The sequence below is a fragment of the Geotrypetes seraphini genome, chromosome 7 (assembly GCF_902459505.1).
Source record: "Geotrypetes seraphini chromosome 7, aGeoSer1.1, whole genome shotgun sequence".
Lineage (NCBI taxonomy): Eukaryota > Metazoa > Chordata > Amphibia > Gymnophiona > Dermophiidae > Geotrypetes > Geotrypetes seraphini.
This window is the reverse complement of record NC_047090.1, coordinates 30,431,474-30,545,071: the sequence shown is the minus strand read 5'-3', so window position 1 is coordinate 30,545,071 and position 113,598 is coordinate 30,431,474. Positions and strand designations below refer to the sequence as shown.

The 113,598-nt window shown below is 43.7% G+C and overlaps 1 protein-coding gene across 3 annotated transcripts; it reads left to right on the top strand.

Moving 5' to 3' along the window:
* Window positions 1–3,680: 3,680 nt before the first annotated feature.
* On the top strand, window positions 3,681–84,545 carry NUDT4 (nudix hydrolase 4). 3 transcript variants are annotated; one of them, XM_033951526.1, is made up of 5 exons: window positions 3,681–3,912; window positions 34,482–34,592; window positions 48,682–48,726; window positions 72,007–72,091; window positions 79,428–84,545. In XM_033951526.1, exons 1-5 carry the CDS (start codon window positions 3,814–3,816, stop codon window positions 79,628–79,630), a joined length of 543 nt encoding a protein of 180 aa, XP_033807417.1. In that variant the 5' UTR covers window positions 3,681–3,813; the 3' UTR covers window positions 79,631–84,545. The 3 variants fall into 3 exon arrangements, with proteins under 3 accessions (XP_033807417.1, XP_033807416.1, XP_033807418.1); XM_033951525.1 differs by having other exon boundaries at window positions 72,004–72,091; XM_033951527.1 differs by lacking the exon at window positions 48,682–48,726.
* The last annotated feature ends 29,053 nt before the right edge of the window (window positions 84,546–113,598 follow it).

Here is a 113,598-nt window from a genome sequence, read left to right as displayed (position 1 = left end):
AGACTGCATGCTTGGTCTTTCACAATTATGGTAGTCGAGTCCCAGCATAGTGAGGAATGGATGTAGCTGTAGTGTTCTTTGCGGATCCAAAGGAGTTCAGTTTTGGAGGTGTTTAATTGTAGTTTGTTGACGGACATCCAATTTTTGATTTCCAAGAGGCATCCCAGGTTCTCCTAGCGGTAGGAACTGTTGGATGTCATTTGCGAAGGAGTGAAACTGTATTTGATATTTGTGGGCTATGTTTAGGACAGGTATAACATAGGGATTGAATAATAGGGGGATAGCAGAGCCCCCTGCGTAACACCGCATTCGATCAGTTTCGGTTTTGATTGCACATTGTTGAGAACGTTTAGGGATCTGTTATTCATAATAATAAAATTTTTTTAATAATAATAATAATTTATTTCTTATATACCGCCAAAGCTGTAGTAGTTCGAGGCGGTTTACAACAAAGAAGGGCTGAACAATCAGCGAATATAGGTACAGTCAGCAAAAATAGGTACAACAAGGAAGGGCTGGACAGTCAGCGAAAAGGTACAATCAGCAAATATAGGTACAACAAAGAGGGGGTTGGACAGTCAACGAATATAAGTACAATCAGCAAATGAAAATACAGTTTAAATGGGTAAGCAGGATACAGGTACAATAAAAGGGGGCCGTAGGTCGGGCATAGAGGTCTTAAGTTATAAATCGGTTAAACAGGTTAGCTTTTAGTAATTTCCTGAAGTTTAGGTAGGATGAAGAGCGCGAGATAATGTTGGCCAGCCAATTATTAAGCTGACCTACTTGGAAGGCGAGAATTCTATTCAGGTATCTTTTGTAACGGCAGGCCTTTAGAGTTGGATGGCTAAACAGATGAGTTCTGCGTGTGGGTCTGGATGGACAATCTAAAATAAAATGGGGTACCAAGTATAAAGGGGCCGAACCAAGGATGGATTTGAAGCAGAAACAGGCAAACTTGAATTGCACTCTTGCTTCCAAGGGTAGCCAGTGGAGTTTTCGGTAGTAGGGAGTTATGTGTTCCCATTTTTTTAAATCCAAAGATCAGACGGATTGCCGAATTTTGGATGATTCGTAGTCTTTGAGTGGTTTTTTTGAAGATCCCAGGTAGATGATGTTACAGTAATCGAGTAAGCTTAGGATGGAGGATTGCACATGTAAGTAGAATGAGGAAGCATCGAAGTACTTTCTGATAGTTCTTAGTTTCCATAAGGCAGAGAAGCCTTTTCTGACCAGTAGGTCGGTGTGTGCTTCGAGGGTAAGGTTGCGGTCTAGTGTCACTCCTAGAATTTTTATGGAATCTGTGATAGGAAAGACTTGACCATTCAAGGAGATCGATGAATCTTTGATTTTGTCATTCGGACTTGCCAGGAAGAATTTGTTTTTTTCTGAATTGAGTTTCAGTTTGAAATCAGCCATCCATAGTTCGATTTGCTTTAAGAAAGATTCCAGGTGATTATTTATCTCGGGAGTTAGGTTAGTTAGGGGAAAAGACTATGGAAATGTCGTCGGCATAAATGTAGAATTTGAGTTAACCCAGCTGAAGGAATGAGTATTGTCACTGTAAACTTGGTAAGATCGTTTACTTAGAAAACCCTGGAACCATTTTAACACGTTGCCCGAGAGACCGATTGACTCCAAACAGTCCAGAAGAATGGCATGATCAACTAAGTCGAAGGTACTGCTAAGATCAAACTGCAGGACTAGTGACTTTTGCCCTGACTAAACAGGTTATGAAGGGAGTCTAGCAGAGAAGCAATGACAGTTTCAGTGCTGTGTCCGGAACGAAAACCTGACTGGTTATCATTTAGAATGTTGAATTTGTCAAGATAGGTTATTAAATTTTGGGTGACCAGACCTTCCATCAACTTTTTAAAGAAGGGAATGTTCGCAATGGGTCTGTAATTAGATGTCAGGATGATGAATTCTTTGGGGGTTTTTACAATTGGAGTGATAAGTATTTGGCCTAGGTCCTCAGGAAATGTGCCTGATTGTAGCCGGGAGGAGAGCCAAGTGTGTAACTTGGCTTTGAAGGTGACCGGGGCAACTTTTAGGAAGGAGGCAAACCATTGTAGCGCAATGTGTCAGATATTAATTTCAGAGAGCCTTTCAATGAAGAGAGGATGGTCAATAGTGTTGAACGCCGTGCTGAGATCCAGCAGCACCAGGACATCATTACCCTTATCTAAGAGTTCCCAGCAGTTGTCGATGATATTGAGAAGGACAGTTTCAGTACTGTGGAATTTCCTGAATCCCGATTGGAAGGCAGATAGGGCTCCTTGTTTGTTGAGGATGAGTGTGTGGCGCAGTGGTTGGACCTACAGCCTTAGCATCCTGGGGTTGTGGATTCAAATTCCACGCTGCTCCTTGTGACCCTGGGCAAGTCACTCAGTCCTCCATAGCCCCAGGTACATTAGATAGATTGTGAGCCCACCAGGACAGAGAGGGAAAATGCTTGAGTACCTGATTGTAAAACTGCTTTGATAAACCTTCATAGGCCATATATAAATACCTAATACACTTGAAACTTGATGAAGGGGTGCAATTGGTTTAACACTGTTTTTTTTGGGGGGTTTACCTTTACATTTCTTTTCTCAAAATTTTTGATCCAGTCTGTGAAAACTATAACCTTTGTCCAAATATAAATCAGCAATAAGGATAAAACAATACTTCATGGTAACTTTTTTTTTTTTTTTAGCAGAACCTTATCTGTGTATAATCGATATATATCTGGTGGTAGTGGTGATATTGTTTAGGTGAGGTGGCCTGTGTAAGTTCATGGCAAATTTATTCTGGATGAAGAATATCCCAAATTTTATTGAAATTGGTCAAGTTTTGACAGTTATGCAGAAAACAAGCTTTGTATAGGTTTTTCCTGTTGGTGGTATTTTTTTTGAAACAGTATATATTATAAATTTACCTTTATCTTTATACTAGTTACCATGAAACTCATCAATTCTTCCCTTCTATGACCAACTTCAGCAACTATCATCCTTTGTGTGTCCTTTTTCTTCCAATACAGGATTAGGCTCCTCGGCTCCTATCCTTCTGTGACTAGAGTTAGTGATTCACAACGTCTTACAGAAATATAGTAACGCATTACCTTATTTCTAAGGCAGGGGAATGGCATGATCCTATTTTGTCCTTCAACTGCATTCGATTCCTGCTGTTAGTATTTGCAGAAAAAGGCGACCTCCCTTTTACAGCTTAGCGACACAAAGGAGGACCCGCACCTTCGCCACCCTCACCGGCCAGGTCGGCGGAGCTGGAGAGCGCGAGAGAAACGAGCGCCCTCCCTCGGGCACGCCCACCTCCGCGCGCCTGCGCACCGCGCGCCAGAAGTACCTCGTAGTCTGTGGAATGCGAGCCGCTCTTAAATACTCGCGACGCGTCGCTGCTGGGAACAGAAGGGACGGACGAGGGGTTGAGGGAGGCAGAGCGCCTTTTAAACCGCCCGCCTGGACTGGCAACAGCGGCGGCGCAGCTCCGGTCGTCGAAGCGGGGAAGGAGCCCTCTCGGATTCCCTGAGGAGCAGCACTGACCGGCAGCCAGCGGAGCCCATGGCGAGGCGCGCCCGGCCCGATTCCCATCGCTTGTGACCCGCGACCCCCTTCCCCTCCCCCTTCCCACCTCCACTTGGCGTTCGTACCGGCGCGCGGGCGGCCGTTGGGAGAGGCTTCTGCAGCCGACGCCGGGCGCGCGCTAGCCCTCGCGGCCCGTGAGGAGGAAGAAGAGGTGGTGGTGGTGGGGGGCGCGGCGCCGGGCACGAGCAGCACCGGTAGCCTGAGGCTTGGAGGGGGGCGCGGCGCCTCTATGATGAAGTTTAAGCCGAACCAGACTCGGACTTACGACCGGGAAGGCTTCAAGAAACGGGCGGCCTGCCTGTGTTTCAGGAACGAGCTGGAGGATGAGGTGAGCGCAGCTTTAAAGAGGGGGGGGGGGGGGGCTGGGCTTTGTGTTGCACAGTCGTCGTCCGGGGGAGGGGGGGGCGTCGAATCTTGCCGGAGATACCGGCTGGGCTAGACTGTTCACTCCCCCACGGGGAGGGGGTGGGGTGGCTTTATGCACTGGTGGAAGGGGTGCGTAGCGTCAGCTGTCATCACCTCCCCCCCACCCCCCCTCCGGTTCTCTCTCCACGGCCCTTGCTTTAGGGTGGTCAACTTTCCAAAGGCTATTTTGAGGGAGGGTTTTGAAGCGTGTGAGGTCTGAAAGGAGGGAACATATGAAACGGATCTCTGTGTGGATTTTTTTTTTTTTTTAATATTATTAATTATATCGTTCGAGGTAAAGTAAGACGTTTGTTAAAACACGGGGACGACTGCATCCCGATGCAAGATCACTGGATGTTAGAGCTGAAAATCTAATTAAACGTAGTATATTCTTAACACGCCTTACATGAAACAATGAATTTGAAGGGGGGGGGAGGGGGGAGTTGGAGGCGCTTAATTGAAGATCCTTTTTATCTCCATGTTCCCAGGATTATAAGTAACGAATCTGACTTTCCGGAGGTGTCTTCCTGATTTAGGACTAAATCGGCTCTGTTCTCAACCCAAAGGAGTGTGTGTTTGCCCTATTTTGAGGCATGCAGGAGAAATCGAGTTACCCCATACTCCCATGTTAAGTCTTTGAGTGTTTTTTTTTTTTTACAAACCATAAAAGCTCGAACAAAATACCGTTGACCCGTCACAGATAATATTCAATCTTGATTTAGCTGCCTGATCAAATTAGGAAAAAAATTATCGTTGAATTTTAGCTTGTTAATTTCACGGAAGTGCCTCAAAACATTTTTTTTATGACTACAGTTTAATTTTGCATTTTGGAAGATTTGCTTTATGTATACAATCTTGATTTATAAAGTTATACGTGAGGATTTGCTGAAAAAAAAAATTCTTTAGAAACTGCTTCTATATGTGACAGGCACGGTATGTGCCACTCCCTGAATAACAGTGGTGGTTATGAGTACAGTATATGCAAACTGTACAGTTGTCAGTACTTTATAAGTAAAGCAGATTTTTAAAACTAGTAGTAGCTTACTGTTAAAAAAATATGGCATCTCCCATTTCAGTACTAACTGATCCTTTTGAATTCTCACCTTGTATTAGGTTTGATGGGGTATCAAAGACTGATTGAAATTTCTATTGGAGGTGTGTTGGAAAGTTTTGCTCTGCCATCTGTATTGAATCTCATGCTTATCATATTAAGTCTGCCACTTTGAGCCCTTGACACATGTTTTCTCATTTTTACTTCATTTACTCTTGGGTTGGTATTAAGATTAAATACTATTGTTAATGCGTTTTGAGAAAGGGTTGATTGCTAGATTAGTTTGGTTCATTTTTAGTCCAAACTTAGAGAATATTAAGATCCAATTCAGTGTTATATGAATGGGCATATTTCTGGTCATCTTTTGGCAAAGGGCACTGAAAATCAGTGGCCTGTTGAGGGGGTGGGGTATATTTTTTTTTTGAGCATTCTGATAGGTTGGACTTCAGCCAGTATGACTTTTGTCCAGACTGTAGTATTTGAGGAGGCTCTTGTTATCTTGCTTAGGGATGAATGTTTTGTTGTTATACCTGCTGGTTTTATCCAACACTTTGATTTAGTGTATTACCCTGTCACAATTACTGAAACATTTTTCTACTATGGAATATTAAATTTGTTTCTCCAAGCTATTTTTGTGCAGATGAGTTTCTTGTCCCTTTTGGAAACTACTTCTGATTAGATGATGGGCTCCTTGAACTGCTTATCCTCCACTAACATATAAAAATTCCTGCGATTTTCTTAAATAATCACACAAGAATTCTGAAGAACAGCTAAGGTAGACACCAATATCAGAAGTTGAATTCTATGATTATCCCTGTTAATTTAGTGAGGGAGATAGGTGTTTGGCTAGACATACATTATTGACATGGGTTTTTATGGTAGTTTGTGCTTTGTTATGTGAAAGCACCGGTTAATGATATTTTGAAGGCTTTTTTTTAAATTTGTATGCCATCATTTTGTTTTGATGGAGACAAAATCTGTAACTGGATTCAAGAAAATGTTGCTTAAACATAGATGATCCTTAATTGCAAGGAATAGATGATAAAGCTTTAAGATATTTGTCCTGCTTGAATTTTCTTGAAAGCTGAAGTTGATTGAATTGGACTTGTTTTAAATAAAATAAAAAGCAATTTTATCTAGTCTCATTGACTTTCCTGGTGAGTTTACGTAACTGAGTGTCCTGCTTACTAAACATGCATAATTAAAGCAGTTGACTGGATGTCTGTTGGCAAAACTGAATTTAATTCAACAGTAGTCAGTGGTTAGTTGGACTTTAATAAGTGTAGAGTCCAAAAATGCACATTGATGTGTCTGTATGTGAGAGAATAAAAACTTTCTTAATGCAGTTGTTAAATTGCTTTTAAGAGGGTTGTATGGTTAACTGGTGCTCTCATAACTAGATTATTTTATGTTGGTCTTGCAAATGTATCTTTAAAAGAAATTTAAGTTACCCAGCTTGGAACTTTTTTTTTTTTAATCCAGTTTCTTTGATCTCTTACTGTACGGCAACTCCTCCAGCTCCTTAACCATTTTAGTCGCTCTTCTCTAGACCCTTTGTTTAATGTTAAAATATGTTGGAGATAGTCAGCCACTGAAATAATGAGAGATGTTGAATTGGAAATCTGAGATTTCTAATAATTGTAACTTTTTTTATTAGGATGAAATATGAATGTAATCAAAGAACAGTATAGTGAGGAAAGAGTAATAATTTCAAAGACAATCATGCTTCACAATAGCTTCAAATGCAGCTAGCCTGAGCACAATACTTTTAATTTGTTGCAATATTAGATAACAAAGTTTGTGAATAGCTGTATGACCTGTTGAGGTTGTCATTGGAGCTTAAAGAACCATAAAAATATGTTCTCTGAAACCCACACAGTATCTTTTTTAATGGGCCAATAAAAGGATTGAGCAGGGCCTTGTGGATGCAAAAAGTTAATTAAGGCATCATTGTGTTCTGAGTAGATTTTAAGAGATATTTCCAATCCACCAGTAATTGTCATACATGCAAGCAACATATTATTAGCAGGGCTGCAGGTTGACAAGGTGAATAAATAAATGAAGGAGGATTATCAGCTGTAGTGTCCATTTTTGATGGGCCATTTACAAGAGAATGTATAAGCAGTGGATGTCAAAACCTGAGTTAGCATAGCAAGCCAAACAAGCTTAGCTGCACCATGCAATTTCACACCTCTAGCTCATTTGCATATTATAAAATAGGATGCCAAAGATGCCCTTTTTACCTCTGCATGTATACACTTTTATGAATACATGTATTTGAAACCTAACTTCTGGCCAAAGTAAGACCGGGCTAAATAAGAAACGGAATTTCTTTTGTAGCAAAAAAGATGCTTTTTCAAGTGATAACAAAAATAAAAAAATATTGGACAATGTACAGTTGAGATATTTGTACCCAAAAAATGGCCAAAATTTGTATGAAACACAAATATTGTTTCTTTTTGTAATTATATCTTTTCTTCCAGTTGACTGCAAAACCTCTTAATGCAAATCCTATATGCATATCATGTGCTATGACTGCTGATTCAATATAACCCCGCTGCTAACTGGTTGCACAGATCCACTTTCTTCGGCTGAGCGGCACGAGCAGCAGCGCTGAGCGGCTTCCTTACTGGCTCCATCTTGGCGGGCACTAGGAGACCTCCTAAAACCCTCCCGGTGTATGAGGCCATGCAGGAGTTAATTTCTGCACAATGGACCACTCCTGAGTCGGGTCTCAGGGTGGCCAAGGCTATAAGACAGTTATATACGGTGGCTCAGGAGGAGCTGGATGGGTTAAAACTTCCGAAGGTGGATGCACAAGTGATGACAGTTACTAAGAAGATCACTTTGCCAGTAGAGAGCGGAGTGACACTTAAGGATCCTCAGGACAGAAAGCTAGAGTCTTCCTTGAAATCATCGTTTGATATGGCGGGCTGACTTCAGGCAACCATGTGCAGTTCTTATGTGGCATGATCCTGTCTTCAGTGGGTTGAACAGATTACGGATGGGCTGGTGGAGTCCAGGGCGGCTCTACCCCCTGAATTCCCTGATGTGAAGACGGGGTTGGTGTATCTGGTGGATGCCTTATACCAGGGGTGCTCACACTTTTTTGGCTTGCGAGCTACTTTTAAAATGACCAAGTCAAAACGATGTACCAACTGTAAAATTTTAAAAAACACAAAGCACACTGTACGCAGAGAAAATGTTAATTATCCCAGGTCAAGCAGACAGCCTATTCTCACATGTGGGTGACATCATCCACGGATCCCGGATGCAGACAGCCTTGCAAGCAGACTTGCTTGAAGAAACTCAGAAGTTTCGAGTCTGCTGCACCGCGCATGCACGAGTGCCTTCCTGCCCAGCACAGGGCGTGTCTCCTCTGTTCTCAGTTTTCCGCAGAGCCGAGAAGTCAGTCTTTGACGCTTTGCACTGAACTTAGTTCGCTTCGTGCCTTCAAGTTTCAAGATCAAGATTCTTTATTTTTGATATACCGTCTATAAAAATACATATCTAGACGGTGTACATTATAAAAAATTATAAAAACAATTAAAGGAAGCAAATAAAAACGGTAGTTTGTCAATGTTAAAAAAAAAAAAAATTTTTGACTTTTTTCGTCTGGCGGGGCCTGTCGCACACCCTCAGTCTGCTGGCTTCGATTTTGCAGCGGCTATCTTTCGTTCTATGTCCCAGCCGGTCACGGGCTTCAAGAAGTGTAGCCAGTGTCGGCTTGCAATCTCCCTCACTGACCCACACTGCTGGTGCCTTCAGTATTTGGGGCCTGATCATTGCCCGGAATCGTGCATTCGCTGTGCTACTCTTTAACCTCGAGCCCTCAAACGTCGTCGAGTTCAAGTGGAGAAGATTTTGCGGTATGGAAACCTCGACTACACCCTCGATCTCCGATTTGGTCAGGCCTGCTATGGAGGGTTCTCCTGCCTCCACGACTTCAGCCTCGACTCTCATCAGACTTTACTTGTTTGGATCGCCCTCGACCTTGAGTAAATCTGCCAAGTCTTCTCCTGAGCTTCCCTCAGCAGACAGTTCCAGCGGTGGTCCTCAAACTACCTAAACATCATTCCTCCAAGTCGAAACATTATTCCTCTTCGACCTCGGAGCCTTTAGCCTCAGCAAGTGGTCCAGTTTCAGGCTTGTTTCCACAATTGCAGGCTACCATCCAGACCATTTTAGAGCAGGAATTTGTTCAGTTACTGACCAAATACAGTCCTGCCTCAACTCTGCTTCCTGCAGTCCAGTCTGGGCACTCAGCAGTCTCACAAGAGGTCGAGTCCTTGCCTGTGCCTTGAGCTAAATCTACACACTCTATGCATGGAGTACAGTCTTTGCGAGTGTCTGGTCTGGAATCTTCACATTCTATGCAAGGAGTCGAGTCTTTGCGAGTGTCTGGTCTGGAATCTTCACATTCTATGCAAGGAGTCGAGTCTTTGCGAGTGTCTTGTCTGGAATCCTCAAACTCTATACAAGGAGCCGAGTCTTTGGGAGTGCTTCGAGATACCTCGATCTAGACCACAGAGTCTATGGGACTTCGATCTACAGCCTCCAGCCCTATATCGTCACATAAGGCATTGCCCGTTTCGAGGCATAGGACGCAATCTCCTCGACCTTGCACGAGACCAGGCAGCACTCTCATCGCCGGTTGAGGCCCTCATCGAGGCATTCATTGAGGTGCAGATCCTCCTCCAAGGAAAAGCCTTCCTCGTCCAGACCTTCCAGTTTTTCGAGGCCTCCAACTCCTCGATCGAGGACACCAATAGCAGAACCTCAAGGCTCTGCTGCTTCCAGTGCCTCGCCCCAGTCTGTCTATTCACTGGGATATCAATACTCCAGGGAGGCTTTGCCTTCATTTTCTACTCGAGGCGCCTCAAGGTCATCGAGTCCCTCTCAAGGCCATCCTCTGAAGGATCAATTGTCCTTTCCTCCTTCCTCCGTCAGATGGCTGAGGACCTGGATCTTAAATTGGACTCTGGTTCTAAGTACTCTAAGAAGTATTTAGAGGAAATGAGTATGCCTCAGCCTCCTGCGGAATCTCTCAAACTTCCTCTTAACAGGCTTCTTTCTCAGATTTTCAAACGAAACCTGGAGACTCCTTATGCCATTCCTGCTGTTCCAGGCAAGTTGAAATCGAGGTATAGCACTGTACATTGCTAGGGCTTTGAGAACTCCCAATTATCTCATCAGTCCCTTCTTGTGGAATCTTCCTTAAAGAGGAGTCATCCTTCCAGGGTTTATGCTGCCGTACTTCCTGGCAGAGAGAGCAGGAGCATGGACAAGTTTGGCCGTCGCTTTTATGAAAATTCGATGATGACATCCAGGGTTTTAAATTATAATTTTATCTTTACTACTTATTTCGAGTATTTTATTGATATACTCCCTGTTTTTTCTAAAGACCTTGGTCAACACAGGCTTTTCGAGTTCCAGCAAGTCATTGCTACTTTGGCTCAACTCAGGTTACACCTTCTTCAGTCATCTTATGATGCCTTTGAACTTTGCTCAAGGGTCACTGCTTTCTCAGTAGCGATGCGCCGCCTTGCCTGGCTTCTCATCATTGATATGGATCACAACATTCAGGATCGTTTGGTCAATATTCCTTGTGAAGGAAATGACCTCGTTGATGAATCTATAGAGGCTGCCACCAAGAAGTTGTCTGAGCATGAGAAATCTTTTGCTTCTATCGTCAGACCAAAGCCTAAGCCAGCTCCTTCCAAGCCTTCTTGACCTCTTCCATCCTATCAGAGGTGTTATCCTCCAAGGGCAGCTTCTTATACTAGAGCGCCTACTAAGAAGCAGAAGCAACAGAAACATCAGCCTTCTGCTGCATCAAAGGCTTCTCAGCCTTTTTGACTGCCTCAAACGAAGCATAACTTCCATCGTTCTGCCTCTGTCCTTTCCTCTTCCCATCGGAGGTCGTCTCCATCATTTTTACCATCGATGGGAGACCATTACATCCGACCTCTGGGTACTGTCAATAATCAGGGAAGGATACTCCTATTCATTTCACTCAGATTCCACCAGAGCTTCCTCCAAGAGAGTATCCTTCCAATCCATCCCAGACCGCCCTTCTTCTGGAGGAAGCTCAAGCTCTGCTTCTTCTCCTTGCCATCAAGGAGGTTCTGCTGGAACAGCAAAGCAGGGGGTTTTTACTCCGGTTACTTCCTAGTTCTGAAGAAGACAGGCGATCTGCAGCCCATATTGGATCTGAGAGTTCTCAACAAATTTTTGGTCAAAGAAAATTTTGCATGTTGGCCCTGGCATCCCTTTATCCCCTTCTAGAACAGAACGATTGGTTATGTTCTCTAGATCTCAAGGAGGCTTACACTCACATTCCTATTCATTCGGCCTCCCGTCAGTACCTCAGATTTTGGGTGGGGAATCTGCATTTTCAGTATAGAGTGCTACCCTTCAGCCTGGCATCATCTCCAAGAGTGTTCACTAAGTGCCTAGTGGTGGTGGCAGCAGCTCTGCAGAACCAAGGTCTTCAGGTGTTCCCCTACCTGGACGACTGGCTCATCAAAGATTCAACATCTCGGAGGGTTATTGTAGCGACCCAACGGAATACATGGTTCCTACAAAGCTTGGGATTCGAAATCAGCTTTCCCAAATCCCACCTTCAGCCCTCTCATCTACAGTTCATCGGAGCTGATCTGGACACTGTACAACTCAGAGCATTTCTTTCTCAGTAGCATCTGGATGCTCTTCTTCAGCTTTGCCGCAAAGTGTCTTTTTCTTCAGTCTCAGCAAGACACATGATGGTACTACTCAGTCACATGGCCTTGATCGTTCACGTTACTCCTTTTGCCAGACTTCACCTCGGAATTCCTCAGTGGACCCTGGCATCTCAGTTGGTGCAGGCTTGCGACCCACTATCTCAACACATTACAATCACTCCTTTGTTGAGACACTTTCTCCACTGGTGGATGCTCTCTTCCAATCTCTCCAGATATTTACAGTTTCAGATACCCCCTCATCAGAAGGTCCTCACAACAGATTCCTCGACCTATACTTGGGGGGCTCATCTCGACGGTCTCCCTACTCAAGGCCATTGGTCCAGCATGGACCGTCAGTGTCACATCAATCTGTTGAAACTTGCAGCGATCTTCAATGCTCTCAAAGCATTTCAGCATCTTCTTCACAATCAAATAGTCCTTATTCGGACAGACAATCAGGTCGCCGTGTACTATGTCAACAAGCAGGGAGGAACGGGATCTCTCCCTCTTTGTCAGGAAGCTCAAAGGGTGTGGGACTGGGCGATCCATCACAACACCTTCCTGAAAGCAGTCTACATTCAAGGAGAGAAAAATTGTCTGGCGGACAAATTGAGTCGTCGTCTTCTGCAACCTCACGAATGGACACCCAATTCCTCGCCTCTAAATCACATTTTTTTTTCTCAGTGGGGAACTCCTCAAATAGATCTCTTTGCGTCTTCCCACAACCACAAACTGCGTCAATTCTGCTCCAGGATATACTCTCCTCATCGCCTCGAGGCAGATGCTTTCCTTCTGGAATGGACAAATCTCTTCCTGTATGTGTTCCCTCCATTCCCTCTGATTCTCAAGACTCTTGTCAAACTCAAGAACAATCATGCCACCATGATTCTAATAGCTAGTGCTGCCCGATTCAGGAAAAAAATTTTTGATTTGATTCAGCCTATTGAATCAATTTTTCAATTCGATTTTCCTGCCCAATTGGGTGTTTTGGGGTTTTTTCAAACATCCTGGTGGTTTTATTTTAAAGCCTCTTCACCCTTTTTATAGACTCTTCACCCCCTTTGCCCTCTCCTACCCACACTGGTCCTGTGGTATAAACAAAATAAACAAACAAAAAAGACTTTTCTTCTCTCTGTTAAATCCTAGCTCATGTTCGCGGTCCAACACCAACTCTGGAAGATATGATAGAGACCTTCAAGATCATGAGGGGCATAGAGAGGGTGGATAGGGACAGATTCTTCAGACTGAAGGGGACAACAAATACAAGGGGGCATTCTGAGAAACTGAAGGGAGATAGGTTCAGAACAAATGCAAGGAAGTTCTTTTTCACCCAGAGGGTCGTGGACACTTGGAATGTGCTACCGGAGGAAGTGATCAGGCAGGGTACGGTCCAAGGATTCAAACAGGGATTGGACGGATTCCTGAGGGATAAAGGGATCATGGGATACTGAGGGAGGAGCTGGGATGTAACAAAAGTATAGAAAGTTTGTCAGGTAATGAGTATAAACCAACCAGGTCGTGCATGTGCAGGACCGGAGGGCTGGGACTCGATGGGAAGGCAGGACCAAATTGGGAGGCCAAGGTGGCAGGGGAGCCCCTTCAGATGATTCAGACAGGTTGTGATCTGTTTGGGCCGCCGCGGGAGCGGACTGCTGGGCAGGATGGACCTATGGTCTGACCCGGCAGAGGCACTGCTTATGTTCTTATGTTCTTATGATATACATTTCAAATCTGACACATTGTAATCACAAAACAGAAAATAAAATTATTGTTTCTACCTTTTGTTGTCTGGTCATTATTCAAATTATGTTGGTCCCAGGCTCTGGTTGTCTACTGATAACTCGTTTGCCAGGGTCTCCTTCTTTCTTCATAGGGATGAGCCAACATGATGTTTCTAGCTCCAAACCTGATTGGGCTCCCTAAGCAGCTGCTCTTCTTACCCACCTCTTATCAGAATTCAAACATGCACAGGACATTTCTGCAGAAGCAAGTACTGAGAGAGCAAGGTAGAAAGATTACCCGACATCTAAAGGAGAGGGCTGGTTGGGATGGGAGACAATTTTGAGATTTTTAGGCCACCTTTCTGGGGAGCTGGGTTTGAATCCTATGGCAGCTGCTTGTGACTCTGGACCTTCATTGCTCCAGGCACATTTACTTAAATTATTAACCCACTGGGGACAGAAAACGTGCCTCCATATAATAATTCAACAGCGAAAGGCAGTACTGTATATCAAAAACCATTATCCTTACTCTTTCTACATAAAACTCCATGGGTAGGTCGGGAGGAACTCGTTTACTAACAAACTACCATAATAATCTATCCACACAATAAATAAACTTTGCTGCTGCCTTATCTCATTGTAGATAAACCCTTAGCTACTTCTCTTGCTCCTGCTGGACTAGCTGCAGACTGCCACGCCCTTCACCCGGCTTTTATTAGCTCACTTCCGTTCAGTTCTTTCAGAGTCCCACCCCTCTCAGGCATGCTGGGGAAGTATGGACTCCTTCGATCTGTTCTGTAAATTGGAAGTTGGCGCAAAGTTGGATATGAAGCGCTTCAGTGCAGATGCCGAGAGGTTTCGGGTAAGGGATTCAATAGGGGGCCGTCTCTTCTATGCAGCTTGGGGAGAGGATATAGGCTTGACACCTCTATACTCTCTATCGAACAGGCTGATGTGTCCCACTGCATGCTAGATGTTGTAGTTCTGCTGTTTTCAGATGCAGTACTGTGCTGGCTGCTGCTACTATTGCCACAAGTGCTGCCAGGGGGGAGACGGAGGACACTACAGCACTTCCAGACAGACCTTCACCCCTAAAGCAGGAACGGCAGTGGATGGCCAGCAAGAGGTAGCACTGCCGCTCCTGTTTTAGGAGACACGGGGAGGAGGGTTTGGTCACTGAATCGGCCAGGCCGATTTTTAATTTTTTATTTTTTTTTAAATTTTTTTACAAAATGAATAGATTTGAATCGATTCATTCAATTTGAATCTGAAATCGGGCAGCACTACTAATAGATCCTTGGTGGCCCAGGCAACCCTGGTTCTCCCTTCTACTTCAGCTCAGCAACAGGGAGCCATACCTTCAACCAGTTTTTCCATCTCTGCTTACACAGAGTCAAGAATCTCTTCTTCATCCCAACCTGCAGTCTCTACACCTGACAGCTTGGTACCTCTCAACATAACTCCTCTTCAGTTTTCTCAACCTGTTCGGGACATTTTAGAGGCTTCCAGAAAGCCTGCCACTAGGCAATGCTACCACCAAAAATTGACTAGATTTTCTATGTGGTGCATCTCTTACAACAAGGAGCCTCGAGATACCTCCTTGTCTTCGTCTTGGATTATCTTCTGCATTTATCTACCTCTGGCCTAAAGTCTACATCCATTCGAGTCCATCTTAGTGCAATTGCTGCTTTCCATCAGTCTATCGAAGGAAAACCCCTTTCTGCTCATCCTGTGGTTTCCAGATTTATGAAAGGACTTTTCAATGTCAAACCTTCTCTCAAACCACCTCCAGTGGTTTGGGATCTCAATATTGTTCTTGCTCAATTGATGAAGCCTCCTTTTGAACCAATGGATACGGCTCATCTGAAATATCTCACTTGGAAAGTGGTGTTTCTCATTGCCCTCACATCTGCTCGAAGAGTCAGTGAGCTGCAAGCTTTAGTTGCTGATCTGCCTTTCATAGTTTTCCATCATGACAAGGTGGTTCTCTGTACTCATCCTAAATTCTTACTTAAAGTGGTTTCAAAATTTCATCTCAATCAATCCATTGTACTACTAGTGTTTTTTCCAAGGCCTCATTCTCATCCTGGAGAAACAGCTCTTCATACCCTGGACTGTAAGCGTGCTTTGGCCTTCTACTTAGAACGCACCAAACCACACAAATTTGCTCCTCAACTTCTTGTCTCCTTTGATCCGAACAAGCTGGGACATCGGATGGCCACCAGGATGATCTCGGGGCTTAAGGGTCTCTCGTACGAAGAGAGACTGAACAAATTGCAGCTCTATACTCTCGAGGAACGTAGGTAGAGGGGAAACATGATCGAAACATTTAAGTACCTCACAGGATGTGTCGAAGTGGAAGATGATATTTTCTTTCTCAAGGGACCCTCGGCCACAAGAGGGCACCCGCTCAAACTCAGGGACGGAAAATTTCATGGCGACACCAGAAAGTATTTCTTCACAGAGAGAGTAGTTGATCATTGGAACAAGCTTCCAGTGCAGGTGATCGAGGCAGACAGCGTGCCAGACTTTAAGAATAAATGGGATACCCATGTGGGATCCCTACGAAGGTCAAGATAAGGAAATTGGGTCATTAGGGCATAGACAGGGGGTGGGTAAGCAGAGTGGGCAGACTTGATGGGCTGTAGCCCTTTTCTGCCGTCATCTTCTATGTTTCTATCCGATTTCCAAGTGAACCATCTCCAACTGGATGGCTCAGGCTGGACTGCATCTACAGAGTCTAATTACAGCCCACAAAATCAGAGCCATGGCGACTTCAGTAGCTTTCCTCAGATCCATTCCTATTGAGGAAATTTGCAAAGCTGCCACCTGGTCATCGGTTCATACTTTCACCTCTCATTATTGTCTGGATGTTTTCTCTAGAAGGGATGGCCATTTTGGCCAGAGAGTCTTACAAAATTTATTCTCCTAAGTTACCAACACTCCAACCATCCCATTCTGGTTAGCTTGGAAGTCACCAACATGTGAGAAAAGCCTGCCTGCCATACATTCACTTTTCACTACTGTCTGGAGTCCTTCTCCAGACGGGATGGGCACTTCGGCCAATCTGTATTACAAAATTTATTTTCTTAAAGGCCAACTCTCCCACCATCCCATTTCTGTTAGCTTGAAGATCACCCATACGTGAGAATATGCTGCCTGCTTGTCCTGGGATAAAGCACAGTTACTTACCGTAACAGTTGTTATCCAGGGACAGCAGGCAGATATTCTCACAAGCCACCCATCTCCCCAGGTTGGCTTCTTAGCTGACTTATCTTAACTGAGGGATCGCGCGCCCTATGTTGGGCAGGAAGGCACTCGTGCACGCACAGTTTGGGCTATTGCAAACTTTCTAAAAGTCTTAAAGTGGCGATGCACTTTTAAATGCTTGAGTACCTGATTGTAAAAACCGCTTAGATAACCTTGATAGGCGGTATATAAAAACCTAATAAACTTGAAGCTTAAAGTGGTCCTTACCGGGGCTCCGTTGGTGACGTCACCCATACATGAGATTATCCCAGGACAAGCAGGCATGATATTCTCACATGTGGGTGACGTCATCTACGGAGCCCCAGCGCAGACAGCTTTTCAAGCAAACTTGATTGAAGTTTCAAGTTTGCTACACTGCACCACGCATGTGCATGCCTTCTTGCCCACTAGAGGGCGCATCCCCACCTCGTAGTCCTCAGTTCAGTTTTTTCCGCGGAGCCAGAAGCCCTGTGGATTTTGTGCTCTTCGAAATTAGCCTTCTGACACCGCGGCTGTGTGTTTCTTTCACGGTCGCTGTGCTTAATTTGCTTTTCTTTCTTTTGTTTCAGTTTTCGTCGGGAAAAAAAAAAAAATTATTTTGATTCGGCTCCGGGGGCTCCCGGTAACCGCGGCCGTGGGACCTCGTTCGTTCCCGGCCGGTTTTTGTGCCCATGTCCCGTCCTTTGTCGGGCTTTAAAAAGTGCACCCGGTGCGATCGGTTGCTCTCAATTACCGATCCTCACCGGTGGTGCTTAGTTTGTCTGGATCCTGAGCATCCTACTGAGTCCTGTGATAGGTGCTCCACTTTTCAGACTAGAGCCCGACGCTGTGCCCGGATGGTGGAGCTCTTCTCTGCAGACCCCGCGGCGAGGAAGGCCTCGACGTCAGCCTCGGCTTCGGCCCCGGCCTCGGCCTCCGGTCCCCCGACCTCGCTTCGACCCTTGACTTCCTCCAAGCCTGCTGCCTCGACCAAGCCTGCTTCGGGTAAGTCCTCTCTTCCATCCTCGACTCCAGGGTCGGCGAAGAAACCATCCTCGGGCTCCTCGACTGCGGGTGGGTCGTCCTCTGCCCCGACCCGAGTAGCAAAGCCCAGTGCCCCAAGGGAATACTCGAGACCGAGGTCGCCCTCCAGGGAGCACTCCTCGGCCCCGGACCTGCCAGCCATGATGGGTGTTCCGGTCTTCCAGGACTTGCTCCGAGCGCTGATTGCCTCGGAGCTGTCCGGGGCCCTCGCGCACCTGCAGCAGGCTTCGGCCTCGACTGCTCCGGCCTCGACTGCCCCGGCGTCGGCGGCCTCGGTCTCGGTGCCTTCGGCTTCGGCCCCCGGGGGTCTGCCGACCCCGACCTTGCCCTCGACCTCGACCTCGGTTGACCAGCCTGAGAGGAGTGTCAGGCCTCGGGACAAGGTGCGTCGGGTTAGGAGGATCTCTTCTACGTCCTCTTCCTCGAGGTCCTCCCGGGGCTCCTCGCCCTCGAGTCGGCCTCGACCGAGGCGTCGGCCGAGGAAACCCAAGCGTTCTCGTGCTTCTCCTCGGAGACGCGGTCGCTCCTCGCTGGCCGGGGGGGAGACATTACGTGTCTCGGAGCTCCGCCTCGATAATCCGAGGCTCTTCCGCACCCCCGGAGAAAGGGGTTCGAAAGACTCCTCGCCGAGACGGAGGGGACGGACCTCGGTTCCTCATACCCCGGGGACTTCCCCCAAGGGCTCCTCGGGGCATAGGCGGTCCCCGACCCCTTCGAGGTCGCTCGGTACGGCCTCTTGGGGATCGGGGTCTGGTAGGGAGCCTCGGTATTCCCGCGAGGCCTCCCCCTCCTTCTTGGCGGCTCGGACCTCGCGTACTCCTTCCCCGCCTGCTAGGCCCTCTTCCTTCTCAAAATTTGTGCAGGATATGGCGAGGGCCTTAGGCCTGGACTTGCTTGCTGGGTCTCAGTATACGAAGGAGTTTTTGGAGGAACAAGACCTGCCCACTCCCCCGAGAGAAACTCCTCGTCTGCCTCTCAATAAGGTCCTCCACCAGACCTTCCTGAGAAATTTGGACTCCCCTCTTACAGTCATAGCGGTGCCCTCGAAGATGGAGTCCAAGTACCGGACCATACCATGGAAGGGCTTTGATAAAGCACAACTGTCTCACCAGTCGTTGCTGGTCGAGTCGGCGCTGAAAAAGTCGCAGCCCGCTAAGATTTCGGTGGCGGTCCCACCCGGACGGGAGGGTCGGACCCTGGACAAGTTTGGTCGTCGCCTCTATTCCAACTCTTTGATGGCTACCAGGGTCCTTAATTATGCCTTTACATTCTCCTCTTATCTTCGAAGCATGGTCAAAGACTTGCCTCGTTATCAAGGGGTCCTGCCGGATTCCCACAAGGAGGGTTTTGCCACTTTCATGTCCAACTTATCTCAGCTGCGTTTGTACCTGTTCCACGCTGTCTACGACGCATTTGAACTGGCCTCCAGGGTATCCGCCTTTGCTGTGGCCATGCGCCGCCTGACATGGCTACGTACCCTGGACATGGACCCGAATTTGCAGGAACGTTTGGCCAATCTACCCTGTGTTGGCTCTGAATTATTTGATGAGTCCCTGGAGGCGGCGACCAAACGTCTGTCGGAACAGGAGCGCTCCCTGGCCTCCTTGGTCCGTCCTAAACCTCGGGCCCCGCCGCAGAAACCGTTTCGGCCTCCCCCACGGCGATACCCCCAGAAATCTACGCCGGCCTTCTCTAGACCTCCGCCCCACCGCCCACCACAGCTGGGTAGGGGAGGCCAACAAAAACCTCAGGCGCAGGGGACGCCCAAGCTGGCGCCGTCCTTTTGACGGGATGTGCGGATGGGGGCGGGCCCCTTCCGCACTCTCACCGAACCCCCTTCCTATAGGGGGTCGACTCCGAGCCTTTTCTGCGGCCTGGACCGGGATCACATCAGATGCTTGGGTGCTCCGGATTATCTCCGAGGGCTACTCGCTCAATTTCTTAACCACGCCGCCGGAACATCCGCCGGCTGCTTACCCATTCAGCCAAACCCAACTTCCCCTTCTTCTCGCGGAAGCGAGGGCCTTGTTGAGCCTTCGGGCGGTGGAACCTGTACCCCCCGACCAACGGGGGTGGGGGTTTTACTCCCGTTACTTTTTGGTCCCAAAGAAGACAGGGGACTTACGCCCCATTTTGGACCTCCGGAAGCTCAACAAGTTCCTAGTCCGGGAGAAGTTCCGTATGTTGTCGCTTCCGGTGTTGTACCCTCTTTTGGAGGAAGGGGATTGGATGTGCTCCCTAGACTTAAAGGAAGCATATACTCATGTTCCGGTGCATCCCGCCTTCCGCAAATTCTTACGGTTTCAGGTGGGGGAGTTGCACCTTCAATATCGAGTCCTCCCCTTCGGACTGGCTTCGTCCCCTCGAGTCTTCACGAAGTGTATGGTGGTGGTCACTGCAGCCCTGAGATCTCGGGGGCTACAGGTCTTTCCCTACCTGGACGATTGGCTGATCAAAGCGTCGACCAGGGAGGGGGTTATCTCAGCGACCCAACAGACTATCATTTTCCTTCAACGCCTGGGGTTCGAAGTGAACTTTCCCAAGTCTCAATTGTGCCCGACTCAATCCCTTCAGTTTATTGGAGCCGTGCTGGACACGGTTCACCTTCGTTCGTTCCTCCCCCCTCTTCGGTTGGAGGCCCTACTTCGATTGAGTCGCCAGGTCTCGCTGATGCCTGTAGTATCGGCTCAGCGCATGATGGTTCTTCTGGGCCACATGACATCGACGGTCCACGTTACTCCGTTCGCCCGCTTGCATCTGAGGCTTCCTCAGTGGACCTTGGCCTCGCAGTGGCGTCAGGATCGCGACCCAGTATCTCGTCCAATAACGGTGACTCCTTCTTTGAGACGCTCGCTCCGTTGGTGGACCAACTCTTCCAATCTTTCCGGGGGTTTGCTCTTTCTCGTTCCTCCGCATCACAAGGTCCTGACCACGGACTCCTCGGAGTACGCCTGGGGGGCTCATCTTGACGGTCTGCGGGCTCGGGGTCTATGGTCGGCAGAGGACCGTCTTTGTCACATCAATGTGTTGGAGCTTCGGGCCATTTTTCTGGCGGCTCAAGCGTTCTGCCACTTGCACGATCAGGTAGTCCTCGTACGGACGGACAACCAGGTGGCGATGTATTATGTGAACAAACAGGGCGGAACGGGCTCTTGGTCTCTGTGCCGGGAAGCCCTGCGCCTTTGGGAATGGGCGGTCTCCCAGAACATATTCTTGCGTGCGGTTTACATTCAGGGAGAGAGGAACTGTCTGGCAGACAAACTCAGTCGTCTTCTCCAGCCGCACGAGTGGTCGCTGAACTCCCGGGTTCTACGCGAGGTCTTCGACCGCTGGGGGACTCCTCAGGTGGATCTGTTTGCCTCCCCGGAGACTCACAAACTGCCCCTCTATTGTTCTCGGATGTACTCCCGGGACCGTCTCGAGGCCGATGCCTTCCTTCTAGACTGGGGGGGGAGGTTCCTTTATGCGTTCCCTCCTTTTCCTCTGATCTTGAGAACGTTGGTACATCTCAAATCGACCAGAGCCACTATGATTCTCATTGCGCCTCGTTGGCCCAGACAGCACTGGTTCTCCCTGCTCCTTCAACTCAGTGTCAGGGAACCTCTGCTTCTGCCTGTTTTTCCCTCTCTGCTGTCTCAGTCGGGGTTCGCTGTTACATCCCAATCTTCTGTCTTTACATCTGACCGCTTGGTTCCTTTCCCCTTGACTTCGGTTCCGGTTTCTCAGTCGGTGAGGGAGATTTTGGAAGCCTCGCGCAAGGTCTCGACTAGGCTTTGTTATTCCCAGAAGTGGACCAGATTTTCATCCTGGTGTTCCTCGAACCATCTGGACCCGAGTTCAGTTCCAGTGTCTTCGGTGCTGGAATATTTGTTGCATCTGTCTAAGTCTGGGCTGAAGACGACTTCCATTCGTGTGCATCTCAGTGCCATTGCAGCGTTCCATCGGCATCTCGAGGGTCGGTCTCTTTCTCTTCATCCTCTGGTAACTCGTTTCATGAGGGGTCTCGTGAATGTTCACCCTCCTCTGAAACCTCCTCCTGTAGTTTGGGATCTTAATGTGGTCTTAGCTCAACTGATGAAGCCTCCTTTTGAGCCTATCGACAAATCTCATCTTAAGTTTCTCACTTGGAAGGTGGTCTTTTTGCTTGCGCTCACGTCCGCTCATCGGATTAGTGAGCTGCAGGCTTTGGTTGCGGATCCACCTTTTACTGTGTTTCATCATGACAAGGTGGTTCTTCGCACCCATCCTAAATTTTTGCCTAAGGTTGTGTCTGATTTCCACCTCAATCAGTCCATTGTTCTTCCGGTGTTCTTCCCGAAGCCCCACTCTCATCCTGGTGAGGCGGCGCTTCACACGCTTGACTGTAAGAGGGCGTTGGCCTTTTATCTCCAACGTACCAAGTCTCATCGGAAGGTTCCTCAATTGTTTTTGTCCTTTGATCCTAATCGGTTGGGACATCCTGTTTCCAAGCGCACCTTGTCCAACTGGGTGGCTGCTTGTATTTCTTTTTGCTACGCTCAGGCTGGTCTCACGCTCCATGGTCGAGTCACGGGGCATAAGGTCCGGGCTATGGCAGCTTCTGTTGCTTTCCTCTGGTCTACTCCTGTGGAGGACATATGTAAAGCTGCCACTTGGTCTTCGGTTCATACGTTCACCTCCCACTACTGTCTGGACACTTTGTCCAGAAGCGATGGCCGTTTTGGCCAGTCGGTGTTACGTAACCTGTTTTCCTGAATTGCCATCCTCCCACCTGCCCTTTTTTGGTTGGCTTGGAGGTCACCCACATGTGAGAATATCATGCCTGCTTGTCCTGGGATAAAGCACAGTTACTTACCGTAACAGGTGTTATCCAGGGACAGCAGGCATATATTCTCACAACCCGCCCTCCTCCCCGGGGATGGCTTCTTTGCTGGTTATGGAACTGAGGACCACGAGGTGGGGATGCGCCCTCTAGTGGGCAAGAAGGCATGCACATGCGTGGTGCAGTGTAGCAAACTTGAAACTTCAATCAAGTTTGCTTGAAAAGCTGTCCGCGCTGGGGCTCCGTAGTTTTTACGGGAGGAGAAGGTGTTTGGGAAATTTAAAAGCGAGTTAAAAACCTTTCTGTTTAAAGATGCATTTGCAAATTAATTAAATTTTATTTTATAGTGTTATTTTAGTGAATTATTTTGCTTTTTCTTGTTTTGCCAACTTCCTTTTGTATTTCCCCTGTATGTTCTTTCTTTACTATAAAAAATGTATTTCATCCCCTCTTTCCTTTTGTTTATATTATAATTAATTAAGTGTATGTAATGTTTTTGTTTCCCTATGAAAGTATATTTTACTGTACATCGCTTAGAAATCCGATTAAGCGATTGAACAAGCCAACTAATAATAATAATAATAATAAACTTGATGACGTCACCCACATGTGAGAATATATGCCTGCTGTCCCTGGATAACACCTGTTACAGTAAATAACTGTGCTTTACAGTTTCAGTGGAGGAGTGTGTGGCGCAGTGGTTGAAGCTACAGCCTCAGCACCCTGGGGTTGTGGGTTCAAACCCCACGCTGCTCCTTGTGACCCTGGGCAAGTCACTTAATCCTCCATAGCCCCAGGTACGTTAGATAGATTGTGAGCCCACCGGGACAGATAGGGAAAATGCTTGAGTACCTGATTGTAGAACCGCTTAGATAACCTTGATAGGCGGTATATAAAATCCTAATTAAAAAAAAAACAAAAACTTTCAGAACAGGTTATTACTACTTTTCTGCAGGCAAAGAAGAGATCTATGTCTGCGGCTTATGCCATGGTCTGGCGACTTTTTGATTCTTGGTATGGTCAGATGGGTGTTTCTCCATTCTGAGCTACCCTTTCCCAAAATCTATCATTCTTGCAAGATGGGATATCCAAAGTGTTAGCCTACAGTTCTCTTCGAGTTCAAGTTGCAGCTATCGCCTGTTACAGAGGGAAAGTATCAAACTCTTTGGCTTCGCAGCTGGATGTGGTTCACTTCCTGAAGGGGGTGATTCGCATTCGTCCGCTGTTGCATAAACTGTATTCAGATTGGAGTTTTTTGATTGGTTCTTAGGGGATTACAAGGGGCTCCCTTCGAACCCTTAGATAAGGTGATGCTCAAAGACGTGACTTTAAAGGCGGTTTTTTGGTAGCTATGGCGTCCGCTCATTGTGTGTCTGAGTTGCAGGCCTTGGATTCAGAAGTCTCGATTCGGACAGGTCCTTCACTTCTTCCTAAGGTAGTGTCACCTTTTTATGTCAATCAGTTCATCTTTCTTCCATCCTTCAGGGAAGAGGATTGGGGGTCCCGGTTTCAGTCCTTGCATTTGCTTGATGTGTGTAGAATTCTCTTGCACTATCTTCAGGTTATTAATGACTTTCGGTGTTTGAATCACCTCTTTGTGCTGTTTTCAGGACCCAGGAAGGGTTTAGCGACCTACAAGGCCTCGGTAGTTCATTGGGAGGCTGTCACTTCTGCTTGCTTGTTGGTAGGGAGATGATTGCCTGAGGCTTTCCATGCTCATTCCACCAGGGCGGTGGCTACTTTGGGCTGAGTCCAGGGGATTTTCTTTGGAGGAAACTTGTAGAGCGGCCACTTGGTCATCATCGAACACATTTTCTAAGCATTACCGGTTGGATATGACGGTGCACGCGGAAGCGTCTTTTGGTGCTTCAGTTATTGCAAAGGCGGCTTTCGCCTCCCATCCTGATTGAGAATTGCTTTGTTACATCCCACTAGTCTCTGGATTCATCTGCTGCTGTTGCTAAGGAAAGAAGAATTATATTCTTACTTGTTAATTTTCTTTCCTTTAGACGCAGGAGATGAATCCAGAGCCCCACCTAGTCTTATATTCTGCATTTACTTTCTTTGCGGATTACCAATGTTGTTGTTTCAAGTTTGTTGTTCTTGTTGGCTATGTTGTTTTTACATATGGGAAAACAGTTTTTGACTTAAAAAGTGGATTTGTTCCTGATGTTTGGGCAAAGAGTGATACGAATTAGCCAGGACGAGTTCTATCCGAAAGTAGCACCTGCAAATCAGTTCTCTATCTCCACCTGCTGGTAGATATATGCTATCCCACTAGTCTCTGGATTCATCTGCTGTGTCTAAAGGAAAGAAAATTAACAGGTAAGAACATAATTTTTCCTTTAAATGTAACATTATTTGGATTTAGCCACTCTTTTTCAGTAATAGTAGCAGCTCAAGGTGTTTTTATATTCAGGTACTCTATGTATTTTGTTATCTCTAGAGAACCTAGTTTGTTTATACCTGAGGCAATGGAGGGTTAAAGCAACCTGCCCAAAATTACAAGGAATTTGCAGGATTGGAGCCAGTGTTTCTGGTTGTCAGCACTGTACACTAACCACTAGATGGCTATTCCATACTGTTCTGAAATGTGATAATTTGCTTTGGAGCTTCTTTGTATCTAAATTGCTCAACTTCCAGAAAGGAGGGGAGAAAAAGGGTCTTGGATTTTTAATTTGTAGTTCTCTGTGTTGTGGTGCAGATGTAGGCAAAAATCTGATTCTGACATAGATTTGAAGGTTAGGTCTTCCATTATGTAGATGGAATTTTTTTTTTTTAATGAGGTACTTTTTAACTGTTAGGCATTTTTATGATTATCTGCTTTTTAAGGCCTTTGGGGAAAGAGGTGATCAAGTAAGAAATTTAAGAAATCTGATTTGATGTTAGTGGAGATTCTGGGATAACTTTTTTAAATTATATGAAAATGGAGGGGTTTTTTTTCCTGTTGTCCATTTTATGTAGCCTACTAATACAGTAAGCATTTGGTTTGCAATGTCAGTGTGTGAAATGCTTGCAGTGGTTCTCAGATAATACTGGAACTTGGATTAAATTTTATCTGGGTGGGAGAATACCATGATGCCTTATTCTGACCATCTGAAAAACTGGTTTGCAACATGTATTAAAGGAATTCTGCATGTAGCAATATTTTTTTTAGCTGCGACCTTCTAACTTCAAAATGTACCATTGCTTTTGCTTTCTGTGGTTGCATGCTAAATATTCCTTCTATTTTTGAACAGTTTGACTTGATCAGACATTATGAGAAATAGGATGGAAATGATCAATTCCGTGTTTGTTTTTTTTCACTGTTTTAAATGTAGCTTAAATGTTAGAGATGACAGCTATCAAAATTAGACTTCCTGTAAGAAGCTTTATCCCAGGACAAGCAGGCAGCATATTCTCACATGTGGGTCATGTCATCGATGGAGCCCAGTATGGACAGTGCTAAAGTGTACTGTCACTTTAACTTATTTAGAAGTTTCGAGACCGCCTGAACTGCGCGTGCATGAGTGCCTTTCCGCCTGACATTGGCTCACAAAACCATTAGTTCTTCGTTTTCCTGGGAGCTAAGAAGATGTATATCATTGGAGTCTTTCCTGTTGCGCCTTTTTTTTTTTTTTTTTTTTTTTTTTTAAGTTTTTGTGCCTTTCTGTTCTATTTTTTACTTAGTTTCTTTTATTTTTCTTGATAGTACTTTATAAATCTTTTTGTTTGAGATTTTTTTCTAAGAATTTTTCTTTCCAATGTTTTTAGTCCTTTGGTCCTCCATCAAGCCATTTTTGCAGCCAAAAACATTGAATCTTTTTTTCAGTCACAATATCAATCGACCATTGGAGGAAAAATTGATTCCTTCGATCTTGCATTGGAAGTTTTTCCTTCTTTGTCAAAGCCTTCTAGCAGCATCAAGAAGTGTTATCGGTGCAACAGAGCCATATTGGTCACTGATCCACACAATTGGTGTCCTCGGTGCCTTGGTCCTGTCACCGAGTGGACTCTTGTTCTCGCCGTTATGCTACAAAAACACTCTTTGAAGGTTCAAGAACTACAACAGGAAAAACATTTTGGACCTCAAGATCCATCCACGATGACTGCCACATCCGATGTGGGAAAAGCTGCAACGATGTAAACAATACCATTTGCACATCGCTCTTTATCGGTACCAGTGCTGACACCATCTAGTAAACAGGCTAAGAAGCATTCCCATGCTTCACCTCACCAACATCGCTGGCATCTCTAGCATCGATGGATGCCAATTAACATAAGCAGTCTTGCTCTCCATCTGTGCAGGAAGTGTCTCCTCCGAGGTGTGCAACCAACGCCTCGACACCCTGCACCACCAATGGTACCATTTGAACTTTTCTGTACCACAATGTTCCATCCAGGATCAACTTCGTGAATTACTTCATAAGGAGTTGGCAGCTATGCTTCAAAGTCAATTGATACCAGCTGCTGCACTAACTCCTCCGGTACTGGCCCAGCCCGAGCAATGCTCTACAAGGCCTCATGGTGCTCTCATCAGTGCCATAGCCACCATGCCTCACGTCGTACTTCTAGAAGTAGATTTACTAATTCTCCAGGCATAGAAGAATTTTATTATAATCTATCCACTCAAAATTACTCTGCACCAGAGTCATATGGGCTTTCATCGCATCCATTTCCTCTTCCACCTAGGCTCAGGTCACCACTGGAAAGCCTTTCCTTTACCAAATTCATTAGACAACTGGGCCAAGCTCTTCCTGTCAGAGTGGAATCTGAATCTGAACTAAAAGTTGAACTTTTTGATGCTCTGGATTTTGAGCAAATCCCTAAAGACTGTTTGAAACTCTCATCCATAATCATTTCATCCAGAGATGAAATATTTAAAAACTGGGAGACTCCTCCACTTATTCCGGTAGCTCCAAGTAAATTAGATTCCCTTTATAGGGTGCAATCCTGTCCTGGCTTTGATAAGCCTCAATTGCAACATCAGTCTCTCCTGGTGGAGTCTGCTTTAAAGAAATTCTAGTTCTAGAACATATGCTAGTACTCCTCCAGGTAGGGACGGTCGTACTTTGGACAGGTTTGGCCGTAAGCTATTCCATAATACAATGCTTACCGGCTGCATCCTGAGTTATAATTTGTATATGACCTTCTATTTCAAACAATTCAGTACCTGTCTCACTTCGAACAGCATTCCTAGAGACCAATTTGCTGACTTCCAACAGACTACCCATGATCTCCTTGAGACTAGAAAATTCATGGCATGATCATTCTTTGATATAACCTCCTAACCATCACGGCAATATAATAAGCGTGGCTTCATGTATCAGACTTGGACCCCAATGTCCAGGACAGTCTGTCAAATATTCCTTGTTTGGGAGATGAACCATTTGGTGATAAGATTGAAGAAGCTATGCAAAGATCACCAGGCTTGAACAAATTCTGACCACCCTCTCAGCCGCAGTCTCCTAGGCAATATTACAATCTTAGACAGTCAATTACATCTTTTAAATGGTGCTACACTCTACCACCAATGTCTTCCAGAACTCCAGCTCAAAAGCACCCTAGCAACCAACACTCTTAGAAATCTCAGACTCCTTCTGCTAAGTTGACTCTAGTCTTTTTGATGTACTTCTAGAGAGCCTGTCAACCGTTCTGCAACCTCCTCCCCATCCTTTCGGAGGTCGACTTGCCCACTACCACCATCGTTCTCTCATCATAGACACTTGGGGTTTTACATGTGGTGAAAGAAGGCTATGCTCTTCATCTGCAGGAAACCCCTCCAAAGAAACCACCAAGAGTCCTCTTTCAATTCCCAGCAGATTTCCCTCCTTCAGGAACTCTTGGCCCTTCTGCAGCTTAACACCATTGAACCAGTGCCTCCTCAGTAGAGGGCCAGGGGTTCTACTCTCAAATACTTCCTCATACTGAAGACAACGGGAGATCTATGACTAATTCTAGACCTCCATGAACTCAACACATACTTGGTGATGGAGAAGTTCTGTATGCTTTCTCATGGGAACCTTGTATCCCCTACTCGAAAAGAATGACTAGCTATGAACTCAAGGAAGTATACACACATCCCGTTTCTGTAAGCCCACAGGCAGTACCTTCGCTTTTGAATAGGCCAGCATCACCTCCAATTCAGGGAGCATCAACACCGAGTGTTCACAAAGTGCTTAGTTGTAGTGGCTGCAGCATGCTACTTTTATGACTTTCATGAATTCTCCTATCTGGATGACTGGTTCAAAAAGACATCATCACCACAAGCAGTCCAATCAGCTGCCAACTCAATACGTTTCCTAGAACTTCTGGGATTTGCAGTCAGTTACCAAAAACCCCATTTTTAACTGATCTAGAATCTGGAATTTATAGAGGCTCGACTAGATACATTTCAGTCTCGAGTGTACCTCCCTCAACAGAGACTAGAAGCTACTCTTCACCTTTGTAAGCAAGTCTCTATTTTTCAAACCATCACAGCTCGACAGCTAATGTGACTGTTAGATCACATGGAGTTGACAGTATACGTAACCCTGTTTACATGACTACATATCAAGAGGTGCTAAATGGACGTTAGCCTCTCAATGGTCACAGGCTGCTCTCACAACGTCTTCAGGTCACCTCCCTACTCCATCACTCTCCTCATTGGTGGTTAAAACCCACCAATCTCTCCAGAGGTCTCCTGTTTGACATTCCTCCACATCAGAAGATACTAGGGGGCACTCAGAGAAATTGAAAGGGGAGAGGTTTAGAACAAACGCCAGGAAGTTCTTTTTCACACAGAGGGTGGTGGATACATGGAACGCGCTACCAGAGGATGTTATAAACAGGAGCACGCTACAGGGGTTCAAAGAAGCTTTGGATAGGTACTTGGAAGACAAAGGGATTGAGGGGTACAGATAAGAGTAGAGGAATGGGATTAGAGGTAAGTTTAAAAATTAAACAGGGACCACTGTTCAGGCACTAGGCCTGATGGGCCGCCGCGGGAGCGGACCGCTGAGCAAGATGGACCTCTGGTCTGACTCAGCGGGGGCAACTTCTTATGTTCTTATGTTCTAACAGATGCTTCCATGTATGCATGGGGAGCTCACCTGGACGGCTTTCACACTTGGAATTCTTGGAATCTACAAAGATCCCTCCATATCAATCTGGATCTTCAAGCTATACGCAGTGCCCTTCACACCTTTCAAGACCATTTCCTGAACCAAGTAATTTTAATCAGAAAGGATAATCAAGTAGCAATGTACTACATAAACAGGCAAGGAGGTACAGGCTCTCATCCTCTTTGCCAGGAGGTAATAGAGATCTGGTCTCTGGCAATCCTGTGCAACATTTTCCTGAAACCAGTTTACCTAGCAGGGAAACAGAATGCTTTAGCAGACAAATTAAGCAGATTCCTTCAACTTCACGAGTTGCCACTTGGTTCATCTCAACAAATAGATTTTGTTTGCATCTCCCAACAATCACAAACTTCCACACTTCTGTTCCTGTCTGTACTGTCCTCATCGTCTAGAGTCTGGACTGGATAGGCAAGTTTCTATTCCCTCCAATCCCTCTGATAGTGAAAACTCTGTTCAAGCTGCTGCTAGAACCTGCCACAATGTTGTTTTTTTTAAATTTTTTATTTATTTATCAATTTTCAAAAACATATCAAGTATACACTTGTACAGAAAGGAGAAGCAATAAAGAAAAATAAAAATTCCAAAGTAACATTAATCACTATCAAAGCAAAGGTAGTCAGCCTCCTCCTCAAGTCCTCAGTTCATGGATCCAAGATGTGAAGAAGTGAGCCAAAAAGAATCATTGAAATATAAAGAAAGAAGAAAAACAGGGTTACAGTCAACTGAAGGAAGTAACCAAATTAAACAATGAGCATTCATGTTGTTGTTGTCCCAGCTTTCAGGTGTGCAGCTGACAGAAAGGTTGTCAGTTATATAGGGTCAAAGAAGACATATTTTTGCTTTTGATATAATATCACACATTTACATGGGTATCTTAAAAAGAAAGAAGCTCCAAGAGCAATAACTCCTGGCTTCAAAATCTAAAATTCACGACGACGCTTCTGGTTTCTCGTGCCAGATCCGGAAATATTTGTATTTTAAATCCCAAAAATTATTTTAGTTTATTTTTGAAGTAAAGTCTCAGCAACCAGTTTTTGTCTGGTGCCAAGGCAACAGTAAGAAGTAAAGTTGCAGGTATCGCAATTTCCTTATCTGACTGTTCCAACATCAATGAAACATTTAAATTCTGTTGGACCTCTGACGGTGGTAGTGGTTCTTGATGTTATCCTTCAACCCTTCATGTGGGCAGGTAATAAACCTGAGTAAATGTGGAAGCAATTCTTCTGATATGCCCAATATTTCTATCATGTACCTTTTTATCATATCTCTCGGAGGTATTGTTGCCATTCTAGGAAAATTAATTAACCTGAGATTATTATTACGAAAAAGATTGTCCAAAGCTTCCAATTTTCTTCTCATATTTATAATATCTCTCATTAATGTTTCATTAAGTTGTTTAGTGGCAGCATTTGAGTCTTTAAGGTCCTGCATATCAGTTTGTAAGCCTTTGATATGTGTTTCATGGGTGTTTAATTTTAATTCAATTTGAGAAATTTGAGGTTTAATTGATTTTGCCAGGTCCGCCACTAGATCCCATATTGCCTCAAGAGTTATTTCTCGGGGTTTTTCTATTATATTAGATTGTTCAGATTGAATAGGAAGATTTAATATAGCTGACCTCTCCTCCTGTATGCTGTTCTACTGGAAGCTGCAATCCCTCATGCTGTTATGAGCCTCAGCCAGCACAGGACTCCCATAGCAGGAGTCCAAATCCAGTCTCCCCTGTTTGGTGTCTGAAGCCTCATGGGGCAGGAGCTCACCGACCTCCAATGGCTCCACTACCCCAGGGGAGCTGGTGTTCTGAGGAAGAGGGGGAGGTGCTCTGGCGTCGGGCTCAGTGAGATCTCCAGTCCCGGGGAGACCACCTCCTGCTCACCAACGAGAGCCTCCAACGGTGAAGCCGACGCTGACACTTCCTGCATCCGGCGGACTAGGTCTTCGATGTTGCCGACTCTTGCGGGGTCAGGGTGCCGCGAGGCTACAGCGGCACTTCGGCCCCTTCTTTTTGTCATTGTTAGGTAAGGACAAACGTGGTAAAAGAAAAAGCCTGCGTTTCAGTCGAGAATCTAACCGGGACGCTCAGCTAGCTGTCCTGTCAACCATCTTGGATCCATCTGCCACAATGTTTTTCATAGCTTCATGGTGGCCGAGACAACCCTGGTTCCCTTTACTTTTTCAACTCTATGTCGGAGAACTAAATTTCCTACAAATCTTTCCAACTCTCTTGACTCAGAACGAAGGATCCCTTCTTCATCCCAATCTACAGTCTCTGCATCTTACAGCTTAGTTCCTGGCTCCCAGTGCATAGATGACTTCCATCTCTCTACTCCAGTGTCATCTGTCATAAACACCTCCAGGCAAACCTCCATACAGCAATGCTACTGCTTCAAGTGCATATGGTCTGACTTCTGGTGTCGCCTATAGGAATTATCTCCCGACACATGCCCTCTATCAGTGCTGTATTACTTTCTCCATCTGCCTGACACTGATCTAAAAAAACACACACTTCAGTTTGTGTTCATCTCAATGCTATCGGTGCCTTTCATATACCTCTCAACAACAAGCTTCTAGCTACACAGCCATTAATTTCTAGGTTCATGAAAGGCCTTATAAATTTGAAGCCTCCAAACAAACCTCCAGTTAATTAGGACCTAAATGTTGTTCTTACCACTTTGATGAAACCTTCATTTGAATCTCTTTTGATTATACTTTCCACGTAAAGTATTTAAGTAGCAGTCAAGTCATAAGAACATAAGAATTGCTGGGTTAGACCAGTGGTCCTTCGTGCCCAGCAGTCCACTCCCATGGCGGCCCTTAGGTCAAAGACCAGTGCTCTAACTGAGTCTAGCCTTAACTGCATATGTTCTGGTTCAGCAGGAACTTGTCTAACTTTGTCTTGAATCCCTGGAGGGTGTTTTTCCCTATAACAGCCTCCGGAAGAGCATTCCAGATTTCTACCACTCTCTGGGTGAAGAAGAACTTCCTTATGTTTGTACGGAACCTATCCCCTTTCAACTTTAGAGAGTGACCTCTCATTCTCCCTACCTTGGAGGGGGTAAACAACCTGTCTTTATCTACTAAGTCTGTTCCCTTCATTATCTTGAATGTTTCGATCTTGTCCCCTCTGTCTCCTCTTTTCAAGGGAGAAGAGGCCCAGTTTCTCTAATCTCTCACTGTACGGCAACAACTCCAGTCCCTTAAGCATTTTAGTCGCTCTTCTCTAGACCCTCTCGAGTAGTACCATGTCCTTCTTCATGTACAGCAACCAGTGCTGGACGCAGTATTCCAGGTGGGGGCGTACCATGGTGTAACAGCAGCATGGTAACCTTCTCCCATCTGTTCGTGATCCCCTTCTTAATCATTCCTAGTATTCTGTTTGCCCTTTTTGCTGCCACTGCGCATTGCGTGGACAGCTTCATTGACTTGTCTATCAATACTCCCAAGTCTCTTTCCGAGTACTGCAATGGACATCCTGTATTCATGTATAAGATTTTTGTTACCGACATGCATTACCTTATACTTATCCACGTTAAACCTTCTTTTGCCATGCGGCAGCCCATTTCTCAAGCGTGTTTGTCACATCGCAGGTTTTCGCAATCCTTCTGTGTCTTCACTACTCTGAATAACTTTGTATGGTCTGCGAATTTAATAACCTTGCTCGTCGTACCAATTTCCAGGTCGTTTATAAATATATTGAAGAGCACGGGTCCAAGCACCGAATCCTGCGGCACTCTACTGGTGACGCTTTTCCAGTCCGAATATTGTCCATTTACCCCCACTCTCTGTTTCCTATCTGCCAACCAGTTTTTAATCCATGTGAGTATTTTACCTTCGATTCCATGGCTTGCAATTTTTTGAAGTAGTCATTCATACGGGACCTTGTCGAACACCTTCTGAAAATCCAGATTTACAATGTCGACCGGGTCACCCTTGTCTATCTTAATTTGTAACACTTCTACACGTTATTATCATGATAGGAATTTTGGATGAGTGTGAAGAACAACTCTTATCTGGACTGTAAACGTGCCGCAGTTTACTATCTGGATCGAACAGAGCCTCACAGCACTACTACTCAGCTATTACTGTCCTTTGATCCCAACAGGCTAGGAGCTCCTGTTTATAAGAGAACAATCTCTACATGGTTAGTGAATTGTATCTTGTTCAGCTATGCTCAGGCTGGGTTGCCACTGGAATGTCATGTCACAGACACATAAAGTAAGAGCAATGGCAACTTCAGTAGCTTATCTCCATTCCAGTCCCATTCCACTCCCATTGAGGACATTTGTAAAGGGTGTAAAAGCACTTGCGAATGTGCGGTACAGGGTGGTCTAAGTGACAATACACTTTAGCACTGTCCATACCAGGCTACGTGGATGATGTTGCCCACATGTGAGAATATCTGCCTGCTGTCCATGGATAACACTTGTTACAGGTAAGTAACTGGTGCTTTATCTAGTTTTCAGTAACTTACCTTTTATTTTTTTTATTTTTTTTTTATTTTATTTATAAAATTTTACAATATTTCCAAGCATATACATCTTGTACAGTAAAGTGAGATCAAACAACATATTAAACTAAAATTCCAAAATTAATATTTACTACAAGGAAATACTAATCTAGCTGATCTCACACTAGTCCTCAATATTATTGGATCCACTATTAAGAGCAGAACATATATAATTCAAATTAATTAAGTAAGAAAAATCCTACCTTTTATTTTTAATTTTTTTTATATTTGAGGGTTATTGTTATCTTAACTCACTAGTTCATGTACCTCATTAAGTAATTTGTGTTGGTTTGGGGTGTTTGGTTTTTTTTCTTGCAGGTCCTATTAGTGAGTAGCAGTCGGTATCCAGATCAGTGGATTGTACCAGGGGGAGGACTGGAACCAGAGGAGGAACCAGGAGGTGCTGCAATGAGAGAGGTGTATGAGGAGGTGTGTGTTAAAAACTATGACTATTCTACATAATAACATGAACAGCTGTTGTTTCAATGATGGTGAGAGAGGGTGGGGAGAGAATTTCTGGGCTTTACTCTTAGAATGCAGAACACTAAAACCTGTAAGTATTTTATTCCATAATACCATTTTGCATAACTTCATAGTCCTAAGTAAAATAAGTTCTTTTACCAAATTTTCCATTCTCTTTAGATCCAGTTTTTTAAGTCGATTATAAACTATTTATTATGTAGTTACATTTTGGATGTCTTAGGGGATAGGGTTACCATATGTCCAGGTTTTCCCAGACATGTCCTGCTTTTCAGCAACTATCAGGCATCCAGGCGGTTTTGGTGATTTTCCGCTAGTTGTGAAGAAAACAGCCTGGACTCTTGTGGTACTCTCTTCAGTGGGCCAACGGCAGCGATTCTGACATGTTGCTTGCAGTTAACCTGGAAGCCTCCTCTCTGCTGCGGAAAAACAGGTATTTGCCGGGGGGGGAGGGGCTTCTGGGTTGGTGGCAGCATGTGAGAATCGCTGCTGAGCTGTTGAAGAGCAAGAGGAGAATTGTAGAGATGCTGGACATGGGACGAAGGAGGGAGAAAATTTTGGACATAGGGAGGGAGAAAGTGCATGGGGAGAGGGAGAAATATTGGAAAAGATGGTGGAGGTGAGGAAGGGGGAGAGGGTGCATGGAGGGAGTGGAAACAGATGCTGGAACCAAGGCACAAGGGAGGGAGAGCGAGATATGTTAGACATAGGAATGGAGGAGAGGAAGGGAAAAATACATGGGAAATCATATGGAGAGGGGAGAAAAAGGAAGATGGATCCAGAAGCAGAAGGGAGTGAGGGAAGAGATGAAGAATGCTGGATCATGTGGATGAGAAAAAGGACAGGGAGATGAAATGCTATGAGGATGGGAAGGAGAGAAAGGGAACAGATGCTGAGCTAGAAGAGACTCCGAGCCAGAGATGTGCCTGCTCACCCCTGTGGCCGAAGACGGTGTTGGTATGTCCCCAGACTGAGTCCAACCTACTGTTGCACACGGAAACTGCACTGTTCACATTCTCTCCCTCTCCTCTGCTGAAATCACACTACAAGAGGAGAAGAGAGTTAACAGATGCATATTAGGCTGCTGCTTCTTCCTGTGTCTGCCTAACAACCTAGAGTCAATTGATCATGAACCACAGGGTTATCTATAGCCTCCTGTGGTTCCCAAGAGCAGACAGTTCTAGGTAGGCACTGGGGGAAGAAGCAGTCCAATTTGTAGCCATTCACTCTTTTTTTTTTTTTTTTTTCTTCCCTCTTCTGGTAAAGAGAGTGGGGAGAGAGTGAACAGCACAGCTGTTAGCTGAAGGGAGGCAGGGCAAGGTGTCTGTACTGTGTGTTGAGGATTTGATGGGGGCGCGGTATGGGGTGGTGGGAGCAGAGCATGGGCATGGTGGAGGTGAGACCATGTGCCCCCCCCTTTTTTTTGTCCTCACAAATATGGTAACTCTACTTAGGGATGTAACAGTATGTTTCCCATGGGAATTCTACAGCAATGGGTTTCTTTTTTTTTTTTCCCCCCCAAGCCCAAGAAACACCCATATTTTCACACCAACTTTTCTGTGAAAGAGAATGTGGACAGAGTCTCGTAAAGAAAAGCTAGGCAAGAACTAAAAGAGGATGGTGTACTATATGCAATGTGTGTTGCACAAAACAGAGCCTGACTATCCCTCCTCTATATGCTGACTTAATTTTTCCACTGAGGTGAACCATGCTGTGTTCAGGAAGGAGAGGCATGTGTGACTACACATGCTCAAAAAGGAGATCAAGCATATTAAAAAAAGCAACCATATGCTTGCTCTTGTGTCAAGGTGTTAAAAATGGAGCCCATATATAGATTTGAAACTGAGCACTAAAAATAAAAGTTAATATAGAACAAAAAAGAATATACTTTTAATAGCATTTTTAAATTAAAATACTATGAAAGTTGTGTGTGTTTATTTATTTTTATTTATTTATCTAAGCATTTATATACCACTTATAGTCTTAAGTGGTTTACGTTCAGGTACTCAAGCATTTTTCCCTGTCTGTCCTGGCATGCTCACACTATCTAATGTACCTGGAGCAATGGGAGATTAAGTCACTTGTCCAGGGTCACAAGGAGCAGTGTGGGATTTGAACCTACAACCTCAGGGTGCTGAGGCTGTGGCTCTAACCACTGCATCACACACTCCCCACCGTTCAAAAACGTAACCTAGTAAAACCAGCATTATCCATCCAGACTACCCAGAAAGTTGGCCAGGGTTGCACCTGCCCCTCTGTCCTGTCATACACTTGATATTAGAAGATTCTCAGTCAGCAAGTCCTATATAGCCAGAAGAGCACTGTGCCAAAATGTAACCGTGTTGAGTCATTGTGCTAATAAATTTTATTATCCCAGGACAAGCAGGCAGCCTATTCTCGAATATGGGTGATGTCATCGATGGAGCCCGGATGTGGACGCCTCACAAGCAGACTTGCTTGAAGAAACTAGAAGTTTCAAGTCGACCGCACCGCGCATGCTTGAGTGCCTTCCCGCCTAGCGCAGGGCGCATCTCCTCAGTTCTCAGTTTTCCACAGAGCCAAGAAGTCCGTCTTTGACTCTCTTTGTTTAACTTAGTTACTTTGTGCCTTCACTGAATCGCGGTTTGTATTTTTTTCCTCATGAATCGCTGTTCTTATTTTATTTCTTTCATTTCTAGTTTAAAAAAAAAATGTTTTTTTTTCATCTTCCATCCATTTGCCGGGACAGGCCGCTCGGCCGCAGCCCAAGGGCTTCGATCTTGCGGCGGCTATTTTTCCTTCTATGTCCCAGCCTGTCACGGGCTTCAAGAAGTGTAGCAAGTGTCAGCGTGCGATTTCTCTTATGGACCCACACTGTCGCTGCCTCAAGTGCTTTGGGCCGAAACATCACCCGAAGTCGTGCCTGCGCTTTGCTACGCTTCAGCCTCGAGCCTTCAAAACAGGTTACCTTGTGATGCCAGGTGGTCTACCCACTCTGCCTTTTTTTTTTTATTCTTTAAATTGTTCTTGCGATTGAGGTGGTTGGAATTGTTTCTGTGTATCAATCTGAACTTCTTTACTTTTTACCAACCAACTAGGTGCCAGCCTTCTAGTCCTAACATTCTTTTGGGATAATGTTCTATGGATAGACAAGCCAAAAGTAGAACTCTGGACAACACAGGCCCAATTATGTCTGGCATAAAACAAATACAGCATTCCACAATAACCACACCAACAGTCAACACGGCTGACAATGGGGATGCTCAGGACCTGGAAAAACTTGTCATTCTTGAAGAACCATAATTCTGAAGCAGGCCAAAAAACTTTGAAAGTCTGATGACCTGCCTGTGCAAGGAAGTGTAATTGGGTTATGAAGCAAGACAATGATCCAACACACAAAAGCAAGTCACATCTTAATGATGGAGAAGAAACTACATTAAAGAGATCTGGATTGGCCTAATCAAAGTCCTGACTTAACCCAACAGATATGCTGTGGCAGAAACTAAACAAGCAGTTCACACACAAAAACTTATCAATATGACTGAATTAACAGTATTTCTGCACATTATGGACTAAGTTTCTTCAACACGATGTAGAAAACATATCAAATTATAGGAAATATTTAGATGCAATTACTGCTATTATTAAAGGTTGTATAACTAGTTATTACACTTACAGGGCAATTACTTTTTCATATAGGTGATACAGATGTTGGATAACTTTTTACATTATTGTTATCTTAAGGAACAAACTTGTGTTTACTCAGGTTCCCTTTGTGGGATCTGAGAATATCTGCCTGCTGTCCCCAGATAACACCTGTTACAGTAAGTAACTGTGCTTTATCCTAAGACAAGCAGGCAGCATATTCTCACATATGGAACTTCCTAGCTTACTAGAATGGGATGGAGAGAAAGTTGGCCAATTAAGGGAATAAATTTTGTAAAACTGCTTGACCAAAGTGAGCATCGCATCTGGAAAAAGACTGAGATGATGTTGATGCATATTTTGATGTGGAAGAGCATTTGTGCTTCTTAGCCGTTTTAGTCACTTCTCCTGATGGGAGGCAGAACTGATGATACAGAAGTGGAGTGAGGTGTCAATGTTTGCACTGTTATCAATGCTGAAGTTGGTCTTTGGCCACTGGCGTAGGAGTCAGCAGACATCCTCAATAGGCTCGATGTGGAACCAAAAAGTTTTCCATACTGAACCTGTCTAGCCTTAAGTGACCTCTTTTGCAGAGTAGATAAATGGGTGCAAGACTCAGAACGATGGGAAGGCTCAAGACACGGAACACAGTTATTTATTTATTTTTTTTTGGGGGGGGTGTCAGTTGCCGAAATGGTCCTATTACAATGAGTAAATCATATGAAACCACTGGCTTGGACATCAGGGGAAAAACCGCCAATGCGAGGTCAAAGGACTCAAGGTCCAGGGAAGTTGAGTAGGCAATATGCCAAAAAGTGTAGATACTCCCAACCTGATAACAAGCTGTGAGATGTCCAAAAGCCCCCCCCCAAAAAAAAAAAAAAAATTAAAATTAAAAAGTGGTAAAATAAAGGTATTGGGACTGAGGGTAAAACAACAAAGAAACCTTATGAGGAGGAAAAACCAGGGCTGTATAGTTGGAGTTGAGGAGTCGCAGACAATTTTGGGTACTGGAGTTGGAGTCGTGGGTACCAGAAACTGAGGAGTTGAAATCAAAGGATTTATCTACCAACTCCACAGCCCTGGAAAAAAAACACAAAAATAACAAGAAGGCAGAAAAAGTTAAACAGTTTGACACACTTGGAAGACCTCCACACAAAACTGGGAAAGATGGTCCCATGAGCTGACATAGGGCAGGAAGGCATAGGCATTATGTGGGCAGTCTCTAGACTCTAAAGAGTTTTACAGTTGATACACTCAGGCAACAGAAGCTAGGCAAAATGGCCACTGTTCCTGCCAAGATCATTCACGACCAAGTAGTCCTCATTCGGACGGACAACCAAGTCGCCATGTATTATGTCAACAAACAGGGAGGGACGGGATCTGCCTCCCTTTGTCAAGAAGCTCTGAAGGTTTGGGACTGGGCAATCTGCCACAACACCTTCCTCAAAGCTGTCTACATTCAAGGGGCGAAGAATTGCTTGGCGGACAACTTGAGTTGTCTTCTGCAACCTCACGAATGGACACTCCATTCCTCGCCTCTTCATCACATTTTTTCACAGTGGGGAATGCCTCAGATAGACCTCTTTGCAGCTCCCCACAACTACAAGCTGCCTCAGTCCTGCTCCAGGATATACTCTCCTCATCGCCTCGAGGCAGATGCTTTTCTTCTGGAATGGATGAATCTCTTCCTATATGCATTCCCTCCATTTCCTCTCATTCTTAAGACTCTGGTCAAGTTGAAGAACGATCATGCCACCATGATTCTAATTGCTCCTCGATGGCCGAGACAACCTTGGTACTCCCTTCTACTTCAACTTAGCAGCAGGGGGCCATACCTTCTACCAGTTTTTCCTTCTCTGCTTATACAGAGTCAAGGATCTCTGCTTCATCCCAACCTGCAGTCTCTACACCTGACAGCTTGGTATCTCTCAACATAACCCCTCTTCAGTTTTCTCAATCTGTACGAGATGTTTTAGAAGCTTCTAGGAAGCTTACCACTAGACAATGCTATCACCAAAAATGGACTAGATTTTCTACGTGGTGTTTTTCTCATCATAAGGAGCCTCAGCATTCCTCCTTATCTTCTGTTTTGGACTATCTTTTGCCCTTATCCAATTCTGGCCTCAAGTCTACATGTATCCATCTCAGTGCAATTGCAGCTTTCCATCAGCCTATTGAAGGGAAACCCCTCTCTGCTCATCCGGTGGTTTCAAGATTCAAGAAAGGACTTTTCAATGTCAAACCTCCTCTCAAACCACCTCCTGTGGTTTGGGACCTCAATGTTGTCCTTGCTCAACTGATGAAGCCTCCATTTGAACCAATTGATAAGGCTCATCTGAAGTATCTCACTTGGAAAGTGGTGTTTCTCATAGCCCTCACTTCTGCTCGTCAAGTCAGTGAGCTGCAAGTGTTAGTTGCTGATCCACCTTTCACGGTGTTTCATCATGACAAGGTGGTTCTTCGTACTCATCATAAATTCCTCCCTAAAGTGGTCTCGGAATTTCATCTCAACCAATCCATTGTCCTTCCAGTGTTTTTTCTAAAGCCTCATTCTCATCCCGGAGAAGTTGCTCTTCATAGTCTGGACTGTAAATGTGCTTTGGCCTTCTATTTGGAACGCACCAAACCACACAGAACTGCTCCTCAACTTTTTGTCTCCTTCGATCCAAATAAGTTGGGACATCCAATTTCTAAGTGTACCATCTCCAACTGGATGGCTGCTTGTATCTCATTCCACTATGCCCAGGCTGGATTACCCCTACAAAGTAGAGCCACAGCCCATAAAGTCAGAGCAATGGCAGCTTCAGTAGCTTTCCTCAGATCTACACCTATTGAGGAAATTTGTAAGGCTGCTACTTGGTCCTCCGTTCATACTTTCTCCAGACGGGATGGCCAGTTTGGCCAATAAGTATTACAAAATTTATTCTCCTAAATTGCCAACACTCCCACCATCCCATTCTGGTTAGCTTGGAGGTCACCCATATGTGAGAATAGGCTGCCTGCTTGTCCTGGGATAAAGCACAGTTACTTACCGTAATAGGTGTTATCCAGGGACAGCAGGCAGCTATTCTCACAACCCACCCACCTCCCCTGGTTGGCTTCTCTGCTAGCTATCTGAACTGAGGAGACGCGCCCTGCGCTGGGCGGGAAGGCACTCTTGCATGCGCGGTACGGTCAACTTGAAACTTCTAGTTTCTTCAAGTAAGTCTGCATGTGTGGGCTCTGTCGATGACGTCACCCATATGTGAGAATAACTGCCTGCTGTTCCTGGATAACACCTGTTACGGTAAGTAACTGTGCTTTCTGGTTGCTATACTGGTGTGTGTTGGCTTTTTTTTTTTTTTTTTTTTTCCTACTGGCCCTCCTGTGCTGCCTCTTGTTCCAATGATCTTGGATGTTGAAAAGCGTGGAGAGCTTTGAGGATTGTTCCGAGTTCCAACAGATTGATATGACACTGACGATCCGTACTGGTTCAGAGGCCTTGAGTACGGAGACCATCGAGATGAGCGCTTCAAGGGTAGGTCGAAGAGTCTGTCATGAGGACCTTCTGATGGGGAGGCGTTTGGAAAAGCAAGCCTCTGGAAAGATTAGAAGAGAGCATCCACCAATGGAGAGACTGCTTCAATGAAGGAGTGACTGTTATGTGTCGAGAAAGTGGATCGCAAACCTGCGTCCATTGAGATGCCAGGGTTCACTGAGGAATTCTGAGGTGAAGTCTGGCAAAAGGAGTCACGTGTACTGTGGAGGCCATGTGACCTAGGAGTACCATGTGTCTAGATGAGATGGTAGAGCGGGAAGACATTGTATGACAAGAGTTGAAGAAGAGCTTCCAGTCATTGTTGTGGGAGGAATGTTCTGAGTTTGACAGTGTCCAGAACAGCTCCAATGAATTGTAGATTCTGTGAGGGCTGAAGTTGAGATTTGGGAAAGTTGATTTAGAATCCCAAACTTTGTAAGAACCAGGTAGTCCGTTGGGTCGCTACAATAACCCCTTGAGATGTGGAATCTTTGATGAACCAGTCGTCGAGGTAGGGAAAAACCTGAAGACCATGATTCCTTAGAGCTGCTGCTACCACTACCAGGCACTTGTTGAACACTCTGGGAAACGAGGCCAGGCCTAAAGGTAGTACTTTGTATTGATAATGCAAATTCCCCACCCGAAATCTGAGATATTGACGGGATATGGGGATAGGAGTGTAGGCCTCCTTGAGATCCAGAGAGCATAACCAGTCGTTCTGCTCAAGAAGGGGATAAAGGGAAGCCAGGGACAACATTCGAAACTTTTCTCTGACTAGAAATTTGTTGAGAGCCCTGAGATCCAGAATGGGCCGCAGATCGCCCGTCTTCTTCGGAACAAGGAAGTAACGGGAGTAAAACCCCCTGTTCTGCTGGTCCAAGGGAACTGGTTCGATGGCATGGAGACGAAGCAGAGCTTGAGCTTCCTGAAGAAGGGCGGTCTGGGAAGGATTGGAAGGATACTCTCTTGGAGGAAGCTCTGGTGGAACTTGAGTGAAATGAAGAGAGTATCCTGCCCTGATGATGGTGAGTACCCAGAAGTCGTATGTAAGAGTCATCCATCAGTGATAAAAATGATGGAGACGACCTTCTATAGGGGGAAAAGAAGACAGTCAGAACGGTGGAGGTTATGCTCTGCTTTAAACAGTCAAAAAGGCTGAGTAGCCTTAGGTGCAGCACAAGGTTGAGGTTTTTGTTGCTTCGGAGGCTGCTGCTTTTTAAGAGGAGGGCAATTGTAAGGAGTCGTCCTCGGAGCAAAATGCCGTCGATAGATAGGAGCATGGCATGCAGGTTTGGCAGGAGCTGGTTTTGGCTTAGGTCTGACAATAGAAGCAAAGGATTTTTCATGGTCAGACAATTTCTTGGTGGCTGCTTCGATAGATTCATCAAAGAGGTCATTGCCCTCACAACGAATATTAGCTAAGTGATCCTGAAGATTAAGGTCCATGTCAATGAAGCACGAACAGATCGGAGAAGGTTATCATGCTGCTGTACCGGGCCATGGTTCACCCTCACCTGGAATACTGCATCCAGCACTGGTCGCCATACATGAAGATGGACGCAGTACTACTCGAAAGGATCCAGAGAAGAGCAACTAAAATGGTTAAGGGGCTGGAGGAGTTTCCGTACAGTGAGAGATTAGAGATACTGGGCCTCTTTTCCCTTGAAAAGAGGAGACTGAGAGGGGACATGTTCAGAACATTCAAGATAATGAAGGGAATAGACTTAGTAGATAAAGACAGGTTATTCACCCTCTCCAAGGTAGAAAGAACGAAAGGGCACTCTCTAAAATTAAAAGGGGATAGATTCTATACAAACGTAAGGAAGTTCTTCACCCAGAGAGTGGTAGAAAACTAGAACGCTCTTCCGGAGGCTGTTATAGGGATAAACACACTCCAGGGATTCAAGACAAAGTTAGACAAGTTCCTGCTGAACCAGAATGTACGCCGGTAAGGCTAGTCTTAGGGCACTGGTCTTTGACCTAAGGGCCGCTGCGTGAGCGGACTGCTGGGCACGATGGACCACTGGTCTGACCCAGCAGCGGCAATTCTTATGTTCTTATGTCAATGGTACAAAGCCAGGCAAAGCGACGCATAGCTACAGAGCAAGCAGCTGCCCGGGCAGACAACTCGAAAGCATCATAGGATGACTGGAGGAGATGTAATCGGAGTTGAGATAAAGAAGCAAGGACTTCTTGAAATTCAAAGTGCTTTTGAGTATCCAAATAAGTCAAGAACTTTGGTAATAGAGAAATGAAGAACACACAATAAGTAATAAAATGAAAATTATAATTGAGGACTTTAGAGGACATCATGGCATTTTGATAGATGCGACGTCCGAATTTGTCCATAGTTTTCCCTTCCCATCCAGGAGGAACGGTGGCATAAACCTTGGAAGGATGGGACCTCTTCAAGGAGTACTCGACAAGCAGGGATTGATGAGATAACTGTGAGTTGTCAAACCCCTTGTGATGCACAGTTTTATACCTAGAGTCCATTTTTCCTGGAATGGCTGCTATGGTATAAGGTATCTCCAGGCATCGACCAAAAGTCTGATTCAAAAGCTTATGAAGAGGAAGCTTAAATGACTCTGCCGGAAGTTGAGGAAGATGCATGACTTCGAGGTACTCTTTAGAGTATTTGGAGCCAGTATCTAACTGAAGATCCAAGTCCACAGCCATCTGACGAAGAAAAGATGAGAAAGATAGCTGATCTGCCAGTGCTTTGCCTCGAGAAGGACTCGAAAATGTCGAGGCAGCCTGGGTCGAAGATGAAGCTTCGGCAGGAAAAAAGGCATCAAAAGAATACGTAGACTTGGACGAAGCAATCGAAATCGCTTCATCTTCGAGGTTCGGCACTGGAGACCTCGAACGAGGAGTCGGTGGTCTAGTCGAAGTAGGGGTAGACCGAGGCTTAGTTGAAGAAGGTCGTTCTTTAGGATGCTTCAATGAAGGCCTCGATCGTCTGTGAGAACTGTGCCTGGAAGCAGATCTCGAAGATCGAGGAGACTTTGCCTCGGAGACAGAAGCAGCTGATGCTATCAAAGAATGGATAGGACTGGAAGCTGTAGAGCGAAGCTCCAGAGGCTTGGTGGAGGAACCTCGATACACTCCCAAAGACTCTGCTCCTTGCATAGAGTGTGAGGATTCCTGCTCAGGCACTTGCAAAGATTCTGCACTTTGCTTTACGTGCTTGGATGCCAGACCAGACACTCGCAGAGACTCTGCACCTTGCAAAGAGTGTGTAAGCTCAGACTGATGCAGGGGAAGCAGCTCGACCAAGCTGGAGTCTGCTGAATGCCCAGGCTGGATGAGAGGAAGAAGCTTCGGTCCCATATTAGTAAGGAACTCTGTCTTCGTTTTCTGAGTGGTCTAGATGGACCATGCTGGTCTTAACTTCATTTACTGTGTTACCATATGATACAGAGCAGGAAATTGCTTAAATGTGTAGAGTTGGAACAATTTCTAGAATCTTTTGTAAACCAGGGCTTCTCAAACTATAGATCATTACTCCAATGGGATTACAAAATCGAGATTGGCACCCCCACCTCAAAAAAAAAAAAAAATCCTCATCAGTCCCTGCCTCCCAATAATTCCATGCTATATTTAGGCCCTCTTGGGCTCCATGGAAGGCAGGGAATAATGGCAGCATCAACTGAGATTCTGTAGGAGAACTGGGAGCAGCAGGTTGGATGGAAGATAAGCCTCGGGGGGTTGTATACATCTGTGACTGCAGAGCTGCAGTCAACGGCCACAAAGACTAAGCTAAATCTCTCCAGGCTCCTTGGATTATAACACCCACATTTGATGAGTTAAATGCAGCTGTTCATGGAGAATGTTGGCTTTTTGTTCTTTGTAATGGACATCAAACTACTTTTCTCATAACCCCCTCCTTTACTAACATGTAGCGCAGGTTTTACCGCTGGCAGCAGCGGTAACGGTGTCGGGTCAAAAGCGCGCCGGGACAAAGGCGCGAGCAGACAATTGAGCGCAGCGCGGAGCCGCACGCTGAAGAAAATTACTGTTTTTAGGGCTCCGACGGGGGGGCGTGGGGGGGAACCCCCCCACTTTACTTAATACAGATCGCGCCGCGTTGTGGGGGCGTTGTGGGGGGCTTGGGGGGATGTAACCCCCCACATTTTACTGAAAACTTCACTTTTTCCCTGTTTTTAGGAAAAAAGTTAAGTTTACAGTAAAATGTGCAGGGTTACAACCCCTTAAACCCCTCACAACGCCGGCGCGATTTGTATTAAGTAAACTGGGGGTGCTCCCCAACAAAAATCCCCGTCGGAGCCCCTAAAAACAGTAATTTTCTTCGGCGCGCGCCTCCGTCTTGCGCTCAGTTGGCGCGCGCCTTTGTCTTCCACGTTGTTGTCTATGAACCGCGGTAACTGCTCTGACGCTCATAGAATTCAATTCCTTTGAGCGTCAGAGCAGTTACCGCCGCTAAAACCCGCACTACGCATTAGTAAAGGAGGGGTAAGTTTCCTAGTACAGTGATTTTCAAAAAGGAGAGATGGCTATTCCAATCACTTTCCTGATCCCTTAATGCAGTGGTTCTCAACCCTGTCCTGGGGACCCCTCAGCCAGTCGGGTTTTCAAGATATCCCTAATGAATATGCATGAGAGAGATTTGCATATAATGGAAGTGACAGGTATGCAAATCTCTCTCATGCATATTCATTAGAGATATCTTGAAAACCCTACTGGCTGGGGTGGGGGGTCCCCAGGACAGGATTGAGAACCACTGCCTTAATGGAAGAATCAAGTTCTAGACCAGTGTTTTTCAACCTTTTTACACCTAAGGACCGGCGGGAAAAAAAAAATTATTTTGTGGACCGGCAAACTACTAGGACTGAAATTTAAAAACCCCGTTTCCGCCCCGTCTCCGCGAGCTCGGTCCTTGCAAACCATCTGATCCCATCCGCACAAGCCTCAGTTATGATTGTATACTGAATGTATTTTATTAAAGTATAAAAAGAAACAATATTCTGTACAATTGTCATTTTATAAATACAAATAATACAGAGCAAGGATCAACAAAACCCCTGTCTCCCCTCCCCTTCACATATATCCCCTCTACTATCAAGAAAACTGAATAAGCCAAATTATTACAGAATGCTACACAGAAATATCATGCTAACAGAATACCGCAGTCACACATAGCAGGAATAGGGTTAGGGGAGTGCAACTAGGGCAACTGCCCCTCTGGTCAGAGAGAGCCCTAAGCCACTGCCTGGACTTTGCAGTCCCCAGTTATGTCTAACACCAGCTCTAGCAGGATATATATTTCAAATCTGATATATTCTAATCACAAAATAAAAATAAAATTATTTGTTTCTACCTTTTGTTGTCTCTGGTTTCATCTTCTTTTCACTCTCTTCCTTCCAGCGTCTGCCCTCTCTGTCTCTTCACTCCAGCATCTGTCCTCTCTGTCTCTTCACTCCAGCATCTGCCCCTTCCATCTACTGTCTGACCTCTCCCCCTTCCATATGGTATTTGTCTTCTTTCTATGCCCCCCTCCTCTTTCCATCCAGCCTATGCCCCTCTCCTTTTTACACGATTCATTCCAGCTTCACTGCTCTCTTCATTTTTATCTCTCCTACATCAGATCTTGCATCTTTGTCCCTTTCAATTTCTCTGCTGACCCCCCTTCCCATCTCATTCCTGTCTCTCCCCTTCCCCTCCTCTAATTTCCCTGCAAGCTGTTTCCTTCCTTTTTTTTCTCCCTTCCCTCCTCCCCCTGTCCAGCAGTAACTCTCTTCCCTTTCCTTTCCCTCCTCCCCTCTCAGCAGCATCTCTCCTTCTCCCTCCCTCCAGGTCCAGTAGCAGCTGTCCCTTTTTTCCCCTTGCCCAGCACCTTCCCAGACTCCTTTCCCTCCTCCCCTCCCAGCAGCATCTCTCCTTCTCCCTCTCTAGGTCCAGTATCAGCTATCTCTTTTTCACCATGCCCAGCAGCTTCCCAGACTCCTTTCCCTCCTCCCCTCCCAGCAGCATCTCTCCTTCTCCCTCTCTAGGTCCAGTAGCAGCTATCCCTTTTTCACCATGCCCAGCAGCTTCCCAGACTCCTTTCCCTCCTTCCCTCCCAGCAGCATCTCTCCTTCTCCCTCTCTAGGTCCAGTAGCAGCTATCCCTTTTTCACCATGCCCAGCAGCTTCCCAGACTCCTTTCCCTCTTCCCCTCCCAGCAGCATCTCTCCTCACTCTCCAAGTCCAGTAACAGCTGTCCCTTTTTTTTTTTCACTATGCCCAGCAGCTTTCTCCCCTCCCAGCAACTCTCCTTACTTGCCAGTGCTGCAATTCAGTAAGGCAGCTTCGGGTCCTTTGTTGGGTTGCACCGCCTCTGAGGAAAGCGGAAGTTGCATCATCAGAGGCGGCCCGACTCAGCAAAAGCTCCAAGGCTTCCTTCCTGAATTGCTGCACTTGTAAGGAGAGCCGCTGGGAGGGAAGAAAGCACAGTCTGAGGCTCCCCATTATATCTCCAGCCCTGCGCTCCTCGATCTTGCCGGTCCTGCGCGGACCGGCACCGGTCTGCAGACCGGCGGTTGAAGAACTGTGTTCTAGACTGTTGCTGTTTTTCCTGTGGCAGCTTGTATTTTGGCATTATTAGCAAATGTGCACAAGCTTTGGAAAGTAAGATATTTTAAAAAATATGAGAATAGGAAGCTGTACATTTTATTCAAAATAGGATCATAAAAATAAAGGATATCCAGACCATTACCATCAAAATAAAATACTTGCTGACATAATATGACCATAAATTATTTCCTGTATGTGACAACTAATTTGAAGAGCACACTCAAAATTATTGTATGTTAGTAGAAGTATTCATGCCAGAAATATAGCGCAGTAGTACTACATTAAACATTTTATTGGGTTTCTTTTTTTGTTGTTGCAGGCTGGTGTAAAAGGGAAGTTGGGGAGATTGCTGGGGATATTTGAGGTGAGTTGCATAAAATCTTCATTTTTGTGCCACGGCCTACTGAAAGGTTGCTGACCAGTTTATAGATGTAGATGTGATTAGATATTGAAGTAAAATAGCAGCACTTTGGATTTGGGGGGAGGTATTCATTTTTTTAAAACCTTTTTAAATAAGAACATAAGTTGCCATACTGAATCAGATCAAGGGTCCATCTAGCCCAGTGGCCAGTCCAGGTCACAAATATTTGGCAGTCTCAAAATGTGGCTTTCCCAATGACTACCTTAATATTTTATAAACTTTCCTCCAGGGATTTGTCACAAACATTCTTTTTTTTCTTTTTTTTTTTAACTCTGCTACATTAACTGCTTTTTAACACTTGCTCCAGAATTACAGAGTAGAGAATGACACAGGGAAAATATCTGTCCCCGTCACTGCCCCGTCCCCCTCACCGCCCCGTCCCCGCAGCATCCATACAAGCCTCAGAACTGCAATATTTAGCTTATTCCTTACTTATAAATCAAAGTTCTGGCTGCTGAGTTAGAGAGAGAGATGTTCAGCTGGCAGGGTTTTGTTTATAAATTTTTATCAACACAACTAATATACTACTTTATCCTAAAGCAAAAGAAAATAAATAAATAGAATTTTTTTTTTCTACCTTTTGTTGTCTGGTTTCTGCTTTCCTCATCTTCTCATTCAATTCCTTCCATCCACTGTCTCTCTTCTCTCTGTGTCTTCCATTTGCTCTGTTACAGTGCCTCTCCCTTCCCTCCCCCAAAAAAAAAAAAATAATTGGTCTGGCACCCATCTTCTTCCCTCCGCTCCCCCATAGTCTAACATCTCTGTCTTCTTCCCTGCAAGCATCTTCTCACCACTCTCTGTTTCCCATTCCCTTCAGCGTCTTTTCCCCTCTCTGTCATCCCCACCTTTCCTCTCTTTCTCCCTCCCTGCCCCTTACCTTCGTGGCGCTTTCACCCCTCCCCTTGCAGCGAGAACACCTCTTAGCCACTTCCGCCATGCACACCGCCAACCCCCCCTGGATAACAGGCCCCGATTCAACTAAAAAAACTAAACAGTAAGTCCTCAATTTAAAAGGCAGGAGTGTTTCCTGCTTGCAGCGCAAAACTGTGCCAACAAACCTCCCTGCCCCTTACTTTCGTGGCGTGGCCTGCGATTTCTAAATTGCCTTCCTATGAGTAGCCAGAGTGTTGAAGTTGCATGTGGCTGCCGGAAAGGTCGTCTTTGATGCAACTTCCAGTTGCGTCAGAGATGACCTTTACTCATACAAAGGCAATTTAGAAATTGCTGGCCACAAAGGTAAGGAGCAGGGAGGGAGTATGGAGATGTTTGGACTGGGCAGCGGCAGCAGCGATCAGTAAGGAGGGAGGGAGCGCAATAGGTGACAGAGTGTGTTCCCTCCCTTAACTTCGGGGACAAGGCCATTCACCGCTCCACGGGGCGGTGAATGGCCTTGTCACCATAGCCACGGTGAACACAGTTTTTCCCCCACCGTTTTGACGGGTTACCCGCAGCTAACAGCCATCCTGTCATTATCTGTTACAGAGCTTAACTATATCAAGTGAAAAAATATTTTCTCCTTTATTTATTTTAAATATTAATAACTTCATGATGTGTCCCCCCTAGTTTTTCTACTTTTTGATAAAGAAGCAATCGATTTTAAGGATTTATAGACCTCTGTCGTATCTCTCATATCCGTCTCCTTCTCCAAGCCAAGTCATTCTATTATCCCAGGACAAGCAGCAGCATGTTCTCACATGTGGGTGATGTCATCCATGGAGTCCCGGTGTGGACAGCTGCAAAAGCACTTTTGCCTTAAGAACTTTTAAAAGTTCATGACTGACAGCACTGCGCATACACGAGTGCCTTCCCACCCGACATAGTCGTGCGGCTTTTCAGTTTTCCGCGGAGCTACGAAGTTGTGTTTGAATGTTCTGTTTTTTTTTGCCTTCCTGCTCATGAAAACTTTGTGGGGGGGGTTTTTTTAATTATTCCCTTCGGGATTTTTTCTATTTCTCTTAATAAAGTAAGAATAAAAAGAACTTTCTTTTCTTTTTCTTCTTGCCATTTTTGACGGCAGGGCCTTTGCCTTAGCCCTCAGGTTTTGATTTGGCTAAGGCGGTTTTCTTTCCCATGTTCCGCCCATTAACCGGCTTTAAAAAGTGTGGCAGGTGCCAGTGCACTATTTCTCTTACTGATCCCCACAAGTGATGTATCCAGTTCCTGGGCCCAGACCACCACGTAGAGTCTTGTTCATGCTGCTTACGTTACAGAAGCGGTCCATTAAGAATCGTATACTTCAGCAGAAACAACTCTTTGGTACTATGAATGCTTCACAGGTACCTTCGACACCGTCCAAGCCCTCGACATCTAAGGCATCAACATCGCCGGAGGTATCGGTGTCCATGTCGGTGTCACCATCCATTGCTCCGTCAGGTAAGCCAGCTAAGAAGCCACCAGCTTCCCAGATGGGGTCTCAGGCCATAAAGGTACAAAGTCAAATTGTACTGGCCAAACAGATACCTTTGATGCGGCTCACTTCCACATCAAGAGGTGCATCTTCATCAATATCATCCTCACTGGAGCGAGCTTTGGCTCCATGCGAGATGCAGGTACCACCGCTGCCTCATTGGTACCGTCTCGATGGCACTGATTGTCGTCATCGAGCCATGCTTCTCTACATCAGTCTCCTTCACCTAAGCATTGCTCCTCACTTTCACCAAAGCATCACTTTTCTAGGCATCGTTCAACTTCCTCGGAGCATATGCATAAGAAGCACCACTCCTCTGGGCATCGATTTAGTCGTTCCAGACATTTGTCTCCACGCCCTCCATCCTCCAAATCTGGCAAACATTCTACTAAATACAGGTATTTTTCTCCTGCATGGTCAGACAAGTGTAAGCGATCTGTATCACCTGCTTCTTCGAATCGGTACCATTCTTCCTCCATTCCTGAAGATTCGGATCTCCATCTTCAATCCATTCATGAGGCATCTCCTTCCATGGAAGCGTATGGTTCCCAAGCGGAACATTCTCCTTGCTCCATTTCACTTCGGGGAACTTTCAACTTCTGAGCCAGTCTCGTTTACCCGCTTCATTAGGCAGATGGGTAAAGACCTGGAAGTAAAGTTAGAAGCGTACTCCAAGTAATCAAAGAAATATATGGAAGCCTTAGATATAAAGCATCCCCCTAAGGAGTTACTCGAACTTCCTCTGCATGACATCCTGAAGGAGACTCTTAGTAGGAACTGGGAGTCCCCTTATTCTGTTCCAGCACCTCCTAGAAAGCTGGACTCTCAGTATAAGATTATTCCTATCCCTGGATTCGACAAGCCTCAGCTTACTCATCAGTCTATCAAGTTTTATTTTGTCTTGATGAATCGCTTATTTACTTTACTAAGCGATTTACAAATTTTAAAAAAGGTATAAGCATATACCAATTTAGTCATTAAATATAATGGGTTTAACTGACAGACTTACAGACTAACAGATACATAAGGTAAGAAGGGCAGAACTACAATTGTATTTATTAGAATATAAGAGAAGACATGAATGGAAAGAACAATAGGGAAGGGGGTAGAATGAAAAATAAGAGGACTAAAATGAACTTTAAGCATAGTTAAAGATTAATAGCGTCTTTAAAAAGAAAACTCTTCTGATTGCCTTTAAAGCGACAAGTCATTTTCTTCTCTTATATATTGAGGTAAGGTATTCCATAGTTGCGGAGCCATCACTGAGAACATATCAGGTCGACAAGTTCCGATTACTTTCAATGAAGGAACTGCTATAAGTTTTTGATTAGTGGGAGCGTGATGTATTATAAGGAATAAGTAGTTTGTTAATAAATTGAGGTTCATTGGAAGACAAAGTTTTAAATACTAAAAGTAAGATTTTGAAAGTAATGCGGTGATTAACTGGAAGCCAGTGTGATTTAATCAAAAAAGGGGGTAACATGATCGTATTTTTTTGTCATTGTGAATCAGTTTAATGGCGGTATTTTGGACTATCTGAAGCCACCTATTTATTAATAAAGAGTTACAGTAGTCGAGTTTAGTGATAACTAGGGAATGAATTAGTATATGGTAGTAGAATCCACACTGAAGAAATCTGCCCCCTCTAAGGTCTATGCCACTGTACCTCCAGGGTGTGAAGGTAGATCAATGGATAGATTTTGGAGATGTCTATACCAGAATGCTATGCTGGCTAATAGTCCTCAATTACAACTTTTATTTCACTTCCTATTTAAAATACTGGATTAAGACCATGCCAACTTACTTCAAATACCTACCTTCACATCGACTACCAGATTTTAAACATATGGTTCACTCTTTCACACAGCTCTGGCAGCATCTGGTGAAATCCTCCTATGTTGCTTTTGAGCTGTCGTCTAGAGTCTCAGCAGTATCCGTGGCCATGAGACAGCTTGCATGGCTGAGAGTGGCAGATATGGATCCTAACCTTCAGGACCGGTTAGCAAATATCCCTTACCTTTGGGACAAACTGTTTGGGGACACAATTGAAAATGCAACTAAAAAGCTTTCATAAAAACATAAGAATTGCCACTGCTGGGTCAGACCAGTGGTCCATCGTGCCCAGCAGTCCGCTCACGCGGCGGCCCTCTGGTTAAAGAGCAGAGCCCTAACTGAGACTAGCCCTACCTGCATCTGGTTCAGCAGGAACTTGTCTAACTTTGTCTTGAATCCCTGGAGGGTGTTTTCCCCTATGACAGACTCCGGAAGAGTGTTCCAGCTTTCTACCACTCTCTGGGTGAAGAAGAACTTCCTTATGTTCGTACATAATCTATCCCCTTTCAATTTTAGAGAGTGCCCTCTCGTTCTCCCTACCTTGGAGAGGGTGAACAACCTGTCCTTATCTACCAAGTCTATTCCCTTCAGTACCTTGAATATTTCAATCATGTCCCCTCTCAATCTCCTCTGTTCGAGGGCGAAGAGTCCCAGTTTCTCTAATCTTTCGCTGTACGGCAACTCTTCCAACCCCTTAACCATTTTAGTCACTCTTTTCTCGACCCTTTTGAGTAGTACCGTGTCCTTCCTCATGTATGGCGACCAATGCTGGATGCAGTACTCCAGGTGAGGGCACACCATGGCCCGGTACAGAGGCATGATAACCTCCGATATGTTCGTGATCCCCTTCTTTATCATCCCTAGCATTCTGTTCGCCCTTTACCCTGCTGCCGCACATTGCGCAGACGGCTTCATCAACTTGTCGATCAGGTCTCTCCAAGTACCGCCCCGGACATCCTGTATTCATGCATGAGATTTTTGTTACCGACATGCATCACTTTATGAACATGAAAAATCTTTTAACTCATTGCTCAGACCTAAAGCTAAATCTTTTGCCTCCAAAGTGTACAAACCATCTTCCTCTTACCAGAGGCCTTATACTCCAAAGTCTGCTCCTCTGTCTAGTCCACAGCAGAAAAGCAGCATCAACAACATCCTCAGAAGTCTCAGACCCCTGCTGCTCCCAAGTCAAATCAGCCTTTTTGACCATCTCCTGGAGAGCACAGTTTCAGTCATATCTCTGTCTCTCCTTCTCATTGGACGTCATCTGCTTCACTACTATCATCGATGGCAACTTATCACCTCTGATATCTGGGTTCTCACTATTATTCAAGAAGGTTATTCTCTTCATTTCCTCAGCATTCCTCTAGATCAACCTCCAAGAGTTTCCTTCCAACCCTCTTCAGTCCTCCCTTCTCCAGGAAGTCAAAGCCCTGCTCATTCTCAATGCCATTGAGAAGGTTCCTTTGGACCAGCAGAACATGAGGTTTTATTCCCGGTATTTCCTTGTCCTGAAGAAGACGGGAGGTCTTCAACTAATATTGGACCTCAGAGCTCTCAATAAATTTCTCATCAAAGAAAAATTTTGGATGCTGTCTCTGGCGTCCCTATATCCCCTTCTGGATCACAATGATTGGTTATGCTCTCTGGATCTCAAGGAGGCTTATATTCACATTCCCAATCACCCATCCTCTCACAAATTTCTCAGATTTTATGTGGAAAATCAGCATTACCAATATAAGGGTCTACCTTTTGGCCTTGTATCATCTCTCAGAGTTTTCACCAAGTGCCTGGTGGCAGTAGTAGCAGTAGTAGCCTTATGAAATCACAGATTCCAGGTTTTTTGATATCTGGACGATGGGTTCATCAAAAATCCTACGTCTCAAGGGGTTACGATAGTGACACAACAGACTATACTGCTCTCTTTTTATTATTATTTTATTCATTTATTCAAATTTTTTTCATCATAACAAGTTTACAAACTTGAAGAGGATTTGAAAAATAATATCTAATAAAGTAAATGTGATTGATTTTTAACATCAAACAACAAATTAATTATTTAGTCTACATTTGTTATTAGATCCAAGAACAAAGAAAGGTAAAAATAAGAAAAACAAATACTTAACCTATTTAGACAGAATCAGGGACAGAGTTAACCCCCAGACAGCCGGTTCGCTACACTGTGGCTGGTACAATTGGACATCTATAGTGACTCTACCCCCTTCTCGGGCTATAATAAATTCACTTAACTGTTTCGAATCAAAAAATAAAAAATTCTTTCCCTCTAAAGAAATACAACATTTCACAGGAAATTTTAAAAGAAACTGAGCACCCAGAACCAATATTCTAGGTCTAGAACCAAGAAATTTCTTTCTCCTTTTTTGTGTATCTTTAGAGAGATCAGGAAAGATATGTACAGTGGAACCAAGAAACTTATCATTCAAGTGCCTAAAGTATGTTTCGTAATATTAAATCCGTATTAAACTCTAGGGCAAAAGTTACAATAAGGGTAGTTTTTTCCGTTATTATTTCAAGTGTCCTCCAAAAAATTTGTCAAGTTTAAGTCACTTTTTGGTTGTTCTGTCTCTCTTCCTGGAGTAGAGACAAGCTGTTTTTCCCCACTCAAAGACAAATACTGAGCCCTAATTATTGGAGGTAGATTTTCTTCTGGGATTAAGAGAATTTCTTTTAAGTACTTCCTCATCATTGCTAATGGAGCAATTAATGGTGACTTTGGGAAGTTTAATATTCTTAAATTGTTTCTTTGTTTATTTTCTAGATATTCCAATTTTTTTCTGTATGTAAGATCTTTCCTTAACAATCTCTTTCTCCAAAGTTTTTATTTGATTTATTTGTTCTTGATGTTTCACAATAGTCTCACTCTGCCCTTTTAAAATAATCCCTTGTGCGTTGACCTGAGTACTTCAGTTTTCTCAGTCTGTCCGAAACAATTTGACTAGGTTTTCTGCTTGGTGCGATCTTCATCACCAGGAGCCTCGGTCTACCTCCTTGTATTCTGTTCTGAATTATTTGTTTCATTTATCTCAGTCTGAACTCAAATCCCCCTCTGTTAGTCCGTCTCAGTGCAATTGCTGCTTTTCATCAACCATTGGATGGAAAACCTCTCTCTGCTCATCCTGTGGTTTCCAGATTTATGAAAGAACTTTCAATATCAAACCACCCCTCAAACCATCTCCAGTAGTTTGGGATCTCAATGTGGTACTTGCTAAGCTGATGAAGCCTCCATTTGAGCCAATGTCTACAGCTCATCTTAAATATCTCACTTGGAAAGTAGTCTTCTTCTTTGCTTTCACATCTGCTCACATAGTTAGTGAATTACAAGCTTTGTTAGCGGACCCACCATTTATAGTATTCTATCATGATAAGGTGGTACTACGCAACCATCCAAAATTCTTACCAAAAGTTGTTACAGAATTTCATCTCAACCAATCGATTGTTCCCACAGTGTTCTTTCCCAAGCCTCATTCTAATCCTGGAGAAACGGCTCCTTCATACCCTGGACTGCAAATGAGCATTGGCATACTACAGTGGAACCTTGGTTTAAGAGCAGAATTCGTTCCAGAAGCATGCTCATAAACCAAATTACTCGTATATCAAAGTGAGTTTCCCCATAGGAAGTAAGGGAAACTTGCTTGATACGTTGCCACCCCCCCCCCCCCGAGGCCAGCGAGAATCTCTGAGAGAGCGAGAACCAGAAGGCCTTGAGCATGCGTAGATGCTAAAGGCCCAGGCAAGAGGCAGGAACTTCTTGCACCGGCGCGTCCTGTGGGCTGCATGCCGGTGCCAGATGGGGTAAGGCTGAGTGCTGTTCGGGCAGGGAGGGGGCTGGTTTGCGAGTGGGGGGGGGAGCGATGCCGGTTCTTGGGGGGAGGGTGCTCGCAAATCGATTGCGAAACGAGATTTGTGAGAATGTTTTGTTCGTCTTGCAAAACACTCGCAAACCATGTTACTTGCAAACCGAGGTTTGACTGTATTTGCAAAGGACTAAATCACATAGATCTTCTCCACAACTATTTGTCTCCTTTGATCCATACAAGTTGGAGCATCCTGTTTCCAAAAGGACAGTTTCCAACTGGTTGGCTACTTGCATCTTGTTCTTGTTATGTTCAGGCTGGGCTGCAACTGAAAGGTCAAGTCACAGCCCATAAAGTTAGAGCTATGGTAGCTTCAGTAGCTTTCCTTAGATCTACTCCTATTGATGAAATTTGCAAAGCTGTCACTTGGTCCTCGGTTCATACCTTCACTTCTCATTATTGTCTGGAATCCTATTCCAGACAGGATGGCCATTTTGGCCAAACAGTATTACAACACTCCCACCATCCCATTCTGGTTAGCTTGGAAGTCACCTACATGTGAGAATATGCTGCCTGCTTTTCCTGGGATAAAGCACAGTTATTTACAGTAACAGGTGTTATCCAGGGACAGCAGGCAGATATTCTCACAATCCACCCACCAGCTGCTTAGCTGGCTATCTGAACTGAGCAGCCACATGCCTACGTTGAGCAGGAAGGCACTAGCGCATGTGCGGTCAGTCACGAACTTACTAAAGCTTTTAAAGCAAAAGCACTTTTGTAGCTGTCCGCATTGGGGCTCCGTGGATGATGTCGCCTACATGTGAGAATATCTGCCTGCTGTCGCTGGATAACACTTGTTACAGTTTTTTGAAGTTCAGTTACATCTTGAGATGCAGTGACCAGAATTGCACATAATACTCAAATGTGGCCTCACCATGGAGCAATGCAGAGGCATTGTGTTACTCTGTTCTATTCTCTATTCCATTCCTAATTCTTAACATTGTGTGTGTGTGTTTCTTGTTTGTTTTTTGTTTTGCTGCCACTACTACATGCTGAGTAGAATTTTAAAGTATTGTCCACAACGAACGGAGTCCTTTTTTCATTGGTTGTGACGGTAGTGACTTCTAATGTGGAATATAACATCATAGTTACATATTGGTAAGAACAAAATTACACTTCTCCCTCCGTACTTGCTGTGATGGAGGATTAACAGAAACGCAAATACAGAAAAACCACGAATAACTTTTTCATATGTTGTTCACTATTTTCTATTAAAAACCATCGTGAATATGGTGAAACCACGAATAACATGGTGGGAGACTTGGCATGTTCCTGAAGGAGAGGCAAAACACTGTGAAGAAAGCGCTGGGAATCAGCAATTTTTTTCTGTAAATCCTTGGAATCGGCGATTTCTCTATACAAGCTGATGTAATTTGGGGGAGGAGCCAGCAAGCTAAAAACCATGAATAATCGAAACACCCAAATGCTGAAACCGCGAATACGGAGGGAGAAGTGTATATCATTTTGCACTTGGCAGATGAAAAATTTTAAATTTGAACATTTTAGAAACCTGGTTTTGTGAGTATAAGTAAGTAGGCAGATATTCTCACATAAGGTGATGTCATCCATGGAGACCCAGTTCGGACAGTCAACAAGTGCACTGTCTTTTTTAAAACTTGAAGACCGCCCATACCTGTGCCTTCCCACCTGAAACTGGCTCATGGAACCATCCATTTTCAATTTTCCAGGGAGCTGAGAAGCCATTCCTTTGAGTTTCTCTCAGTGCGTCAAACTTGTCTATTTTTAGCATCTTTTTTTGTGTTCATATTTTGTATATATCTTTTGTACGCATTTTATGTGCCTTTCCTTTTATATTGGGTTTATAAAAAATTTTATTTTTCACCACCTTTTGTTTTGGGCCTTAGGGTGCTCTTCAGCCTGTCTTCAGGCTAGGCGTATCAAACCTTTTTCAGTCTGCCATCTACTCGACCTCCCTAGACCATTGAGTACCTTGATCCTTATGTCAGTGTGTTTTCCTTCGATGTCCAAGGCTCCTAGCGATTTTGAACGGTGCACTCATTATAATAGGACCACTTCAGGCAGAGACCCACACAACTGGTTTGTCTAGTGCCTAGGTCCTGAAAACTGATATTTTCTGCCCGCTCTGCTCTAAATTGCAAGAAAGGTTGCTAAAAGCCAGGAAATAACAACAATATGAAAAGCTTGTGGGCCATCTTCATTGAGAATGGCTGGAGACTCAGATGCTGATGCTCAACATCCAGCCACTCCAGCATCGACATCGGTACCAATAGCATCAGCAGCGTCTACTTCTATCATTTTCAATCTGCAGGACTGGATGTTGAGAGCTATGATTCTGACTTATCTCTGCTTTCCTCCAGTGACTATCCAGAGTTGTTTGCAGATGAGTCATATGGAATATCTTCAGACCCATCTCCTCTGCCTCGTAGAAGATCACCCCTAGAGAGACTGTCTTTTTTTACTAAGTACATCAGACAGATGGGACAAGCACTCCCAGTAAATATAGAGTCTGAAACTGAGCCTCGGGCAGAACTTATGATGCACTTGATTAAAAAGAGCAGCCTGTAGACTGCACAACCTCATGAAGAAAGCCTTATTTTAAAAATTAGAAATCTCCACTTCATGCCCCAGTATCTCCATGAAAGTTGGACACACTTTACCAAATTCAGTCCTGGTTTTGACAAACTACAGTTACACCACTAGTCTTTGGTAATGGAGTCTACCTTAAGAACATAAGAAGTTGCCCCCGCTGAGTCAGACCAGAGGTCCATCTTGCTCAGCTGCCTGCTCCCGCGGCGGCCCATCAGGCCTAGTGCCTGAACAGTGATCCCTGATTAATTTTATAACTTACCTCTAATCCCATCCCTATAATCTACCTCTACTTTTATCTGTACCCCTCAATCCCTTTGTCTTCCAAGTACCTATCCAAAGCTTCTTTGAACCCCTGTAGCGTGCTCCTGTTTATCACATCCTCCGGTAGCGTGTTCCATGTATCCACCACCCTCTGTGTGAAAAAGAACTTCCTAGCGTTTGTTCTAAACTTCTCCCCTTTCAATTTCTCTGAGTGCCCCCTTGTACTTGTTGATCCCTTTAATTTGAAAAATCTGTCCCTGTCTATTTTTTCTATGCCCTTCATGATCTTGAAGGTTTCTATCATGTCTCCTCTAAGTCTCCGCTTTTCCAGGGAGAAAAGCCCTAGCCTTTTCAGTCTGTCAGTGTATGAGAGGTCCTCCATACCCTTTATTAGCTTAGTTGCTCTTCTTTGAACTCTCTCAAGTACCTCCATGTCGTTCTTGAGGTACGGCGACCAGAATTGAACACTCCAGGTGCGGGCGCACCATAGCACGATACAGTGGCAGTATGACTTGAAAAAAGCTCATAGTTCCAGGACTTATGCCAGCAGAACTCTGGATAAGTTTGACCAGTGTTTTGTTTCAGGGCTCCATGCTAGCAAACAGAATCCTGAACTATTTATATGACATTCTATCTAAAGTCTCATACAAAAAATGTCTCTGATCAGTATATTCCATTGGAGCACCTCTTCTTTTCAGCATCTCCATGCATGATCTACAGGAAACCAGGAAGTACATGGTATAATCTAGGTTTGATACTTTTGATATTGCTTCTCACATCTCTGCAATCTCCATAGCCACATGAAAATGAGCCTGGCTGAGAATCTCAGATCTCGACACTAAAATTCAAGACAGGCTTTCCAACAGTACATACCCTGTTTGGGGGATAATTTATTTGGAGACCGCATGGAGGAGGCCACACAGTCAAGAGGCATACTGACTGCATGACTACTTGTACTCAAAATATCACTAGTCTCACCCATAGAGATAATCTAGCACCTCCAGGAGATCTGCTTATCCAAGGCAAAGATATTGCCAGCCTTCTGTACCTAAGTTTCCAAGTTTATTAATTTTTAATATCCCGACCATAAACCAAATATCTGGCCGGTTAACAATATAGTTTAAAAAAAGGGGATAAAAGGGAAGAATGGATAAAATATTTAAGTGGGACATGAATGACAAAACAAGACAGACTTGACTGTGAGGATAGTAAGGGTGGAGGGGAAAAAGTTACATTTAATAAGAAGAAAAGGGAAGAATGGGTAGGGAAAAACGTGAAGGTAAGGGCATATTGTAGTGATAATTGCTTGCAAGAGGAGAGAGAATAGAAATAAAAGAGAAGAGAGAGAAAATGGATAGAAGAAAATCTAGGTTCGGTTATAAGCGTCATGAAATAAGAAAGTCTTTAGACAAGATTTAAATTTAACAAGTTGTTGTTCGTCGCGGAGGTATTGTGGCAAGGAGTTCCATAATGTAGGAGCAGTTACGGCAAAATTTGTTTTACGAGTATAATAGAAATCTTTTAGAGGGGGGATGAAAAGAAGTTTTTGATCAGAGGATCTTAGAGTGCGGGAGGAGCATTGAGGTATCAGGAGTTTGTCGAGGAATGAAGGTTGATGAGATTGTTTAATTTTAAAGCAGAGTAAGATGATTTTATAGGTGATACGGTGGGTGATAGTCAGTCAGTGATTCAAAGGTGCCCAAGGCAACAGATAGCAGAAGACCTCTGTGGTACCTCAATCCAAGCAACAGCAGTCCTTTTTGACTTCTAGAGAGCATAGTTGGTATTTCTCAACCTTTGCCCCAAACTCTATCCTTAAGAGGTTTGACTCATCCATTACCATCAACTCTAATCCTTAATCACATCAAATCATTGGGTCCTTCAAGTGATCAGTCAGGGCTGTGCCCTTCATTTACAGAAGAATCTTCTGAACCTTCCTCCAAAAGAGTCTCTCTTCAGCTCCCAGCAGAAGACTCTCTTTCGGTTGGAGCTCTCAACCCTTCTCCAGCTCATTGTCATAGAACAAGTTTCCTGCAGGAGAGGGGCCAAGGGTTCTAGTATTTCCTCAAGCCAAAAGACTGTCCAATTCCAGAACTCCAAGCTATCAACAAATATTTGGTGAAAGAGAAGACCTTGTTACCACAATTACCACTATTAGAGAACGACTGGCTTTGCTCTCTAAATCTCAGAGGCATACACTTATATTTCCATCTTACCTGCTTACAGGAAATAACTCTGTTTTTGAGTGGGGACATGCCATTTTCAGTACAAGGTGCTTCCATTTGGTCTGGCATTGGCACCCAGAGTTTACACAAAGTGTTAGTAGTAGCTGTATTCCTCCGTTCACAAAGCTTTCATGTGTTCCCTTACCAATCCATGACTGCTACAGTTCTACTAGAATTCCTAGGTTTTGCAGTGAACTACAAGATGTATCATCTAGAACCTACACCAAACTCTGGACTTTATTGGAGCCCTAGTAGACAATTCAAATTTGTGCCTTCTTACCACAAGAGAGACTCGACACACTGATTTAATCTTGGTCAGGAAGTTTTCTTTTGCTGCTTCATAATAGCATGTCAAATGTAGTGAGTCCTCGGTCACATGGCCCCTACAGTAATGTAATTCCATTTGCCTATCTACATCTCAGAGAACCTCAATGGGCACTTTCAACCTAATGTTCTCAGGCCACCAACAAATAAGTTGAGACCTCACACCTCCAAAAGCCACTTCAGTGGTGGTTATCGTCGAACAATCTTTCTAAGGGTCTTCTAATCAAAGTGTCACTACATCAAAAGATTTTGTTAACCGATGCCTCCATGCTCGGGTGGGTAGCCCACCTCGATGGCCGCCAGACTCAAAACAGCTGGACTCCTTACGAGAAAACTCTTCATATCAACCTTCTCGAACTTCAAGCAAGCCGCAATACTCTAAGCACCTTCCAAAAATCACCTCCTCAGTAAAGTAGTGCTGATTCTAACAGACAATTAATTAGCCATGTATTACTTCAACAGAGTGGAATAGAGTCTTGTCAGCTATCAAGAAGTGATACAAATCTGGTCTTGGGTGATTCTTTGCAACATTTTCCTGAAAGCAGTCTACCTAGCAGGAAAGTAGAATGTCTTAGCTGACAAGTTGAGCAGTCAAATGAGTTGTCGCTCAACTCTACCACTCAGTGCCAGATCTTTGTGGATTGGGGAACCCCAGAGGTGGATCTCTTTTGTGTACCTCACCATCCCCCCCCAAAAAAAAGAACCCCAAAAACCCAACCTTTCACTCTTCTATTCCAGAGTCTATCTTCCAAATCATTTGAAATCTGATACATTTTCTCAACTGGCTGAACAAGTTTCTTTGTTTTTTTTTTGTTTATTGTATTTTGGGGAGGTTTCTCCTTCCCCCCCCCCCACACCCACCCCAATTCCTGTAGTCAGGAAGACTGTGCTCAAGTTTCAACAAGATCAAGCCACCATGATTCTCAGAGCACCTTGGTGGCCATGTCAGCCTTGGTTCCCTTTCCTCCTCTAACTCTGTGCATGGGAGCTCATTTCAGTGTTTCCAACATTGCTGACACATCCCAATCTATGTTCCTTAGCACTCACAGCAAGGTATCTCTCTCCCAGCCAATACATACTTTCTCATTATCTGCACCAGTGTTGGCCATCATGTAAGCTTCTAGAAAACCTTCCACACAGTGTTGCTATCATATACACCAGACTGAAGTGAGTCCACTTTAATCTTCATTCGATAGATCCAATCACTTGTTCTCTCCCCTTGGTTCCGGGCTATCTTCTACACTTTTCTAACTCTGGTCTCAAGACTGCTTCAGTCAGAGTTCATCTCAGTGTTGTTGGTGCTTTTCATAAACCACTGTATAAAAAAACCATTGTCTGTACATCCTGGTATGCGGATTCATGAAAGGTCTTTACTCCTGAATGGAGTAGAACGGATACAAGTGGATCGATTTTTCACTCCGTCAAAAACTACAAGGATTAGGGGACACTCGATGAAGTTACAGGGAAATACTTTTAAAACCAATAGGAGGATATATTTTTCACTCAGAATAGTTAAGCTCTGGAACGCATTGCCAGAGGTTGTGGTAAGAGCAGATAGCTTAGCTGGTTTTAAGAAAGGTTTGGAATACTGTGTGCAATTCTGGAGGCTGCATTATCGCAAGGATGTGCTGAGGATGGAGTCGGTCCAGAGAATGGCCACCCGGATGGTCTTGGGACTCAAGGATCTCCCGTACGAGGAACGGTTAGAAAAATTGCAGCTATACTCGCTCGAGGAGCGCAGAGAGAGGGGAGACATGATCGAGACGTTCAAATATCTCACGGGCCGCATCGAAGCAAGCAGAGGAAGATGTATGTCTTCTTTTTCAAGGGTCCCTCGGCAACAAGAGGGCATCCGTGGAAAATCAGGAGCGGGAAACTGCGAGGTGACACCAGGAAGTTCTTTTTTACTGAAAGGGTAGTTGATCGCTGGAATAGTCTTCCACTTCAGGTGATTGAGGCCAGCTGCGTGCCTGATTTTAAGGCCAAATGGGATCGACACGTGGGATCTATTCACAAAGTAAAGGTAGGGGAGGGTCATTAGGGTGGGCAGACTGGATGGGCCGTGGCCCTTATCTGCCGTCTATTTCTATGTTTCTAAGTTCCTGGAGGAAAAGTCCATAGTCTGTTATTGACAAAGACAGGTGTGAAGCCACTGCTTGCCCTGGATTGGTAGTATGGAATATTGCTACTCCTTGGGTTTTGGCCAGGTACTAGTGTCCTGGATTGGCCACCGTGAGAATGGGCTACTGGGCTTGATGGACCATTGGTTTGACCCAGTAAGGCTATTCTTATGTTCTTATACCAAGCCACTTCAAGCTGCTTCCGGTAACTTGGTACCTTAATGTTGTACTTTCCACTATGATGAAGCCTCTTGTTTGAACCACTCTCGACTTCATCCCTTAAACATCTTACTTGAAAAGTTATCACATCTGCACGTTGAGTTAGTGAACTTCAGTTCAAGCTCTTGTCAGATCCACCTTTATATAATATTCTACAATGATGGAGTAGTTCTTCACACTCATCCCAAGTTCCTCCTGAAGATCATCTTGGAGTTTCATGTAAATCATTCTCCTGGTCTTCTTTCCAAGGCCACATTCTCACCCTGGTGAAGCTGCACTCCATACATTGGACTGTAAATGTGCTCTTGCTTACTACTTGGACTGGACCAAACCTCACAGAACTTTCACTCGGCTGTTCCTCTCATTCAATCCTAACAGACTAGAGCTCCTGTAACCAAGAGAACTATCTCCACATGGCTGGTGGACTGCATCTCCTTTTGCTATGCTCGGACTGGGCCGATGCTTGAAGGCCATGTCACTGCACATAACATTCAAGCAATGGTGACATCAGTAGCCTGTCTAAGTTCCACTTCCATTGAGGACATCTGTAAAACAGCCACTCGATCTTCAGTGTACACCTTCGTATCCCACTACTGTTTGGATAATTATTCTAGACAGGATAGTTTGTTTGGCCAAGCAGTTCTACAAAGTTTATTCTCTATTTAGGTGCCAATTTCCTTACAACCTTGTTGGTTTCACCGGGCTCATGGTGGTTATCAATAATCCTCTTCTAAGAGGCATGATCCTGGCAGCTAGGAAGTCCCACATGTGAGAATATATTGCCTGCTTGTCCTCAGATAAAGCAAAGTTACTTACCTGTAGCAGGTGTTATTCAAGGACAGCAGGCAGAAATTCTCCCAACCCTCCCTCCTTCCCCTAGTTGACAGGAATGCACAGACTTGGTGTGGTGCGGGCGGTTTTCAAGTTTTTAAAGTGACAGTGCACTTGTTGACTGTCCATACCGGGACTCCATGGATGACGTCACACTTGTGAGAATATCTGCCTGCTATTCTCAGATAACACCTGCTAAAGGTAAGTAACTTTGCTTTTCAGCTTCCAAGTTCTCCTGCAATTTCATACAGTCCACGTGCAATTTAACAACCCCTGAATAATTCCATGTCCTCTGCAAATTTGACCACCTTATTTCTAAATAATTTTAAAATGGGCTTAAACACCAGTCCAGTGCAGATCCTTGGGGCATGCCACTTTTCTCCATTTAGAGGACTGTCTAATCCTGATTTATTTCTATTTTTTAAGCAGTTCCCAATCCATAATAGGACATTATGGTGTTCATGCATATGAGTTTTAAGAAGCTCCAGAAAGGATAATGAATGGTTGTATTCTGTTATGTCCCTTCCAGATTCCATACGCTAGGTGTTCAATCCCAATCCGCAGTCCAAGTTTTGCAAAAATCCACATATTTTCTGAACACATGTACCACCCCCTTAGCCTGAGAGTTAGCAAACAAACTTGGTTTCAATTTCTGTAAGCAGTCTGAGCAGAAGTCTTTTGCAGTTGCTCTGTTTCTTATTCACATAAAGTTCACTTAAAGTTCATTTTGGTGGCTTCAGTGCCTTGAGACCCCCTACCCGGACTGAAGCTTCACAGAGTAACTCTGGTGGATCTGTGAAGCCAGCTTGCAGTGTGCCACCTTCAAATACCCAGGGTGCCTTCCGTGGGCATCTGCTAGCCGGTGACAGTCACAGGTTTCTAGTGCAGGCTGTGTGTGTGTCTGGACAGAAACCCACCCAGGTTTCAAGGCGCAGGCTGCCTTTCCTGCCCCCGACCGCTTGACAAAGGATCCGTGGGGGTGAAGGTTGTAGTTGGTCTTGCCGGCTGGCAGTCCAAAGATCTTCAATTCTGTGCATTTGGATCTGTTTCTGAGGCAGAAAGTCCTTTTTAATTCAGCTGAGTGGAGGGGAAAAAAAAAATGCTGACTGGCAAAGGCATTATAGAGACTGTAAGTACCTCCATTATTTCCTATGGGAACTTCAGGAGTGGCTCGATTTTAAACATTTGTTTTTCACAGTTTCTGTGGGTAGGGTTTAGGTCCCCCTCCTTCCCAGACTCTAAATCACTATTTATTTGCAGTTTTGTTTTTGCAGTTTTTGGTGAGAATTCGTGACTTGGCCATCTTGGATTTTAAAATCTATCTGTCTCAAAAACCCCTTCATTTGGCTCAGGATCAATTGGGATGCACTCCCCAGCTCCTAATCTATTGGATATGGATATTGATGGTGCCAGATCAGTGACTATGCACCTCGTTCCATAGCGTTCCAGGGGAGGGGGCAGGAGCATTGGATTAGAGAATGGGGGGGGGGAGACTGGTTGCCGCGGGGACAAGGCCATTCACTGACCCATGGAGCAGCCCTCGGTGCGATTGCACATCCAGCAGACCCCCTCTCCCTTTCGTGGGTGCAGCAACAGCCCCCTCCCTCTTGCAAGTCCAACAGCCCCCCACCATTGCACCCTCCCAGTGGCCTGTGGCAAAAACAAACCAGCCCGCGACTCTCCTGGATGGGTCGGCCAGAAGTTACATCAGAAGGAGGGACTTGGTGGCAAGAAGGTTCTGGTCGGAGCAGCCCTGCATGTAGGAAGTGTTTAACAGGCTGGTAGGCCTGCCTCAGGAGACATGAAGGGGCCGACCCAACCAGGAGAATCGCAGTTTGTTTGTTTTTTGTTGTTGGTTTTTTTTGGGGGGTTGCCACTAGCTTTCGGGAAAGGGGGGGCTGTTGGACCTGCAAGAGGGAGGGGGGGACTCACGATGGGGGAATGTTACTGTACCCATGAAGGGAGGAGGGAGTCGCTTGGGCTGCTGGATGTGGATCAGCTGGAGCTAACGCGAAGGGAGACAGTTGCTGGATCTGGTCTAGGAATTGGGGGGAAGGGAAACAGGTGCTGGGCCCATGTGGTGGGTGGAATGGAGCTGTAGTGAAGGGAGAGGTGCTAGACCCACACCTGGGCACTTAAGGGAGGGGTTAGAGGTGTTGGACTAATGGGAAGGGGGAGAGGTGCAGTACCTGCAGGGAGGAAAAGAGAGAGAAGGAAAGAGAAAAGCTGAATCATAGAAACATGATGGCAGATAAAGGCCAAATGGCCCATCTAGTCTTTCCGTCCACAGTAGCCATTATCTTTCTCTCTCTGAGAAATCCCATGTGCCTATTCCAAGCCCTCTTGAATTCAGACAGTCTCTGTTTCCACCACCTCTTCCGGGAGACTGTTCCATGCATCTACTACCCTTTCTGTAAAAAAATATTTCCTTAGATTACACCGGAGCCTATCGCCTATTAACCTCATCCTATGCCCTCTCATTGCAGTTTCCTTTCAAATGAAAGTAGAGAGTTGCGTGGGGACAGAAATCCCACCTGTCCCCGCCAAAATCCCACCCGTCCCCGTGAGGAATACTTCTGTCCCCACCTGTCCACCTTCGGGTCAAGGGGATCCCGTGGGGACACCATCTAGGGTCGCAGGGATCCTGTGGGGACGCCTCCTAAGGTCGCGGGGATTATGCAGGGTTCGATACAACTCGAGCCGCGAGGCTCGTCTTCTTTTTCCTACCTGCCCTTCTGCAGCACACATAGCCGACCGGAAATCTTCCCCGATGTCAGCGCTGATGTTGGAGGGAGGGTTTAAGCAAAGCTGTCGCTCCGACGTCAGCACTGACATCGGGGAAGACTTCCGGTCGGCTTTGTGTGCTGCGGCAGGGCAGGTAGGAAAAAGAAGACGAGCCTCGCGGCTTGAGCTCCATTTGGCTGAGAAAGTTGCTAAGGTAATTTGCTTGCAGATGAGGGCTGGTAGACAAAAGGGACACAAAAGGGGGGAGGGAATGTATTTTTGGACACAGAAGACATGAACTTGGGAGAGAGGAAGGGAGGGAAAGAGATGGTTGTGTACATGGGGCATGGAAGAAAGGAGAATTTTTGGTCATAGGGAGGGAGTGAGGTACAGATGAGAGGGAGAAATATTGTGGTGGAAAGGGAACAGTGGGACAGATTGAAATGGATGCAAGGGGGAGGAATGTTGGACATAGTGGTGAAGGGAATGGAGGAAGAGATGTGGCATGGTGCTGGAGAGGGGTGATAGAAGGAGAAATGTTGGGCATGGGGCTTGTGGGCAGGCACAAAAGATGAGAAAGGGATAAATGCTGGACCATGGTAGGAGGAACCAATGGACAGCAACAGAAGAATTTACAGAAGATGGGAAAGCGGAAAAAAGAAACTGGGACCAACTTTATGAAAAAATAAGTCTCCAGACAACAAAGGTAAAAAGGAATTTATTGACTAAAATATGTTAGCTTTGGGAAATGTATATAGCAGATGTCTTTATATTATGTTCAAAAGAAAAGGAAATGCATTTCTGTTTTTATTTCTACAGTGCTGAAGTTCTTGCTGACCCTTGCTGTGACTGGTGGGGATCCCCAAGCACCGCCAGCAGAGGACCTCCTCTAGAGACGGCCAGAACTCCCCTCCACCAAGCACAGCAGTCGCTGGCAACATCCATGAGCCACTGAGGTGCCAGCATCTGTGACTCAGGGATGCTACTGCTGTCTGCTAAGCTTGGCAAAAGGGACCCCCGGCCAACTGCAAAGGAAGTCCTCAGCTGACAGATTGGGGGTTCTCATCAGCCGAGTATTTATATTTTATATTTACATTAGAGGCTCTGGTAGAAACCCGTTTACAAAGTATGTATTCTTCCCAATTAATATTTCCAGATTAATAGTGTTTTTGCTTATTTGTAAATGGGTCTCTACTAGAGCCTTTAATTCAGTAGCATAATTAAATGAAATAACTATTTCTGAAGTTTATAGGAACGGGCGGGGATGGAGGGGATTCCTCGCGGGGACAGGTAGGGACAAAGGGATTCCTCACGGGGATGGGTGGGATTCCTCACCGGGACGGGTGGGATTTCTGTCCCTGCGCAATTCTCTATTCTGGACTCCGGCAAGTCAATAACAGAGTCCAAGGTCTGCGATATTCTGCAGTGCTTCTTAGGCTTCAGGATGCTGGAACCTATTCTAGTCCGCGAATGGGGGCTTAGGCAGATTCTCCTTATGCTTCCTCGTGACAGAAAGGCTCGGAGAATTGGAAACAAATTCTGGTTCTGCATTCAAGGACAGTGGACTCCTGGTCTGAAACGTTGGTTGACTGATCATCTGAAGCTTCAGGTGATTTGGCTGATGCTATTTGCTCTCCAGCCCTTCTTAAAGGATCAGTGATGCAAGTTTCTCCGACAACACCACATCGGTGGCGTACGTACATAACAAAGGAGCTCTAGTGCTCTCTCTTGGGCCAGAAAGATCAGCAACATTCTATTGGGCTGAAGAGCTTCTTCTGTCTTTCTTGGCGGCCCGTGGGACCGGAATCAACAGCGTTCCAGCAGTCTTCCTCAGCTGACAGTTCTTGGTCTCAGGAGCATGGTTCCTCTCACAGGAGCCATTCTGTCTGCTCTTACAAGAGCTAGGGTTTGCCACAGAAGGTGGTCTTGACTTCAGCAGAGATCTCGAAGGCTGAGCACCTTTTCAGTCGACAAACAGTGTGGAAGCTAGGGCCGGATGCCTTGGTTTGTCCCTGACTGGCTCATGAGTTGCTGTATGATGATCCCTCCGTAGCCTCTTGTTGGTCAGGTTTTCTGTTGGACAATGACACATAACCGGTCTAGTGGCTCCGGATTTGCCTTGCTGTCCGTGAAATGTGGTTATCGTACATCTTTAGCAGGACGAGAAGTTCCGGCTTCCTTTTCATCGATTATCTTCAGTCAAGGACTGGTGTACATGGAGAACCCTCGGCGTTTTGATCTTACGGTATGGCTTTCCTTTTGGAGGGTTTAGACACAAGTCTGGAAGTGGCCTCCATGAGTTCAGGTTGCAGTATTTGTGTGTGTGTTTGAGCGCTCTGAGTCACTAGTTCACGTAATGCTCTTTCTGATATGACCAGGTGTACGAGGGGAGCGCTTCATCTGCGTCCTCCCTTGCGTCTGCCTTTCCCTTCGTGGAATCTTAACATCATTTTACAGGGCCTTACTGAGGCACCTTTTGAACAACTAAAGGATGAATTTCTTCTGGACCTAACGATTAAGACTGTTTTTCTGGTCACTGTTGTCTCAGCACTGTGTATTGTGGAGGTTCTGCTCTTTCGTGCAGGGAACTCTTTCTCTGTGTTTTGGACACAGGTATTTCCTTCCGTACTGTACTTTCCTCCTTGCCACAGGTGATTTCAGCTTTCCAAGTCAATTAGGAGGTTAGGTTGCTGGCATTTCATCCAACAGGTTCGGCATGCACAGATCAGTCTTTGCACCTTGGATGTCCACAGGGTCTTGCTCCCTTATTTGGAAAGGATAATTGAGTTCAGGCTGTCTGATCACCTTTTTTGTCCTTACTACTGTGCCTCACTGTTGTAGGCTGGGATCCAAGTCCTCAAATCATTCAATGGAATAGAATGGCCATTTCCATGACTTCTGTCACCTGCAGCATGCAGCCACAGATCTTGTTTACAGCATTTGACAAGAAGTGTGGCTGCATCGGGGGGGGAGGAGGGGGGAGGAGGGGCATCTCGCATGATTTATCTGTTGAAATTTACAGAGCGGTTTCTTGGTCCTTTCTTTATATCTTTGCCTGGTTTTACCAAGTTGTTGTGGTAGTGTGTTCTGATGCCATTTTTCAGGACCTCAGGTTTGAGGGCAGACTCTTCTGTCCCTCCGTAGCTTTGGTACATCACCTAGGATATGGAATCTGGAAGGGGTGTAACAGAATGCAAGATTAGGTTTATTCCTTCGATAATCCTCTTTCTGTTAGTCCCTGGAGGATTCCATATGACCCGCCCTCTCTGTCTTCACTCGGTTGTTTGAAGTAGCCTGCTCCTTTTTGCCTCAGTCACTTTCATTACAGGCTTGAAGTTTTTCTAGCCAGTTGGCAGATCCTGTTGGGAGTTCTGTGAGTATACACATTACCGAAGGTCTTTCTTCGAGTGCTCGCTGCACACTGCAGGTTAGTGATACATTGTTCCTCAGTTTTTCTGAGTTACCTTTGTGCCTGTTTATCACTTGTTAATATTTTGCAAAGCAAACCAGTTCATGAATTGCTTTTGTTGATGGAGATTCTCCCCCGTACCCCCCTTGTCCTGGATTTGCAGGTATGTGATTGGCTTTGGGACTGAACTAAGATTGTTTGCTAACTCTCAGACTGAGGGGGTGGAGCATGTGTTCAGAAAATATGTGGATTTCTTCAACACCCGGACTGCGGGTTGGGATTGAACACCTAGCGTATGGAATCCTCCAGGGACTAACAGAAGATTATTGAAGGTATAAGCCTAATTTTCCATTAATTTTAGAAAGACTTTATCTTATTGAAATATTTTTCCATATGAACTGAAATTTCTTTATATTTTAAGCAGAACCAAGATCGGAAGCATAGGACCTATGTTTATGTACTTACAGTCACTGAAATATTGGATGACTGGGAGGATTCTGTTACCATAGGTAAGCTTACCTGTGTGTTTCTTATGGATAAACTTTTATCATTGTCCTTGGTTTCCAGTGGAAGTTTTTTCAAAAATAGCTGACAAACATGGTGGCATACTTTCTTAAATCTTGCATTTTTAATTGTTTAACTGGTGCTGAAAGGACCGGCATAGCACCCTCTCAACCCCCTCCCCCCAAAAAAAATCACTTGCAGGAACTGTGCATTCATTGGTGCAGGATGGGGCTCATATTAAATTGATATCCTCTCCCCTCTTTTACCCATCCCCTTTCCCTCCCACTTCCTCTCTCCCTTCTTACCTATCCACCTCCCTGCTCTCTTCCCTCTCCTCCCATCCCTCTGCATCCTCTCCCATCTCTTCAAGTCACCTAGAGCCTGTATAGGTATGAGTGACGCACAAATAGAAGATTAGATTAGACTTAGTTCTGCACAAAACTAAGTGCCATATATACTTGAATATAAACTGAGATTTTTGGGGCAAAAAAATGGGGGTCTCAGTTTATATTCCTGTATAGGATCATCATAAGCACCTATCCTTTACTTAATTTGCCTAGGATCTTAGTTTCCTGTCCCCCTTCCGCTCCAGCTTCCCTCCCTACCCTACTTCCCTTCCTTCCTCAAGTCACCTAGAGCCTGTTTAGGTGTGTGTGACACACAAATATTGGATTAGATTAGATATTCGAGCCGGCACAGCTGTACTCCTCCTGTTCCCCAACACACACAGAGCTGCTATCCAAAATATGGTACATGCCTCCAGTTGCTGACTTCCATACACTATTGATGTTGCTGCCGCCAATCCGTTGATCTCTATGTACAGGCCGGAGCCACCAACCTCCGTGGCATGTAGCTATCCAGACCCAAACACTGAAAACAAAATGAGCATATCCTTTCTGGAATGGTTTTAACAGTTTTAAAATCGTTGTGGGTGTAGAGCAAGTCTCGAATCAGTACTTGGGCGCTCAACACTCCCTCAGCTCCAGGGCCATGTGCACCAAAAAGTCTCATTTCATCTGGTGCTTGTTAATCTCTGCTGTACTGTCAGAGGCCTGACCAATTCTACTCCGCTCCTCTACTAGACTCTCTTGCGTGCACGTGCATCAATCAGCACACCAGCTGATCTCTGCTTCTGCTTCCGCTGTCGGGCTATGGCACATGCTTCACACTACTCGCTTGAGCTGCTGACATCCATACACTCCTGGTGGCACTGCCGCAGATCCGCTGACCTCCATGCACTGACCTGCCCACCCCCAGAGCCACCAACCTACATGCATGGAGCTGCTCGCCCATCCCATCCGCGGGAGCCAGTGACCTCCATTCTCCCCCCCCCCCGAGCCGTTGACTTCCATACACCCATGGGTGCTACTGCTGGCGATATGCTATATGTTGAACCAGTGGGGGGCTTTGAGCATCTGTGCATATTTGAGGTCTGCCGGCTCTTTCCCCCTCCAAGATTCGAGATTCTTGGAGAATGTGGGAGCCGCCAGGCCTTGAGCGTGAGCAGGTACTCAAGGCCCCGCACTCGATCAGCATACGGAGTCATCGTCAGCAGATGTCTTCTATGCTGAAATGTACCGTAAAGCTGTAATACCTCCTTTTTATGACGTCCTAAAAATAGTTCTGTTGAAAGAAATGATTGCTTTCTCAGTTTGTAAAATGTTTGAAAAGTATTCACCGTATTTTGACCTCTGAATCCAATCATAAGTGATTTTAATGTCCTCATTAATTTACTTGCAAGATTGAAATGATTGAAAAAAGTAAATATAAAAAGTGCTTTTCATTGTCTATACCAGGACCATTTATTCATTTAAGGTATGATATTCTTCCCTTTTCTTTTCCCTGGACCATTTTTGAGGAAGCAACAGCAGGTAAGGGCTTCCAGCCCTATTCATCTTGCCAGCTAAAGGTAATACCAGTGGAGTATGATGTGATGATTATCCCAGGACAAGCAGGCAGCATATTCTCGCACGTGGGTGACATCACTGATGGAGCTCCAGTGTGGACACTTCAAAAGTGCACGCCACTTTTAAGATTTCAGAAAGTTTGCGATAGCCCTCACCTCACTGCGCATGCGTGAGTGCCTTCAAGCCCGATGTAGGCGCTCGGTCCCTCAGTTCTTTAGTTTTTCACGGAGCTAAGAAGTCACATTTTTCAGTGGCCGTTGAAGTCTTTCCTTGCCTTCCTGCCTTCCTGGTTTTTTTTCATTGTTATTTGTTTTCTTTGGGTGCTGCAAATCATTCGAGAGGGCTACTCTACATTTCACTGCCCTTCCTCCAAATCATCCTTCAAGAGTCTGCTTTCAACCCTTGTCTGTCCTCTCTTCTTCTTCAGGAGGTTCAAGCCCTTCTTCTCAATGCCATTGAAGAAGTTCTATAGATCAACAAAACCTAGGGTTTTACTCCTGCTATTTTCTAGTACCAAAGACAGGAGGTCTGCGACCAATTTTAGATCTCAGAGCTCTCAAGTTTCTGGTCGGAGAAAAATTTTGAATGCTATCTCTGGCTACTCTGTATCACCTCTTGGCTCAAAACAATTGGCTATGCTCTCTGGATCTAAAGGAAGCCTACACTCGTATTCCAATTCACCAGGCTTCCCGAAAATATCTCAGATTTCAAGTGGCTTGTCACCACTATCGGTACAAAGTTCTACCATTTGACCTGACATCTTCTCCCAGAGTCTTCACGAAGTGTCTGGTTGTGGTAGCAGCGGCCTTGAGATCTCAGGGTCTTCAAGTTTTTCCCTATCTAGATGATTGGCTCATCAAAGACCCTTCACGTCAAGATGTTGTTCTAGCGACCAATCGCACCATCTTGTTTCTCCAGAACTTGGGATTTAATATCAACTTCCCCAAGTGACAACTTCTTCCGTCTCAAAGCCTTTAATTTATAGGAGCACTTCTTGAGACTACTCAAATAGAAACATAGAAATAGACGGCAGATAAGGGCCACGGTCCATCTAGTCTGCCCACCCCAATAAGAGCAGTCCTTCCTCAAAATCATCAGGATGCTCTGATTCAGTTTTGTCATCAAGTGGACCAGCTCCAATCCATATCAGCCAGGCGAATGATGGTTCTTCTGGGTCATATGGCATCTACGGTCCACGTGACTCCTCTGGTGAGGCTCCATCTCAGAACACCTCAATGGGCTTTAGCCTCTCAATGGTCCCAAATGACAGATCCTCTTTCACGATATATTTCTGTGACATCGTCTCTGACAGTCGCTGCAGTGGTGGATGATTTCGTCCAATCTCTCCAGAGGTCTGTTTTTTCACATGCTTCCTGGTCAAAAAGATTTGACCACAGATGCGTCTACTTATGCCTGGGGGGCACATCTGGATGGTCTTCAGACGCAAGGTCATTGGTCCACCAGAGAGCAGAACTTTCACATCAGTCTTCTGGAGCTCAGAGCAATTTATGCTCTCAAAGCTTTCCAGCATTTAATAGTCAATCAAGTCCTTTTGCTTTGCACAGACAATCAAGTAGCAATGTACTATATAAATGAGCAAGGAGGCACAGGATCTCTCCTTTGCCAGGAAGCTCAAAAGATCTGGCTTTGGGCGACTGCCCAGAACATCTACCTCAGGGGGAAGAGAATTACTTAGCAGACAAACTCAGCAGAATTCTTCAACCTCACGAATGGACACTCAACTCTGCAGCTCTCCATCCCATCTTTGCTCAGTGGGGCATTCCTCAAGTGGACTTTTTTGTATCTCCCCACAAGTTACCCCAGTTCTGCTCCAGACTTTACTCACCTCACTGTCTGGAGGCAGATGCATTTCTACTGGATTGGACACACAAGTTTCTCTGCGCATTTCTACCTACTCCTCTCATTCTAAAGACTCTTGTCAAAGTCAGGCAGGAGGCCGCCATCATGATTCTCATAGCTCCTTGGTGGCCCAGGCAGCCTTGGTTCTCCCTTCCACTTCAGCTCAGTGCCAGGGAGCCAATGCCTTTGCAGCTATTTCCATCTCTTCTTATGCAGAGTCAAGGTGCACTTCTACATCCCAGTCTCTACACCTGACAGCTTGGTATCTCTCGGGCTGAACGCCACTGAACTTCGCCTCTCTCAGTAAGTGAGACTTATTCTAGAAGCCTCCAGGAAACCAGCCACTCAACAATGTTATCAGCAGAAGTGGACTCATTTCTCCTTCTGGTGTCTTCTTCATAACTAGGATCCTCAATCCATTTCAATTTCACTGGTTCTGGATTACATTACATTACATTAGGGATTTCTATTCCGCCTGTGCCTTGCGGTTCTAGGCGGATTACAATATAGAAAATATCTGGGACATTCCAGTAGAGTTACATTTCAGGATAAGAGAAAGTTACAGGAACAGTAATGAGTTATGATACTACAATATCACAGAAGATAATACTTATTACAGAAGATAATACATATAACAGAAGATAATGCATTTTACAGAGGTAATACATGTCAACTCGATCGGTTATATCGGGTGTAGTGTAGAAGAAATTACAGTACATTCTAGATCACAGATAAAAAGATGATATAGGTGAGTATTTCCAAAGTCATTGGTTGGGAGCTCATTGGGTGGTGGTTAGAGTGATGGGAGATATTTTTTGAACAGTAATGTTTTTATTTCTTTGCGGAACTCTTTTATGTCTGTTGTTTTGGTCAGTAATTTTGAGATGTCAGAGTCTATTTTAGCTGCTTGTGTCCCCAGGAGGTTGTCGTAAAGTTTCTTACGACGAGTACCGTTGAGTGGAGGGTAGGTGAAAAGGTTCTGTGTTCTTCTTCTTCTTGGTGGGAGGTAGTGGTGAAAACGGTTAATTAGGTAACTGGGTGCCGTGCCGTGGGTTACTTTGAAAATGAGACAGTAGAGTTTGAATTGTGTTCTTGCTTTTATTGGTAGCCAGTGGGATTCAAGGTATGCATTGGTAATGTGGTCGTGTTTGCTGAGTGAGTATATGAGTCTGAGGGCTGTGTTCTGGATGGACTGCAGTTTTTTTATCGTGTTGGTCGGGCAAGGTAAGTAGAGGCTGTTGCAATAGTCTACAATACTTAGCACAAGGGATTGGACAATGATCCTGAATTGCTCTTTGTTGAAGAATTTTCTGATTTTTCTTAGATTTCGCATTGTGAAGAATGCTTTTTGGGTGATTTTTTGGATTTGTGTTTGCATTGTGCAGCGTCTGTCTAGATGTATACCTAGGATTTTGAGGGCGCTCTGTATAGGGTACTTGATGGAGTTTACTTCCAGTTCTGTTAGGGATGGTTTTTTGTCCTTCTCTAGTAGTAGGAATTTAGTTTTGTCAGAGTTCAGCTTCAACTTGTGATCTGTCATCCATTTTTCCACTGTTTCTAATGTAGTTTTCAGGCGTCCTGAGGAGATTGGGTTGTTTATGTCGAATGGGAGGAGGATGGTTATGTCGTCCGCATAGCTGAAAGAAGTAATGTTTAGGGCATCCAGGGTGGTGCCTAGGGAAGCTATGAATAGGTTGAAAAGTGTGGGAGAGAGGGGAGAACCTTGTGGTACTCCGCATGGATTGGACCATGGTTCGGATAGAATGTCTTTTGATTTGACTCTGTATGTTCTAGTTTTAAGGAAGCCTTGGAACCAGTTATGAACTTTACCTGAGATTCCTATTGCGTCTAGTATTTGGAGAAGTATGGAGTGGTCCACCAGATCGAATGCAGCTGAGAGATCAAATTGGATGATTAGCAGTCTGTTTCCTTGGCTGAGGTGACTTCGAGCTATGTCGAGTAGAGATACCAGAAGGGTTTCTGTACTGTGGTTGGTTCTGAATCCGGATTGGGATGGATGTAGGATATTGTGGGCTTCTAGGTACATGGACAGTTGTTGTGCGACTAGTCCTTCTATTATTTTGATGTATGTTGGGATTACCTTCTTCATTTGTCTGATTCAGGACTCAAGTCTACATCCATTCGAGTCCATCACAGCAGTATTACAGCTTTTCACCAACCAGTGAAGGGTAAACCTCTCACTTCTCACCCTTTGATCTCCAGATTTATGAAAGGGCTTTTCAGTGTGAAACCACCTCTCAAGCCTCCAATAGTCTGGAACCTTAATGTAGTTCTTGCTAGATTGATGAAGCCTCCATTTGAACCAATGTCTACGCTCATCTTAAATATCTTACCTGGAAAGTTGTTTTTCTCATTTCACTTACTTCTGCTAGAAGAGTAAGTGAACTTCAAGCATTAGTGGCAGACTACACCGTTCACTGTGTTCCACCATGAAAAAGTGTTTCTTCACACACATCCAAAGTTTCTGCTGAAGGTTGTCATGGAATTTCATCAATCAATTGTGCTTCAGTATTTTTCCCTAAGCCTCACTCTTACTCATGAGAAGCAGCTCTTCATACTCTGGATTGCAAGCGAGCTTTGGCCTACTATCTCAACAGGACAAAGCCACATACGGTAGATCATCTCCTCAACTTTTTTCATCTCCTATGATCCTAACAAGTTGGGGCATCCTAGTTCCAAGAGAACAATTTCCAACTGGTTGGCTTCCTGTATATCGTTCTGTTCTGTTCAGGCTGGACTGCAACTGGAGAGTCGTATCACAGCCCATAAAGTTAGAGCTATGGCAGCTTCCGTAGCTTTCCTTAGATCCACCCCTATTGAGGAAATATGTAAAGCTGCCACCTAGTCCTCGGTTCATACATTCACCTCGCATTACTGTCTGCAATATTTTTCCAGACAGAATGGGCACTTCAGCCTGTCAGTATTACAAAATTTATTTTCCTAAAGGCCAACACTCCCACCATCCCATTCTGGTTAGCATGGAGGTTACCCACATGTGAGAATATATTGCCTGCCTGGTATAAAACACAGTTACGTACCGTAACAGGTGTTATCCAGGGACAGCAGGCAGATATTCTCACAACCCACCCACCTCCCCTGGTTGGCTTCTTAGTTGGCTTACTGAATTAAGAGACCGTGTGCCTCTATTGGGCTGGAAGGCACTCACACATGCACGGTGCGGGCTATTGCGAACTTTCTGAAATCTTAAAGTGGCGATGCACTTTTAAAGTGTCTGTACCGGGGCTCCGTCAGTGACGTCGCCCACATGTGAGAATATCTACTTGCTGTCCCTGGATAACACCTGTTAATGGTAAGTAACTTTACTTTTTAGGGAACAGGAAGTGATGGGAAAGATGATGGTAGCTGCATCACAAAGCCCACCCAGCACTGTTCATTATGTCACAAAGGTTAGGAACCACTGCTGTAGATAAACTTTGAAAAGATAGCAGGACCCTGAGGATGCTTTTTTTCTCACTTTTCATGTGTGGGTTTGTGATTAGTGCAAAAGATTGGCTCTCCAACAGTATTTTTTTCTTTTTTTACCCCTCACTAGGGAGAAAGAGAGAATGGTTTAAAGTGGAAGATGCACTCAAGGTTCTTCAATGCCATAAACCTATACATGCAGAATATTTGGAAAAACTGAAACTGGGCTGTTCCCCAACCAATGGAAATTCTGTAGTACCCTCTATTCCAGACAACAATGCTTTGTATGTTACTTCTGCACAGACTTCTGGACTGCCATCTACTGTGAGATAAAATATACCTGTGGGACAACTTTTCACTTGGACTGTCACATGAGAAGAGGGCTTTCTGTGTTCATTTACAAATGTCTCTCAGACTAAACCCAGACACTAATGCAAAATGTTCATTTGTTTTGAATATTTTTCTGCTTATTGACACTTTTTTAACAATGTATTTCAGTAAACCAAAGCCATATGTGGAACACTTTTTTAGATGCTTCAATTGGCTGCTTTTTAAAATTTCTGTTCTCCAGATGAATTTGTAAATCAGTAAAATGCCACTAACAACCACAAAAAATTGTATATCTCAACATTGTTTTCTGAAACACCAAGGGTTTATTTTGGGAGGGGTTGTTTTTGTATGTGTATGGTGTTTTGCCCTTAAACGTAACACTGCAAAGAAATATTAAATAACTTGAGTTCTAAAAGTTTGAAGGTCAAAATTTTCGTAGCTTTACTAGTAACCCTGTAACAGACTTTCAAAAATAATTGTGAAAATACAGTTGCCATGGAATTTATTTTTTCTCCTTTTTAATATCTGTGAAATCTTTTAGCTCTCTAACCCTGATATACTAACCCACATAATTTTCCAGGGGTTAGCAACTCATTTCCATAGGTTTGCTGCAAAGACAGAGCTTTGCAACACTTTTTTCACATGAAATTTTAGACATGGGACAAGACCTAAAATAAGTACCCTTCAATGAGATGTACTTTTTTTTTTTTTTTTTTTTTAAACCGGCTGTGCATTTGCTAAATTCTGAATTAACAAACTGCTTGGAATAATATTGCAACGTTTGACTGATTCAGAATTTTTTGTAAAACTTTTAATGTATTGGACCGCATATGAAGTTTTATTTGCAAGGGACAAATTCTGCATATTTTTCAAACTGGGCCTAAGTGCAGAATTCCTAGATGCCAAAATGTCAGCATGCTTGCATGCTATAGGCCTCGTTTGTGAAATGATTGCACTTTAGTACATAGCCCTGTTAGTGCTTCCCACCCAAGCTCTGGAGGTGTACTTATTGTGGCTGTCTTGGACACCAGACTATATATGTATGTGAAAGATCTGCATCCATTGGACTGATAAGATATGCCTCCAAAGCTGGAATGATTAACACTGTTAGTAGCTTAGTCATCTTCAAGCAACTGTTCCGATAGACCAGTTTAAAACTTGAAACTATATGTAACTGCTGCTTTCTTTGTGGTTTGGAGGTTTTCATCTCGCTATTTAGGAGTGCTGTAATAACTATTTCCATTTTATCCTACTGCCCACACCATCAGGAAATCAAAAATAAAAATCACATTAAGTAAAGCCACTACTTGCAGGTACCTGAGGGATAAAATGAGTGTCCTGTATTGTCATTGAGCCATTAGGGATGCCCTCTATTAGAGTACTGTGAGCCAGAGGTACTAAAGGATTTTCCCATTTTGTGCCTGGAAAAATACATCCAGTCATATGCTTTCTATTGCTTTCAATTTAGGTGTTAGAAATTTATTCTGCCCTCAGAAGTCCAGAGAAAAATATTAAACATGCTGGATACAGTTTTAAGCATTAGCAATATATTCTATTGGACATGTAAATAATTTTGTAAATATTCTAACCAGTTAAAAAACTGGAAAACTGAGCTGAAGAGTTTGGTTAATGTAATCTGAATATTTTGTAACTCATTACATGGGCAATTTAACATATTGTGTAAAATGCTGCTATAAAGTAATTTTGAATGCAGTTTTTAAATAGAAAAGGATGGTGCCACAATTTAATGCTTGCTTCAAAACAAAATATATATAAAGGATTTGAAACATTTGAGATGAATTCTAGCAGTTAAGTTTTACAATCCACTAAATAACATCCAGAAATTATTGCTAACTGAATGAAAGGTAGAAAAGGCTAAAAACCCATTAACATTGAGGTTGTACTGAATTTTTTAATTGATCAGAAACAAATTTATCTAGTTGAAAGCAAATCCTACTTTAAGAATATATTTATTGCTCCGCATCTGCTTTACCATATAAGGACTTTTTAATATAGGAAAAATCTGTGTACATGAACATTTTTGCAGTTCTGTTAACACACAACTACAACTTAGACATTTTTAGTCCTTGTCAAACCAGCCAAATAAACATACAGTGAGAATCTTGACCATTAACTACATAGTAAAACTGATTTATTTCTTAAATAGTTTTTCTAAATTAAATAAAATAACTTGTCAAAGAAAAAAAAAGCATGACTTTTGTAACTCCTTATGTTTGCTAAGTGTAAAAATTTGTACAGTATTGCTATAGCTAATTATCTCAACAGGATGTTGGCCTATAAATATTGGTGTATATATATACTGTATATATATATATATATTTTTTGGTTTTGCATTGGTTCTGAAAATGAGTTTGGGCTAATTTAGTGCCACGTGTCCATTCAGTGTACAGATTTATTCAGTCTATGCAACATAGAAAATGAAGTCCATTTTCACTTTTATCTTGATGCCTAATGTTTTTTTGTGTGTATGTCAACAGATGATAAACTTTTTTATAGTGTAATATCTTAATTTGTTACTATTGTGCTGGTAGTGTCAAAGTCCTGGTCTATTTTTTTTTTCTTGATGCAACATATTTTCTAATATAGAATTGTGTAGATGTAACCCTATTTGCTGTCTTCACAAAGCGTTAAGGTTGATGATCACGCTACCAACTAAATCTTGATTTAGGGATTAGTCACATTACCCTTACTAAATTTGACCCCATTGATTACTTTTAAGATGCAGTGCCCCCAAATTAATTACAGCATGCCAAGGTACATTTACCATAAACTTGTATAAACCAGAAAGTTTCGGGTTGTTAAAAAGCTTTTGGAATGGCAAATCTGTTTCTGTTAGGGGGGAAATAGCCACTTGCAGTAAATGTCCTTTATTGTGAGTTATGATTACTCTTAAAACACCATATCATATGTTACATGTAGTAAGTTTATACTTGCCACATTCACCTTAAAAGAGAAGCTTGACTTGCAGTAGAAGGGGATATTGCTGAATGGACAATGAGCATTGATGCAAGCTAGTGACAAAGACAGCCCACCCGTGACCACTTTTGATATTCTACATGAAACAAATGTAGCATATGTGCATTTGTATATATTTGAATTTTAATAACTTCTGTAAAGTAAAACTGTCTTTATACATATACTGTATATAATTAAGAACTGCTACTTAAACCTGCTTTTGCTATCACAGCAAGCAGGATACTTCCATATTATAAAATTAAACTGCAAAAAAAGGTCTCATCTCTTCACAATATACACAGTTGTACGGTATTAGTAATTTTTTTTTTTTTTAATTGTATGAAGCAAAATAGTGGAAAACAAAGGCACCTCCAGTCATACTAGGTTTCTAAATCCTGTCCCAGAGGCACACACAACCGTTTGGCTTTTCAGGATTACCATGATAAATATGCATGATAAAAAACAAACTTCTCGCATATTCATTTTAATATACTGGTTCGCGAATCGCAGATTCGCTCATTCGCGGTCTGCTCAGACTGCCTCTTCCTGTACTAAAGTCGGGTTACACCAATCAGGAGCTGTGTGTCAAAGCAGCTCTTGATGGGTGTAGCCCGACTTTATTATAGGGAAGAGGCGGTTGGAGCAGAACGAGTGATTTTCTTCACCTGCCGGCGCTCCAGCTGTCCCCTCCTGCCTCCCCTGCCTTTTGACAGGCAAAAAACCAAATGTGGTTTTAAAATTTGCAGGGGTTCCTGGAACTGAACCCCTGTGAATTTGGGGGGAGTACTCTATAGTCACTTTGAGTTTGGAAACCCTAGTGTATGTATACTTACCATGTATCTTAAGATTCTTATTGAACCTTAGTAGTGCTGAGGCTTTTTTCCTTTTCATGTAAAGTAGTACCAAATTTGGGGGAAGGGGGGGGGAGAGATATAGTCTAGCATTTTGAATTTCCAAATTTTGTTTTCCCTTGATAGTATATAATACCTAATGCAGGGATGCCATTATTCAAATCGCAGCCTTCAAGGGCTGCAAAAAGGCCAAGTTTTAGAGATATATAATATATATCGATATGTACATGCAATAGATTTGTATGCATACTACCTCCATTTTATGCAGGCATTCTAGTATATATTTCTGCATCTCAAACCTGATCTGCTTGCAGCCTTTGAGGACTAGTCGGGCAACCCAGACACAGTATATAACTGAAAGTGCTTAGTATTTCCTATTTATAAATGTTAAAAAAAAAAAAAAAAATGAACTTCAGTTCCTGACGAAGCCTTCCTTTTTGGTTATGAAAAACTTTGTTGCAAGTGTAGGTGTTGATACAACTGAAGGAAAGTATCTGCTGCTTTGTGCGTTTTATTTGGTCTGAACACCTCCACTTTGGATTTTCTTAATTTGTGCGTGACTTTCTACCTTCTCTGTTGTACAAAGCAAATAGTGATCAGTTGCTTACTGTGATATTTGTATGTTTTGGAGAGCTCAGGTTTTTTTTGTTTTTTTTAAATTCAAGCAGTGATTACATTTTTCTAAAATGCTCTTAAGTATGGTGAGTCAGTAAATGTAAGGCTATTGTATTAGACTTTGTATTGGTATGGTTAGAATGAAATGCTGGCTGGCTGCATGAAAAAATGGAATTTACAGTTAAAAGTACCGTAATATCTGAATATGTATGTTTGGAGGCAGCCTTACAATGTAATAATGAAACTGCCCAAGTACTAACAAGCCCAGTTTTACTGTCATCAATGGGCAGAAGAAGGAATAAAGCTAACCTCAGTTGGTCGCTTTACCAGAATGATTTTGAGAAGTGAAAATTTAAAAAAAAAAAAAAGTGAAAAAAAATTGAAAATGGCTTTGCATGTTTTTCATTAAAATTTGATGTAAGAACATTTTGACTTTTATATCTGAGATGAGAAAAAATAAAATTGAAGTAAAATGATTTGAATATTCTTGTTTTGTGAAATTAAAGTATTCCTTATCTAGCTAGTTTAGCCCAGACTGACATGTTATCTCCCCTATCAGCAGATGGAGGCAGAGACTTGAATATTCTGATGACAATACATCATGTGGTGCATCCAGGAACATTCCAGTATTTCTTTGCCTCCAGCAGATGTGCAGGTTGAACTAGTGCTGCAGGATTTTTTTCTGAAGTCTGTCTACCCAGGTTGCAGTCTATGGCCTTAAGCTCTTCATATCAAGCCTTGGCCTAAGTATTGTTCCCAGGTACTGAGCCGCAGGCCTTCCTCTGGTTGAGCTTGACATCTGCTCCATGGTCCCAAGTTCTAACCCACTGGTTTTGCTCAGGAGGCCAGCCAGTTTTTACCCAAGGGGGTCTGGCAGAGTTCAAAGGTTGGACTCCTTGCCCTTCAGGGGAGGTAGCTAAGCCTCAGCTTGCAAGCAGGCTAGTTTTTCCCTAGTGATGGTTCAGATCCTGAGTGGGTTCTAATCTCCCCTACGTGTCCTCCATAGAGGCTAGGTGGTGAGGATGCAGATGACGAGGGGCATCCCAAATAAGATAGTTATCTATGGATGAGGATTTCCCAATGGTGAAGCTTTTCCATAAGGAGAAACTCACTTCCTTAACCAGGTCTCCTAAGTTCTCTACATTTATGCATCTGTGTGGCAGGAACCTGCAGATGGGGAGGCTCCATCAGAGCCTTCACTAAGTGTATGATGGGAGCAATAAAAGAAAATCAAGATGGAATATATACAATAGAAACAAGGTACAGTATTTAAGAACATAAGAATGGCCTTACTGTGTAAAACTGATGGTCCATCTAGCCTACTATCCCGTCTTCATGGAGACCAAACCCGAATTGTAGCAGCATACCATGCCAATGATCCAGGGAAAGCAGTGACTTCTCCCATGTCTTTCTCAACAGCAGACTATGGACTTTTCCTCCAGGAGCTTGTCCAAACCTTTTTTTAAAACTAGCTACATTAACTGCTCTTACCACACCCTCTGGCAATGCATTCCAGAGCTATTCTCTGAAAAAAATATTTCCTTATTGGTTTTAAAAGTATTACTCTAACTTCCATGTGCCCCCTAGTCTTTGTAAATCTTGATTCAGTAAAAAATTGATCCACTTGTACCTGTTCTACACCATTCAGGATTTTGTAGACTTCAATCATATCTCGGCCATTTTTTTCCAAGTTGTTTTATTGTATGAAGCAAAACAGTGGAAAACAAAGGCACCTCCAGTCATACTAGGTTTCCAAATCCTGTCCCAGAGGCATACCACAACCTTTTGCTTTTCAGGATTACCATGATAAATATGCATGTTAGTATGCTAATCTCTCATGCATATTCATTTTAATATATAGTCACTTGAGTTTTCAGAATAATCATTTCCGTAACAGTTTATGTAATCTAAACTTAAGTTTGTATACCGCATCATCTTCTGAAAGAAGCTCGATTCAGTTAACAAATAGTAGCTGACGAGATTAGTAGTAATTGACTTTAGATATAAATTATTAATCCATGAATTCCTTCCATCTGATAATATGGGAAGTTATTTGTATATACCCTGAGATTGTCTAAATATCGCTGAAAGGGTGGTTGATCGCCGGAATAGTCTTCTACTTCAGGTTATTGAGGCCAGCAGCGTGCCTGATTTTAAGGCCAAATGGGATAGACACGTGAGATCTATTCACAGAGAAAGGTAGGGGAGGGTCATTGGGGTGGGCAGAATAGATGGGCCGTGGCCCTTATCTGCTGTCTATTTCTATGTTTCTATGAATGGTCTGAAAAGAAGAAATGATTCCAATAACATTCCAAATCTCTGTGAATCTATATATAGGATCTAGATCTTACTGATTGATCTTATTTCCTTAAAAAATAAAGGGAAGTTTGAAATTTTTGACTCTTGTCTCAAGTGATCGTCGAGCATTCAGAGATAAAGGTAATAAGAATGCGGATATACCATGTAAGAGTTTGAATATTACACAGACACATTTAAATTGTATTCTGAAACACAGTAAGCCAGTGAAATCTTAACAGAGGAGAGACATGATCTAACTTTCTCTTTCCAAATATCAATTTTGCTGCTGTATTCTGAATTAGCTGAAGTCAATTTAAGCTACCCTTACTCAAACTTATATAGATAGAATTACAATAATCCAATTGTGCTTGTATGCTGCCTGCAGTAATACTATAAAATGTTGCTGATGAAATATGAATGTTGAGGAGAGTCAGACACTTAAAGAAACATTTCCTTACTAAATTATTGACGATCTTTCAATGAAAGAGAAGAGTCCATTAGAATTCCCAGTATCTTAGAAGAGAATTCAATTTGCAAAGATTCACCAGATTTCAAGATAACAGAGTAAGGAAGTAGTTCCAATTATGGACCAAACCATAACAGTTTTGTCTTGGTACTATTAAGCTTCATCTGAATAGAAACTGCCCATGCTTGAAGTCTAGAGATACAGGAGTCTATATTAGATTCTAGATTATTTAAACTAGAATCTACTTCAAGTAAGGTGAAAATATCATTATAGGTAAACAATGACTTTGATGTTGTTAAGCTAAATCTCTTTAATGAGGTCATTTAGATATTAAAAAGAAGCGCGGCGACAATGAGGAACCCTGTGGAACTCCACAGATGGACCTCCATGGAACTGATATTTTCCCTTCTGTTTACTTCATAAGTACGCAATATTAAGAACTTGTAAACCAACCTAGAACTCTCTGATCCAGGCCTATTTCAGGTAGTAAACAAAAAGATGTCATGATGGACTACATCAAACATTGCTGATAAATCAGATTGTTATAAAATTTCATTTTTGAGATAATAACTTTGAATTTTTGAGATTAAAGATAATAATTTTTCAGTTCTATAGTTAGATTGAAAACCATGTTGAAATAGTAAAAGAGAATTTATCTAAGTAATTAGAAAGTTGAATAGAAACAATTGTTTCCAACAGCTTTGTTAGTAAAGGGATATTAGCAATTGCTGGATAATGTGACGGAACTGCTGGATCCAGATCTACACTTTCAATAATGGGGTTAAAGAGATATGCTAAAAACCAAAATCACTGAAAGAGATATATGCCCCATAAAGGATAAAAAGTATCCATTTTCAAGAGAATAATTCAACAGCGAAGTTAACCAAGAGATTGCTTGGGAAGGAATACCTTCAAAAATGTAAGAAAGAAAAGGATCTAAAATACACCTACATTTTCTCAATTTATCACAGTTTCATGACCACATCATCAGTTACAATTTCAATCATCCACTGAAATAACATCATCAAAGGACAATTCATCATTTATCTTTGGGAATGTAGCCTTTTATAGTCAAGATTTTATTAAAAAATTTTGCTAAATCGTCAACTGTTGGTTTACAAGTCTGTTGTGTTTATCCTAGGACAAGCAAGCAACATATTCTCACATATGGGTGATGTCATCCATGGAATTCGGTACAGCCAGTTTGACAAGTGTCACTTAAGTTTTTAGAAGCTTCGCAACTTCCTGCACCGCACATGCGCGACTGCCTTCCCACAGTACCTCAGTTCTTCTTTTTCCACAGAATGAAGAAGTACTGTTTGGCTAGACTCTGTTCAGCCTAAGTTTGCCTTCTTGCTTTTATGTTATTTTTTTCTTTAGTTATTTATATATTTTTTGTAACCAAAGAGGGAAAGGAGAAGAATTTAATTTTCTTTCGTAAATTTCGGTGACAAATTTTCAGTTTCTCTGAAGTAATTTTTCCTTCTGTGTTGAAATTGTTGATGGACTTTAAAAAATGTGGTAGGTGTTGGCAGTCCATTTCTGTTGCAGACCCTCAGTATATGCAGTGTTTAGGCCTTGAACACAAAAATGAGACTTATTCTCGCTGTTCAACATTAAAGTCGCGTTGTCTTAAAGCCCCTCACGCTCAGCAGGACCAATTGTTCAGCGCTGCTATGGATATTGCCAAATCTTCACAGGCATCAACATAAACTCTGGCTTCGGCATCGACTTCACAAGAGATTCTGGCATTGGAGAAGCCACCCGCTTCCAAACAATTGGGTCTCTACAGCATTGAGTCCTTTGATGCAGACCAAACAACGCTGCTACCTTTTAACAACTTTGCAGGTTGTCTCTCTTATACAGTGTGCATCCTCATCAAGATCACCCATTCCAAGACAACCTGCTGCACCAATGTTGAGCCATCAGTACTAGTGCCTTCTTTTAGGGAGAAACTTGATGAGTTCTTCCAGAGGGAGCTCAGTAATATATTTATACTGCACTGCATGCCGGTGCTGTCAGCGATCCATTGGAGCATTGAACTCCTCAGGTATCTCCTGTGAGACACCATCGCTCCCCTTCTCGATGATATTCACCTTCCAGACATTGATCTTCACATCTGTCTGACTCAAATCCACATCTATTAGAATCCATCTCAGTGCTATTAAAGCTTTTCACCTGCCAGTCAAGGGTAAACCTCTTACAGCTCATCCCTTGGTCTCCAGGTTTATGAAAGAACTTTTCAATGTGAAACCACCTCTCAGACCTCCTCCAATAGTCTAGGACCTTAATGTGATTCTTTCCAGGTTGATGAAGCCTCCATTTGAACCAATGGCCACAGCTCATCTCAAGTTTCTCACCTGGAAAACTGTTTTTCTCATTTATCTCACCTCTGCCAGGAGGGTCAGTGAGTTGCAAGCATTGGTGGCGGATTCACCATACACAGTGTTTCACCATGATAAAGTGATTCTACACACACCCAAAGTTTCTTCCAAAAGTGGTGACGGAGTTTCATCTCAGTTGATTGTTCTTCCAGTTTTTTCCCCTAAGCCTCATTCTCATGCAGGAGAAATGACCCTTCACACTTTGGACTGTAAGCATGCTTTTTAGCCTATTACATCGACAGGACAAAGCCACACCGCACATCTCCTCAATTCTTCGTCTCATTTGATCTTAAGTTGGGGCATCCTGTTTCCAAGAGAACGATTTCCAACTGGGTAGCTACCTGTATATCATTCTGTTATGCTCAGACTGGACTGCACCTGGAGAGTCGTGTTGCAGCTCACAAAGTCTGTGCTATGGCAGCTTCTGTTGCTTTCCTTAGATCGCCTATTGAGGAAATCTGCAGAGCTGCTACCTGGTTCTCAGTTCATACATTCACTTCACATTACTGTCTGGAGTCTTTCTCCAGATGAGCTGGGCACTTTGGCCAATCAGTATTACAGAATTTATTCTCTTGAAGGCCAATACTCCCACCATCCCATTCTGGTAAGCTTGGAGGTCACCCATGTGTGAGAATAAGCTGCCTGCTTGGCCTGGAATAAAGCACAGTTACTTATCTTAACAGGTGTTATCCAGGGACAGCAGGCAGATATTCTCACAACCCACCCACCTCCCCTGGGTTGGGTCTACATAGGGTGGGAAGGCACTCACAAACTTTCTAAGAACTTAAAGTGGTGATGCACTTTTGAAGTGAAACGTGCCAGTGCTCTGTTGGTGATGTCATCCATGTGTGAGAATATCTGCCTGCTGTCCATGGATAACACCTGTTATGGTAAGTAATTGTGCATTATCTGCACCCGAGTCTTATAGTATTCCTTCGGAACAGTCGCCACAAAAAACACCTCCTGGAAGAAAATCTCCTTCAGAAAGATTTTCTTTTACTAGATACATTAGACAGCTAGGCAAAGCCCTACCTGTTAAATTGGAAGCTAACACTAGTCATAGTGCAGAGTACTTGGAGGCTTTGGGCTATGATGAACCTCCCAAAGAACTCCTCAAGTTACCGTTACATGGCATTCTTAAAGAGACACTTCTCAAAAATTTGGAAACACCTTTAACTATCATAGTTGCTCCGAGAGAACTTGCTTCCCGATACAGCATTATTTCTTGTCCAGGGTTTGATAAGCCACAGCTCCAACAACATTAAGTGGTGGAATCGACCCTTAAAAAAAAATCTTCCAATGCAAAAGTTTATGCCTCGGCACCTCCAGAGCATGAGGGCTGTACTAATGGGCAAATTTAGACATCTTTATCAGAATTCCATGCTGATGAACAGGAGCCTTAATTACAATTTCTACATTTCCTGTTATTTAAAACAACTGATAAGACAATTGCCAAGCTTTGACCAGTATATTCCTTCACAGCACCTTGCACAATATTAACAGATTGTATGTACTCTCACACAGTCTAGACAATATATAGCAAGTTAAGCCTCTGATGCTTTTGAGATGTCAGCTAGAGCATCAGCTATGTTGGTGGCTATGAGACATCTGGCTTGGCTAAGAGTTTCTGATATGGATATCAATCTTCAGGATAGATTATCCAATATTCCATGCTTAGGAGATGAGCTTTTGGTGATTCCATTGAGGGAACCATGCAAAAATTGACTCTGCATGAAACAAGCTGGAATAATTTGGTCAGAACAAAGACTAAGCTGCCTTATTCATATCAAAGATGATATATTACTAAACCTTTTGTTTCTAGAATACCACCACCACAAAAGAAGCAGAAGCAACAGCTGTCTCAGAAAGCAGTTCCTCAGAAGCCTACTCAGTCTTTTTGATGCGTTTCTCAAGAATATAGCTGCTGTTCCCCTATCTCAATCTCATCCTCATCCAATTAGAGGTCATCTACAAATCTACCATCAGCATTGGACTCTGAGAACCCATGGTTGGTTGTTCTCAAAATCATCAAGGAAGGTTGCTCTCTTCATTTTGTCACCATACCTCCAAATCATCCTCAACGGCAGAAAACGTCCCCTCTTCTTTGGGAAATAGAGGCTTTGCTTCATTACATTACATTAGTGTTTTCTATCCCACCAATACCTTTCAGTTCAAGGCGGTTTACAAAAAGAGTTGGGCTAGGCATTTCCAGGGAGCTTACATAGTTGATAGATAGAGTGAGCTTACACAAATTGAAGACTAGCATGAGCGATGGGTTTTGGAGGAGAGTTTGACAAATTTTTTGAAAAGTATAGTTTTCAGTTCTTTCCTGAATGTTTTGTAGTTGCTTGTCTTGGTCAGTAGCTTGGAGAGGTGGCAGTCTTTTTTTTCTGCTCTGGTGGCTAGTAGTTCGTCATATAGTTTTTTTGCTTTATATGCCTTTTGCTGGGGGATGGGTGAAGAGAGCTTGTGTTCTCCTTGGTCTTGAAGTGTTATTTCTGATACGGTGTTTGTTTAGGTAGCTGGGACCAGATCATTTAGGGCTCTGAATAGGGTGCAAAAGAATTTATATTGTATGCATGCTTGTATTGGGAGCCAGTGTGGGTCTTGGTAAGCAGTTCTAACTGCCATAGAGGTAGTACCCCCTTCTCAGATAAATCAGGTGTTCTACTCCATGTATTTTTTTCATCCCAAAGAAGATGGGAGGTCTACGTCCACTTCTCGACCTTTGAGACCTCAAGTTCCTAGTCAGAGAAAAGTTTTAAATAGTATCTCTAGGAACTCTATACTAGAGAATGATATGGGGAAAAATTCTGTCCCCGTCACTGCCCCGTCCCTGGACCACCATCCTCTTCACCGCCCTGTCCCCGCCGTCCACTTCACTGCTCTGTCCCCGTCTCTGCCGTCCCCTTCACCGCCCCGTCACTGTTCCCTCTGTCCCTTTCACCGCCCCATCCCCGTCTTCAGCGTCTTTTCTCCATCCCCTCACCCCCAGCACCCTTCACGCGGTCCAGCAGCTCCCTCCCGTCAGCCAGCTGTGCATTTTCTTCCCTCCCTTTCCCGTACCTTCTCTTGTGACGAAACTGGCAATTTGTATAAGGCTATTCGCTGTATTACAGCCGGAGCCTTGAAGTTGCGTCAGGTTGCCTGCTAGAAAAGTCTCCTCTGATGCAATCGGAAACAGGAAGTTTCGTAACATCATCACATAACTAAACTTGCAAACTGTTAACCCCAACCTCTAATCACTAACTACGAACACTCTATTCAAGTCACGGAATATTTCTACTTCTGAGCAAACAGCTTGGCACTTCCGGGCCTTGCAACACACAAACTGTTGTTAACATTATTAATATTATCAGACGTAGACTGCTTTACTCTTTAATTCATTGTACGAGAAGGATACTGCTAAACTCCTTAATTCATTGTACGTAAAGCTTCTCTTTATTGTATTTACATTTTCTTTTATTGTATTCACAATCTCTTTTACTGTAAACCGCCTAGAAGTCGCAAGATAGCTGGCGGTATATAAAAATAAAGTTATTATTATTATTATTATTTTCCAGCAGGCAATGCGATGCAACTTCAAGGCTCCGGCTGTAATACAGCTCATAGCCTTATAGAAATCGCCAGTTTCAACAAGAAAAGGTAAGGGAAAAGGAGGGAGGGAGATGCATGGCCGGCCGGCTGGCGGGAGAGAGGGGGCTGCCGGATTGAATACTCATTCACCACGCGTTCACTGCACGTGCTAACCATTCACCGCTCCACAGGGTGGTGAATGGCCTTGTCCCTAATCTTGCGACTTTTTTTTTGGTCACCGTTTTGGCGGGTTACCCGTGGCTAGCCATGGGTAACAACCACCGTGGCATTCTCTATACCCATTATTAGATGAAAAAGATTGGCTATGCTCTCTAGATCTAAAAGAACCTTATACCTTTATTCCAATTCATCCTGCTCACAGAAAGTTTCTGTGATTTTGAATTGCCCATCAACACTTACAATACAAAGTTCTGCCCTTTGGCTTGTCCTCATCTCCAAGAGTGTTTATCAAATGCCTAGTAGTAGTGGCAGCTTTAAGAGATCAAGGTTTTCAAGTTTTCCCCTATCTGAATGACTGGCTCATAAAAGAGGCCTCTCGGGGAGTACATTCAGCACTTAGTCTTTGAAGTCAATTTTCCAGAATCCCAACTTCAACCCTCTCAAACTCTACAGTTCATAGAAGCCATGCTTGATACCATTCAACTCGGGGCAGTCCTACCTCAACAAATAAGTCCAGATGTAAATATAGTAGAATCTCAGTTAACCGGGTCTTGGTTAACTGACACTCTCGACCAAATGGCAAAAAAAAAAAAAAATTGCTAGTGAACAATAAAAGACTCCTGAAGCACCAGCGGCAGTGGTCCTGAGATGCAAACCCCTCTCTGGCCAGAGTCTTAAATCACTCCTAATGCATCCCAGAATGCACTGGGCAGGAGGCCTAAGACTTCGGTTGGCCCAGGTGTCCAAGGCTCCTCCTATGAGAGAGGCCTTAAGCGACTGGGCCAGTCAGAGTGTTAGGCCTCTCTCTGGTGCTTCCCAAGATGCACTGGGAAGGGAAAGACCCATCATTGTGAAAAGGTGGGCCTGGTGGCTAGAGGGAGTAAGCATCCCTCCAGCCTACCCTACTATAAAAGATACAGGGGGGGGTTGTAGATTGGAGGGGTCATGGGTTGGGCATCCCTCCTGCTTATCATGTTTGGGGAGGGGGTCTGGCAGGAGGGAATGTGCATACTTCCTACTTGGGGGACTTAGAGGAGGTTAGGGGTGGCAGCAGGAGAATTGGGCTGCTGCTGAGTTGATTGCGGTAGGGAGATTCCCTTGCCACGATCAACTCAGTGGCAACGCGATTCTCTAGTCTAACTGGTGCCTGTGACATGGGCGCTGGTAAGAGAATCAGTGGAGTTAGATATTTGTATAGGGACGCGGCAGAGGACATTAGGCCAGTAGAAGACCCGAAGCAGCGTTTAGTGTGCCTGGGGCGCTGCTGCTCCTGCCGGGTTTGTCAGCCGTGTAGCGGTGGGAGGGTCAACGGGGGTTTCTGTTGTGCCGGGAAGGGTCGGCGGGGGGGAAGTCACAGCGTGTTAGAATGGGAGGCAGGCAGACTGGCATCGGGGGGGGGGGGTTCCATGGAAACATGCTGCTCAGGGGGATGGGAGACAGGCAGGCAGACTGGCATGGGGGGGGGGGGTTTCGGTGGAAGGGAGATGGGGGATGGGAGGCAGGCAGGCTGGCATTGGAGGGGGGTGGGGGTTCAATGGAAGGCAGGCACGCAGGAAGGCATGGGGGGGTTTCCATGAAAATATGCTGCTCAGGGGGATGGGAGGCAGGCAGGCTGGGAGGCAATGGAGGGGGGTTTCAATGGAAGGCAGGCTGGCATCGGAGGGGGGGAGAGGAAGGAGGCACTGAGGGCACTAAAGGCATAGGAAGGGGCACTGGGGGCACTATGGACATAGGAAGGGGCACTAAGGACATAGGAAGGAGATACAGGGAGATTCACAGACAGAACAAATGACAGATAGGCAGCATGCAAGGAGAGAGAGACAAAGAAAAAAAATACCCAGACAGACAGACATCCTACTGCAGGACAGGGTAGGTAAAAGGAAGGGAGAATGGACAGGGGAAGCAGGCAAGGGGTGGTGGTGGACAGCCAAGGAAAAAGAAAGACAGAAAGCACAAAGGAGAGACAGAGAGAGAGAGAAAGAATTAAAGACTGACACACACACATATATTCTAGCACCCGTTAATGTAACAGGCTATAAGACTAGTTAGTATTATAATGAGCACTCTGTGTAATGCACAACAAAGCAATGGGTTGTTTCCTGGCAGAGTCTGAGCTGTTATAGCATTGCTTTCCTGTCTGTGCCTGAGCGCTGATTGGCTCACACAGACAGGAAAGTAAGGCTTGACAGCTCAGATCCTTCCCCGGCAAAAAATCCCCTCCTACCTGCATATTAAAAAAACCCCAAATCCTGATCCCTCCCTTCAATCCCCCCAGCTGTCCATAGCCCCTTCACACTGATCCCCCACCTCATCCGTCCATATTTAGGGTTACCAGAGGCCCAGATGACTTTTCAAAATCTGGCACTATGGGTTTTGAAAAGCTTCCCCTGAAATTGTGTCAGGCAAGAGGGCATCTGCACAAATGCCCTCCTGCCCAACCAGAGCAAGCATCGGGGCTAGGGCGGGATTAGAGGCAGAACTGGGGAGTAATAGGGTGGGGATGGGTGGACCTGGGGACAGGACTAGGGGCACTGGATTTTACAAATGTAAAATCTGGCAACCCTAGCCATATTCCCCTCACCAAAAAGCACCTGGTGGTCCAGTGGGCCTCTCCCCCCACACACATATCTTTTTGTATAGAAAAGCTTGGCAGGAGGGATGCCCACTCCTGCCTTGGCCTGCCTTTCCTGGTGCATCTTGGGATCATGGTGCACTGGTTGTGTCCTAAGTCCATGGCAGCTTTGGGAAGTCCAGATGGCTCAGCTGATCATGGATTCATCTGCCCCGATCAGCTGAACTGGTAGGCAAGGAGAGCAGAGGAAGCTTTTTTGGCAGTTGAGGCATGCAGGAAGAGTTGCTGTGCTAGCGTTTGCTCTTCTGAGTAAGTGCCAAGCACAGTTCCTCCCCTTTTACCAGCAATATTCTTCACAACTAGCATGCATATAATTTGCATGCTATTGTGCTGAGCATCGCAAGTAAAAAAAAAAAAGCTCCTATCACGTTATGTTCTCAGAGCTTTGTGCATCAGGGCCTTAGGGCTAGATTCACTAAGGACTGATCGTGTCCCGACTACTTTACGACCTGATTTTCCTCCAACCTGATTCACTAATTTCATGGCTAATCATCCTCCAATCTGATCTGCGCATGCAAATGAGGGAAAACAGCATGTAAAGTAGGAAGGCAGTGATTCACTATCAAAACACTGGAACACCAACTGGGCTGACCGATCAAGAAACAAGCGACTGCTGGGGACCAGTCACTCATGTCCTTTCCAATTGCATCTTCTTCTCTCTGTCCCGACTGCTGCCCTGCTTTTGCCCTGACTCGCCACCCTGCTTAAGCACCCCCAATATTGAGCAAACTTCTATGTTTAGGGAGAAGTGATTTCCTTTGGATTCAGCACCCCAATACTTTTGAAAAGTTGGCATCTATGGATGTTAGTGTTGATTTTCAGATCGTGATGAAAAAAAATGCATATTTATGGCTCTCTACTCCGATCGCCATCCTGCTTCTGCCCCAACTCTCCTTGCCTTCCCTGCAGTGTGAGCCCATGGTTTTAACCCACAGGTGTAAAGCAGGTTAAAACCATGGGCTCGCGAAAAAGTAAAAAACCACTCACGAATAAAAAACAAAAGTAAAAACGTTTTATTTCCAGCTCTGCTGGGCACCCTCATGATGCCAGCACATGCGCAGATCATCTATAGATGGTCTACGCATGCATCGGGATCACTGGAAAGTGATCCGTGTGGTTGGTTGGAAGCGTGATTATGATCGCCTTCATTTGCATGCGGGCGATTCGTGAATCCGATCTGTGGTCGTAGTGAATCTAGCCCTTAGTCCCTAATGGTGCTTATGGCTCAAAAGAACAGTTGGACTCAGGATGCCACAGGAGGAGGAAGTGGCCTCATGTTGGAATGATGTATATGCTGGGTGGCCTGGGACAAAGACAGAGGGTGTTGTGCATGTCATGGCATGGGAGGGTGGAATGGGACAATTCGTTGCTGCTGTTTCATTGCAATTAGAGAATGACACGGTGACAAAATTCATCACCGTTCCCGTCCCCGCGGATAACCGTGGGAAATAATCCCATGTCATTTTCTAGTATCTATTTCATCCTCAGTCCTTCTACACCAGCATTCTTCAAAGCAAAGCTTGCGGGTCAGTAGTTGTGCCCAATTATACTCTGATTCTTCCCTCTCTACTTAAAGAATGACATGAAGATGGTTTCCCACGGTTATCCGCGGGGACGGGAACGGTGATAAATTTTGTCACCATGTCATTCTCTAATTGCAATCACCACGCTCAAACCGTGGCAATGAATTGTCCTGTTCTGAGAGGGGATGGAGCACTGGAGAAGGAAAGTTGCAAGTCTGATAGGGAGGATAAGAGTGCTTGAGGGAGATGTGCTGGATGGATCATGGACAGGGAGGAGAGGGGAGGGAAGAATTTTAGGGAGATTTGGGGGGCAGCGCCCCCGCCCCACCCCTGAATCCTTTTGTGCACTTTCAAAAGACCAGGCAGCTGCATCTACTCTTGAGTGGAAATGATGCATGCTTTGGTGTACGAGGCAGAGAAGGGGCGGTGGGTGGTCTCTGAATTTAGATTATCCTTAAGGATTTCTTCAACTACAGTGTGATTCACAGAACTCATGTAAAACCTTCTGAGGGACTTGGACTAGTACTATATTCATTTAATAACGCTCATGGAATGAGATGATTCAGCGCTGAAACGCACGTGATGAATTGTCCTAGACCCGTAGGAGATGGGGGGAGGAAGGAGGGAAGGTTTCAGAAAGGTGAATGGAGCAGAGAAAGTAAAGATGGGGGTTGGCTTGAGAGGGGGCAGATATCTTTGCAATGGACGGAACAGGGGTCTTGCTGGGAGTTAAGGGGACAGCAATGAAGGCTGAGAGAGAATACTAGAATATTGTTAGAGGGTACAGAACAGGAGAAAAATAGGAAGGATTCAGCCTGGAGAAGGGTAGAGAGAAAGGCATGGACTGAACTTAGCTTCTATTCATTCCACTGTAAGAAATGAAGGTGGTACCTGAGGAGCAAAACTGCTGTGGGGAGCCAGCCATTGTAGTGCAGGGATTTTGTACATGAAAATTACAAATACACTGGGCAGAATCTTCTTCTCGTTTTGCACAGAGTTCCCATCTCTTTTGTAATGCGCCTACCTTCCAACCAGCTCTAGTCAAGCTAGTCACTACATAAAGAATGGGGGTTGATGGGATAGGATTTAAACTGGCAGGAGGGGCTCCTGTTTACTTAAATCCTACTCAGCAGGCTGTCCATGAACATAAGAATTGCCGCTGCTAGGTCAGACCAGTGGTCCATCACACCCAGCAGTCCGCTCCCGCAGCGGCCCCCAGGTCAAAGACCAGAGCCCTGAGATCAACCCTATCTGCGTACATTCCGGTTCAGCAGGAACTTGTCCAACCTTATTACACCACTGTCTTGAATCCCTGGAGGGTGCTTTCCCCTATAACAACCTCCAGAAGAGCGTTCCAGTTTTCCACCACTCTCTGGCTGAAGAACTTCCTTACGTTTGGAGAGGGTGAACAACCTGTCTTTATCTACTAAATCGATTCCCTTCAGTATCTTGAATGTTTCTATCATGTCCCCTTCTCAGTCTCCTCTTTTTGAGGGAGAAGAGGCCCAGTTCCAGTAGCCCTTAACTGCACAGTAGTATTGAATGTTGCCTCCAAATTCTGCAGCACTGTGCAGTTGGGGGCTGGCAGTTATGTAGACACCAGCTGAAGTCAGTGCCAGTGCCCACACAGCTAACTTGGCAGACAGGATTGCCAAAAAGGCAGTCCTAGCTCTGGCTTCACAGCTATGTAAATGCTGGCACTGAATAGCAGCAGTCAGCTGCCTAACTTCTGAGTTAACAGCTGAGCCAGCTCTTTTATGGTGGTGACTAGACATGGCCCTGATTCTCCAGGTTAACCCTTTATTTGGCATTGTTGCTCAGAAGCAACATGTCTTCTATGGCTCTTATGGGAAGATCCGCATCTCCAAATGCCTGGTATTGGGTACGGTTGCTCTCGTTCAACATCAAGTTACGTAAAGCTGCCAATTCAAGGGTTAAATTCCATTTATGGATCCCAGCAGCTTTAAAACTTTTGGTTGTCTATAAATTGTATCAGTGAGGCAGATTTTATTTTATAGTAGAGAGTTTCCTCTAGACATGATTTTAAGTATGAAAGAAGGGATACCAGCTCCATTTCTAACTTAACCCAAAGTGGTTGATCTGTTAATTATACCAATCTCTAATTGCTCTAAAGGATGAGCACACTAGTAAAGACAAGTCTCCCTCACCTTTAGGTGTGTGCTAAATGTAGCTTAAACCCGACATTTCTTCTACCAATTAATCATAGCAAACAGTGGTGTAATAAGGGTGAGCAGTGGCACCCTCTTTCCCTGCCCCCCCTTTCCCCCATACCTTTTTGCTTTCTCTGGCATGAGCAGCATGCCCATGTTGGTATTGGCTCGCCCTTTGATGTAACTTCCTAGGCGCAGGTCACGGAAGTGATGTCAGAGCAGTCAGCAAACTCGTGCTGGGGAAGTAAAGGCACGGGGGAAGGAGAGGAATGGGATGTGTGGGCGGAGAGGAGGGGTGCCACGCCCTTAGGAAGACTGCGCCCAGGGCAGACACCCCTCGTACTCCCCTTACTATGCCACTGATAGCAAATGTCTCATCCCTTGAAAAACGGGCTTTCATGAGGAAATGAGCAAACACAACTAGCGTGAGAAGCTGATGGGACTGAGAAAACCCTTCAGGTAAGATTTGTTGTGCCAAACTGATTTTTAGAAAGAGGAAATATGATCGTTTTGCCTTTGCTCTCCATTTCCTTTAACTCTTTACGAACTATGAGATCAAGAACTTCTCAATTGTATAAACTTTTTTTTCCTTCATTTAAGGGACTAAAGGTACCAGGCTATATTTCTCGTTCCCTTATATACACCTGGAATGAGCGTCCTGTAAAGATCAGATCGATTTCTTCTCTTTATACTTTTAGAAAATCTCTAAAAATAATACTTTTTCAAAAAACATTGTATAAATAGTTCTACTAGAAGATTTAGAATTGTACTTCATTATTATTTATGCAAACTGAGTCAAACTTTTTAAGAGTATGGCCCGGTATAAAAACTAAAGGACCGGATTGGATTGTTTCTTATTCACAAGGGTTCTGCTTTCATTTACTCCTGGTGGTTCCAGCTGAATCAGCAAACAGGTGTTTCCCATGTAACAGAGCTTCTGGCTACTGCGCCTTCTGCCCTTCAAATATGCAGTACAGTAGAGATGACACAGAAGCCACTATTGGGGATTTTAGACATTTCCTCAACTGATTGAACTGCTACAGTTGCCAACACCATCCTACTGTTTTCCTTCAGTTGGGGGAAATAGAGGCCATTTTTAAAAGCATAAGTAGGAACGGTTCATGCTTCTCAATCAGCTACAGAGGAACAATTTATTCCTTAGTATATGACTTCCTTGGCAAAAGTTTTCTTTAGATTTAATTTTAGCCTTGTTCCAGGCATGCTTTACAGAAAAGATTTCAATGGCAACATTCTTCTTATCAGAATTCCAGTTTTCCGGACCCATCGCCTTCAAAAAGAGTCCTATCTAGATCAATCGTCATGCCTTAGAAACAGATTTTTTGCTTTTAAGAGTTTTTGAACCTGGTCCTGCAGCAGCATCTGTTGGTCAAAGCCAAGTGTTTATACTATTCTAGAAAGATGAGCATTCTCTTTCCAGTTTTCTGTGCAAGATTCTATTATGAAGTGTCTTAATTCATGAGGCTGTTAGTGTTACTTGGTGGATTCTCTTCAGTTTACTTATGACCACATAAACCACATAAATAGACTCACATAGAACACCTAAAATTAAAAGCAATATATAGTCATATGAAAAATTAGGACACCTCATGAAATATTCAGTTTTCTTAAGAAATGTTCGCATATTGATGTCAAATCTTTTTTTTTTAATCTCTGGAAAAGAAAGTGATGTAATTGCAGGTAAACAACAAAAATTTTCCTTGATTTACTCATGAAACAAAAGATATCCACAAAAATGTGGATTCTAACTGAGGAATAAAATAGGACACTCCCACATATCCTCCCACTTAAAGTGTCCCAAATCACATACAGGTGCATCACATCAGGTGCACATGATTAAACATCGTTACTCAGCATTTTGAAGGAGGTTTGCCCTACTTAAACCTCAATCAGATGTTATCTTTACTTAACCAATCCAACTCGGGCACAATAATAATTTCTATTTCTCAAGTCCCAAGTACAAATTGTTTAAACCTCAGACATTTAGTTTTGAGTGCTCATGACTGCTGCGGTGAGAGTTAACACCATGCTGAAATCAAAAGAGCTGTCTGAGGCCTTCAGAAAGAAGATTGTAGTAGCTTATAAGTCTGGTAAGGGATTTTAAAAGATATCAAAAGACTTTGACATTAGCCATTCCATGGTCCGGAAAATAGTATACAAATAGAGGACTTTCCAAACAACTGCCAACATGTCCAGGTCTGGCTGTCCAAGCAAGTTGACCCCCAGAGCAGACTGAAAGATGCTCAAAGAAGTCTCCAAAAACCCTAAAATGTCATCACGGGACCTACAGCAGACTCTTGCTACTGTTGATATGAAAGTGCATGCCTCTACAATCAGAAAGAGACTGCACAAATTTAACTTGCTTGGGAGGTGTACAAGGAGGAAACCTTTGCTTTCTAAGAGAAACATCAAGGCTAGACTGAAGTTTGCCAGACAGAACGTAGACAAACACCAGGACTTCTGGAATAGTGTTCTATGGACAGATGAGTCTAAAATTGAATTATTTGGACACCAGAAAAGAGGACATGTTTGGCGTACACCAAATTCAGCATTCCAGGAAAAGAACCTCATTCCAACTGTGAAGCATGGAAGTGGAATTGTCATGGATTGGGGATGCTTTGCTGCAACAGGACCTGACCAGCTCACCATCATAGAATCCATCATGAATTCTACCGTGTATCACGAGGGAGCTTGAGGAACATGCGAGATCATCTGTAAGAAAATTAAAGCTGAAGCATAACTGGACCCTGCAACACGACAATTACCCAAAACAGTAAATCCACCAAGGACTGGCTGAAAACTAAGAAATGGAGAGTCCTGCAGTGGCTGAGTCAAAGCCCTGATCTTTAATCCCATTGAGATGCTGTGGAGTGATTTGAAACGGGCTGTACATGCAAAAAACTCCTCAAACATCGCACAGCTGAAAGAATTCTGCATTGAGTGTGCCAAACTTTCCTCAGACCGATGTCAGAGACTTGTAGATGGCTACAAGAAGCATCTCACTGTAGTTATTTCAGCCAAAGGGTTAGATAACACTAGCTATTAGGGTGTAGGGTGTTTTAATTTATTCCTCAGTTAGAATACACATTTGATGATGCTTGGTCAGCACATTTTCTTTTGTATCTGCAAGAAGCTATTAATGTAACCAGAAAAAATAGGCAGGCCCAGTCCTGTAAGAACTATTTGGAAAAAATTCAAGTAACCATGCACACAAGTTTCCAAGTTTGTTAAAATTTGATATTCCGCTTATCATGCTTCTAAGCAGTTTGCATGTATAAAAATATAAAATCGGGTAACGCAGACTATGACAAAAGACGCACTGTAACAAGAGGGAGAAGGGGGGAGAACTACATATCGAATAGGATAGAGAACCACTAAAGGGTTATACAATGGGGGGGGGGGAGAAGGGGGAATCCCATCTGTAAGTTGAGGGTGAAGGAGAGTTAATAAGTCAAAGATCAAAGGCATCTCTGAATAAAAACATTTTTAGTATTGTTTCTTTTCGTAAGTCTGTAGACATTTCATTCCGGAGTGTGGGAGCTGTGATTGAGAAGTTTTTTGATTGGGTCATGCTAAAGAGACGAATCGATGAAATGGTTAGGAGGTGTTGGGTATATGATCTAAGTGTTCTAGAAGGGGTATATGGGATTAAGATACTATTCAGAAATTCAGGAAGGTTTGTGTTGCGTGTTTTAAATGTTAAGAGCAATATTTTATATGTTATTCTGTGGGATATTGGGAGCCAGTGTGCTTTTATTAAGAGAGGTGGAACGTAGTCAAATTTTTTTGCATTTTCAATCAGTTTTAGTGCATGTGCCTGATCTCTTTTTTGGATGATTCCTTTATATAAAGAAGATTTTACAGACCAATCCTCTGTTTCAAGATATTCTGTTAAGAATGGCTTTCACAAGAGAAAGAAACTTAAAAGACATCTTTTGCCCGGCTGTATTCAACATGAAGACCACGAATGATCACAAGACTCTTCCGTGTGGATTTTTTTAGATGTGGGAAATGTAGCATCTGCGCATCAACCACACAAAGTAAGGAGTTTTCAAATCCATTTGATAACAAAATCTATCGGATCAAACATTTTTTGACTTGTGACTCCAATTATATAATATATATCATTTTATGTCCCTGTTCAAAAATATGTCAGCAAATCCATTCGCGCTTTTCGCACAAGAATGTGCAAACACAGATCAAATCTCAAACGAGGCATCATCACTGCACCAATTGTTGAGCATTGTCAACTTATGAATCATACATTTAGTCAATTAAAATGTTGGTGCATTGATAAAGAACTGACTAATATCAGAGGGTGTGATCGCCATAAGAAACTGTTACAGCACGAGGCTAGATGGATCTTTAAACTTAATGCACTGACCCCAAATGATTTGAATCTAAATATCAGATGGAATAGAGAAACAAGATGGTCGCGCTGTAGAGAGGACGCTGAGTTGTGCTCTCCTGTGAATTTAAGTTTCTTATCTGATTTCGGGTTTGATTCCACTAGCGACATGCCAAAGAGACGAGGCAGAGCGGCTGCTTCAGCCCGGCAGCCAGGATCTGCTTCAACGAGGCAGGAGGAAATAACCCGCTTCCTTACATCTTCACCACAGGGCGTACTGGCTGAGCCGAATCGGAGAGAGGTTTCGGCTCTCGGAAGAGAAGTCTCGCTCAGCCCCGCGGGACCTCCACCCCCTCTGCAGCCGCGAGACTGGGGAATAGCGGCGGTTCCACAGGAACAGATGGCATTGCCTGTGGAGCAGGAGGGCTTGCCCAATCCTCAAGTTCTCTCGGCAGGAACAACTTCTTCGGAGGAGGTGGCTGAGATTTCAGCGAGTGAAGGACATATTTCTTTAGTCCTTCCTCTGGTAAGACCTGCTGAAATCACTTTAGAGTCTATTTGGACGGCGTTAGACTCTTTGTATAAATTATGTGCAGGAACTTTACCTCAGGTGACTGTTCAAGAACGGAGATTGGATAAATTTCAGGAGGAATTGAAGGAACTGGAAGGAAAAGTTCAAAATTTGGATCAAAGACTTCAAAGTTTACAAGCTTCTCAGTCTGTTATTTTGCAGGATAGATTACTGTTTATTAGGAAAATGGAAAACTTTGAAAACTATATGAAAATGCTGAATTTAAGAATTCTTAATTTTCCTAAGGTGTTAACATCTCCTAAAGAAATTTTCTACAAGTTCTTAAAAGAAATATTTAAATATCCTGAGACTGGACTACCTCCTCTACATAGGATATATTACCTGCCAGTACCAAAACAGAAAACTTCAGGTCCAGAAGTTTCTTCTGAATTTCCTAATCCTAGAAACTTCAGTGGATGAAGTAATTTGTCAAACTACTCTTATGGTGACGTTTGTCTTTCAACAAGACAAAGAGGCACTTCTTAGACTGTTTTTCAGGCTGAAAGAAGTGACGTTTCTGGATAGTAAGATCAGTATGTTTCCAGACGTCTCAAAAGCAACTCAAACTAGACGGAAAAGATTCCTTGAATTGAAACAGTTTGTAATATAATTGGGGGCTAAATACCAATTGAGATATCCTTGTAAATGTAAGATCCTTTTGGATCAACATTCATATATATTTTTTGAGCCCTCACAATTACAAATTTTCCTTGAAGGAAAGGGAATAACAACTTCCAATATCTCTGAAGGGAATGTAGAATTACCCTTAAAGTAAAGTAAGAAGAAGATGTAACTCTACAATTATGGATCTTGATATTATTTCTTTATAATTTCTCTCACAAATGTGAATTGTTTCTCCGTTAGAATGTGGACTGATTTAGAGTGAATTTTGTTTAAATGTGAAATGGTTATAATCCCCTAGGTATAAGTATCCCCTTTAAAATTTGTAGAAGTTCTCTCTTTATCTCTTATACAAGTTCTGTATGTGTACTTATATATATAAAATGATAAATAAAATAAATAAATAAATATCAGATGGAAGTAATTTTTCTGAATTTTTGAAACTATTCAATTTTGCTTTCCAGTTTTGTTCCACTGTTTATTTAATTTTTGTAAAGGAGTGAGCTTGTTTATTCAATTAACATCTCATCCAATAAGAGTGATTGTTTTCCCAGCTGGTTGAATATTTAATGCGCATGTGTAGGCGTCTTGAATTTACTGGCACCATTTTGTGAAAATTCATGCTTTAGCTGCTAACAGTGAGTACTACATTGTTTAAAATATTTTTACAATTTAAGAGTTGATTTAATTTCATGGGAGATCTGTATGTTCATTGCAGTTTTCCTAAAGGACCCCCGAAGAAGCCATTGATTGTTGGCGAAACGGGCCCCATCGGGCGAACACTGTACTGCTTAAAGCACTTTTGTACTGAGGCACTTTTCTCAAATTTTAAGATAAGTGCACCTTTTTACTTATTTATTGAGTTAAGCATATAATATATAACAATATAAGTTCAAATGCTTAAAATTACTAAGTGAGTGGTTTCGGTCGATGAACGAGAATCCTACCTGCATTATTATCTTGTTTCCATTCATTGAACGTAGCAGGATTTCTGAGACCTTTCCTCTCATCAAAGTTACAACTTTTAAGTTGTGTGTTAGAAACCTGTTGTGCACTATTGAACATATTTATGAGTGTCCACACAGAATACATGCACATGCTTACATCTTCTCTGGACATGATGTAAATTTATGCACTTAATAGGGCTAGATCTGGCCTTCCACTTTAGAACGGCATATATATCTGTGATGACTTCAAAGATAAGGTTAAAATAAGCATCCTGCTAAAATAAAAAAGAAACCATTAAGGAACAAGAGAGAATAGGTCTAACAAATTTTCATTAGATCTAGAAATCAGCCTAAAAACTTAAGAGCCAATGGCTGAGACCTTTTTTGCTTTTCCTTCCATACCTAACATTATTCCTAGTATGTACTGTATATATATTTTTTAATTTACTTTTTTTTACACAAGAATCCCCTTCCAGATCAGCAGGAGCTTTTTTTCAAACAGGATCTTTTTCTAATCTGTTTGTGGGCAAAGACACTTTAGTAAATCAGCTCCTTAAAGTGCTTCTACAAATCACTGGCAGAAGCTAGCAGTCTTTCTTCCCAAAGCACGCTAAACTAAACTAAACCTTAAGTTTATATACCGCATCATCTCCACGGATGTGGAGCTCGGCACAGTTTACAAGAACTTAAAATATATGAAGACAAGGAAAAAAAAGGTTTTACATGAACTTATATATAGAAGAGAAGAGTAAGGGGGGATAGAATTACATTTTAGTGAAAAGCCAGGTTTTCAGTTACTTGCGGAATAATTGAAGGGAGTCCAGGTTCCGCAGCGGGGTAGTAAGGTCGTTCCAAAGACCTGTGATTCTGAAGAGAAGGGATTTTCCCAGTTTGCCTGCATAGCGAATACCGTGTAGAGAGGGGAAGGATAATTTATACCTTTGGATGGGTCTGGTAGAATCAGGACTCGAGGAGTTATAAGATAGTGGGATTAAGGGAGGAAGGATGCCATGAATGATCTTAAAAGCCAGGCAGGAGCATTTGAAATGGATTCTGGAAATCACTGGGAGCCAGTGAAGTTTGGCTAGGAGTGGGGAGACATGGTCAGACTTGCGTTTTGCAAAGATCAACTTGGCTGCAGTATTCTGGATTAGTATTCTGGATGTGTGACAGTACCCGACTGGTGAAGTGTAGAGACTCAGTTATGACCATGGAATAGGTCACCTACCAGAAATGGAATGTGATGATGAGGGATAGGAGTGGGATCCCCTAGACTTTCTTGGGTACCCTTCCCCAAGCAATTCTTTTTTAGGTAAAAGAAATGGGAGATTTTATGGCCTTTAGATAAAGCATGAGTCTGGCTGGGGGAGAGAGAGAATAGAGGAGCGTCGGAGTCCTGAAAATCTTGGTATTCGTTATGACTGACTCTGAGACCAAAGAATGGTGTGGCAGTACTGTAAATCATGGCTAAGGGCCCTCTGCACCTTGTATTTAAGTTGCAGGCACTTAAGAGGTTGTGGAAAGTGAATAAGGAGTTCTTGAAGTATTTGATGTATAAGGAGTCTAACTAGATCCTTAGACAGTGATTGAGATGACTGAAGTAGGCCTTGAAAATTATTTTTGGTTGCAGGTATCAACCGCTGAGTATAGCTAAGGAGGGAGGAAAACTTTCTGAAGAAGTCTGGGATTAGAAAAGTAAGTAGTTAATTAATTTTAAACAAGCAACTGTGTGGAAGAAGCTGTGTGGGAGGTTCTTTGTCAGGTTCTAACCATACTTCTGGGATGTATTGGAAAGGAGGAGAGAAATGTAGAAGTCCCAGGCTGGAGTCTGGTGCTCTGGGAGAGATGGTGAAGGTGCTGAATACAAAGGTCTTGGTTGAGGAGAGGCATAACGGGAAACAATGGGGCTGCTTTGGAGGGAGAGGACTAACCTCCTTCAGGTCTTGAGAAACCCTTTCATTAGTTTTCACCTGGCATTTGGAAGGAGCTGAAGAAGGAAGTGTCGCCGTAAAAGTATGAGAATCGGTACCTACTTGTTCCTGAAGAGGTCAGTCTATGCCGACCATGAAGTTGTACCTGGGTTCACAGAAGCCATCCCTCCTTGCTGCTAAAGTCTTTTTTTTTTTTAATTAATGCTCGTATATTGTATGTTTTGTGTGTTAGGTTGTGGGTTTGTGTATACTATTTTGTTTTTTTATTTGTATTTTATTATGTATGTACAGTTGGTACTCACTTAGAATTGTTGGATATGTGGGCTATAAATATTTTAAGTAAATAAATAAATGTCAGAGGAGAGGAGATAGTGGTATTTGACAGTCTGATCTCCTGATTTGCTTCTATTTTCTGAAGCTGGGGATTAACGAGTCACCTCCCCTATCAATACCAAGCCAAGGCCCTGAGAGGGCGGGAGTAGGAGAAACTGTTGGCGGGTGCAATGCAGATGTGCTCTTATCTGAGTGCAGAACCGCAAAATTAAACATAGCCTCTGTTGATGCTGGCTTCTGAAACCAGGAGACTCTGTGGCAGGGTCTAAAGTGTGCAGCTTTGGTGGTCGAAAGGGCTTGCTGCAGATCGAGAGGACACTCTAAAGTTGAAAGGGGATAGATTCCGTACAAACGTAAGGAAATTGTTCTTCACCCAGAGTGGAACGCTCTTCTGGAGTCTGTTATAGGGGAAAACACCCTCCAGGGTTTCAAGACAAAGTTGGACAAGTTCATGCTAAACTGGTGAGACTGGACTCATTTGGAGCACTGGTCTTGACCTTGGGGCTGCCGCGTGAGTGGACTGCTAGGCAGGATGGACCACTGGTCTGACCCAGCAGCGGCAATCTTATGTTCTTAAGTGAGCTGTAAAGCTTTGTTAAAGTTTTCAGTCTCATCTTTAGAAGCTGAAAGGCTGTTTGTGGACAATCTGAGCCGAATCTATAATAATAATAACTTTATTTTTGTATACCGTCATATCCAAGGAGTTCTAGGCGGTTCACATTTGTTTATCAAAAAAAATTACAAGTGGTTCACACCAATTGAACATAGTTGGAAGCAGTGAAGTAGTTGAGGTTAGAGATAGAAGGGACGTGTAGGTCAGGGGGGAGAGGGTTGGGGTGGGTGGGCTGGCTAGTATGGTGGAAGGGGCAGGAGGGGGTTATGGTTCATTGAAGAGGGGCGTTAGGTGTCTTGTCCATGGAATAGGTGAGTTTTGAGAGATTTTCTAAACCCGTGGTAGGTGGGGGCCTCAAGGACAATTTGGGCTAGCCATGGGTTCAGTTTGGCAGCCTGGGCCCGCAGAAGCTTTTTTCATTTGCTGACAGCCCGATGGCGAGTGAGACCCCCAAGAAGACGTTGTGTTAGCCAGTGTGCTTATGGCTAGTATGGGATTACTGCTGGGAGTCTTTCCAAAGGGCTCTGCCAATTTACCCCCAGATGAAACAGGTTGGGGAACAGCATGTTACCTCCCCCAGTGATGCCTAAACCAGGCCCCGGGGTGGGAGGGAGCCATAGATGTGGTCAGCGGAAGCAGCAAAGTGAAGCTGACAGGTAGAGGGAGCCATGATGAAAAGTAGTTGTTTTAGTCACCGCCGGTTGGATGACATCTCTGTCCTAATGCCCACTTTAAAGTCAACAATGTGAAAGAGACAAAAAGGCTAATGCTCCGATAGTTGTTCTGTTAGTTTTTGATATTTTTAAAGGGCTTCTGAGGAGACAGTGAAGTAGAAACAATAGTAATAATTTTATAAAAATATATATAAAAGTATAAAATTTATATATATACACATATAGAATTATCTTTTTTTTGAGAGAAAGGAGAGCTGCGACTTGTCAGAAGCAACAAGGGAAACCCCTCCCCAAAACTAAGTATCAAAGGGCGGAGCCACTGAAGGCAGGAGTCCCTGCACATGCTCAATAAGCCAAAACCTTACTTCTGCTATAGGAGAGCACTGGCACACAGATTAGTCTAAGGTATTGGCGGATCAAAATTTGCTTGGAACTATATGCTATGAAGTCTTTTCTAATTCTGCCATATCTTTTTTGATATGTGGTGACCAGAATTGCAATTCTGGTCACCGCATATTAAGAAAAGATACAGAGGTGCAGCTGCACCATGGAGAAATATAAAAGCATTATAACATTTTCATCTTTATTTTCCATTCACTTAGCTGATATTTTTTTTTAAATTTATTCATTTGTTACAAATTATATATATATATCTACTATAATAAAACCCTAAGCGCACATGCGCACTCCTACCTGCGTGATCTGTGATCCATGTGTCAGTGGCAGGCAGGAGTGTGCATGCATGAGGCAGTTGGTGATACAGGTAGGGAATGTTTTATTTTTTTTCACGTGCCAGCCCTGATCCCGTTATCGTCTCTAAGTTGAAGTCCGAGGGGGCAATGAAGAAGGCGGAAAAAAAAGTGGGAGGAGGGCAAGGCCGAAGCCACCACTCCGGAGTTTTCTGCCGGCTCCCTTTCCCCGTGACGAGTTCCCGGAAAAGAGCCTCCCCTCCGAACAGGCACAGGAAAGGGGGGTGAGAAGGGGGGAAAGCGAGGAAAGGCTGCCTGATCTCCTTGAATAGCGCGAAGGGGGAGGGAAGCAGGGGAGAAGTTAACTCAGCGACGCCACAGGGTGAGGCTAGGAGGAGCGGATGATCACAGCACGAGGGAGACCATGCAAAGGGAAATGCAAGGGGGTTGAAAAAGCGAAAGGTGGGACGGGAGGGGGAAAAAGCCTACAACAAAAAATTTTTTTAAATAAATTTAAATAAAGGAGAACGGAGGCTCTTCTGTAGCTTTAACGGTGATCTCGGTGACGGCTTCAAATTGAGTGGAAAAAAAACCCACCGCCTAACAGAGGGAACAAGGGCAGGAGGAAGAGGAGTCTCTAGCACCCGTTAATGTAACAAGTACCATCATAAACATTTACAAAAAGGAAAATAAATGATCTAGCCCACATTATCTGGCTGACAGTACCTTCCATATAACAATATAAATTTAGTAGAGGAAGAACAATTAAGTAGGCAGAATGTGGCATCTATTTCTTTATGTTTTTTCAATTATCCTCCCTGATTAAAGATAACCAAATAAATCTAGGATATTGTTTGAACCGGTTTATCTTTTAGAAAACCCTCTAACTGGACTGAATCTAAAAAGACAGGGAAATTTTAAGAAGAAGGTTGCACCCACTGCCAAGGCCTTAGGCCTGAGTGTTACGAACTGCTTCCTCTTCATTTGAGTCTGCTTAGAGAGACATCAGGAAATATAAGAATTCTTTGGCCACAAAACAGAGCTTGTTTTTTTTAGTAAAATATAGTTTCAAAATAGTTTGTTTCTCTAATGTCTTGAAAACTACCAAAAGTGTAGCACGTTTTGTTATTGTGTCTTTAGATGATTCTAGAAACTGAGAAAGCTCTAAACTATCTGGGGAGACTAGTTTATCAAATTCCCCTTCCGCTCCCTCCTCCCTAGAGCTGATCTATTATACTCTGAGAAAGCTCGGGTAATTTAGGGGAGGCATCACCAATGCGCTCTAATTGGCATTTAACTTAAGAGATTAAAAAAAAAAATTGGGCACTTTTTTGAGTTTGAATTGGAAATAAATTAGAGCTGTAGTAAAGAGCATATTGAGGTGAGGTGTACACTTAATATTGTTTTTACTTACTTTCCAAACAAGAGAGATCATTCAATCATTTTCTAAAGTACAAAATCTATTCAGGTTTTTTTTTCCAGTTATGTTATGAAGTCTGGATCAAATAGTAACTGCCTATTTGACTAACGGAGATATGTGGCTTCATGTAGTCTTTGTAATGCCATACTTAGAAGTATAGAATTCACATCACCATTTCCCCTACCAAACTGAGTGGAAGCAATCCAACTATCTATCTTGAAGCAGTGTATATGTACTGTACAGTAGAAAGTATAATCTTATCCCTTCCTCGCCCCCCAAATATAGGCAGGGCCAATATTACCCACCTCTTGCAAATTTTTCAACAACTTCAAATCACTGATGATTACAACTAAATTAAAAAAAGTTAACTGAAAGATGTCCAAGCTTTTGCACACACAATATTCACTTTCAAATTTATTAGTAGCTGCAAATTACCGATAAAAGTTATTTATGCATTAAGATCCATTCTGCAGCAGAAAGGTAGTATTAAAAATGCTTCAGCCATTAAAATCTCTTGGGTCACTGTAGTACTGGTAAATTTAACTATTTCAAAATAATGAGCGATGCCTAAAGAACCTCGCATGCAAATGAGGTTCATGGAAATCCCATCTGACTTGCAGGTTAGTTCAAGGAAAGAAGCATAACTATGCACATACGCCAGGAAATGCTATGTCGCAGATATGCATCACAGGCGTGCTGATGCTATTGGATGGCAGGGAGAGGGGTGGGGAACTACCAGCAAGCTATGCAATCAGCAGCTTTCAATGAACGTGCATGAGATGTGCGCCTTTAACACACACGTGCTTTTTCATTTGCTATTTTGAGATGTATTTTTTCTACAAGGAAAAAAATCTTCTTGGTTACTGCACCAACAATATGGAATTCCCTTCCTTCTCATCTTCGAGAAGAGATCTCACTGGACAAATTTAAGAATACAGTAACTTAAAGACCTTCCTTTTTAAAGATGCATATGACAAGTAGATGCTAGATCGCAGATAGAAGGAAGAGCATATCCCCTTCCCAATGTGTTGACCTTTTATGTCCTTTCTTTCCTATAAATAAATTGTATTTTACCCTTAATCCAATTTGTATCTTGTAAGTCAATAAAGTCTTGTTATTTGATGTCTTCCCCTGGATTTTAATAGTCTTAACACTGTACACCGCTTTGACAATTTATTTAAAGTGGTATATCAAAATTTTAAATAAAACTTGAAAACTTGATAAATTTACTGAGAAATATGACTGTGACATCGTCCAGGTTTTGGAGTGTTTCTTATGAATTTTTATGTCATGAAATTGTCAGCCCCAGACACCTGAGATGCGCTTTTAACAGTACCGGCACCCCCGGACCAGCTGGTAATTTGGGGGCATTAAAAGTTGGCGCTTCAGTGCGTGCATCACCAGGCGATGTCAGAGCATTGCCCAGAGTGCTCCTTTTAACATGAATGACCTTGTCATACTACATTTGCATAGCAGAGTTGGAGGCTGCTACAAAACACAGAAAAGACCACAGTGAGCCATTATGCGCATCGATAGGTAAAATACTTTGACGCTAAACCGGTTACAACTGGTTTAGCGATCGTTCGTTAAAAGCATGGTAGGTTTAGAACACTGGGGCCTTTGTCAGTTTCTGTTTGCTTAGGGATGCACACAATTTGACCAGAAGTACCATGGTGCTTGTTAGAGGCTTTTCTTTATTTTTTTAAGTACAAAGTAATGGAAATGTAATTAAGAAAAATCAAGACACAGCATGGGCATGTTCCAGTCATGTTCCTTTATTGGATGTTGCTGTCAGCATTGTCCAGAAAAGAAATACAGAGTACACACACTTTATGAATGTTATACTAAGTTCTGAATCTGTCATGCCCAGTTTCCTATTTAGAATAAATTGAACCTTCCAAGAAAATGAATCTTTACAAATAAAACCCCCCAACAAAGTAAAAAAAAAAAGAAAAAAAAAGAAAAGGTCATAGGAAAGTCCCATACAAGGTTGTTAAAACACCAAACACAAACAGAAAATGACAGCAGACAGACTAGATGACCCATTTAATTCTTATCGATGGGCAGACTACAGAACCTATATTTTAAGAAATGTAAGAGATTATATATTAACAGATAAGTTAAGGGTTCCAGA

What these genes read in the sequence shown, in the direction of transcription:
- NUDT4 (XM_033951525.1), top strand. Translation starts at nt 3,814, where the DNA reads ATGATGAAGTTTAAGCCGAACCAGACTCGGACTTACGACCGGGAAGGC. An exon ending in TGAGAGAGGTGTATGAGGAG is followed by an intron (nt 34,593 to 48,681) that starts GTGTGTGTTAAA and finishes TTGTTGTTGCAG; the next exon opens with GCTGGTGTAAAAGGGAAGTT. An exon ending in GGAGGATTCTGTTACCATAG is followed by an intron (nt 72,092 to 79,427) that starts GTAAGCTTACCT and finishes ACCCCTCACTAG; the next exon opens with GGAGAAAGAGAGAATGGTTT.